The following is a 107,893-nucleotide window of genomic DNA, read 5'->3' as shown; positions in this document are numbered from 1 at the left end:
ACGTCAACATCTGTGCACTGACTGACGTATGGACCATGAAGCTAAAGATAAAATGGAGGCCACACTTCGAATACCTACTTGAAGCACAACCTATGTATCACTATCTCGCTCTCTGTGGGCAGACTCTCTCTATCTAAATAAACAAAAAAAATATAAATTTGCTCAAAGTCAATGAAACTCAATGTAAAATCTTTATTTCTTGACATAGGTATCATTAAATAATAAGTGTAAATACTGGTAAAACGTTTTAGGAAGAAATTACTGTGAAAAATGTTTACAATGATCCAATGTCGGAAATCACGAAATAAACACTTACGCGTGGAATCTTAAGTCACTTCCGGGACAACACGTACTACCGCAACCACGCACTACAAAATTTTGCACCATTTCTTGTGATAAAACAATGATTAGGTCCTGTAAAAAATCTCAAACGAAATTAACTGCATAGTAAACAAAATAGTAAACAACCGCCATGATGGGCCGGATTGGGCCGATGTTGCCACATGGTACCGATTCCTCCGGTATTGGGATTGTAATTCCCTGGTTCGCCAACACATTAAGCCTAAACGGACGACAATTTTGTGATTTTTAATTTAACTACACCCAACATCAAATAAACCGCACTTTCCGCGACGCGAACTTAAAAGATTTTCTTTTGTCACAATCATGGTGCCCCAACAATATTGGTGTTATTTGAAAGCCCAATAAAGTTCCTTGCAGAAAAACACATTTAATTTCTAAATAAATGATTATCATATACCATAAATGTGACTTGAAAAGAGACCTCACTTTGGGCTCACCTCTGGGATCAATTAGACCCATTATGGTTATAAAACCAAATAATGATCACACGTGTCCTCTTTAACAGATGGATACCGATTAATCCCAACTTAACAGTTTTATAGCCATAAAAGTTGGCTCAAGCGTAATAGCTTATTTTTTTAAGAAGTGACTCTGGATCCTTCTAAAGACACATTTTTGGGGTAAAAACCTTTCCTTTAATGAAATTAAGTTTAGAACTAGGCTTTTAAATGGTGCCAATATTGGTGGGAAGTGGGGATGCATACGTTTGAAAGTGCTTGTTGCGGGAGGTGCGATTTATTTGAAGTAGAGTGTAGGTAATCGTAGTTCAAATATTTAATTATTTATTTGTTTAACTTCTGATTTAGTTAGTGAATTGGCTATTTCGAAGAATTAACTAGGAGATTTAAATAAGGAGATGGCAATACTACAGTCCACACTAAAAAGAGAGGTCGGCCCATAGAGAGCGAGATAGAGATAAGTAGGTATTTGACTCAAGTTTTTGTTCCAAGTGTAGCCTCCATTTTTATCTTTATTTATATGGACTTATTCCTTCCTAACTCCATGGACATTATAACAGTGTCGTATTTCACTTCAAAAATATAGCCCGACCAGCCTCCCTAGACAAAACGCACTTTTTGATCGAATCGAAAATCGAATCCGTCAAAACTCCATACAAAAAAGGGGCTTTTCGACCACTTTGCGACTGGTTTGCGATTATAATTTGCACTTTGTCTAGACCCACAGGAACATAAAAACCCTCGCCATGTTGCGGAAAACTAATGGTACTAATTTCTTTTAATGGCAACAGTAACTGAAAACTTCATTGTCATGTCACCTTGCATGTCAGTCTATTGCTGTCAAAGTGTAAACAAACTTTATTTTAAATGTACGCAACTGATTTTGTGAATTAAATTGCTAAAATCTTTTTATAGTCGTGAAAGAAAAGTGGTTCACAATGTGTTAAAGTATTTGTCGAAGAGAAATACTAAGGGTTCGGACAATATTTTCATTGAATAATGTTTCCGACAAAGGTTGTCATAATTGACTGACATGTTTATCGTATAGTACAGTCCANTGAAAACTTCATTGACATGTCACCTTGCATGTCAGTCTATTGCTGTCAAAGTGTAAACAAACTTTATTTTAAATGTACGCAACTGATTTTGTGAATTAAATTGCTAAAATCTTTTTATAGTCGTGAAAGAAAAGTGGTTCACAATGTGTTAAAGTATTTGTCGAAGAGAAATACTAAGGGTTCGGACAATATTTTCATTGAATAATGTTTCCGACAAAGGTTGTCATAATTGACTGACATGTTTATCGTATAGTACAGTCCACTATGAAAATTAGCTGTGGTTTGTTTCAACTACCTATTTTAAAAAATTTTGTCACTTTCTAAGTGTTGAATTTTATGGAATTGGGAAAGAAGTACCGAGTTTGAAGCGTTCATATGCAAACATTGCAGTTGAATATTCAAGTTCTGTGTTTCATTATTGATGAATAATAAAATAAATCCTACTAGCTCGATTGATGGTTTCATTTAATTTAATTAAACCAGGTTACCTATAATAATATTTTTTCGTTAATTTATGAAAATATCAAATTAGCCCGTAATCCTGAATCCTGATACATATAGTTAGCCTATTAATTTAACACAGGTACGACTGTACTCAGTGTTGCACTATCAAATGCAATTGACGCGCCTCTATGCCAGGGTTTTTATGTTCCTGTGGGTCTAGACAAAGTGCAAATTATAATCGCAAACCAGTCGATAAGTGGTCGAAAAGCCCCTTTTTTGTATGGAGTTTTGACGGATTCGATTTTCGATTCGATCAAAAAGTGCGTTTTGTCTAGGGGGGCTGGTCAGGCTATACAAAAAACATTGAAGTTTTGAAAATTGAGAAACAAAGATCCTTGTCTTTTTGTCTTCAATAACTCTATCTATAGCCTTGTCCCCCTTATCAAATCTTTGGTCAGAGACATTTTTATGTCCTGTTCCATTTAATTTTGAATTTAATGTCATCAATATAACATTTTTGATAAGATGAAACACGTAAGAAAAATAAAAATTATGGTACAGTTATTCTTAGCGAAACCGATATACGAACAAAACCGTTCTAATAAATGAACAGACCCGATGTCAATGTCATCAACGTCAACTGATTGATGTCAACAAAAATGGACGATGCTGGCTGATTGAACTGTTTTATAATTTTTGAGTACCTATGATTACGGAAGATATATAACTATTATATATCTTCCGTAATCAATAACATACTACTACCACTTTAGAATGATACTGAAATACACAAAAGGTAAATTCATCAATCAAGTAATAATTTCAGATTCGATTGTACTAGATTTGCAAACAAGATGAGTTTGAGAGGCATAAAATTGATCACCTTCGATGCAACGAATACTCTGTTGAAATTCCGCGTTCCCCCCTGGCAATATTACACACTTGTAGCACGCGATCATGGTTTTACTGGAAGCGAAGAAATGGTCCGAGGACGTTTATTAGACAGTTACAAAGGCATGTGGGATAAGTACCCTAACTTTGGCCGGTCAAAGATCACCTGGGAAGAATGGTGGACACAAGTGGTAAAGAAAACGTTCGAAGGTCATCTGCCTGCTAGCGCAAACATCGATACCATAGCTAACACGTTGATAAACGAGTTCAAAACATCAAAGTGCTGGTCAGTAGCTCCAGCTGGAGACCGGTTACTCTGCTTACTTCAAAGTCAAAACAAAACAGTTGGAGTGATCTCAAACTTTGACCCACGCCTCAATGAAATATTGCAAAGTGTTAAAATTAAAGACTATTTTAATTTTATCATAACATCCTACCAGATAGGGTTTAGCAAACCAGATGAAAGGATTTTTAAGCATGCTCTAGAGCAGTGTGATAAATTGGTCAAACCGCATGAGGCTCTTCACATTGGAGATGATGTGGAAAAGGATTACGAAGGAGCAAGGGCGGCCGGGTGGCGTGCCCTTTTAGTCTCTGAAAATATTAAATCTGAGATACCACCAGCTGAGGAGCATGTGTTCAAAAATTTAGAAGATTTATGTTTAGCAATAGAACAAAATAAAGTGCAGTTTTGATTAATTATGAGGTCTTGACTAACTTTAAACTTTGTTGCTAAGCCTAAACATGCTTGTTTCTGATGGAGTTTTAGATTTTGATATCTTAATATGTATTTTTTATCATTTTATATGAATAGTAAAATGTATTTATCTGTTTTTAGGTAGATATAGATAGCAGATACATAATAGGTACTAATGCTAATATTCCATCAAAAATCAAGTGTCAATTTTATTTGTTATTATTTTGTAAAGATTATAGTAGGTACTTAATTGAATAATTAATAATGTCGACTGTAACTAGCTCTGTTTTTGTACTAATTTATATCATTGGGTAACAAGCAGTTCTTTATTGTTATTTTATTAAAAATACCTATGATCATTTCAAATATTATGTATGTAGGTAGAGTGCAATGATTAGTTACTTATCTATTTATTTGTGTTTGACATTCTCATGTTATAAATTTTATTAGATTAGAATTTGATTTCACTTGCAGAGGATTGTTGTTTTATTATATTGAACCCTGTCAAAATTAATAGTTATTTAACTTTTCCTGAGTAATTTTTGGGCGATCCTAGATCTCATTCTTTAAAATGGTTGAATAGAAAACTGTGATCCTCAAAGTTCCAAATATATTTTTATTAAAAATAATTATAGCAACTACTAATAAGGGTATAAAGTGCTATTACTACTTCTACACCCGGACTAAAGTAGCTCATGCATGAACACACACTGAGGCACCCCTTTCATATCAGGTTTGATTGAGATAGAGACCACTTACAGACGATTGGGCGATAGTTCGGTCGGGCTGTTAATCAGTATGAGCATGTAGTACCTACTTAGTAAATAGTTACGCACATTACAATTTGGTATAGATACCTTTGTGTTTCCAGCTCCCTCAAAAGCCCTAGAGCAATTCTAAGTATCATCAAACGTTTCAGTCCAGTTTCATAACTATAAGATGACTATAAGCTGTTTTATTGGCCGATTCCTCGAACAATTTAGAAGCAGATCGACTATCGGCCTATCAAGTAGGTAGGTAAGGTCTGTAGTTTCAGGTTATTTTGGTGCTGAACTTCGTCTTCGGGACAGCATCAAGTATCAACGGCTACACGACACTGGTAGCAGTTGGCGACAATTAAGCCAGCTCGAAGGCAACGACAGCAGCGGCGATCTTCTCTGCTTCAGTAGAGGGACCTCTCCCTTTCTTCCCTCTCATTTATATTGTGGAGTTGATGCTCACGCGGAACTGGGACGTGGTTGCTAGGCTTGCTCGGGTATCGGGTATATCATTATATAACATGCAGAATCTCAAAACCTTAGTGGCAGCAATACACGACTCGTAGAACGAAGGAAAACGTTGTGAGGCAAACCTCCCAGTTGTGTGGACGGATCTGGTAAATGTCGATCAGGAACATTTATTCCAATCCACCCCCTTGCTTGCCCGACAGCACAAGACCGATTGTTATAGAAATCCTTTGGAGTCGCATTTGTCCAGTAAATGCCTGTTGGCCCCCAAAAACAAGACCGTGTGTAGTACATATTATTTGTTTTCACATAATAAGCTCTTGATATACCTAATTTACGATAAATTCTTAGCGCCTAATAATTTTACTACGGCAATGTGGCCGCTACCAACCGGTCAATATGGAAATCGTTGGGGGAGAGGAGGCCTGTAGGTATTCCAGTACACGTCCTGTGGCTGAAATGATGATGACGATTTTACACTTTTAACGGAAATGAAGAAGAACCTTTGCAATACTATACAATCATTTTTGAAGGACAAGGAGTGTAGGGTAGGTAAGTTAATGCATCCATCTGAATACTTTTAAAAAGTTTTATTGTATTGTATCAAATCTAGCCCTGTTGAATGAGTGATATAATAGGTATCCAACAGTGACTACTACACACTACTGATTACTTGAATAAATAAGTCGCACACGCAAATGTCTGCTTATAAGCCAGACCTTGCCATACAATGCAGAGTTTACTCTTGCGGTGGCTGAGCGCAGTTCATGAACATATTCATGTCGAGGAGTAGATCCTCATCATTTTCAAAATCTTCGTCCTCGTCCTCCTCCTCCTCCTCCTCCTCTTCAAACTGCTCGATGCGGAATGCATGACCTCCACCTGTAACAATGTTCAGTTAGTATAAAATAATAACAATGTAATTTTCTTTTGTTATTTTTGCTTAATAATGATTTTACATCAAAATACTCAAATCACAAAGCAAACTTTAAACAAACCAATTTTTACTGAGGAGCACTTATTAGGTAACAAATAAGAAGTTTGATCAAGAAACTTACCGAACATTGGCGGAACGCCCAAATCAAGAGGCAGCGAGTTGCACGTAGCCTCATTCTTCAGAAACTCAGCAAGGGGTGAATCAGGCTCCACAAACGGCTCAGACGCTTTGCTTGTTGAAGCAGCCACTTCGTCTGTAGTAGAAGCCGCATTGCTTGTTGTAGCAACCGCTTCGTCTGTTGTAGCAGCTGCTTTGCTTGTTGTAGCAACCGCTTCGTCTATTATAGCAGCCGCTTCGCTAATTGTAGCAGCAGCCATTTTGCTAGTTGTAGCAGCCACTTTATCTGTTGCAGCAGTCGCTTTCATTGTTGTAGCAGCCACTTTGTCTGTTGTGGCAGGCACTTTCTTTGTTTTAGGGGTCTCGGGAACTTTAAATACTTCAGCTGTAACTGTTTCAGACGTTTTCTTTGCGGCCCTTGATGCTGCCTTCGCTGCAGCCTTTGCTGCAGCCTTCTTTTTCTTTTCTTCATTGACTCTCGCATAATGATCTGGAGGCAATGTGGGGATCATCGCTGCTCTCATCGCTTCCAACTGCATCCTTTCAATCTGTAACAAAAGCCTTTACTTACTATAACAGAATATAAAAAATAACGTGTACTCTCTCTATGATAATAAACTAGATCCTATACCCTAATAACGTAGACGTGAGCACAATTTGAAATCGACATACTTAATTAACTCAATAACGCCACAGTCATTCTCTAATGAGACGACGATTCCCTCCCCCTTCCATCCACACTCTCCACTCCCTGCTCCACCTTAACTTCCCCTACTATTCCCACTCTCTATGGGTATAATGTTGATCCTACTTGTAAGTAGTTATATTATATCCCTTACTTTGATTCCCTTTTTTTCTTGCCCCATCTTCCCTTTTCACTCAATCTTTTATCATTTCTTAATATTTTTTTTGAAGGCAGGCGGAACGCCGGTACTAAGGGCTCTTCAGAAGCTGTTCAATTCCGTCATCCTCGAAGGAAAAACGCCTACGACATGGCACAGAAGTGTGGTGGTACTCTTCTTCAAAAAAGGTGACAAAACCTTGTTGAAGAATTATAGACCCATCTCACTTCTGAGCCATGTCTACAAGCTGTTTTCGAGAGTCATTACGAATCGTTTCGCTCGCAGGCTCGACGACTTCCAGCCTCCCGAACAAGCCGGTTTCCGAAAAGGCTTTAGTACCATAGACCACATACATACGCTAAGGCAGATTATACAGAAGACCGAGGAGTATAATCAACCACTTTGCCTGGCGTTCGTGGATTATGAAAAAGCCTTCGATTCGGTCGAGACCTGGGCAGTGCTACAGTCTCTCCAAAGGTGCCAAATTGACTATCGATATATCGAAGTGTTGAGGGGTTTGTACAAAAACGCCACAATGTCGGTCCGCCTCCAGGATCGGGACTCGAAACCTATCCAGTTGCAGCGAGGGGTAAGACAGGGAGACGTCATATCTCCAAAACTGTTTACCACCGCCCTGGAAGATGTCTTCAAGCTTCTGGACTGGAACGGATTTGGCATAAATATCAACGGCGAGTACATCACCCACCTTCGATTCGCGGACGATATCGTAGTCATGGCTGAGACCTTGGAGGATCTAGGCACAATGCTCGATGGCCTCAGTAGAGCCTCTCAACAAGTGGGCCTCAGAATGAACATGGACAAGACAAAAATCATGTCTAATGTCCGTGTTGCACCCACTCCTCTGAAGGTTGGAGACTCTACACTCGAAGTTGTTGACAATTATGTATACCTGGGACAAACAGTCCAGTTAGGTAGGTCCAACTTCGAGAAAGAGGTCAATCGTCGAATCCAACTCGGATGGGCAGCGTTCGGGAAGCTTCGCCATATACTCACGTCCGAAATACCGCAGTGTCTCAAGACGAAAGTCTTCGAGCAGTGTGTGTTGCCAGTGTTGACATATGGATCCGAAACGTGGTCGCTTACTATGGGCCTCATAAGAAGGCTCAAGGTCACCCAAAGGGCGATGGAGCGGGCTATGCTCGGAGTTTCCCTGCGTGATCGAATCAGAAATGAGGAGATCCGTAGGAGAACCAAAGTAACCGACATAGCTCGCAGAATTGCTAAAATCAAGTGGCAGTGGGCGGGGCACATAGCTCGTAGAGACGATGGCCGTTGGGGCAGGAAAGTTCTCGAGTGGCGACCACGGGCTGGAAGACGTAGCGTGGGCAGGCCTCCTACTAGGTGGACCGACGATCTGGTAAAGGTCGCGGGAAGAGCCTGGATGCGGGCAGCGCAGGACCGTTCATTGTGGAAAACCTTGGGGGAGGCCTTTGTCCAGCAGTGGACGTCATTTGGCTGAAAAAGAATATTTTTTTTAGATATTTTTCTCTGTAGAATCTTTGAAACTGTTCATATTGTATGGACTGTGATACTTTGGCTACTTCAAGTTTATTTTTGTTTTTTGTATCAGGGTTCGAAAGGATAATTATCATAATAATTATCGTGATAGTAACAGATGGATAAGTATCGGTTGATAATAACAAAAAAATGCGCTCGTGAAAATTAACTGTATTCGAAGTTTTCAAACGTGTATTTCCGCACTTGCGTCTAGTGATGAGCTTTAATAAACATACTAGATAGTTATAAAACCTATCTATTTAGCTCCACAATGATCACTAGTTATCTAGCGTCAAAATATTTATCAATTTTTTAAGCTAAGTTATGCGACTAGCAATGGATAACTTGACAACAATTAGCAACCAATAACATAAAGCAACATCGCAATCAGAATGTCTGATGAAACAATATGACAAATGTTCTAATACTGTTGATAATTATCATGAAGTGTAATTATCTTGATAATTTCGAACCCTGTTTAGTATTGAATTTAGTAATTTATGGTAAATTGTCCCATATTTTAGCAATTAAGTAGGAAAAGGTTTTCATAAATAAACTTCGAAGCTACTGTCATAATAATACTATAATGGATCATTATTTACTATTAGTTGTGTATAAACCTGCTGTCTACAATTTAACAATATGTTGTTAACAGTAAACCAATGAAGAACTTGTGATGTGTAAGTACGTATCATTTAATTAAACTGACTAATTTTCTATACCTCTATCAACTTTAAAAATGAGAAATGTGTCTTTAACAAAAACCACCTAGGTATGTAGATCTTTTTACAAAGTAAGTAAAATCATACATTTAATTAAGGAATAGCAAAGGTCATAATATTGATCCCTGCGGCATACAAAAATATAGCTAACTGATATTATATTAAAAATTAACTGGATGAGAAATAAATACTAATAGACAAGTTTTCATGTACAAAAAATATTTTAGATAATTTATTAGATTTGGCAAGGCACTCACTCTTGCTCACTTTTTTTTTCTTTTGACTAATCGGGGTTCATTTGGTTCAGTTCATCAGGGACTTTGAAGGCAGAGTGGTATCAAATTAGTATTAAGGCGAGACCAATAATATAGGTTTGCACATAGGTGTTTAAGAAATGAGGACAATCGCTTAAGCCATTTTCACCATTCTGCCCGAGGGAGTTTAGTTTTCTACTCAGGCCATTCGCTATTAGCATTAAATTACCACTCAAAATCTATGAAAATAAACACTTAATAATTGAGTATTTATAGTAAAAAAAAATATCACCTGTTTACAGCTAGCAAAACAAAACAAAAGGTTTTTTTAAACAAATCAAAATAATAGTCGCTAAGCCAATATTATCTAGGTACTTCTCGCACCTTTAGTTTCATTTGCCAATATTCAATTTTTAAAATAGTCAACTGTCGTGGAAATAATTAATTGCTAGCTGAAGTACCTACCTATTAAAGTAGGTAGTCGCAAGCAGTTATTTGCCATTTATGTTTAGTGTAGAGTCGTGGTAATTATATTAAATCTCTTAACGCATCACTCGTTACATGGGTATAAAATTAATTAACCTCTTTCAAAAATTAAATAATTAATAGTTAATTGCAAACTTACATGTAAAGCATTACGCTGAGCTCTGATTTTCACCAAAGCCTCTTTAATCCATTTTTGCTCAGCTAGAAGCTGAGCTTCTTCACGAATGCGGCTTTTTAATGAATGATATTTAGCGTCATTCATGTTTACTTTGTAAACATTTACAATCTGATAAACACTTTAAATATTTTGAATTGTTTTCACCGGCCGGCTGGAACACAGAAGAGAGAGAGGCATGTCCAAAACGAGCGATCGATCAACAGGAACGACTAGGGATGTAACGATATATCGAATATTCGATAAATATCAATGTCATCCCTCATCGATGTTAGAATTATAGCGCAAAATTATGACAGATAACGATGTTGTTAATCATGGTTTTGTTGATTGTGTAGGGCAAAACACGCGCTGGAAACCCGGATTTAGGCATATCGGCAACAGTGTTAACTGCCCATCGCCGGTCATGTTGTCTCGTTCTATCGCAAGAATCACCATTTGATGAGAGCGAGAGCAAAAATGGAAATGGATAGTTAACACTGTGGTCACGGTAATACTATCTATACAGTATTCCAACTCGGCCATATCTATCTATCTATCTATCTATCTATATTATATAAAGCTCGATTACCACTGACTCACTGACTCACTGATCAGGGGTATTTTTAGGGTATTTAGAGGGGAGGGGGGTAAAATTGTTAGTGTTTGTTTTTAACTAGATTTTTTGACTGACAGCTTTACCACATTTTTTGAACCAAAAAACAAAATGGCGGCACTTTTTGAAACTTCAACTTTTTTGTTTTTCATCCTGAATTTTTTCCTTTTTGGTGGTTTGTTGGGGTTGCCAAGGTGTGTTAAAAAATGTGAGAAAAAAATGGAAAAACAAAATGGCCGAGCCGCCATCTTGGATTGAAAATGCGATTTCGAGGTGTTTTTAGGGAGGTGTCACTCCGAGATGCGCAATTGTTTTTGAAAATTTCTTTTAGGTATTTGTGACATGTATAGTCTTCTTAAGAGCCACATTTACAGATTATCAAAAAACAAGATGGCGGCTGAGCCGTCGGCCATTTTGTTGCGATCAAAAAATTTCTAAACTTTGACACCAAATTTCGAATAGATGGCGACACCGGAGTGGGGTACAATGTTCCGGGCGATTGTTGGTCTGTTATTCGAGTGTTGCCATGAATAGGAAAAAACTACCATTTTGGAAGAAAATTTTCCACCACGGCCCCGGATAGTAGAAAATGGAAATTTCCAAAAATTCCATAAACTTGGAATGCAGTCTGGTGACATTTGGGGACCCGAATGACATTTCACCATTTTTATGAAAAAAGTCTGGCAACACTGAAAGTTATGGGGAAAAGTTTTTTTTGCGACATGGGTGTCTTTAAAGTTAGTGACAGACAGAAAGAATTATGGCAGAAAATAAATAAAAATGACGTTTGGTCGGATATACGACCCAGATTATGGGAAAAATCCGAAATGTCAAAAAATCAAGATGGCGGCGGCGTGGGCGGCCATTTTGTAAAAAGTTGAAAATTTCGAAATTTTGGAATTCATTTTTCGAGTAGTTGGCAACATTTTGGAAAGTCGAGTTGTATGAGGCGGTTGTGTGTCTTGTCGAGAGGTTTCGCTTGGGTGAAGAAATTTCTCCAGTGTTGCCATACTTTAGGAGATTTGGTCCAAAAATGTCGAAAGTAGAAATAACGACTTCCGGTCAAAAATTTGGATGACGCCTCCTGCAAAGGGGTCGTGCAAATGACATTTGACCATTTTCATCTCGATCACCTGGCAACACTGGGAGCTACGGGGAAAAGTATTTTTTTCGACATGGGTGTCTTTAAAGTTAAGGACGGACAGAAGGAGATATGGCAGAAAAAATCCAAAAATGGGGTTTGGTCGGTTATACGACCCAGACTATGGGAAAAATCCGAAATGTCAGAAAATCAAGATGGCGACCGAGTGAGCGGCCATTTTGTAAAAAGTTTCAGATTTCTGATTTTTCAAATGCATTTTTCGGGCAGTTGGCAACATTTGGGAAAGTCGAGTTGTATGGGGCGATTACGTAGTTTGTCAAGGAGTATCGTTTGGGAAAACAAAAATTTCCAGTGTTGCCATACTTTGGAAGATTTGGTCAAAAAATGTAAAAAATGGAAATAACGACTTCCGGTCAGAAATTTGGATGACGCCTCCTGCAAATAGGTCAAACTAATGACATTTGACCATTTTTAGCTCGATGACCTGGCAACACTGGGAGTTACGGAAACTCAAAATTTTGGGACATGGGTGGTTTTAAGGAATTGTTTTACGGGATTGGGTGAAGTTAGAAAAAAAGTAAAAATGGGGTTCGGCGCGGAAAATGGTCCAGATTAAGGCAAAAATGCAAAATTTTGGAAATCCAAGATGGCCGCCAAGCGTTCACCCGTTTTCCTAAAGGGACTAAATTCTCCATACAAATTGTATGCAGGGGGGCTTAGCTAACGTAGAAAAAGGCGAGGCCGAAGGCCGAGCGATAGTTTAAAGCCTGATAGTCGCCATAGATTTATTTTTAATGCGTCAAAAAAGGACTAGAGCCCAGTGACAGACAGAAAGGCGAGGCCGAAGGCCGAGCGATGGTTCAAATCCCGACAGTCGCCATAGATTTACTTGTGTTGCGTCAAAAAAGCACAAGAGCACCGTGACAAACGATAAACGCCCCGTGTAATTTTTGCGAGGCCGAAGGCCGAGCTCCGAATGCGAGGCCGCAGGCCGAGCGCCGCGTAGGGCGAAGCCCGGAGCGGCCAGCATCGCAGATCTAGCTTTTGTAGCCCGCGTAGCGGGCGACCAAAGCTAGTTTTTGAAATAAATGTCAACAGCCCCGCGGTACGTCACGGTATGACAACATGCGATAGGGCTGCTCACCTACAGTACCCATTCTAATTACATCTGTCTACTTAGAATTTCTATCTAGTATTGTGATTGTACCTAATTTTTTTTTATTTAGACAAACAAAATACTTTTTGAATGGAATAGGATAAAAATGCGTGTTGTTTTGTGGTTAGTAGATTTAATTTAAAAAAAATATACTAAAGTAATTTTGAATCTACTAATCATAATGACCGGTTACTTTAATTTCAGGCGGGTGAAGTCGTGGGCCAAAGCTGGTTTTAAATACAATATAATTTTCATTTCAAATCAAACTGACTGAAAATGACCATTTCTGACAGTTAATGACTAGGTAGTTTTTGAAAAATTTGACCGTTTAAGACGGTAAGTCAAATTCAATCAACTTAGTCATTTTCAACACTAGGCCATCGACGTCCGTTCGGCACATTCGCGACACCCCTAACTTTTACTTTCGACCGCGTACCGAAATTTGAAATTCGAAGGAATGCTCGCGTTTCGTCGGTTTATATGAAGTTACAATACTGTATGATATTATTACCGTGCTGTGGTCGTGCCGTGTGTACACTGATCTAATATTTGAATACAGAATCTATCTATACAAAAGCTGTTTAAAAAAGATTTAATATTTTATACACGAATGTGTGCACATAATCTTTAAGTCGGTGGGTCTAGATAAACAAAGTGCAAATTATGTATAATCACAAACCAGTCGAAAAGCGGTTGAAAAGCCCTTTTTTGTATGGAGTTTTGACGGATTCGATTTTCCATTCGATCAAAAAGTGCATTTTGTCTAGGGGGGGCAGCTTTCCAATTTGGAACTTCGAAAGAAATTGGCGTTTTGGGAATTAGGTAAATAAGGAAAAAAGTAGTTGTTCCAAAACATTAACAAAATCGAATACATGTAGGTATGTAACTTATGTAAGGTGACTCACAAGTAAGTGAGTGACACAGTCTTGTACAGATCAACAATATGCCATCTGCAGGGATATTAATCAAGGCGTGTGGCATCTACAAGTCCAAGATAGACTGTAGACCGCAAACTGCGAGCCACCGCGGTTTCTTTGACTTTTTCTTATTCACTATGGTCAACCGCAGTCTCTAGCCGCAGTCAGCTGCCGCTCGCAACGAATCCCTATAACCCGACGCGAGTCAGGTGAATGTGGAGTGGGAGTATTCCCGCGTTGTTCACAAATGTCCGCTCACCATTCACCTCACCCGCTCGCGCGATTATCTTAATGCACCATTAAACTGATTTATAGCTATTTGTTGAATAACACTTTGGCTTTCTGTTCCTCTCCCTAGTTTCACATTATAGTTTTGAAATCGATAAAGTATCGATTAAAGGTATCGATATTTTCGTTTACTTGCATCCCTAAAAACCGCCCTCGATCGCGCCCTTCGCGCCACTCGCGCCACGCGCATCTCGCGCGAGACATAACAAAACAAAAACGAGACATTATTGATTGATTCCCCATCCCATGTCCATCATCATCCCTTATCACCGGGGCTAATAATTACCTATAGAATGGCGTCAGTTGTTATGTATGTGGGTACTTGTAGGTAGGTAACATCTCTACTCCTTTTCAGTGTTACATCCACAGATATGGTTACATCTATAGTTACATCTATTAACATTTCGTAATTTACCTAGGTACCTACTTAGGTACTTGCCTAACAAAAATCTACACTTAATAAAATAGGTAAGAATAATTTATTTTTATTAATAATTTATTTATTTTTATGGTACAAACTACAAACTAAGGGTACAAAGGGTAAGTTACATTACCTACCAGGGGCGGTAAATTACCTAAACGCTGATTGCTATAGTTACATTCAGAAAAAATAATATAATATAAATTAGACATTTTTTATACCTTCATGTATTGGTATTATACAATTTTTTATACTAACTAAAATAATCGTGAAAAGGTTTCTTGGCGGGAAAGTGAAGTAAGTGTAGAGTGTAAGTAGAGGTAGGTATGCCGCATTTGAAAATTTTGTGACTAGCTACATATCTGACTGTTTATTAGGTAATTGCTATTATTTAATATTAGTGGATTTATATAATAACGTGATGAGTGTTTGTATTGGTCTTGGCAATTAATTTATTATAAAAAATCGTAGTAAAACATAGTGCAAGATTACAATTTTCTCAAGATGTCCTTGTCAAGTTTTTGTTTAACGCTACATTAATCTAAGAGCGCCACATAAATCAACGGTAACTTATGGGGATTTAAACAAACGATTATAAATAAATCCTTTCATCATACAATACAGTTATAATAATTACAGGATCATTATAAAAAGTTACTAACTGAACACTTGGCTTCAAAGCATAACGCCTTTGCCTTTGCTTATAAAAGGAACGTGAAAACTTAACAATGGAATGGAAAGCAAAATTTTTTAAAATTTCTATATGGCAACACTAAAAGCTGCTGCGCGTCCATGTCAAGTGAGTTTCATCTGTGAAATACGGGATCAATAGAAATGCGGAATCTTCACTTAGAACTGTAATAATTTGTCGCCTTCCATCAAGAAATACGACGGGAAACTATACGGGTGTGTTTACAGGGAGAAGAGTGTAATCAGTGAACATGTTATCTCCGCCCAGTAGTTACATACATTGCATCGGAGTGAAATGACGGGGCTGCCCTTTATTCGTAACAAAGTGAAGTGGTAACTTGGTTGGATTTCTAAGGACACGGAACTGAGTGCATTATGTAGTGAGACTGTGGTATTTTTGCGTCATCTGTCGCGCTTACAGCGTCGTGTTTGGAAGATTCGTGTTTTATTATGTGGTCGAGATGATGTGGTTGCTCGCGGTGGCGGCCGCGACCGTGGCGGCGCTGAGCGTCCGCGGAGAGCAGGTTCTACTTCTCGACACCACCACTGAGGCGACTTTGGGCTGGACTCGGTTCCCCTACGGCCCGCAAGCGAGCACCCCTGGCTGGCTGGAAGAGTCATACACCAACTTCGAGAAGCAAATCAACTGGCGGTCATACGTGGTATGTGATGTTGCACATCATAATGTAAACAATTGGCTATGGACACCATTCATAGAGAGAAGGAATGCAAATCGTATCTACATCGAAATTAAATTCACTATACGTGACTGCTCATTGTTTCCTGGGAATGCACTTAGTTGCAAAGAAACATTCAGCTTACTATACTATGAGTTTGATGTTGCCACTCGTGAACAGCCACCCTGGGAGCCAGAGAGCTACAAACTAGTGGGCAGAATTGCAGCTGGTGAAGGTAGATTTAATACAAATTCTGAAGTGGATATCAATACTGAAGTAAAGAGCATAGCAGTAACTAAGAGAGGAGTGTATTTTGCATTTAGAGACCAAGGAGCATGCATTTCCATTTTAGCTGTAAAGGTGTACTACATCACATGTCCAGAAGTAACCGTCAACTTTGCCAGGTTCCCAGCCACACCTACAGGTAGGGAAGTTACTGTCATAGAACAAGCAAACGGTACATGTGTGGAGAATGCTGAAACTGCTCCAGGTGAATCCCCTCCAGTATACTTGTGCAAGGGAGATGGCAAGTGGACACTACCTAGTGGTTCCTGTAAATGCCGTGCCGGATTTGAACCTGATGATAATAACCAAATATGTAATAAATGTCAACCTGGAAAATTTAAATCTTACACAGGAGATGACCCATGTGCACCTTGCCCTGATTATTCAGAATCCACTATTTATGCCGCTTCAGAATGCAAATGTGTTCCGGGATTTTACAGAGCTAAAAAAGATCCCAAGAACTTACCTTGCACACAGCCACCTTCAGCACCAGACAATTTGACAGTAACATTTGCTGACCAATTTTCAATTTCTCTTGCATGGCAACCTCCACATAAAAATGGAGGGCGTAATGATGTCACTTATCGAGTCTATTGTTCCAATTGTGGTTCTAATAGTGTTGAATACAGACCTGCATCTACAGGATTAAATTCAACAAGAGTTACTGTTCTAGGCCTAGATCCAATGACTGAATACAAAATTCAAGTATTCGCAGAAAATGGGGTCTCTGAGCTTACTGGAGAACCTCCTAAAAAGGTTGAAATAACAGCTATAACTGAGGCATCTTTAGTCAGTGTGGTATCCAAGTTAAGGGTGCTTAGCGTAGAAAGTGATAAACTTTCACTTACATGGAATCCCCCACCAATAGATTTGACTGATCCTGAAGATACTATAGAAAGTTATGAAGTAAAATGTTTTCCAAAAGACAACATTGAAAAAAGTGCCAATGCAACTTTGAAGATTACAAAAGAGCCTCATATTACTATAACAGGATTGAAAAGAGATACAGAATATGGAATTAGAGTACGGGCAAAAATGAAGCGTGGTTGGGGTGAATTCAGTGGAATAGTCTATGCTCGTACTGGATCTGTTCTGGAAACAACTTTTGTAGGTGAAGAAGAAGGAGCGCAAGTGCGTTTAGTTGCTGGTGTAATGGTTGCTGTCGTAGTTTTATCAGTAGTGGCTATCATTGCCGCAGTGCTGTTTTTACGATCCCGTGCCGATGACGAATGTGATAAGAAACAACCGAATGACTGTAACGCTTTGAACTATCGTAATGGCGAAGTTTACACCGGTCCAGAAAGACCAGCGAAAACCAGTAGTAATGCTACTACCCCACTGTTTGCTGGCACTGGATCTAGAACTTACATTGATCCTCATACTTACGAAGACCCTAATCAAGCTGTACGGGAATTTGCCCGCGAGATTGACGCATCATGCATCACGATTGAAGCAATTATTGGCGGAGGAGAATTTGGCGATGTTTGCCGTGGTAAACTGAAACTGCCTGCAAGCTGCGGCCAGGAAATAGATGTAGCTATCAAAACTCTGAAACCTGGATCTACAGAGCGTGCTAGGCGAGACTTTTTAGCAGAAGCGTCTATAATGGGCCAGTTTGAGCATCCTAACGTCATATTCTTGCAAGGTGTTGTCACGAAATGCAATCCAATTATGATAATAACTGAATTTATGGAGAATGGCTCCCTGGACACTTTTTTGCGGGCTAATGATGGTAAATTCCGTATTCTACAGCTTGTAGGCATGCTTCGTGGCATTGCCACCGGTATGCAATACCTTTCCGAGATGAACTACATACACCGCGATCTTGCTGCACGTAATGTGCTCGTAAATTCCCAACTGGTATGTAAAATCGCCGATTTCGGTTTGTCGCGAGAAATTGAATCTACCGCTGATGGGGCATACACCACCCGCGGAGGTAAAATACCTGTGCGATGGACAGCACCCGAGGCCATTGCATTTAGAAAATTCACGTCAGCCAGTGATGTTTGGTCGATGGGTATAGTTTGCTGGGAGGTGATGAGTTTCGGTGAGCGTCCATATTGGAATTGGAGTAACCAAGATGTCATCAAATCCATAGAAAAAGGTTACCGTCTTCCAGCACCTATGGACTGTCCAGAAGCAGTGTACCAGCTCATGCTCGACTGTTGGCAGAAAGAGCGCACGCATCGACCAACTTTTGCGAGTATTGTAAAAACCTTAGATAAACTTATTCGTTGCCCCGACACCTTAAGGAAGATCGCCCAGAATCGCTCGGCTGATCCACTCGCGGGTGACACCCCTGATTTAAACCAGTTTTCTTCTGTGGAGGAATGGCTGGAATGTATAAAGATGTCTCGGTACATTGAGAAGTTTAGAGCGGCCGGCATCACAGATATGGAAGCAGTTGTAGACCTCACAGTCCACCAGTTGGCGTCATTGGGCGTTACGCTCGTCGGCCATCAGAAAAAAATTATGAATAGTGTTCAGAGCATGCGTGCTCAGATTCGCGTTAGCGGGCCTTATGGATTTCTCGTGTAAAAATTTGCTCAGATATAGTGAGGTATCAGTGCAGTGATTATGAGATACATGCAGCTATAGAACAAACATTGATCTCGTTTTGAACAAGGACAAAGATCTCACAATGAGCAGATGAAGTGGTTTTTGATTAAAGTGATTTATACTATTGAAATAATGCATTTTGTATATTTTTCTAAAAAGGACTGACATAAGGTTAGACTTAAGGTAACACAAACATCTTTCTTAACTTGCTAAGAAAAATATCAATGAAAATATATTTATGCTGTTTATATTTTTTCTATTTTAATTATTGTATCTGTTTGGTGATAAACTTTTGTAACAGTTGTGCAGATAGCAATAATTTATGTAATGGCCTAATGCACTCAAACTTATTTAACGATCAAAATTAGCTTTATAGTACTCCCGTCTCGTACTTGGTAACTTTTATACAACGAAACAGAGCCATCATTTATTTTAAGGATGCAATTTAGATATATTTCTCATAATTCAGTGCAGCTATTAAAGAAATGATATGATAAGATTTTGGAGAATATAAAAGTAATGTCTTTGAACCAGTATTAAAAAAATTATCTACCTACACCGTTTAAATGATTTATCTTGACTGATGTTTGTAATTAATTATTTTGTATGTTATTTTAATTTGTACTTATATTTATGTTGTTTATAAAAAATGAATTTCATTTTGGAACTAGGGGTAAGTGAGATTATGGAATAGTTTTTTTTATAAAAGTACTGTTAAGAAAAAAGTACAAGGGGTATCAAGGCTATAACTTTTTTGTTGGAGCTTGTCTCAAGCATCTGAAATGATAAATTTATTACATACTGTAAAAATTTAGACTATAAAATTTTAACGTAGGTAGCTAATTCTGCTGTAATTTTTGGATGAATAATTATTATGTGTATATTCGTGAGTTTCGTTCCAAAATGTTGTAATGTGTTAATATATACCATTATAATGTGTAAAGTGTCAAATGCTTATATATTTTGCCTGCTTTCTTTTTTTTTGTGACATTTTGATGTAACTTATACTGCCATGTGATGAAACTGAATGTACTTAATTATTGTAACTATAAACTTGCAACAATGCATTTAGTTAGTAACTCGTTTTTACAATGCATGTACATAAGGCTGAACGTATTATTTTTAGTGTATATCCTTGCTTTAAAATACAAATAATGTAAATATCTAAATATTCTCACACAAAGTTTTCACTTAGGAATCGACCATTCAATAATTTTGTTTAGGTTGCAGGTACAAAGAGTACACACTGGAAATTTAATCTAAATCTAGGTGCTGACGTTTGTCCTAACTCGTATTCCTTTTGTGTTCTTGCTCAAAGGGATTGAAGCGTGTTTTTAATGAAAACGGGACACTGCTTTACTCGTCGCGGTATTTTCATTGCTCACCATTCACTTGGAATTCTATCGTGCAGTCTTTGTGTGCGAACTATTCAGTGTTTTACTTAATAGTATAGTTGATTTTTATTTTTTTCGTTGTAAGAATAGATGAGGTAACAGAATATTGCCAACATAGTGATTATAGTAAGAGCTTTGCTTATTATTTCTTACTTGTGATGTATTCGCAGGATTGTAGCTGCGACTAATAGGCATCTATATTATTTTCTTTACAAATTACGTACGTAAGTACTGTTTTTATGCTGTGTGGCAACTTGACTTCACATGCAAGTGACTTCTGAAGCTAAGCGATTTTTTTCTGTTGTTTACATTTTTGCTGCGAGCGAGATCTTGAAATTTTTTTTGTTCTAAAATTTTGTCTGTCGTCGTATCGTTATTATACACCCATTTAAAAGATCGGTTTATTTTACAAGATATTTCTTTTCAGTTAAGCCAGTATAGGGTTTAATACTATATTTTGATATACGTCAAGTTCTACTATACTTGCCAGATTTTACATGAACACCTGAGGTATCAATGAAGGTATATTAAAAAAAATCTAAAAGGGCATCAAATGATTTATACTGTTATGATTTGGTACTGTTCTGATCCTCATAGCGTGTCTATAATGTGTCTTTTAGAATCAGTTTGCTTAATTTTACTATTATTTTCTTAAAATCGATCGATTTAGAATACTTAACCAAATAAGCATTTTTCTACTTGTAATCTATTGCATACATTAACACAAGTACACGATGTTTTTGAAATTGGTTAAAATTTTTGGGACATTCATTATTTATTATTATCCACTACATGTTACTTGGCTCACGTATCATTATAATAACTTTAAATTAATTCTTAATCTTTTAGAAATTCAATTAATTTAATTGGTAACAATTACATTTTCGGTTCTGAATTTAATACCTTTTATCATCTCTTAAAAGATAATATTTCAATTAAGTACATTCGAATATAAATCAAATAATATTTAATCGAATTTATACTACATATTCGTTATTGCCACAAAGCGCTATGCGAATTCCAATGTTTATTATATTAAATTGAATTACCTAGATTAACACTCAGATGATATGTTGCATAATTGGATTAATGGATTCAATACACAATCATATTGTTTACTAATTAATTTGCGATGCCATTTAATTAAATAAGATGGACATCTCGGCATTACATTTGAGTATTCGGCACGTTAAAACAATACTATAATTACTATCTATTTAAATGTTTGAAAGCATTTTTTTAAGAACAGGTATATTCATGACTTATTTATCAGCGTGAAGTAATGTATTTTGCTGCACATGATAACACACGGTGTAAACTAATTTTATATACGAAAAAAGAGCCAATAACATGTAGTTACTTTACATTATCCTTGTCTATACTATTTATTTGTTTCAAAAATATCTTCTTAGCACTCGTTTTTAAGCATACGATTAAGAAAATAGTTTTTGTTCATTACAGATGGAATAATTGTCTAAATTGTTTTTGCTATTATGTTTACTTCGTATTAAACAGCACTACATATGTTTTTAACTATTTATTATTATTTTTGTGATAAGTACGAAGTAATCATAACAGTACCTAAGATTTTATTATTCAAAAAATAGACATAATAGATTTTATGTATAATGTGTTCAGATTAAAAGCAAATGCAATAAAATACATATTATATAAACTGTTAAGCAGATGCGAAATGTTATGATATATAAACTTCTTTTGTAAAAGTCTTCCATTAATTTGTATGCTATGGGGATATGTTTTTAAAGATTATAATCAAAAAAGGTAATATTTATTTATTGTTTTCTTGTCTATGGATTCATACATAGGGTGAATTTTTCTTATGTGCGATGTTTGCTAAACTTGGAACTATCTAGTAGGTATAAATAATGTGGAATATTACGAACACAATCGCTCCAGTGATGCCTTAGCGCATTTTGTGCTATTTGATATAGTGTTGGGAAAATCACGTGTATTTGAAAAAAATACCCTATGTATTTTGATAGTTAAAAGATTTATTGCATTTGCTTAAATCGTGGAGAGTACTTTTAACAGATTTATTCACCGTTTCTGTATTTAAATGGGCGACAGTCAATCAATAACAAATAATTTTACAAACAGTCACAAACTATTTAGAATTTAGAAGATATTTTAGTTCAATATAAATAGAAAGCATTAGTTTAATATCTTGCCCGTTGTGGTTGATAAAGACCATAAAAATCCTTTGTCGTTGGACTTGTGTATCTAATTCCGTTTAGTTACAGGTCAACGAAAGTTGAGGCGAACAAGTACTCTCATTGATGTAATATTTGAATACAAAACACTAAAAACATTCAATTTCAAATATCAAATACACTAGCTACCTCGCTCTTCTTAAAATATATTCTGCAAGCGAGACAGAAAGCACTTGTCAGTCCCACTGCGCAAGACCTAATCGCAGTTACGGTAGTGATAAATTGAAAATTATTAATAATTACCGGTCATTATTATTTCCGAAAGTTGAGAAATTAATAACATTTATCGCTGATTATTAAAAATTTAACTTTGGTACCAACAAATGTGTGTGTACAGCCACAGCCACACATTTAGATATTTTGTTTGTTTTGTTTTCATATCTTACTAATACATACATATTGTAATTTGGCATAACAAGTCTGAAATTAATATTCTTTGCATGATATAATTATTTTGCCGTAATGCCATATTGTTTAGATATAGTGTCAAAATAGGTTAATGTGAGGCCCTAAGCCTAAGCCGCCTCTTAATTTTTTTACATAAAATAATGATTTTTAATTTATCACGTTTATCGTAACATATACAAATATTTGCTTGTGTCTCAACTCTCGTTGGGCGACCTATACTTGGATTTATTTTGATAGTTTTTTTCTGGCTGGCTGTTGAATTTTGAACCTTCAATTGAGCAGCAATATCATATGTGTGTATGTGTAGAGAATTAAAAAAAATATTTAGTTTCGCAAAAATAAGCTTGTGAAGATTGATTTCTGCTATTTTTAGGACACCATTATCGTTTTAAAGCCAGATATCTTTTTCATCGCCATGAAATGAAAGCATAATAAATTATGCATTATCTTTATAACTAATCTAAGTTGATAAATATTTGTGACAATCGTTACCGCTATCATAAATCAAATATTGCTTATGAACACAATTAGGAAAACTAAAGATTGTGGAATTACACCATCTGGCAAGTCATACCTACTGAAAAACAACACACTGCAAAATCATTAATAAAAAATGTAGATAAGAAATTATGTGAAATAAATAACCATTTTATATACAAGGTTATTTTTAGTATATACGAAACCTTAAAACTATTTGTTCAGAATCAGTAATAGAATCCATTGCAATATTTTTTATATCATGTTACATTTTGACTAAATAATATTTACAAATCCATAATTTACGGACACCTTACTAAAATGTTCTGCGCGTATGGAAAATGTTGTCAAAGCTTGCGTTGTCAACAACGAAAGTGCCGCGCGCTGTACGATGTCTACACTCGCGACTCGATAATGGGACAACAAATAAAGCTTGGAACTTCGTGAGTTTTTAAGGTATCATTTTTTTTTTATACTGATTCTAAAGATGTTTCGGCTTTCGTATATACAAAAAATAACCTTGTATACAGCATAATTTAAATACAGAAGCGGTGTAACTGTTATTCACAATCTTCCATAATAATTGTACCTATTACAAAGAAAACTGAACACCATATTGTAACTTTAACATAGCAGAAACACCAATAATACCAATGCAGGAACCTCGATTTACTAGAATGTAATAGAAAATTATGTAGTGTACCTACTTATAAACATTGTTACGACTTTCCTTCAGGCACTATTAAACCTACCACGTTTCGTTTTGCTAATCGTTGTGGACAGAGCTGTGTTTGTTCGAAAATGAAGTAATGATTTAAGTATGCACCCACTTGATTGCAAAGTAATAGGTGTATATTATATTCATTTCATATACATAATTATTCATTTATTGCATCCTGTTGTACAATTAGGTGTTTACAAAAGAAATATGTGTAGACACAAACAAGAGCCCTGTAAGGGCATTGCAAGTTATTGAAAAATATCAATAATTGAATTGAATAAATATTCAGATATCATGCCCATACCATAATAAATATTTAAGGTATACCCCTGAACTTAGTTTTCAGTACCTAATGTATTTCGTATTGGAGAGTTTGTTAATAAATATAAACATAGCTGCGAGCATTCATATTTTAGTGTCCAAAATTCATTTTTGAATTTGCCTGTATGAATCATAGCAATGTTTGTAAGCTATTCATTGTATGTAGGAGGAGATAAAAAAATTACAGTCCCTCAATTCTAAATGATTATTAGCTAGAGTAAATTTAAATTATAAGATAATTTTTGATACGTTTGACGATGAGGTAAGAGTAACATAGATATTAAAGATTTTAATGTCCAGTATTTCGAAACGAGTAATGTTTTAATCGGTGTTTTTTTATGTTGCGAAGTATGAGGCAAACAATAGAATGAAATTAATTTTATTCTGTATACCAATGCGATTTTACTGAGATGGATAAATATTTTTTATGTTTGGATCATTTTATTAAAACTTAATACATATTGAAAATTCTATCGAGTTTTAGACATTGTAACTCTTTTTCCTTATTCTGTAGAGGAAGGTTTACATTTACCTATCAATTTACTAAACTTGAAAATTATACATGCAGAGTGCTCTACTGTGTTTGCCTGTTACTTTGCAAAGATGGGTGTATTTGTAATTGTAAGATGTATAATATAACACCGATAATAATCTTAACGCCTAAAGCAATAAATGAGCCTCACTTAGACCTTCTTAAGTCAAGCCATGTCAACTTAATGAAAATAAGATTCAATAGTACCAATCGAGATATTTGTAAGATTTTCTCTTTTGGTATTGCACTGTACATTTTCTATTTTAGAACCTACGGTATGTTTATTTAATAATCTTATTCATGTAAACATACTAACAAAATAATTTCCAATAAATAAATCACGCACCAGTTCTTAAACTCGCACCATTCTGCAGTGCAATGCGAAAAGATTATATTTTAGGTAACAAAACATTTGTGATATATTCAAGTAAAAGCTATACTCAAATCTAAATAAAATGTAGGTTTATCGTCGCTTTCGCAGTTGGACGATTTAGGTCTAATTATATTATCTTTTATATTGAAACCATGAAATAGTTAAAAAAGTAGTAACACCAAGCATAGCCTAAAATGGTAATAACATAGAGTGATGTTAGATTTATTTATAAGTTTTTATAGAGCTCGCAGGGATGCCAACACAGGTCCTTCGGGCCGGATTCAAATATTCTTTAGTTTAGCATCCCTGCAAAGTATACAGAATGATGGTTATAGAATAAAACTTAGGCAGTTTTAAATATTTAATATGAATCGGTTTAGAATAAACGAAAGTGTAAGCTTGGCTATAACTTATGTAATAAACTATTGATACTTATTACAGTGCTTTTTATTTATCATTCGTAGACACTCGTGATGTTGTGATAATTTTCCATTATAGAACATCGGTATAGTTTAATGGTATATTGTCTCACAAATCTGAAACGTCAAGTAGCAAAAATCAAAAGCTAAACCCAGTATAGACCCAATATACTCCCACCCATGACATGGACAGGGAGGCGAAACCGTCAATACCGGATCGCTGGTTCTGTTTTTTGCCATGTTGGAAACTAACCCCCTTACTAATAAAAAGTTACACAGTTGTTGAACACTGTTTTAAAATGACATTTCCATACTAAACGTCACTTTAAAACACTGTTCAACGAGCGTGTAAGTTTTATTAGTAAGGGGGTAATAGTTGAACGATGGTGGCGCCCCCCTGTATTACCGTGACCCTGTCAATGAGTTTAGTGGGACAGTTCAGTTGGTTCAGTGTAGGTGATCTACAGGGTGTTTGGCGGAAGGTTAGACAAACTGGATATTTTTTTAAGATCATTGGCAATCCATTATCACCTTAATTTTTTTCAATTATGTATTTAATTTTTTAGAATTATTTATCGTGGTTTGTACTTTTGTTAAAATTAGGCGGTTCGTAACTAGCTATCCAATCATTATCTGGATCTGAAATTTATTTTAATTGAATAAAGACATATTAGATATTAATAACAAATAAAAAAGCGGTTGAAAACACGTGAGACAAAAGAATTAGTTTTCAGGTCATATTTCGGAAAAAAATAAATAAAAACAAAAATCAATAAAAAAAAGTGGCTCACTTAGGGTCATAACGCGGAAGGGGTGTGCGGGTGATTGCAAGGGAGAGCCCACAGATATGGATAGAGCCACATTCCAGCGCGGATGACATTTACCTACAGGAGGGCGCCAAATACTGGGTTGATAGTTCATAGTTCCAATGTATCAATATGCCACTTGGCGTTTCTTCATTTGACTTTTTAATGGTACCCACCACTAACAGCACCGCCACTTACTAAAATTATTTGAGTGCATTACCGCAGCAAATTTTTTATAAATGTTGTGCTTTAGAGAGTCGAGAGTATAGCAGATAATTAGTCCATCGTGAGCAGAAATTTGTCCACTAATAGCAAAATTCGTTCAAATTTTAGTTTTAAAGTTATTAGGAAAAAACAGATTTTGCTGGGGTTTTTGTACATACTTATGAACATTGTGTGTGCCCATAATGGTGTGGGCCAGTAGGTAATTCCCCATTTTTAGGGTTCCGTAAGTAGTCCTGACAAGGAACCCTTATAGTTTCGTCATCTGTCTGTCCGAGGTTTTGCTTGGAAACTATTGGCAGTAGAGGTGTAATTTTTTGTAGAGATATGTACCTCTATATTAATCACTCCGACAAAGTGGTAAAATAAAATTTGGAAAAATCAAATTAGCGTAGCTCCCACTAAGCTTACATGTAAAGTGGGGATGATTTTTTTCATCTGGTATGAGCCATAATAAGGCTCAAGGTATAAGTCATAATAAGGCTCAAGGTCACCCAAAGGGCGATGGAGCGGGCTATGCTCGGAGTTTCCCTGTGTGATCGAATCAGAAATGAGATCCGCAGGAGAACTAGTAACGACGAAGTAACCGACATAGCTAGCAGAATTGCTAAAATCAAATGGCAGTGGGCGGGGCACATAGCTCGTAGAGACGATGGCCGATGGGGCAGGAAAGTTCTCGAGTGGCGACCACGGGCTGGAAGACGTAGCGTGGGCAGGCCTCCTACTAGGTGGACCGACGATCTGGTAAAGGTCGCGGGAAGAGCCTGGATGCGGGCAGCGCAGGACCGTTCTTTGTGGAAAACCTTTGTCCAGCAGTGGACGTCATTTGGCTGAAACGAACGAACGAACCCCATGGTGTTAGTCCAGTCATTTAAGCTTCCCAAGTAGCAATTGGTATTAATGGCAAAATCTTACTTGTTTTAACTCTATCTAACACTTAAGCTAAAACCAAATTAACTTAGAATAGAGATTTTTTTCCTTAAGACTTTATATTCTTCATCGAGAGCTACTTAAGCAAATTAAGAACACCCAAAACCAAGTTAAGTACCTATTCTTTAGAGAATTTGGTCTTAAGTTATTCTTAGCTTAAGTTAAAAAAGTCTTATTTTACTAAATTAAGATTTTTTGTATGCTCACTTAATACTAAATAGTATAGATGAAGTATTATTTAAGTGTTGCAAAGTAAATAAAGTATTTGTAGATTTACTTAGGACTTTTTAAAGACCATTGTCCTAGAAATAGTTTTCTGAAGATTAAGTTAATTACCTTTTTACTAAAATTAGTACATTTTGAGAAAAAATACACATAACGGGACGATTTCGATAAAACAGGATCACGTAATGCACGCCCGCGGCGTGCGCCCGCCGCGGGCACCTGCGTAGCTTATTGTATTAATTTTTAACACAAAATGCGTGCGAACGAAATTATGCTATTATAAGTAAACTCAATATTTGATTTACTAAAATATTGCCTAAATATTTTCGAAATTGTATGGTAAAGTTGAGTGCAACATGATATTATACAATTTAACTAACTAGGTGACAGTAGGTACTTTTAAAAAATCTTAACATAATAACTACCGTAAAATATTTGTAGTAATTTTAATCCACACTGATTTATTTACGCTTCTCAATCTTCTCATTTAATAAATTAGAAACATTGTTTGATTAAAAACAAAATTACAAATTGTTAAAAATTCTTCTCTTTCTTCTTTAACCGCCTCTGTGGTCTAGTGGTCTAGACCACCTGCTTCAGACGCAGAGGTCCCATGTTCGATTCCCAGTGGGGGCAGATTTTTCTGTTCGGTTTGGTTGGTGGTAGGGTTCTAAGTCCGCCTGGCTAGCTACCACCATCTTACCTAAGTCTGTCGCCATAACAACAATGTTAACAGCATTATTGTGTACCGGCAGTTAGAGGTAGGATAGCCAGTTCCTCCGTGGTTGAGGATTCCAGGCGAAGCTCGCTTCCACCTTTGGCCTGATCGTCACTTACCATCAGGTGAGATACAGGCCAAGAGCTTCCTCGTTGTGGATAAAAAAATCCATAAAAACAATTAAATAAAAACTTTTCACAATAAAATACGTCATGGTGTTCATTAACTGGCCGGCTGGGCAGCGTTTGGGAAGCTTCGCGAAATTCTCACGTCTGAAATACCGCAGTGTCTCAAGTAAAAAATATTTGACCAGTGTGTGTTGCCAGTGATGATGTACGGATCTGAGGCGTGGTCGCTTACTATGGGCCTCATAAGAAGGCTCAAAGTCACCCAAAGAGCGATGGAGCGTGCTATGCTCGGAGTTTTCCTGCGTGATCGAATCAGTAATGAGGAGATCCGTAGGAGAACCAGAGTGACTGACATAGCCCGCAAAATCGCTAAAATCAAGTGGCAGTGGGCAGGGCACATAGCTCGAAGAGCTGATGACCGCTGGGGCAGAAAAGTTCTTGAGTAGCGACCACGAGCTGGAAGACGTAGCGTGCGCAGGCTTCCCACTAGGTGGACCGACGATCTGGTGAAGGTCGCGGGAGGTACCTGGATGCAAGCGGCGCAGGACTTTGTGGAAATCCTTGGGGGAGGCCTTTGTCCAGCAGTGGACGTCTTTCTGCTGAAACGAACGAACGAACGTTCATTAACACGGAAAAAATCATATCGTCAGTTGCAGGTTCACTTGGGGTAACTGACAAAATACAGTTTTTCAGTAGAGCCGTTTAAAGTTTTTTTTCGTCTTAAATCGGACATAACTTTTTTCCTATTTAACCTTTTTTGGATCTGTTTTTACAGAAATGCTTAGAATTCTACGCGGTTTTCGATTAAATAAAAAGAATTATCTAATATGTCTTAGTTAAGGAAATAAATTGCAGTTACACCAATGTATTTTTGTACTTTTGACAGTTACACTAATTTTACACCATACTTTTGGAAAAAACATAGGTCAAATTGATGTAAGTACTGCCCAAATTAAAATAATTTGATGCATTTGCTGGGTTTTGTTTACTTAGTTGCTGTATAATTTATGTAAAAGTATTAAAAAATAAGAGAATTCATGAAAAAAATAACATTTTGTCGTTTTCTTTATTTTTTTCGAGTGTGTGGCGCGCTCGGCGGACGGCGCGCTGCTCGTGGTGGTGGGATTCCTCCCGCACGTCTCCTCCCGTGCGTCAAGACCGGTCCGCGACATGCTCCCCGGGTTGAAGGCTGCTGAAGAAGGCTTCAAAGTTCTGGAAGAGGGCAGATGTTATTAAAGGCCCTTCGGATGGTTCCTCTTTTTGTCCTCAACTCGGCGACTCNTTATTTAGTCAGTTAAATACTGCACAGTATTTAGTACACCATTTTCTTTATTTTTTTCCATCATACACAAGAATACGCGTGCATGAGTCAATGTTCGCTCGTATGTGAGGCCTTGTCGAATAGTACTCTTGTAGGGGGCAATCGTGCGTGTTTTGTTTTCGATGTAAACTCGCGGAGATGAACAGGCCTGCTACGACTAGCTGTCCCGAAAGACGTTTCCCAGTCATAAGAAAAAATAATATGACCTTTAAATTTACTCAATTTCTTAGAATTTTTTACATAACAACATTCTCCTGACAATATTAGACACAAAAAAAAATTAAAGAAAGGGATTCATTTTTATGTATTACATTATTTTACAATCGCATCATAATCGTTGACACACTCTTCGCTATTTGCATGTCCTATAATTACCCTGGATTGAAATCATCTTTTTTTTTTAAATATTCTTACAATTAAAATTGGTTTTAAAGCAAACTAGGTTTACAAAATTTCTTCTATAACTACGTAAGATTTCTAGTTGACTTGTTTAAAATTGTATTTAGTTTCTATAAAAAAAAACCTTTTAATAAGCGCCGCCATTACGCCACGTGATTGCTCCGTAAGTAGGCATAATTTTTATTTTAGCATCCATAATTAACTCCTATTTAATTAAAATATTATTTTTTAAAACATCCACTAAAATGTATTTTAAATTCTTAATGAAATACATTTTCCATTTAATTAACATAAAATACTATTAATAATTAACATAAAATACAAAAACGACGCCTACCGGATATGGACGACATTCAAGTCTCGTTTTATTTTTAATATTATATTTGTTAAAACATTTAAATAAAGAATAACTAAATTCCTTATTAATTATGAATAACTATTTAATAAATTTCTAATTTAAGGGAACATATTGTTTGTGATCAGAATCTGAATTATTAAAAACAATTTCAACCGGAAACGGAAGTATACGCCGACGGTCGTTAGTGGTTTTAAACGGTTAGAAGAGAATGTATTCCGTGGAAGGTAGTTGAACGGAAAACGTGGTCGATCTGTTTTACTGGTTTTTAATTTCTTGTTTAATTTAATTAATACAGTTTTTAGTGTACAATCTAGGATTATTTAGTGCCCTAAGGTTTAGTGAAGTGATAAATACATCAAAACAGAAAGTGAGCGTTTCGAGTGTTGTGCGACTTTTCGTGTGAACTTTGGACCCCATGTTGGCGTTTTGAAATTCGCTTACGGGAATACTTTTGTATCCACAGAATCCATGAAAAAGCTATAAAAATAAAACATCTGTGTTCTATTTTGCAAAGAGAACCACAAATAAGCGCAGCAATAATGTTTTATGCTTCGGCCAAACCAATGCGTTCAGTGAGCGCGATGGCGTGCACGGTGGCGATCAAACGTCGTGTATGAATTTATAGCGACGTGTTCACATTGACGCAGCATCTGCACGCGCGGCGGTGGCGATCAGATCGCGCTTGTTATTTTGAGGTTTCTGATTTTAAAATGGCTGATTTGGCTAACGCGGCAGTGTGAACAACTTTCAGTGATCGCCACCGTGCACGCTACACCGGACGCAGGCTGAGCGTGTTGGTTTGACCGAACTTTTATAATGTTCGCTGACGGGCGGTGTTATGTTAAAATCAGATCAGATATTTAAGTTATATTATAGGTTTAGCTCTTAACTCAGCCAGTGCCTGAGGTATGCGAGCGGCACGGGAGGTGTGACATTGACATTTTATGACGTGACAGAGCATACAAATCTTGCTGACGTCACAAAAACACCCCTCCCGTGCCGCTTCCATACCTCAGGCACTGATTCGGTGATGATGTAGTATGGTGATGTAGTAAAACAAGTCTGTATAAATAAATATCCTTAGACATTTAACACTGCGCTTCTAGTCCCAAACTAAGCAAAGCTTGTACTATGGGTACTAGACAACGGATATAAACATACTTAAATACTTTTTTTTGTAAATACATACTTATTATACATAGAAAACACCCAGTCCAATACAAACAAATATGTTCATGCACACAAATGTTTGTACTGTGCGGGAATCGAACCCGCTACCTCCGGAATAGTAGTCCGTTTCGAACCACTACACCAAACGGCCGAAGCCGTTATATGGTAGGTATCTCTACCTTGCGTGTAATTAGTTGCACTGAATTAGTTAAACTGAACTAATGAGGGCTATCGTTTTAGCGCTCACCAGTTAGCGCCACTGTAGTTTAAGGTCCTGTCACTTGCTAGTAGCGAAGAAGTGGCACCAACTCACCAACTGGTGAGCGCTAAAGTTGTAGGAGGACTATCGCATTTGCACTCATCAAGATGGCGCCACTGTAGAGTAAGGTCCTGTCAATCGCCAGGGGTGCCAACTGTTAAGTATAAAAACGATAGCCCTCATTAGTTGATTGTTTCCATCAGTGTTCGGCAGCCGCGTGTCGGGCGGCGGGTCGCTGGGCGGCGCGGGCGGCGCGCCCGAGGCGGTGGGCGTGGCGTGGGCGGGCGCGGCGCTGCCCAGCCGCCACGAGGGGCTCGCGCCCGCCCTGCACGCGCTGGGCGGGCCCGAGGTGCTGCTCTACCTCTACGCCAGGGTAAGTCGGACACCAGAAGCGAGCTATCGGCCGATTTTACGTCAGTGTGCTTACCATGAGTTTACGTTACGTGTGCTCGCTAGTGACTACGTAAAAAAATGACATTAAATGTATGACAGATTGTACAGCGCCCCTAGCGGCTACTTTCAAGAACTATTTCAAGAGCTGTTCACACTGCAGATATCAGACGTTGCCGGTCTTATCGACTGTGGAAATATACAGAGTGAAGAATTGGAAAATTTGTACCATACGTTGCATTCTTTACTCTTTGCCATTATGAGTATTTAGTGAAGTTATAACTTTGCTGCATCCAGGACCAGGTACTTCCCGCGACCTTCAGATCGTTGGTCCTCCTAGTGGAGGCCTGCCCACACTTCGTTTTCTGGCCCGTGGTCGGATGCGGGCAGCGCAGGACCGGTCGATCTAGAAATTCTTGGGGGAGGACTTTATCCAGCAGTGAACGTGATTTGGCTGAAATCGATGTCTTCAAAAGCGAAAAGTCACCGATTGACTGACTCACTCATCACGAAATCTCACTAGTGACTCACTAGTAACTGCATGTAGGAGTCTCAAATTTTGCATGGTTCTTCCTATTAGAACGTAGGTGCTCACTAAGACGGGATTTTGCAAAATTCAACCCTTGTGCTGGTAAAACGGGATCCACGCGTACGAAGTCGCGGGCGGCCACGAATGAACGATAACGTGTAACGTGTCCGTAGGTGGTGGAGCTGGACGGGTCCCCGACGGAGCAGGCGGCGGCGCTGCGGCTGCTGCTGCGTGCGGCCGGGCTGGACGCGCGCCTGCACGCCGCCGCGCTGGCGCCGCCCACACTCGACATGCTGCTCGTCGTGCTCGCCAGCCCCAAGTGCCACGTGGGACACCACCTGCTGCGGGTGAGTGTAGCCTACAGCTGCAGCAGGCGGCGGGCTGGACGCGCGCCTGCACGCCGCCCACACTCGACATGCTGCTCGTCGTGCTCGCCAGCCCCAAGTGCCACGTAGGACACCACCTGCTGCGGGTGAGACATTATCTTATTACGTACTATAGCAAACTTTCCAATTTTGCATTTTAATTGAGGCAAGTATTTGATTGCAATCCTACTTGACGTTAAGTAAAGATGTTTTTTGTAATGTACGGCGTTCTCCGGTGAAACGCTCCGTTCTACCAATCCCTGACGTGAACTACAAACTACAAATACCCACGAGTACCGATCTGAAGCTATGCAGCTTTCAAAATCGTACGTCTTTCTGGTCCACCCTGTATACAGGGTGTTAGGTAAATGGGTATATGAGCCGACACTAGCCCATGTTAACATGGGCATATAAATGGTATGGCGAAGTCAGAAATTTGATATCATTTATTTGCCATTTATATGCCCATGTTAACATGGGCTAGTGTCGGCTCATATACCCATTTACCTAACACCCTGTACATATATTATTTATACTTATTTTTTCCTTTGAGAAAAGAACTAGCTATCTTAGTTAGCTATTATGTCCAAAGTGCGATAATTTGCAACACTATGAAAAAAAAAGACAAGGTATTAAGTATGTAAGTTACAATATTCTGGAGTCTGTAATTTGGAGGGAGGGAAATAAATGTGGATTTTAGGAAGAAAAGGTACAAATAAATAAACTTCATACAATGATGATAATTTATTGAAAAAAATTCACATTACAACAAAATAATAATAATATGGCGACTCTAGAACTAAGTTAAATGCGTTAAAAAGACAATAATTTGGAATTTACACGATTATAAAAATATTTCAAAAACAGTAATCTAATGTTTTAAAGGAACTAATAAAATAGCCAAATGAATTCCACAGCCTTTAGATCACAAGACTGTCATGATCACGAGGGACGGTCTTTAGTTAAAATTGATGTTATGTACCAAAGTAGATCTACAATCATCACTGCTTGGGGTTTTAAGCTTTCACCACTGGGTTGGAAGATGGATCCACTAAAATTGATAACTATACAATGTGTGCAGTAAGTAACGTCACTGAATTTATTAAATACTAAATTACTTGTACAAAGGATTGGCTAAGAGTGAAAATTAACCTAACATTCAGTAATATTTTTCCTTTGTGAAGACCATCAGCCAAAATTATCAATGATAACGTAAATACTCTACCCAGTTTGTCACCAGGTTAAATAAGTTAACGTAAAATTTACATCAATTTTCAGATGTATAGGTACTATGGGCCACAATTCCAGCTAAATACCCATTTCCGGTCATGTCGTCTCGTTCTAACGCAAAGAATTTTAGCTATTTGATGAAAGCGAGAGAAAAAACGGAAAGGGATAGCTGGAACTGTGGTCGAGAGTATAGTAGGCCAGCCTACATACTTATACCACACTTTTAGAATATTGATTGCTCTAAATTACAAATTAATACTGCATTGCATTTGCTATTGCATTATTTTTAAAAACAGCCATTAAAATAACCTTTTAGGTATAACTATTTGCAGACACTGCTAAGTATCGTATTGAAAACATAGTCATGAGGCACTGAGTTATTTCATTAGTTCGGCAATTAAAGCTTTCAGTCGGAAAGCTGTCGGTTTTATGAAATTACTTAAGTGTGCACTGTGCAGCCTACCGGGCTTTTGCCGTGGCACTTTGCGATTGAATGTAAAGTATGTTGTGAAATAAAAACTCATTAACTTAGATATTTTTGAAATAACTAAGTAATTCTTCTGTCTTAACATTTAAACATTATCACACCACAACACTTCCTGTAGAGGGCGCGCAAGACCGAGTCAATTTACAATTTGAAGAATAAAAAAATGTTTATCCATCTAGCTAATCCGCATAATTTTTAAAATAGTAAATACATCATACCTCTGCACCCATGAAGGTATGTTTTGTTTAATCATGATAATACAGTGTGTCCGGGCTTGTATTGATCAAACTTTAATGGCGTAATCTATGGACAATTTTATCGATGAAAATACTTCAAATTTGGGGCTTGACCCATTTGTCGCAAAATTACGAAGATTTAAGTTTTTAATTTTTAGTTTTCACCTCTTCCTTCAAAAACAAGTGAAAACGTGGGTAACTTAACATTAATAAGCGAATATTTGATATCATGCGATAGTCAATAAAATTATATATTAGCAGAAGTAGAAAACGGACACAAGTTTCATACATTTTATGGAAGTAAGAATGGATTGGACTAGAAAAAGACATGATTTTTTTCACTTCTTTTTCAGTTATTTGCCAACACAAGAAAAACCAGGTCGTTAAAGTATGTTTTATTTGCATTGTATTATTAGTATTTGAGCTATTCTACAAAACGAATGTAAATTTATTAGTCTACGTCTATTAGTTTCGACGTAATTGTTGAACAAAGATACCCCTTCCCAGCCGGTTCCATAGCACGTCGGAATAGGTTGTCTGATTCTTTCAGGCAGTGCATTTTCGCATGTTAGCAGCGCTATGGAACCGGGTGGGAAGAGGTATCTTTGTTCAACAATTACGTCGAAACTAATAGACGTAGACTAATAAATTTACATTCGTTTTGTAGAATAGCTCAAATACTAATAATACAATGCAAATAAAACATACTTTAACGACCTGGTTTTTCTTGTGTTGGCAAATAACTGAAAAAGAAGTGAAAAAAATCATGTCTTTTTCTAGTTCAATCCATTCTTACTTCCATAAAATGTATGAAACTTGTGTCCGTTTTCTACTTCTGCTAATAGATAATTTTATTGACTATCACATGATATCAAATATTCGCTTATTAATGTTAAGTTACCCACGTTTTCACTTGTTTTTGAAGGAAGAGGTGAAAACTAAAAATTAAAAACTTAAATCCTCGTAATTTTGCGACAAATAGGTCAAGCCCCAAATTTGAAGTATTTTCATCGATAAAATTGTCCATAGATTACGCCATTAAAGTTTGATCACTACAAGCCCGGACACACTGTATAGTATTTAATAGAGGAAAGCCTAAAAAATTATAGCATACGAGTGTAGTAAAGTAAGATAACACCACTTACCTAACCACTTTTTGAATCATCCTATAACATTTATAAACAGCACATAAAATAGTCACTTGTCCTTAAAATATAAGAAACAATGTATACGTCTAAAATACATGTATAAATAAACTTTTTATTAGATTCAATGAACTTCATACTAAAAATACTACTTATGTCTTTCAGCTCGTAGACTAGGCAATATTATGTAAGTAATAAGTAGGTATATGTAGGTAATGTAATTTAGTACACATGTAGATATTACTTTTTGTTGCTGCACACCACACAAATCAAAGATAAAATTGCAACGACAAAATTTACTACCCCTTACTGTAAGAAAGTTACACGCATGTTTATAATGCAATGTTAAAGTAATTAAACATGCGTGTTGTACCTTTTCATTAGTAAGGCCCCCTCTAAATACTCTACTAAATATCTATAATAAAATAATTTCAAAAATGCATTTTAACTTTTTACCTAACATACCGAAAATTTTGTGCGACGTGACATTAATTTAGAAGCATACAGTGCAGCGTAGCCCTGGTTTAGGCTCCAGATCGCACACTCGGAGCAGCCAATTGTTATTTTTCTCACTACTATAATAATTTACCGAAAAACATAATTAAACATGACCGTTCATCATCTAGGATTTGTTACAAAACAAAGGTACATGTCAGTCAATATGGATAACAACAGTATAGCCTGACCAGGAACATAAAAACCCTGGCACAGAGGCGCTTCAATTGCATTTGATAGTGCAACACTGAGTACAGTCGTACATGTGTTAAATTAATAGGCTAAATTTATGTATCAGGATTCAGGATTACGGGCTAATTTGATATTTTCATAAATTAACGAAAAATATTATTAAAGATAACCTGGTTTAAATAAATTAAATGAAACCATCAATCGAGCTAGTAGGATTTATTTTATTATTCATCAATAATCAAATTCAGAACATGAATATTCAACTGCAATGTCTGCTCATGAACGCTTCAAACTCGGTACTTCTTTCCCAATTCCATAAAATTCAAAACTTAGAAAGTGACAAAAAACTTTAAAATAGGTAGTTGAAACAGACTACAGCTAATTTTCATAGTGGACTGTACTATACGATAAACATGTCAGTCAATTTGACAACCTTTGTCGGAAACATTATTCAATGAAAATATTGTCCGAACCCTTAGTATTTCTCTTCGACAAATACATTAACACATCGTGAACCACTTTTCTTTCACGACTATAAAAATATTTTAGCAATTTAATTCACCAATAGACTGACATGCAAGGTGACATGTCAATGAAGTTTTCAGTTACTGTTGCCATTAAAAGAAATTAGTACCATTAGTTTTCCGCAACATGGCGAGGGTTTTTATGTTCCTGGTCAGGCTATAGATACATAATTTTATTATACAGTGTGTCCGGGCATGTAGTGTGCGTGATCTATGGACAATTGTATCGACGAAAATACTTCAAATCTTCAGGTTTATACACGGTGTTAGGTAAATGGGTATATGAGCCGACACAAGCCCGTGTTAACATGGGTATATAAATGGTATGGTGAAATCAGAAAATTGATATCTTCATTTTAATTATTTTAATTTTCATACAAATCGGATTTTATAAAATTTATTATACAGTGTGAGTCACGTTAAAGTGTATTTTTATAGAATTTTTTTTCTTCCAATTACTTATTGTAAAGAAAACGTAGTAACTTTTAAACAAAGCGGTAGATCCTGATAAAATAAAAACAGTAATAATGCTAAATAACAGGCAATACTAAAAAATACATAAAATACACAAAAAAGGCCAACAAATAATAAAAAAATATACTTTTTGAATAAAATCTGCTTAAAAATTCGTGTTTTTTTGGTTATTTTATAAATTTCTCCAAAAAATGCCCCTATAACAGATGGTTTTTATTACTTTTTATTATTTTCTATCGTATTATCTTTGTAAAACCAAAAATCGCATGTCTCTATCCCTATCACAACATTTGCTATGATCGTTTGAACAAAGGCCTGCCACAACATTATTCTCCGCTACAGGTAGAGACAATTTTAATTTTTACTAAAATGCTTATTTTACTTCGAAATCTTTTGTTTTTATTTGAAATCTAACTTGTCTTTATCAAAATTACAAATCTAGAGCCATTTTCAGTTTTGTTGTTAACGAAGCGTTGAATGGCGCGCCCGGAGAGGCTTAGTTCAAACCATCATTGCAAACGTTGTGATAGGGATAGAGACATGCGATTTTTCGTTTTACGAAGGTAATACGATAGAGAATAATACAAAGTAATAAAAACTACCGGTTATAGGGGCATTTTTTGGAGAAATTTATCAAATAACCAAAAAAACACGAATTTTTAAGCGGATTTTTTTCAAAAAGTATATTTTTTTTATTATTGGTTGGCCTTTCTTGTGTATTTTATGTATTTTTTTAGTATTGCCTGTTATTTAGCATTATTACTGTTTTTATTTTATCAAGATATACCGCTTAGTTTAAAAGTTATTATGTTTTCTTTACAATAAGTAATTGGAAGAAAAAAAATTGTATAAAAAATTAAAAAAAAATCTCAAAAATTTTTTGACCTCTTTTTTGTCGATAAAAATAGGTCTAGTTTCATCTATTTTCATATGTACACTTTAACGTGACTCACACTGTATACCATTTATATGCCCATGTTAACATGGACTAGTGTCGGCTAATTTACCTAACACTCTGTATAAGTGTTTAATTTTTAGTATTCACCTCTTCCTTAAGTCAAGATTTGAAGTATTTTCGTCGATAAAATTGTCTTAAAAAAACTCATAAAACTCATTTATTTTTGCAAATAGGCTTTTAAAAAGCACTTTTACACGTCCCAATATTAACCCTACCACTGCTTCGGGACAATAAATGGGCCAGTGCTGAGAAGAAGCAGCGCAATAAAGTTTGATCACTACACTACTTTACTGCAGTGGTATTATCTTATCAATGTATTATAAGCAATTTAATTGATATGATACCATTTACAAGACAGATATTATCTATTCATTACCCACGCACTTTCCAACCAAAATCAACTTATTTATAGACTATTATTTATAATTTAATAAATTTATCTAATAAAATCATGATTAATGATTTGTAATGACGTATTTTATTTAAACAATACATGAAACAGCACAATAGATTATCTTCTTAAAATCGTAAGTACTACAAATGAAGAATGTGTTTTGATAAACTAGTTAATTATGATAAGGTACTTAAAACATCCATTACACGAGTCGAAAAATAAGTATTCTTGATATTTTAGATAAGTCTACAAATAACCTTGCATCTGCAAGTTTGAAGAGACGCGGTCTCCATTTATAAATAAACTATACTCATACCACACATTCAGTTACATCAATGTAAGTGTGTAGTCCTAAATAATAATCACAATCTATTATGTTCACATATTAGTAAATACAATGCAGATGTTACGCAATTACTGCTGCTTGTAAAACTATTGCTCGTTTAGTTTTTCGCAATTAACCTTAAATTCTATAATTAAATTCTTTACCAGTTAATTTTGATCACATAGAATATTTTATGACAACGTAAGATTTAAGAAAAATCTTTTTTCTACGTCCATGATATCGGGCGAACAAAACTGCAGTCTACGGGGACTATAAAAGACAAACGAATGACCATGCGAGTCCAATTGTTAAAAAGATCAACACGCCAGTTTACATTCAATCATCTACACGTCCTACCCAAGAGTAAACGGTGCGAGGGGACGATAATAGGCTGATTATATTTATTGAATAGAGACGGTGTCTATTTAATATGATTCGTGTGCATCATAATTCTATTTGTCAGGCAGCAAAATTGCATCGATGCATCCGCCACATCAGGGTTACCATCTGGATAATGCCCCTTAGACAAAGTTCTAATCGTGACCGTTTTAGTTCTGAAATCGCTTCGCGTCGTAATTTGTATTTTGTTTGTACATAGCTACTTCTTAAAATTTAAAATTGTATAATATTTAATATTAAACGTTAAAATATGTTTGTGTAGCATGTGTCGACCTCTTTGTTTGCTTTGTGTCTGTACCATGAAGGTATACACACATAAATTTTAACACCTGTGTTCCGCATTTAAAGAAGTGAGGTGAATTTTTCTGACAATAAGAAGTAAGAGTAAAAATATTTTGTCAAGTCTAGGTAGGTATGGTAGCCTACACAAATTCGCCACAAACGCTTCATTTTATTTTCAAGATAAAATACAAATGATGAACCTGCGGGACAGAACGCGACCGCTCAGAGTAATTTAATAAATTTGAAGTCTGAAGTGAGGTATATAAACGCGTTCATCCTTTAAGCGAAGTGAACATTAGGGTCCGTTTAGATTGATCTTTTCTTTATTTGTCTGAAGGTAACACGGTCAAAGAACCTGGTACCAAAACTAATAATCTGAGTCAAAATCGGGTCAGACAGCAATCGAACTATTTTAGTATCTTTAGCAAGCACAGTTTTTAATCAAAGCTATAGAATCTCAGCAAAATATTTTTATGTAAAATGTTGCAAAGACAAGACCATTACAGGTTGCAGTTTGCACTATCAAAAAGAAGTAGAGCCAAGATTCTAACGCCCATATTAACAAACATTACTATGAGGTCTCACAGTGCGCGTGGACGCACACACGCACAGGGTGACACATGAACTAATCACAGAGCTCTATTCAACGCTGTGCGTTCGATTTGGTGCTTCACTTAAGCAAGTATCGTTATCGAAAACGGGCGTAACTCTACACGCTCTCTAACTACACCAACTCAACACTACAAGTGTAGACTAGAGCAGCGGTTCCCGAAAGGTGGTCCGGAAACCACATACTTATATGACTAATTAAGGTCAAGTTAAGTTAGGGCTTGTAGAGTTAATGCAATATAGTCATCGTCATACACGAACATAATTGTGAAAAATTTGCACAGAAAAAAATATTTTGGAAATTACATTAAGATAATATTGATTCATATAAACCCGTTAAAGTACTATTTTTATATGAGAAATAAAAAGTGCACATCCACTATAAGTATTTGATGTACCGAAAACAAAGTTGCAGATGTTTTTTCCCGTACACTATGTACTATGAAACGTTAGTACAGTGTATTATTACAGTAAGATACTATAGCGCACACATACCTAATTGTTCTTAGAAGTACTCATATAGGTAGGTAGTTTAATTATGCGATAAGGATATAGGTACACCGATTAATAAAAGGAACATAAAGTTGCTGTGCACTATAAGTATGTTTGTTACCAAAGGTATTAGTTATTCGATAACATGGTAGAAAAACTTGACACGGACGGTGATGTAAACGTTCATTAATCATAGGCAAGCAGGTAGTAGGTATAATCAAATCTGTTAACTTTTCACGTTAAACCGATTTAGATAAATTTTGTATTAGAGACAGTTTGAGATTCAAAAATATAGTAAAGTTTGCTTATATTCCGGGTTTTGGAAGGACGCGAGCACGATAGTTTTTGTGGCAGACCGAACCTCACGAGGGCAAAGCCGCGCGATTAAGTTAGTTATTACTTAATTATTACCTTGTAATGCAATTAGATGAGCTTAAATGTACGCGTGTAAGTAGGGTTACCAACACAATCTTAAAATAACTTGCAGTTACTAAGCAAGACATGAGTTATTGAAGTATCATTGCATTCAGTAATTGATTCAGATAACTGATTGCATTAATAATTGTAACAACAAAAATGAACATGCATATTTCTAGACAGATTACTATCTTGCTTTTATCTTAATAAGTCTCATCGATGGCCTTATCTAGAATTCGGGCTTTAACAGTCGCTTGATTGGAATCTCACAAAATAACTAATGTTGATGTAGATAATAATAACAAGCTTTTCTAAGCTATGTTTAAATATTTAAGTCTCAATATGGTATGTATTCTCTTTTCAACCAAAAGACATCCACTACTGGATAAAGGCACCACAAAGATTGGTCTTGTGTTGCTCTTTTCAGACCTTCAGAGGCTTCGGAGAAATTATTTGGGGGCCTGGCCTATCATATTGTATGCCAAGCCACAGGCAAATAATATATTGCATAGTGAATTTGCGATTAATTAGTAAATTACTCTTGGAACACTCTTTCTTCTCGTCTTTTTTGTCTCTCCAGGTATCCCATGCGCGATTTCAACCCAGTGTGTAAAAATGACGAAATCACGAAGTATAATTGGAATTTACTTTATTTGATATTGCGTCACGTTTACTTTGCACGAAGATTTTGTATAGGTACGGCACCTTGACCTCAAGGCTTCGCGATTTGAAGAATGGTGCTGTCAAATTTTGATTCCGGATTTTTGTTAAATGGGTAATTAGTAGGTTTGTTTGCTTTTAATCTTTAGTCTTTATTAATCTAAGGCTTTAGTCCGTTTTGCACCGTCTAATGGTTCGACCTTTATGTCTGATCGCCATCGCCATCGCGCTCGCGGGCTGATCGCGTTGGTTTGAAGATTTTTTGGGACATTTTACTTATTGGTAGGTATTTGATAGCACTTAGGTAGTATGAACGGGTAACGAAGAAGTTAACTTTTATAGTTTTTGCGCTATTTACTTGAGCATGACTAAATGGTAATAGGCTGATTTAATGCGTCGTGATAAAAACCTTCTAGACATCGAGCCAATACGTCACACATCACACTGCTTGTAAAATAATTGAACTTTTCTTTTGCTTATTTATCAGTCAACCAGCTACTGGGAATATCAATTTTACAGTTGCTTAGTTGTATCATTTCAGTAGTTGCCTACATTAAAGCAGCTTTAAGTAACTTAATTACTACCTCAGCTGATAAGTCCTGGGTAGATAATATTAATAATAGTTGTTAAAATGTTACGAAGTCAGCTTGTTTCATGATAACAATTTTTAAAGTTTGTAGGTACCTTGTTTGTTCTTTTATGACTTGGACAACTATCACAAAAACTGAAATTAAATTTCTTGTTAGTTACAAATTGCTCATTTTATAACTTAATTAACAGTAAAACTGATCATGGTTTTAAACTTAGATTAATAAAACCTAGATGGATAGTCTTCATACAAACGCTTCGTCAAGAGTGAGGCAAAAATCTTATGTCATTAGTGTCAATTTTGTTGGGGAGTGTAGACAGTGAAGGCGATTTTCCCGAAAGTAGGGAAATTTTTAATACGTTTTTAATTATTTTATACTACCTAACAAAAACAAAACGCATCATGTACTTACTTATTTATTGAATTCAAAGTACCTACCTAATTACAATAAGATAAATCGACTGAAAAGTCTCGATTTCATAAAAAAGGAAGTGTATTTGTACGGCGAACAATTGGGAAATAAATTTTCTTGTTACTGGTATCATTCCCATATTTAATTTTTGAAAGCCAAATTTAAGCAAAATACGCGTCGAATCGTTGTACTTATTTATGAAATGTAACACTGGTCACTTTCTTCAGTTTTTCTGATGTATTTAGACACCCTTTCACAGCACAAACCGTCTTAATTAATTAAAAGTCGTCGGACGTGTTTACCAATTTTTCACTTTGACAGTTCATGTGACGTTTACGAGTAAGCCATTCTGGCTTACTAAAATCTGCCTCACCTTTCGTGCACTGACTATCTATCTAGGTTTTATTAATCTAAGGTTTTAAAGTTAATGAATTTCAGTGAATGTTTAGCCATCATTTGGTAATTGGCATTGTAAAATTAAGTAATTTCGAACATATTTCTATATTCTATCTATCTATAGTATAACTTTTAAATAAATTATTTAAATATGCTATTGAAATAAAGAGTAAAGAATTTTCGGAAGACAAATTAAAACTACATTTAAGACTACATAGCCAAAAAATATTTAGTAACTTACTACAGTCATCCTCAAGAAAGTTACCTTGATAACTTACAATGGTACATTCTATTAGAAAACTTAGATATTTTATGATTAGTATCAGTGATGCAACAAGTGTAACTTGAGAACAAGTATGCCTATAATAACGCTATTTTACTACCTACTAAGTAACTTAAATCTATACAAGACAACAATAAAAATCACTGCATAGTCAATATACTTAGGTGCCTATTGGTAAATGTCATATTATATGAGTTGCAATTAAAATTAACCGCAAATCGTGGAGGTCACATTGAAACAGTTAATTAAAAATATATATCTCTGCATTCATTGCCATGAATGACATGACTACCAAGTACCTTATACCTTTTTTACATAAACTATAATTATTCATAATCGTTGCATCACTAATAAATTAATCATTTTAGGATCATACATTGCAAACTAAATACATTTGTATTGAATAATACACATTATTCAGTTCTCTTATGTACACATTATTGTAATAATTAAGTATAATTATTATGACAGTTCTGTATTCTACATGATAACTATCATGGAGTGTTCACAACACCATAAATTACAATTACAGTCTTCTTTGGTAGCAAAGTTCGACACTACACATAGTAGGTAGACCACTGAGGGTTACGTCTGAGGCACTGCTATACAGTATCTATTTTCACTATATTAACAGGCTGGTATGCTGGTGATGGTTTGCGCTTAAATGTGACAAAAGTGTATAGGAGACTTGCAAATACACTTATGTTGAGGCCAATAAAATTCAATAATGAGAATACATAATCTCCACCTATGACCATTCCCAAATAAGTAACTAGGATATTTTTCAGACATCCAATGATTGTTGTGGTCAGGGCACTATTGTGCTGGGTGCACAACATCACACTGTAGGATAGAACAAAACCCATGACACAAGACAACAGAAATTGTGTTAGGAATAACACATCATCCCAGTTCTCATAGGCAGCAGCACGTTCCAGGTCCCCAGTCCACCAAGCCACTAAGGATGCAGGAACAATCATGAATAGGGCATTGTAGTACATCAGTCCATATTTACCTAGATCTTTGGAGTCTAGCTTTTTCTTCATGTAAACACCGTTAGCAGCAGTAAATGCATCATTAAGTAATACAAAAGTGTAGCCCGAAATTGAGAAAGTCACATCGTCGGCAGCTGCTAGTAGGGCGCCGCCAACCATGGCCAACACACTGGCTTGCACTGGCCAGGATGCTCGCACTCCAAGTACAAATCTTTCACCAAGCATAGTCATCAAAATACTGAATCTGCGAAGAGCTGTGAACATTGGCAGGCTGAGTTCTTTGGTTCCACCTAAGCCTGTAGCCATGTTGCCCAAGTAGATGAGTGGCAGAGGCCAAATACGCCGCGCTATACCACTATCCAGAGGAGGAAAATGCACTACAGACATGTATCGGCCACACCACAACACTGATATCGTAGCCACCATCTGTCCCAGACCCAATGCTTGGTATGAGGGAAACTCGTAAGTTGTTAGCACTGTTTTATTCACCACAGTTATCATGAAAGAGGCAAGTGCATAAAACACTGCACTGAAGATCTTCTTCATCATCTGGGCTCGGTCGGCATCTGCCTCATCGTGGATACTGTGTCCCGACATCGTTTTATCACTGTTACACGTAATTTGCGAAACAAACTACACGAGTTAAACGATCATGATTATTACAGATATAAACACGTCACAAAATATGTCACGATTCTACCATTTTTATGATCAATAATTATTTACACTTACTGAGGTTTCATGGCCACTAATAATTTCTTCTAATCGGAGACTATTTAATTAATTAAAACTTAAATAAATACACCGCATGCCAAGTTTCAATCACGCACCAACAAACGAAACAAAAATTCTTTGACTGGCTGGTGCGGTGACTGACTGACAGACAGCCAGGCATTTTTTTTTTTTTTTTGAACAGATTTAACGGCTTCGGATAGTGTCCTTACGGCCAATTCTTTAGTGAGTTATTTCTTTCTTTGTATTTTCATTCATGAGTACTTTCTGAGTGTTTTCAATGGATTTCTGTTCTTCTGTATCTTAGTTGAAATGTCTTCATAAATTTATATGTGTATTTACAATGTACTGGTAAATATGTGGGTACGTCTTTTCATTCGCTAGTATGGATGGCAAGAGGCGGGGAATATTTTCATCTTCTTGATAGATCTTCAGTAAGCCATCCACTAGCAGAAGCCTTTCCAAATTAAAGGCTGGGCACTGAAGAATAAGATGGTCTAAGTCTGCCGCATCTGCCTGGCAAAATTCACATTTATCTGTAGTGACCATTTTAATCCGTTTAAGGTGGGTTGGAAATTTTGCGTGTCCAAGTCGTAAGCGATTCATTGTAGTGATGAAACTTCTTGAGGTAGAACTTTGCGACTTGCAGTACCATGGTTTTCTTGGAAGTTTCTGTTGTATTTGTCCATACCATTTTCCTTTGGTTAATTTAGTGATATTCCACTCTTCATGCCAATTATCGAACATACGGGTTTTCAAGATGGAGTCATAGTCTGAGATGGGTACAGGGGGCGCTGGATACCGTGAATCGCCACTATATGGACTTTCTATCTTCATCAATCTGTCCACTATTTCATTGCCAGTAATCCCAGAATGCGAGGGGACCCACATAAACTCTATTTGCTTGCAATCATTATTCAATAATATTTCTCTTATTTTCGTTATGTAGATGTTGGTCTTGTAATGAATATGAGTGTTTTGAAGACAAGTGAGGACACTCAAGGAGTCGGTAACAATCAAGAAAGTATTCTCATCTCTTATTCCTCCAATATATTGCAATGCAGTATATATTGCATAGGCTTCCGCTGTGAAAATTGATGCGTTCTTATCAAGTGTAAAACATCTCCCAAACTTAACTCTTGAATCATAATACGCTGCTTTAGTGTTTTCCTCAGTTTTAGAACCGTCTGTGTATATCTTCCGATGCCGAACCTTTTCGCTATTTACAAATTGGACAAACTCATAGTTGTTATTAACTTTCTTCAAGCAAACCATTGGTATCTTAGTCTGAATTTCTAATGTACTTAGATCCCAATTTACCCTATGGTCTATGCATTTACAAATTTCTTTTAGTTCATTTAAATGCTCACATTGCAAAAGACAATTGTTGTAATACAAATTAAAGTACATTTTATTACTTAAAATCTTAACATAAAACTTTTCTGTTAAATATCTAAGTCTAACTAAGATTGGTGGAATCCCGGACTCTATTTCTAAGGAATTTATTGGAGTTGAACAAAAAGCTCCAGTTATAATTCTTAATCCCTTGTTTTGAATGACTTCTAGCTTACGATACAAAAAATTACTTAGATATCTCCCATAAACAATAAGTCCATAGTCATAATGAGATCTAACTATAGCCTTAAAGACCATATTTAAAATTTTTGGGTCCATTCCCCACGTAACACTTGCTAAGTGTCTCATGATATTTACAGTTTTTTGCATTTTATCTACAATTTTAAGCACATGAGAATGAAAAATTAATTGAGAGTCAAAAATAATACCTAAAAATCTCTTTTCTTCCACTAATTGAATATTTACAGAATTATATACAATATTTACATGATCACGAGACTGAGAATCATTTTTCTTAGTGAAAATCATGCCCGAGCTTTTAGTGGGATTTACATCTAGTTTCAACTTAACATTATAATACAAATATAATTGACGTAAAGCTTCATTAATAGTAAATTCGGCAAGTGATAAATTTCTATTAGTAGTGTACAACACAATATCATCTGCATATTGCAAAACCGATAATCTAGGAACTGAAATAAACCTATGTATTTGAGATGTGTACAGCAAGTAAATCAAGGGTGATAAGGTGGCCCCCTGAGGAACCCCTTTATAAACTAATTTTGGACCATGAAGGACATTGTTGAACTTTAAATAAACGGTACGCGAATAAAAAAAATCAAAAATCCATTTGCACACTTTACCTGGGATATTGAAGCTATGTAGAATCTCAACTAGGGTTAAAAGATTGACGTTATCAAACGCTCCACTCACATCTAAGAAGGTACTTAATAAATAGCTGTGATCACAAAAAGATTCTTGTATATCACCTGTGAACTTTACAAGACTATCTAACGTAGAACGGCCTTTACGAAACCCAAATTGATCGTGAGGAATAATTGATCTGGATTCAACAAAAAGTTCTAATCTAGTCTTTAACATATTTTCAAAAATTTTCCCCACACAAGAAGATAAAGAAATAGGTCTGTAAGAATCAGCATATTTAGGATCCTTATCCGGTTTGAGAATGGGAACTACAGCAATGGTTTTCCACGACTTTGGTATTAAGCCAGCGGACCACAAATTGTTAAAAATATTAAGCAAAATTAATTTAGCTGAAGAGTCTAAGCGTTTGATCAAAATATACGGAATATCGTCAAGTCCTGGAGAAGTGTCTTTTTTAGAATTCAAAGAAAAATTAAACTCTGTTTCAGAAAAAAGTGAATTCAAATGAATATTAAGATCATTAGAAACAAATAAATTATTAAGGTGGTCAGTATTTACAGAATCATGATTAGGAGCTATTTTATCAAAAAAATCTTGCAAAAATTCTTCATCTTTGCTATCCGGCTTTGAAGCTTTTCTATTAAGAACTTTAATAAACTTCCATATTTTGCTGATTGGTGTACACCGATCAAAGCTAGAACACAATTTTTTCCAACTGATTATCTTTTGTTCTTTAATAATCAATCTTTTAGATGCTTCAAGTTTTTTATAAATAATGTAATTTTCTATTGTTGGATGACGTCTATACATATGAAGAGCTAATTTAGTTTCCTTAACTGCGTTGGAACAAGTTTCATTCCACCATGGCATAGGCTTATAAACTTTGCGTCTATTATTACTATCATAAGTGTGTATCGGTATAAAATCTTTTCTCAAAGCATTTAATAAGTCACAAAATTCTGCATAAGCAAAGAGCGGGTCTGGATAATCAAGAAGATGATTAAAAATCGTTCTAGATTTGATTGTATAGCCTAACCAGTCAGCTTTTTTGTAAATAAACTTTTCAAAACTACAGGAATCTTGGTATATTTCACAATCATAATTTAAGTTAACTAAAGTAGGAAAATGATAGCTACCTAAGGTATCCTCTGTATAAACTGACCACTCTGCTGAAGCTGCTAATGAAGGAGATACGAATGCAATGTCGATTGCTGATGCCGAATGATTGGGACGGCTTAGTGTGGTAGGCTGACCATCGTTTAATATATACAAATTAATTTCATCAAGCATATCATAAATCTGAATACCTCTTGGCTTGTTTGTAGAAGACCCAAATGCTGTATGATGGGCATTGAAGTCGCCCATTACTAGAACTGGAGAAGGTAAAGAACTAATAATATTTTTTAAATTATTTACTGGAAAACGACCAGGACGTGGAGGACAATACGCACCCAAAACTGTTATTGAACTATTACGATTTACTTTTACACTAATGGCTAATGTTTGGATTCTATCATTACTTGCTGTAACAATTTCTGATGTTAAAAGAGAGTTTTTACAAATAATGGCAACACCACCGTAACCAGTGTCACTGTCATTTCTAAATATTTTATAACCTCTAAATTTTACTGAATCTGATGATTTTAACCAAGTTTCATTGAGAATTAAAATATCAATATTGAGTGTAATTAAAAGCTCACTTACGAAGGGAGTCTTAGGCTTAAGACTCTGAATATTGTGTTGAACAATAACTAAAGATTTACTATCCATTTTGAGAAACTTTCTTTAAAAACATTTCTTTAATATTAGAGGAATTAATTGGCAAGCTGTTTTCTTTGTCACAAAAAGTTAATAAAGTATCAACAATAGCTTTAATAATTAGATCATTATTGATAACATCAGTCAACAAGTTTTTATTTTTAATCTCTTTTGTGTCTTTAACATTTTGTTGTTGAGGTCGGGAACCTACTGCTTTGGCAAAAGATTTGTTTAAAGTTGGGAAGAAAGAACCCAAAGTAGTTTTGTTCATTATTTTATATTTGTTTTCTTCAATTTTCTGTTGTTTAACTGGACAAATCCTTGCCACAGCAATATGCTCGCCTTTACAATTGACACATAGAGGTTTGTTTGCGTTAGTACATTCTTTGTATGAGTGAGGTTGTGAACATATGGAGCATACGATGTTCCTTTTACAAAATTTAGTAGTATGACCAAATGCCATACATTTATAACACTGCATTACAGGCTTAATGTATTCAGTTACAGGTACAATGCTTAGACCATAGTTAACATGCTCGGGGAGTACATTACCTGCAAAGGTCAGAGATACAGTTTGCAATGGGATGATACCTTCAGGAGTGCGCTTCGTGAACCTTCTGACTGCCAGGATCTCCTGTGAACTGAGAAGTTTGTCAAATAGATGTTTGCAGCTAAGATCTGTGGGAATGTATCGTATAACTCCTATGCATTCTGATGTTGCCGCAGGGATGAAGGCTTTGATGTCATGAGAAGACAAGAATGTTGAGTTAAACAGTAACGCATTAGCATTCTTTGCATTATCAAAAATAACAGCATACCGCATTGCATTCACTCGTTTTATTTCTTTGACTCCCTTGTTGTACCGACTAAAAATGCTATTTAGGTAGATAGGGTCCTTGTTTCCAAACTTTACAGTGTCATTTGTGCTTTGTATGTATACAGGAAATATACAACCTGGAGAATTATCAGGATAACAACGTATATGGTTCTTCTTGTAGTATGGTGCATGTATAGACTCATCATCTTGTACTTCATCTACTTTTCTCTTCTTAGTATTATGCTTGGGGTCTTTACCCCCACTTTCAGAACTCATCTCGCCACTATAGCCGCTAATTTACTGTTAGATTAACTATTTAATTAAATTTTATTAAACTCGCAAAGAAAAAGTTGAACCTCCCGCCTCGAGAGCTTCCCGCCAAAAAAAAAACAATCAATCATGAATAATCATCAATGACATTTTGACTTTTTGTTTTTTAACAACGCGGTGTCCAAAGACTTGTTAAAGACCCAATAAACTGAACTGTCCTATTGGTGACATTGACAGCAGGGCGCCAGCCACCGTCAATACCGGATTCGGACCGTCAATAGCGCTCTCTGTGGGCCGACCTCTCTTTTTAGTGTGGACTGTAAGTATTGCTATCTCCTTATTTAAATCTCCTAGTAAATGTTAGGATATAGAATTTTATCATGAGTTGATATGTTGCTGGCAGGTTTTATTTTAAAAGTAAATAGCATTAGAATAAAGTTTGAAAATAATGACAGGTGTAGACAAGCAAGAAAATGTGACATTGTATTATTGAATTTCGATAGAGTCAGTTGTAAATGGTTTAATATTTAATATGTAATAGATTTTGATATTATTTTAATAATAAAGTGTGTGTGAAGTATTGAAGTGGCGTTATTATGATTGAATAACCTCCCAGGAGTTGTGTAGAGAGACACCCAGCGTACGAACCCAGAGGGCTGTAAGAATTATCTCTTGAATAATAAGAATGAAAGTTAAAGATCTATCCTGATTTTGTTTTTGGAAAATTTTAAAATAACAATATGTCGGAAGAAAATTTTAAATTATCAACGTTATCAAAAGGAGAAGAGTATACAAACTGGAAGAAGAAATTGATATTGTTATTGACAGCGAAAGATATAGATTGTGTTTTGGAAGATAATGCTGAGAGCAAAAAGGATTTTAATAGAAAAGATGCAAAAGCAAGATACATCATAATAAGCTCATTATGTGATAAATTTGTTGTATATGCATTGAATTGCAATACAACAAAAGAAATTCTACAAAAATTTGACACATTATTTCTAGGACATGAAGATACACAGATTTGTCAACTTTTGGAACAATTTTACAAATTCAAATTTTCAAATTCGGATTTGATGATTGACATAGCAGAAATTGAAAATCAAGCAATAAAATTAAGAAATTTGGGTTACAGCATAGACGAAAAACAAATCATGATTAAAATTTTAACAAGCTTACCAGAAAAATTTGCCTTTTTTAGAACTGCGTGGGAGTCAACCCAAACTTCGGAAAAAACACTAATAAATCTAATATCAAGAATAAATCTAGAACTTACTATGCGAAAAGAGAATCAAAATCTAAATTTGGAAAAACCTGAAATGACGCCGTCTACGTCAGCAATAGAAACAAATGACAAGATTTGTTTAAAGTTGGGAAGAAAGAACCCAAAGTAGTTTTGTTCATTATTTTATATTTGTTTTCTTCAATTTTCTGTTGTTTAACTGGACAAATCCTTGCCACAGCAATATGCTCGCCTTTACAATTGACACATAGAGGTTTGTTTGCGTTAGTACATTCTTTGTATGAGTGAGGTTGTGAACATATGGAGCATACGATGTTCCTTTTACAAAATTTAGTAGTATGACCAAATGCCATACATTTATAACACTGCATTACAGGCTTAATGTATTCAGTTACAGGTACAATGCTTAGACCATAGTTAACATGCTCGGGGAGTACATTACCTGCAAAGGTCAGAGATACAGTTTGCAATGGGATGATACCTTCAGGAGTGCGCTTCGTGAACCTTCTGACTGCCAGGATCTCCTGTGAACTGAGAAGTTTGTCAAATAGATGTTTGCAGCTAAGATCTGTGGGAATGTATCGTATAACTCCTATGCATTCTGATGTTGCCGCAGGGATGAAGGCTTTGATGTCATGAGAAGACAAGAATGTTGAGTTAAACAGTAACGCATTAGCATTCTTTGCATTGTCAAAAATTACAGCATACCTCATTGCATTGACTCGTTTTATTTCTTTGACTCCCTTGTTGTACTGACTAAAAATGCTATTTAAGTAGATAGGGTCCTTGTTTCCAAATTTTACAGTGTCATTTGTGCTTTGTATGTATACAGGAAATATACAACCTGGAGAATTATCAGGATAACAATGTATATGGTTCTTCTTGTAGTATGGTGCATGTATAGACTCATCATCTTGTACTTCATCTACTTTTCTCTTCTTAGTATTATGCTTGGGGTCTTTACCCCCACTGTCAGAACTCATCTCGCCACTATAGCCGCTAATTTACTGTTAGATTAACTATTTAATTAAATTTTATTAAACTCGCAAAGAAAAAGTTGAACCTCCCGCCTCGAGAGCTTCCCGCCAAAAAAAACAACATTTTGCTTTTGTTTGTGACGTGACACTCGTGACAGTGACAGTATTGACAGTGACAAATCAATTTTTTAAGGATTTATATACGGCACTGATCATACCCTTTTAAGCCAAACCAGGCTTTTTAATCTGTATAAAAAGGGCTGTGTTGTGGTATTACGACATTGCCATCAGTGAAAGTGTATTTTTTTGGATGTAGCCACCTTAAATGGTCCATTCTCCTGATTTCTATTTCCGTTTTAGTATACTTTCCCAATGATTTGATGCTACTGGATGCACAAACCGTGTGTGTCATGCCCAAAAAAAGTTAGTTTATTGATTTTTCGCTGGAGAGAAGACTAAAATTATCTCATAGATTTTTTAAAGTTATTGCTTAATTCGAGTTAACACTAACGATGATAACTATAGTTGTATTAGGGGTACCGGGGCATGTAAGTTTCACTATGCTAATAACTGTTGTCTCATATCTCTTTCTATTCCTTCTTTCTCTTTTCAAAAAAATCTTAAGGGTTGTCTGTAAAAAAATACGCGTTTCTCAAAGATCTTTGTATTTTTTAACCTTAATGATCAGATCAAACATCAACTTTCTCTTTCAAAATATTCTATAAGTTTTAAGCACATTATTTTATTCTTTTATCGATCCAAATTAATTTCAATAAGGAAATAAATGTTGGTACGGTAATTGACGACATTTTTATCGACATCGACAATAAAATATGAGTTTGTCGTCTTTGCCGCGCAGCACAGATTAGAGAGGTCTACTGTGGGTCTGTGGGTAAAATCTACATTTTACTTTCTTCCACCTTCCACGCCTAAGACTTAAGCTTAAAACCAACTAAAATGTTGTTGATTAACGGGACTATTCTCACCTCGTTCCCATCGCTGCAACTCCTGTGTAGCCAATATCTACAGCTTGACCGCAAATAAAAACCCGACCAGTGAAGGTCAAGTTAGTCCTGGGGGAAAGTTAAACTTTCATTGGACCCGCGACGAAGACGAATTTAATCCGAAGAACATAGGAGGAGTTCAAAGTTAAGGTTCCTTCTAAGGATTGTTTTGCTGCCTACATTTTTTAAGACGTGAAAGAGTCCTAGTATACATTACTAGGCTACCGTTACCATCTTAAAAGTTCATACGTTATTCTTTCCTCATTATTAGGTGTTTCGCACGGATTCAACACGGACCATTTGCGGGTAATGCGCAAATGTCCATTTCATAAAAGTGTTTATTTAATGCGTGGAATAGGTACGCCTACGCACCCGGGACAGTAAATTGTCTTGTATGAAAAGACACACGGAAGTCACGCATGCGGGGCAATCCGCGTCCGTGATTACCTAAATCCGCAAGAAATTAAAAACAAAAGTCAAAACACCCATCTCAAGTTCACGATTTAGCGCATGCGTCCAACCAATTACTTAAATTGGTGCGGTGCGAACCCCGACAGACGATTGTATTGATTGACGAAGGTAAATGAAACCTATGCACATGCACATCGAACTGCCTCAATCTATACGAGTATTACCTTTTGGTCAATTAACTTTTAATAACCTAGCCTCGGGATTGCTCGGGACTTAGGTTTCCGATAGGTTTTTATTATTAACCATCAAGGTAGTCAAAGACCAAAGCTATGATTAAGCGTAATAAGCCAGCCTTTCTCAAAGTTAGTGACGATAACGCGCGCCCCCCCTTGTGGGCAGTTGTGGGTGCTGGGTGCCTTAAGGGGCGTTATACAACTACCCCTTATTATCAATTTAGTTCATAATTCCTTTCAGTTTCAAATGAAATATTATTTTTTTACTCAAAGAACAGTAAAATAAAAATAGTAAAATTGGGCTACAACTCCTAGAGGGTTGAGATATCGTGTCGGTTCCCTATCAGATTGTAGAGGGTGTGTAACTGTTTTTGCCAACGTCTATTGAATCGTAGACTTTACTTTTTTAAGTGGAGGCTGCTGGCTGCAGTACTCGAATGATGATGCCCTTGACGAATCAAAAGCCAACAAAGCGAGGCACCCATTAAAACCTCCACGTGTTCCCTTAGGCCATTAATTGGTGGGAGCGTTATTAGCTTTATAAAACCCATTGTTTTAATTCCAGCTTGCCATGAGCGAATTGGTGCAGGAATTAAATAATATTTTCGCTGATGACAACATCGGCAAATTTCACATCCGGGATCTTCCCTCAAAACGCAGGTTTGGTAGAAGAGTAGTGGCGCTTGACTTTACAAAACTTTCCAAAGCTGTGGACGCCATGAGAAAATTGGACAGACTTGTATTTAAAGATGGCGCTATACTCCAAGCTAGAATTACACCTATATTAAAAAATAATAAAAACATAAAAGAAAGTGATCAAGAGGAACTTGCTAGATACGCAAATATTGTGAGAGAACTAATTAGAAACGAAACAATGAATGCACCAGCTATAATTACTACTACTAAACATAAACCGACTGGAAACGACGAAGAGCTTAAAGATTTGGATGTAAGTTCCACATTTTAAGCTTTTTTTTAAAATTAACTACACCTACTTATTTTTCATTCGCTGTCATTCGCATTTTTACCCGACTACGGCAAAACAAAAGGAGGATTATTCCATTGCAATGAAATAAAATGTCTTAAATTTTTTCAGGCAAAAATAGATTTTTATAAAAAACAAACACTCTTGTATAAAGCTAAAAGAAAGTATCTACAAGAACAAGCGAAATATAATAAGGAATTTAAAAATACGAAGGTATGTTTTTTATTATTAGCTAAATATTATTATGCCCATCTGTCTATAGGTAGGTAGTTATGTACTTAATTTATGCAAAAAAATTTGGATACCTATCAGAATTTATAATTTAAGCACTCACTACAGTTTCGTTTATTGTTTTACATGTGAGAGTTACTTAGGTGATAATAACTACTAGAGTGTCTAGAGTAATAACTAATGAATATTTTTTAATTTGAAACAGGTACAGCCATCTACATCTGGGAAGTCCAATAATTCATCTGACAAAGGTACTACTAGAGCTACTCAACGAAAGCGTATCAGAAAAATATCCTCTTCACCATCCTCTTCACCATCCTCTTCCTCATCCGCGTCATCGTCATCATCATCATCACCATCACCCGATTCTGACAGGATCGCCAAGAACTCCTCAAGGTCAGGGGACCAACCTAAAAGCAGGAGTCAAATTACCGCAAAAGATCATTCTGCGCACAACAGATCAAGACGCAGGTCTAAGACTCCTGAAACTCGTGGCAGGCCTTGTAACCGAAGTCCATCAGGGTCAGGAAGACCTTCGAAAGGAAGAAAATCGGGATCTCGAAACCGTACCAAATGCCGTGAAATGAATTCAACAACAAGGCATAAATCAATTTCACCGGATTCTCGGACTAAGCGTCGCAAAATACGCTCAAGATCAGATCAGAGTAGCTCAGCCTCATCCTCACGGGTACCAAAACCGCGGCGCAGAAGTCGCACAATCTCACCGTTTAATAGAAGGTTGACCAAACTGGATAATCCCAGATCAAGATTTTATATCTATTTCTATAACCATCAGTCACCACCTTGTGTTGAAAGAGCACCACCTCTTCAAGAAAATTCACACTCTACGCATCAAAGAAGCACCACAATGCCACGTTCTCGGATGGAATGGAGTCTCGACCTAAATATATTGCGCGCCCTATCGAAGAAAGACCAAGCGATTTTGGCGGTGCTGATCCAAATGAAGTCACTATTGGAAACAGGAAGAAATTCCATATCAAATAAAGATAAATATACCTTATTGTATCTTGCAAGGGATGTTGTTTATACTAGATTCCAGAAATTGTATGAGAGTGGTATGACTGTCGTTGACCGTCTCAGGCGTTATCGGGAATTATACACAGAGGATGAAGATGCTTCGTTGCTTCACAGCTTAGCTGCTAGATGCATGACAATGTGTCTTCTTAGCCACGGGACATACTCTCTAATCTGTGGTCTTAACAAGGGTCCAAGAACTGCAGGTTAGTTCACCAAGAGCAACGACAAAGGGTGTCTTTTTCGATTTTTTTCTTTTTGATTTGGAAATATAGCAATATTTTATAAATCCAGTACCTAGTAATTTACATTATAATACCGGCAATAGAAGTATTTTATATGCTTTCTCGTTACAGCTACGTTGCATTTACAAGTAATCTCTGACGATGAAGGGCTCTCTGATGCGGATACAGCTGTGGTAAGTATAGTATAATAACTGCAATTTTGACTTCAAAGAGACCAAACTATTTATTATTAATCATAACTAATTTTTTTGTTATAGCCCAGTCCGAATACTTGTCAGGTGGAAGACAATGAAAACCTTGGACCAGAACCTCAAACAAGTGAGGTAATAAAAGCCGAAAACGAAAATTTATCAGAAACTGAGAAGAACATTAACAATTTTTTGAAGGCTACTGTTCAAAATGATGGTGTTAAGGAAACAGGTAATCAACAATGTAACAATCCTTCATTTGATACGAATCTCGTTCAGGCAATCACGCAAGATATTATAGCAGTAACGGATGATATTTTCAAACGATTAAATGATAGAATACAACATAAAAGTCATAAAACCTTAAAGAAAACCATTACAAAGAAACAAAAAGAAAAAACTACTTTTAGAACTCATAGTAGTTCCAAACGAATTGCCACCTCGAATCCAAAAGTATATGAATGGAAAAAACGTAAAGAAATCACTAATAAGGTTCAAACAAAAGAGGTAGAAAACAGAAAGACTCAAATTCCTAGTTCTGCGAAAAAAGTACCGGCGAAGAACCCTAGATTTATATTGCCCATCCTAATAGTAATGAAAAGGTACAAAAACTTAATAAAACGGGAATACAGTGAAGTTCAATATATTTCACATGTCACCCGGTTGGTCCTGGCAAAGCGGTTCAAAGAACTGTTGAAAGACAAAAGTTACTACCTTAAAGGTAGCCAAATAGCAAAAATCTATGCGAAACGTTACGCCAACGAAAACTACAAAATCTTTTTAGATGAGATTGCTAGGGACATTAATGATGGGAAATATTTGCACGAAATATCCACCCATGGTAAGTCATCGCTTGCGAACTTAAGTCATATCGGAGATATTCCTAGTTTTGTGGTAGGTTGACCAGCCGGGGACTGTAACGTACTAATTAAACCTCATTAATCGAAAAAGTAACTTTTAACCAAACTTCGCAAAAGAAAATTCGCGAGTTTTTTAACACCATCAACTTTTTTTTCCAGTCGTGCTCAAAGCCATCCGAGAATCAAAACAAGCCGACCAGAATCAAGAAAACCAAAATGAATCAGTCGATAAAACACCACTAGAATTCCAGGAACCAAATGACCAAGAGCCAGTCACACAAAAAACAATAAAACAAGAAATATCAGTCGATGAAGCACCAATTAATCCAGAATTACAGAAACCAAATGACGAAGATCCAGTCATACAAAAAGCAATCAAACAAAAAATATAATTATCCGACTAAGAACCGAAGATTGATTGGCTTATGGAAACGGAAATTAGGTTTTACCACAAGTTGCCAAACTTTACCAGACTTTGGATTTAGCTAAGGCATTATTCCTAAAAAAAATAAGGTCATCTAAAAAAATATTGAACAAAATATATCAATGCATAATTATTATCGATGTTTGATGAATGCACGATTGTAACGTAACTATTCATGAAGCGAATCCCAGCTAGAGATGGGTACTTAGTGGGTAAAAACCCATTTCACCCGATTGGGTTAAAACTGGGTCCATTATCACCCATTCTGGTGGGTGAAAACAAAAATAGCGTTTTTTTTAGTGAGAAGTGGTATTTGTTGCTAAGGGGGCGTTCTAGTGTTACGTAATGCAATCTAGGGGGAGAGGAGGTCATGAAAAACGTTACAATGCGTTACAGTGGCGGAAGGGCGGTTCGATTTCAAGTTTTTAAGCAGAAGTACTTTGTAGTTGGTGTTGTTATTTGTAACTTTATACCGTAATGTCATCAAAGAGAGAGTTTGGCATCTTTGGCATCACCCCCCCCCCCCTACATGTCCTTGCCATGATCACAAAAATTATTGTGTTCCTACTAAATTTCTTCTAAATCGGTTCAACGATTCTTGAAATAACACCATTTTATAAAATAATTGGTCACATCATCATAACGTGATCAATTTTACGATTTGGCCACGATTACACTTTGACAACAATAGACTGACATGCAAGGTGACATGTCAATGAAGTTTTCAGTTACTGTTGCCATTAAAAGAAATTAGTACCATTAGTTTTCCGCAACATGGCGAGGGTTTTTATGTTCCTGGTCAGGCTATAGCTAAGTTTCTTGCTAAATTATTTTATTGACAAGCTAATTATAATGATCGCGTTTGCCTGTATTACGCATTCAAATGAGAAATAGTTTGTTTCGAAAAAATACACACTCCGACACAGTACATGCCAACATCGCATACATCTCATAAATAAACTATTAGACACCATTCCCCAATAATTCTAAATCACAAAATTTTTAAAAAGGCACTTCATTTTGGTCTTAAAAACTTAATTAATTTAAAATTAAATTGTGATTTTTGGTTGCATTCTAATTGAAAAAAGTAGTTTAATTGAGTTGACAAAATAGTGACATCACTTGCTTGTATTGCCATACAAAATATATGGGAGAGTCTCGTTTTGACAGTTTTTAAAAGTACGTCAATTGATTGATGGTGTCAACACATCTATTGTATCTCAGAACAAAAGTGAGGAAAGCACGAGTATCTTTTTCTTCTCATCACCAACCAAATTTTTATAACAGACCTTTATTGCTTGGCAAATTAAGTCGGCTTAGTATGTTTTAACAAGCGCTATAGACTAAAGCCTGGTCCGTGAGCACGTAGAATTTTGTCCAATGACCCCTAGCTACCCATCCTTATCGCTCGCTCGTAATTNAAAAAAAATTTAGTTTTTTGCAAATTTAGTGTATTAATTAATGTGAAATAAATAAAATAATATTGACCGATGGAATGTAATGTTGTCCTTTTCAAGATTTGATGTTTCAGATCCCTTCTTACAATTAAAAACACTGCAATTCACCATTTTTATCGCAGCACGTTACTCTTCAATAGTGACATTTGGAATATGTCATTGGTGGCGCTGCAACTAGTTTTTATAAACTGAGTGAACCACTGGTCTACTTATAGGTGTACCAGAATCTCATGGCAAACAAAAATATTGGAAAAGTGTGTTTTTCATATGGCAATTGTCTATGGTTTAATTGTCACCTGTCAAAGAAAATTATGAAATCTGTCAGTCGCTGCAAAAATTTTGTAATCTCTTCTTGACTATTTGTTATTTTTGTGAAAAAGTCGAAAAAGCTCAAGCAAGTCATATTGTTTTCAATGTGAATTGTAAAATAAGGCACAATTCAAAGTCAATCTTTGATTCTAAACGCGCCGTCGAGTTGACAGTAAGTTGGACTGAAATGTTTGATACATTTAGCTTATTACCCAACTGCGTCAGAAGGAGTGTTATGTTTTTTTATTCTTACTTAATAGCAGCTTTATCGATGTTTTCACGTATATCTCACAAATTGGTGCAGAGGAATGGTCAAAATGTTATGACCATGTAAAGAAAATTGAAAAAGATTTCATCAAGCAAGATTGAATAATTTTTTAAGTTTCCAATTTTTTTCTTTTAAATAAACTTGAAATAAATATAAGTAAAACTAATAATTATTGTGAAAGAATCATGAAAATATATCTACAAATAAATAAGTTACAGGGCCCTAAAGTTGCGCATAACTATTCACGACGTTTTGATCGGTGTATTCACGCACGACAGTCATTCGGGGTACAAACAGTAAATCACCCCTGATCCAGTGCTGTTGACAGATCCATATTTTTTTAAAATCTATTTCTATTTTTTTAAGTCACTCAAGATTCTTTCTTAGTAAAATTTTGTAACCTTTTTTTAAATATACCAGACCTGGCCATTTATACAAAAAGAACGGCACCACCTGTTCCAATTCCACGCCAAAATAAGTATGTAGGTAATTTAAATAATTAATTTCACAGACATTTCTAGATCGATTTAAAAAAAAAACTTCATCGTCTTTTTAGTTTTGGTATATTTAATCCCATTCAGAGAAATACAGTTTTTTTTAACATCAGGAAACTTCTCCATTGAAATGTTGGAAGAACAATTTATTTACAACACCTCTTTATCTTGATCATCTATTGAAGAACAAGAAATGCAAGTGGAGTTCTTAGAATCGTTTTCTAGTTCTGAATGAAGTGATAAAAGTATGGTGCATAATAAAATTAGTTACTTTAAGTAATATACGATTTATTTATAACAACATTCTTCATACACATACCTACCTAAAATGTATATTCGTACTTCACGTTCATTAATATTAAAGTCATAAAGTAAAAAATTAAATAGTATCAAGATCGTTTATTCCAATTTCCCCAGTATTGCTCTCAACAAAGTTTATTTTCCCTATTTGCCATGAGATTCTGGTACACCTATACATTGCTAGAGGGGATTGCCTGTCAGTTCCACTCCTGTTATTTCTGCTCTCTGCACATATCACATTACACATTCAAGTTCAAGTTCAAATATCAGCTTACACTAGCTGCATCTCTTCCAAACAGAAAGCGCAGGGCCCCGATTGCGCTGAGCCCCGATTACGGTATTTTTTAACGTCAACAATCCAGACGAACGCTGTTGAACGACCAATCGTATCGCAGAATCGAGAAGCGTGTCTGGATTGGAGACGTTAAAAATTACCGTAATCGGGGCTCAGATAGTTCGAACGAAGTTGAAACGTAATCGGATTGCAACTGCGCCTTCACATAAAAGCTGACAGAAAGCTATATTTTTCAAACGCAAGTCAAATGCATTACGATTCACGAACATTAATTTGCTGTTTTAGTAATTTTAGTATCAAAACGGACTGAATTTGAAAGTGTTTCGCCTTTGTTAGCGCGTAAACTTTACCGAGATAATGAAATGCACATCAGTTGGAATGAAATCGGAGTGCAAGCGCGTATCAGCCGGACTATGCAATCATCATCATCTTTTTAAAGTAAATCTTCTAAATAAATCTCGCCCAAATCCCCCAATGATTTCCAAATTGACTCATAAAAAGGTAGAATGAAGACAATGGATTGGATTCAGGCCGCTACCAACTGGACTATCATCGTCTCAACTCTCGCTGCGCGATCTAGTTTTCACTCCTAAGCTATGTAGTTACAGCTCATTGTAATTCTGAATTTATAGCATGTTTCTGTTATTCATAAAATTGAAACAATCGCTCTGAGCGTTCGGTAGATAATCGTTTCGGAGTGTTGAAAATTGATTTTGCTTGTGGTCTTCACGATTTCCCAGTTCACAGAGTACTAAGAACATTCCCAAACAAATGTCAAAAATGGCAATGTGAAGGAAAAAATTCGTAGTGGAATATTTTTTTTGATCTTCAATTTAAATAACAAAATGTACAAAGGTTTTGCACGTATATTAGCTCATTCGGAAAGATTACAGTCTTGTATTTCACCATGTCTTAGAAGTTCAGTTTTGTGCTCACGGAAAGGAAAACTCGGAAGTATAGGTTATATTTTTGTGAGAACCAAAAAACATGATAGAAGTAATCCTTCGGCCCTATTTGTACCGGTTCCCGTAAAACCTAATCCAGATGACATGAATATAGGTGAAGAATTCACTGGGCGCCTGAAGAAGCAGGATTTACTCAAAATTCTAAACAAGTTCTATCAGAAACCTGAAGTAAGAGTTTTGTCTGCTGAAAATGGACTGGATGACCAATTACTCCATCAGGCATTTTTGTCTTTTAGAAGGCATTGTTTAGAGCACGATTTGCCACCAGATTTACATATAACAATTAGTGATATTTTACAAGGTTGGTGTGATTGCCTCATAAATTTTTAACCTCTCAGCCCCCAAGCATTAGCCGGCTACCGCGTAACAATTGATTATCTATTGTGTCTGGATTCGCGGAGCTTGAAGGATTAATATGTATATTTTTGTACCCTTTTATCAATCTTCTTTTATTTCATTTTTTTTAGGTGCAGGACATGTTGATGACTTATTCCCATACTTTTTACGACATGCAAGATTAGCTTTCCCACATTTAGATTGCTTGGATGATTTGAAGAAAATATCTGATCTGAGAACTCCTGCAAACTGGTAATATAAAGGTTGCATACCTCATGGATCACCTGTGATTCAAGCAGATTAAATCATTTTTAAGGGAGAGACAAGACAATAGAAAAAATTCAATCCATTATATAAACAGACTACACTTGTCATATTTTCTTTTTGTTAGTTTTTTTTTTTAAATTTCTTATTGGACTTTACAGCCTTTACAGACTTTTTCATTCTTTTGTTATTTATAATAGGTACCAAGAAGCCCGTAGTATGAACCGAAAAGTTGTCTTCCATGCTGGCCCCACAAATTCTGGAAAAACATACCATGCTATGGAGAGATTCTTGACAGCAAAATCCGGTGTATATTGTGGACCCTTAAAGTTACTGGCAACTGAAATATATCATAAGTCCAATAAGAGGGTAAGTGATAATCTCAAAAGCTACATTATTAATCCTTGATAGCAGGTGTCCTCTTTTTGGTTGGTACTAATTGTGATGATGATGATTAATGAAAAACAATGAGTAGTTGTGAAGACAAAGCAAAGTAAAAAATTAAATAAAAAAATATTTTTCAAAAACAAGCTTTTAATGCTCTAAAAAGAATAAAATAAAACAAACCCATCAACTTATTACTTTACTCAATTTATATGATTAAAAGCTTGTCGCGAGATTTACTAGATGTATGTATTTAACTATTTGATTTTTTTCTAAGATCAAAGTTTTAGCAAGATCAAGTTACGTATTTAATGTATTTTTATACAAGTAAATCTCGCGACAAGCTTTTAATCATATAAATTGAGTAAAGTAATAAGTTGATGGGTTTGTTTTATTTTATTCTTTTTAGAGCATTAAAAGCTTGTTTTTGAAAAATATTTTTTTATTTAATTTTATTTTCGACTTTTTAGTATTTCTAATGCGGGTTTGAAAAGTTGAAATTTATTGAAACATTTTGGTTAAGGCGCAGCGTTAGTGATTATGACATATTATTTTTTATACACCCTCATAATATTCATATTCAGCTCTCAGCTCCCGAGTGCATTACCGCAGCAAAATTTTTATAAATGTTGTGCTTTAGAGAGTCTAGAGTATAGCAGTAATGTTTCAAACATTACCCCAGCAAAATGTGTTTTTTCCTAATAACTTTAAAACTATAATTTGAACGAATTTTGTATATTAGTGGACAAATTTCTGCTCACGATGGACTAATTATCTGGTATACTCTCGACTCTCTTATCGCACAACCTTTATAAAAATTTTGCTGCGGTAATGCACTCGACTATTCCCACCTCTTCTTTTCACCGCTGCATCTCCTGTGTAGCTAGCACCTAGACTAGTTGATTTAAAGCCAAGGTATATCATATTTTAGGTAATGACTTAGGGCATCTAAAAATGTAAAACTTTCTAGTTTTTTGTAACATTGAAAAATCTAAAAAGAAGCATCATTTTTTTTACCAAGTGTTTCTAAGAAATTTAAATGGAAGCTTTTGATGACAACGTATTGCTTACTTTTTCAGCTGTCGAACGAATCACTTTTATACTCATAGGTCCTGTACATCAGTAGATTTGGTAAATAAATGAATCCATCCGGACTCAGAAACTAAAAAAAAAAAAAATAGCTGTAATTTTTTTATACTGGATTTGTCGATTAAATTGATCATATTACTGCGCTACTGGTGACCAGACACACTGTACAATTATTATAATTTTAGCCTATCTTGTGAGCTAGGTGTCAATAATTAGGGTGATTTACTAACTAACCAGTCTCATACGAACAACAGCAGTAAGATTCAAACAAGTTTGATCCATGATGCCGCACGACTATTGTGTGAGCCCCCAAACTCGATGACATTGTGTCGTTTTATTGCAAATTTCCTATGACTACCTTGAACTACCTTCCGGCTCCATCATCAGACCCTGGTTACCATGTAGGATTGAAGTACTCGTCAATATAAATTAAACGAGCCCAAACTCGACGGGGTTGTGTTGTTTCAGTGCGAATTTCTTATGTACACCTTCCGGCTCCATCATCAGACCCTGATGGTTACCATCTATGATTAAAGTACTCGTCAATAAAAATTAAACGAGCCCAAACTCGAAAACTCGACGAGGTTGTGTTGTTTCAGTGCGAATTTCCTATGGACTGGACGGACACCTTCCGGCTCCATCATCAGACCCTAATGGTTACCATACAGGATTATAGTTCTCGTCAATACAAATTAAACGAGCCCAAACTCGATAGGCCTGTGTCGTTTTATTGCGGAGTTCCTATGACTACCTTCCAGCTCCATCATCAGATCAGCTCCGTGTCATCATAATATTGCATTGTCATCCGACTTACACATGCATGCAAAATTCCAGCTCAATAGAAAACCGGGAAGTGGGTCAATTTTAAGTTGCAAGATTTGACGACAGACACCAGACATGTGAAAGTAATAAAAAGCTTGTAAAAAAATATTCTGTAGGATACTGTGTTACACATTGTCGTTTTTGTACTATAAATCCTTTGCTACTCCTTTTCTTTTCTTTACTTTTATAAAAAGGGAAACCTGTCATCGGCTGTACTATCAGTCTAAATCTTATAGCTAACATTTTCAATGTATTGCTGTTGGTTTCTAAAAAATAAATAAAATAAATAACCTATTTTTACTTTTCCATTCCTTTATCTGCTTCCACTCTTTTCCAAGTCACACACTGATTTAATAAAAACATACAATTTTAGGGAACAGCATGTGATCTGATAACAGGAGAAGAAAGAAGGCATGCGTCCCAGTATACCACGGTTACAGGCGTCACAGAAGAGACTGCTGAGCCCTTAGAATCTGAGCCTTTATTGCTTGATGAAGCAGAGCTCACACCTTCTTCACATGTAGCCTGCACTGTGGAAATGACCTCACTTAATAATAATTGTAAGGAACTGGCTGAAAGGCATAATTGTAGTTCTTTTAGTAATTTTAGTCCAAAACAAAACTCAAATTCAATTTAATCTCATTAGATTGTCTGGTGATAGGTAAGTATAAGTAATGAAAACTTTCAATACAAGCTTGAAATAGAATTGAGACTGAGTTTATGTTTTGTATTCTTGAATTTTTAGCCCTTTGAATGGCAAACCTTAGTTTATTGGCTCTTAATTTTTACGATTGTATACTTAGTAACTTTAGAATGTTGGGTTTCAGATGAAGTAGCTATAATAGATGAAATTCAAATGATTGGAGACAGAGGCAGAGGCTGGGCATGGACAAGAGCTATCTTAGGTAATTTCATTATTTGGAACTCATTACTTACTGTAAATTAAAATACAGGGTGAAATGATGTATCATGAGTAGTCTTTATTTTAAAAGGATGCCAATGATATAAATTTTACCCTGTATAATACTATCTGTTTTCTAGTAAACAAATAATTTATTTCTTCCTTGTTTTACAGGCCTCCAAGCTGACGAAATACATTTATGTGGTGAAGCAGGAGCAATAAATCTCATAGAAGAAATATGTAATACTACTGGTGAAGAAATTGAGGTATGTTTCATGTTTAAAAATAATATTGTACAGTCACGGAATGAAAAGGTTCGTCAGTTTTCAAATTGATTCCTTCAACGAATCGCGAGCACATATTACCTTTTGAAACTATGTTACAGTATAATCTCGAGTTAGAGAAAATAATCTTTAACTGTTCGTCAGTAAAGTTCAAAATTATTCAGATCAAAATTGTTTGACGATTTATCTTGTCAAGAAGATTATTATGATTGATAAACTAAAACCTTCTTGTTGGTTCAAACTGCCATTATTATTTCTTTTAAATAAAAAAAACTATTGTCAATTGGTCAATATCATCATTGCATTGCACTGATGGGATAGAAAAATAAACAAGCAAAACCTTATTCGTTAGCAAACGTCATATTTATTTAAATGTTAGCAGCACTGTTTCTTGCACTGTTATGTTGGCAGGTTTGACTCTCACAGTACCTATTAGTGCAAGCGAAAACCGACACTAAGGTGACGAACCTTTTCATTCCGCGACTGTAGTTGTCTTAGATAGAGTAAGTAAATAGTAGTAAGTGCAGGGACACACTACAACTGGTTCGAGTTCACTGCTCACCTGGCGGCTGTGACGTCACATGGACGCTCTGGTACGAACGAGGCGAAGGTCTGCGGTTGAGTGCGAGGGAGAAACGTATTCCAGTGAGGTGCGCATTAACTCGACTGGGTTGTACACATGATACGTTGTTGCGGTGCCGCAGATTTATCTACAGGGTGTTAGGTAAATGGGTATATGAGCCGACACTAGCCCATGTTAACATGGTCATATAAATGGTATGGTGAAGTCAGAAAATTGATATCTTCATTTTAATTGTTTTAATTTCCATACAAATCGGATTTTATAAAATTTATTTTGTATGAAAATTAAAAAAAAATAAAATGATGATATCAAATTTCTGACTTCACCATACCATTTATATGACCATGTTAACATAGGCTAGTGTCGGCTCATATACCCATTTACCTAACACCCTGTATATAGCTATAGTTACGTATTTCATAGAAATAATTACTTATGGCGCACACTGCGCAGATACCCTATAATATTCATTACAATTGTTGCGACAGATGAATCCAGTAGTCTTAATAAATCAACAGTAGTTATAAATTATTGACATTATATTTTAGGTCCGAACATACAAAAGACTGACAGAGTTAAAAGTGGAAGACTCAGCGCTCGGTTCACTAGACCACGTGATGCCAGGCGACTGTATCGTGTGTTTCAACAAGAACGATATTTACAGTGTAAGTCGAGCCATAGAACAGAGGTCAGTCCCTTGAGGCAGGTATCCAATCTTAGACAATATTCAGTCTTTCATGGCAATTTATTTGTTTACGTATTCCGATGTATTTCAACTTGCTTTGTTTCGCATAAAGCCATCACTTGAGGCCACGCCCCCTTCAGAAAAAGTGCTATAGGCATTTGATACAACTTAATGTGCACTTCCAAGCATGGAATCTTATTGGAATTCGGAAAAAAGTTTTTTTTAGAAGCAATAAGACACTAACTTTATTTTCACGGATTAATAAGTACACACGGCGACAGTTAACTATCCATTTCAATTTTTGCTCTCGCTGTCATCAAATGGTGATTCTTTGCGATAGAACGAGACGACATGACCGGCAATGGGTAGTTAACACTGTTGCCGATAGCACGGTACCGATAGTACATAATAAAACAGACAAAATGATAATGAACTTTCAAATAGTAGTTGATGTAGTTGGAACTTAACCAATAAACTGTCATGAAAGACCATTAGAGCAGCTTTTGTTTTGTCCCAATTACTTAGCATGTTTCAAAATGAATAACCCTATGCAGGATATTTTTAAGACATGAATAACATAAAAGAGTTCTTCCATTTTAGAGGTCATGAAGTTGCTGTGATATACGGAAGTCTACCTCCAGGGACTAAGTTAGCCCAAGCCAATAAATTCAATGATCCCGATAGTTCATGTAAAGTTATGGTGGCCACAGATGCTATAGGACTTGGAATCAATTTGTAAGTAATATTTTTATTGATATTTAGATCGTATGAAAAGACGAAGCACACTTATCAACCCGGAAACGGATCGTAACCGTATCAACTCGAGGCGGGAGTATTCTTTGTATTAAAATATGTACTGCAAGGCAACGTAACGTGTCCTCGCTGTTGCTAGCGTGGCTAAAATCTGTACGATCCCTTTCCGGGTTGATAAATGTGCTATGACCTGAATATTATTAGGTACGCAACTGACTTGTAGTTTGAAAGCTAATATAAAAAATTTAAGTTTAAAAGTATTTATTTCTTGTTACTAACATGTTTGTGTATTTTATAGGAGTATAAGAAGGATAATATTCTATTCTCTAATAAAACCAGTAGTGAATGAAGATGGCGACAAAGAGATGGACGTTATTAGCATATCTCAAGCATTGCAAATAGCGGGTGAGACGAACATAATTATTTCTGCATCTCAATTCTATTCACACTTCCTGACTCACTTATTGCGTTTGAAATTCATCACTTTTTTAACATTGAATATGATGAGATACACGTTTATAACTTTTCGGCGTTATGTCTTTAAATCACGAAGTCAAATAGTGAGTAGGTCTAGTTTTGTAGAATTTCTGATTTGGCCAATATTTTTGTAAGACTAGTAGGTTTTTCAAATGCCGAACTACCATTTTTTTTATCGAATACCTATCGCAAATACTCAAACCTTTTGATAATAGAATAGGGATGTTTCCTGGGTAAAAAAGCAAGAGTTTTAGTTAGTCCGTCAGTTAGCTAATCAAAAACTACTCGACACGTATTTTTCACTTTAAAACGAATGAAAATGTAAAGTGATAAAGCGTGCCAAAGTTCTAAAGAAAAGGCCCGTTACGTCAGTAAGTGCGTAAAAGTGCAGCACTTTATGACGTCGCGCGGAACTTCAACGCACTATAACTTTGCAATTATTTGTTTGATTGACAATAAAAAATATACGAGTACGTGTCCAATATTTATTTTATATTAAAATTGACGGACTAAGAAATTTTTTTTAGGAAACTAGCCTATTACAAATTCTTAATCTTCCTCTTACTTAATATGACTGTTCTGCTCAATATCGATCGATGGCGATCCTACTAGAGTCCTCTCGAATCCCAGTCCGATGCCTAAACATCTTCATAGACTTTCTTATACATTTAATAAAGTTGATCCTACATAATTTACGTCATGTTTCAACATAGGTCGCGCTGGCCGCTACGGTAGCGCCTGGGAAACCGGCTACGTCACGACATTCAAGTCGGAAGACTTGGCCACGCTGAAGACTTTGCTATCGAAGCCTCCTGAACCGGTGACGCAGGCCGGCCTGCACCCAACTGCTGAGCAGATGGAGTTGTATGCGTACCACCTACCTCATGCTAGTCTTAGCAGCCTTATGGTAAGTGGGTATTTTCAGATTACTTATTATGGCGCGATCGGTCGTGCCACTTGGTGCCTTGACCTCCCAAGTTATAGTTCTAAGCTAAATTTTCGGTTGCAGCAGTATTAGTCGCAATGAAATCCTAATGAGACAGGGCCCTTAGACTCCCCGAAGAATACAGACTTTTAGTCGGCCGATAGTTGGGCCCGCCCGACTCTAATCTGTATGAAAAATCGCCCGATGTAATGTGCGCACTTCCTTACATGCCCATACTGATTAACAGCCCGACCCAACTATCGACCAACAAAGTCGGTGGTCTGCGAATAGAAGGGTGCGAGTACATTGATGCGGTAAGAAGAGCGGAGCTGTGCTATGAAGCAGAACTTACATTTATGTCAATCGTTAAAGTTTTTCAAGTCTTTCATTCTACTAATTTTACAAGTAGTCTGGATTTAAGACTTCTGTTCATCAATTAGTCTTACTAATATTATAAATGCGAAAATTAGGATGTCTGGATGTTTGTTACTCTTTTATACAAAAACTACCAAACGGATTTTGATGAAACTTTACAGTATTATTGTTTATGACCCAGAATAACATTAAGGCTATAATTTATGATCTGTGACAAACGAAATTTCACGCGGGTGAAGCCTCGGGTAAAAGCTAGTTAACTAGTTATACATAATAATTCGGATCTCTGTTATCTTTTCACTGACGCGAAGCAGAGCTGAATGGCTAATAAAAAGTATTTATTTCCCTTGTTACAGGACATATTCGTCCACCTCTGTACAGTGGATGACTCCCTCTACTTCATGTGCAACACAGAAGCGTTCAAGTTCCTAGCGGAGATGATCCAACACGTGCCGCTTCCGCTGCGGGCACGATACGTGTTCTGCTGCGCGCCCATCAACAACAAGTTTCCCTTCGTTTGTGCCACATTCCTCAAGGTGAGTTTGAGACACTAGTACGCGGTCACACAGAAGAGTTCAAGTTCCTAGCGGAGATGATCCAACACGTGCCGCTTCCGCTGCGGGCACGATACGTGTTCTGCTGCGCGCCCATCAACAACAAGTTTCCCTTCGTTTGTGCCACATTCCTCAAGGTGAGTTTGAGACACTAGTACGCGGTCACACAGAAGCGTTCAAGTTCCTAGCAGAGATGATCCAACACGTTCCGCTTCCGCTGCGGGCGCGATACGTGTTCTGCTGCGCGCCCATCAACAACAAGTTTCCCTTCGTTTGTGCCACATTCCTCAAGGTGAGTTTGAGACACTAGTACACGAGACACGCGATCAGTCTAGCGGAGACGATCGCATGGGTGCGAAGCGAAGCGAGTGAGTTTACTTCACTGTCGCAATGGGACCTCCTGTCATGACAGTCATATGCTCAAAATAAATAAATAAATGCTGAGCAGAGATAATAAAGATTGTGTTAGGCTAAGAACTCATGGCGCGATTTTCAACCGCGCCCGCGGCGGTTGCGGGCCCGCAGCTTCTGTAGAATGCAGATACTTATGTAAAAACTAATGCACAAACTCACGACGCGGTTTTCTCCCGCAGCGGGCGCGGTTGTAATCGGGTCCCACTCGACGGTTTTCGCCCGCGCCAAAACCGCCCGATCGGCGACCATTTTGTACCAGTGACTTAGCACGCGGCGCGATTTAAATTGATTGATGAATTCCCGTGAGTTTTGAAATAAAACCGCAATTCCACAACCGCCGCGGGTGCGGGTGAAAATCGCGCCGTGAGTTCTTAGCCTTAAAGTGCGCGCTTGCGCTTTGCGCTATTTTAAACGTATGCCTTTATAATCTAGTTCGCAAATCCCTGACCACTGCAGCGAGCGGAGATCTTAAGCAATCGTTTTCGTCGACCGCCGGAGTGGACAGGCAGCCTTAGTATACACCACTAAATTTTTATCACCGAAAAATTTTTGACAGGTTATGTAGAAACGTGTGGAATATTGAAAGCAAAAGAAAAAGAAATGGTTTTCATGAAGTTAATTTTTTTATTAAATTTTCGTTAGTCTGTATTTTACGCGTCACAGCTAGGTCACTCCGCTGCTCGCTAGAGTAGTCGTACGCGCTCGCACGTTGCATCGATCTGTCTGTCTCGCTCACGCCTCGACCACGCTTCCAGTGTTATTATTACATACTTAGCTAACTTAGACCATTTTTAATTTTAATAAGTGTTACATTATCGTACTTAAATAGTGCTAGCGACGCGTGTGTCAATAAATTACCAATTTTAGGAGGATATTTTGAGTCACTTTATTTTACTCTTTTTTTTGCACAAATGGGATCAGTATCAATAACTCATTACCCAGAATTTTTTTTTTCGGTGATTAAAATTTAGTGGTGTATACAAGGCTATAGCTGAACTTATTTTAAATATTAATTATATCTAAAACTAACTGAACTACTACAATGTTTCATAAAAATATTGCTTTCTTGATCTCATGTGAGAGGTTAATTGCTGCTAATAAAATGTATAATAAATAAGTTAGATAAGATTATGTAAGTCACGTCATAATTATAATTTATATGCTGCAATAATTAATTATGTTATTTCTCATCAAAATATGGAAACTATTTAGGTTCTTTTAGGCCATGGCAATACATCTTTGACTGTTTTCTTATCACGCTTATCGTGGACACGACATTGATATTTGAAGGATGAATGGTGTATGAATAGGGTTTCTGATTTCTCGACTTATTTTTTTTCTCGAGTTTCGAGAATTCTCGAGGCCAAAGTCTCGAGTTTTCTCGGGTCTCGAGTCTTTTAATGAAAACTGCTGAAATCGGTTGAAATTTCATAAAAACACAGGTTTTTTAATCTAATATACCTACTTTTATGCACAACAATCAATATTAGAATTTAGTACCACTTATTTTGGTAAGGAAAGAAACAAAAAATAAAATCTTCTTTCATAATTAATATTTACTAAAATCATAACAAAAGTTATAAAGTCGCGTGTACATTAAGGATAAATAACAATAAAAATCTGGAGCTACAATTGAATCACTTGTTTTCTAAAGAACACAAGTCCAAATTAATAGCAAAATTACGATAAATAGTTTTTTTTTATGAACAAAAAAACTATTTAATAGATTTTTAAATTTCTTACTGATAACGACTTAAATAAACTTTACGAGGAGGCACGAGTACCTAACCTAACGTCTGTTAGGTAAAGTTACTGTCTAGTTAACAAATTTTTCAGTCTTTAAATCAGTCAGAGTTAAAAATACATAATAAATATACTCGTTGGTGAACATGAACATTATTATTACTTAGTTTCGATTGAGAAATTAAATCAGTTAAAAAAGGAAAGACTAGGCCAGTCTAAAAGCAACGTTGACCTATTAAATAATTTAAAACTTACTTTTGTGTAAGAAAATAGGCTTTCAAGAATATTAAAGCTTCAAAATCGAAACTCGAGAATTCTCGAGCTCCGGTAATTTTTTTCTCGTCTCGAATGAAGCCAAATTTCTCGAGTTTTCTCGAGTTCGAGAAAGCTCGAGCAGAAACCCTATGTATGAAGTATGAATGGCAGTCGGCTCTGTATATCACACGTGATCGACAAAGTTTACTTTATTGTTACTGTGAATTAAAAGTTACTTTGAATTTCATGACATCCTTGGCCTACAACTCAGTTATTAACAAGTGTGATAACTATGTAGAAATGTTCAGTTTAACAGACTAGTCACTATAGTCGCCAATCCGTTTCGAAAAAAATATCGAAATTAGTTGACTTCTCAAAATTGGGATATCCAATAGGTCAGGCTAACCTCAAGCTGTTTGGCCATTGCCCACAAATCATCCCTTCTCCCCTAGTAAATTAGAGAGAATCGCCCTCCTGCAAATGGAGGCTAAATGACCTGATCATCATCAGAACAGTATCATCGCTGTCAAATGCTCGCTTCTGGTACTTGACTCTGTATTCGTTTGTCCTTAGATGGTCCGTCAGTACAGCCGCAACGACCCAATCACGAGAAACTGGCTGTGCAACGCAGTGGATTGGCCGCTGCCTTCGCCAAAGACCATTATGGACCTGGTCCACCTGGAGTCAGTATTCGACGTGCTTGAACTTTATTTGTGGTTGAGGTGAGGCAATCTTTGTTTTACTTTCGTGATCGTCTTTCTTTCTTTCTTTCGACTTTTAAGACTTTAGGCCATGCGGTAAGGAACAACATTCTGCCGTCTCGTACAACGGTACATATGGATGGTCGATTATAAAAAGTTACTTTTCGATCTTGTCAATAGAAGTTACATTTAGGCTGAGTTGCACCACCTATCTTTAACCGTGACTATAACGATAACCGGTATATTTTGTATGTAGTTTGACAGATTTTTGACGTTTGTTAAAGTTGAAGATGTGCAACCCAGCCTTAGCCATTTTCGACTAACTTTTAACTTACGAATTTTATGGTCTTCTGTTCAAGTTCAAAAAGAGTAGGCACCTGATAAATAATAATGTAATTTATCGTCTGAATTAAAATCAACCGACTTAATTAGGAAACTAATTGTTTTGTTCCAGCTATCGATTCCCGGATATGTTCCCAGATGTAAGATTAGTACGAGACATGGAAAATGAACTGGACGCGATTATCCAACAGGGCATATTCCAAATCACTAGGTAAATACAACCACATTATTTATTTATTTATTTTGTCCTTTTCTACAGGGCGTTAGGTAAATGGGTATATGAGCCGACACTAGCCCATGTTAACATGGGCATATAAATGGTATGGTGAAGTCAGAAAATTGATATCTCCATTTTAATTAGGTATTTTAATTTTCATACAAATCGGATTTTATAAAATGTATTTTGTATGAAAATTAAAAAAATTAAAATGATGATATCAAATTTCTGACTTCACCATACCATTTATATGACCATGTTAACATGGGCTAGTGTCGGCTCATATACCCATTTACCTAACACCCTGTATATACTGTGACTGAACAGTGCCACTCTCCTGCAATCGTGGTGCCCATTGCAATGGGCAGTTATGTGTAATGTGACCCATGGACTGTAGTCAGCGTCAAATAAAAAGTTCGTGACAAAGTGGCCCAAATATTGATAACACAACTTTATTAACAAAGACGCGTTGCGAACTTATTGGTTACTTTGGGTGTCACGAACTGTTCAACTGTTTGAAGCTGACTGTACCTGCCTAAATAGGTGTTAGTTATTATTATTATTACTTTTTCTTTTTTCAGTAACACTGGCGTGGCCCTATCAACAGAACTAGCGCTACAGATTGGCAGAGAAGTATTTGAGAATGTAAGTCCATATTAAATACATGGTCTGGTCGTTTGATAATTTGTATGACACTTAAGTATTTGTTATTTATTGCCAAATCAGTTTACTAAATTAAATTATTTCAGCAATCAAAGGATCTCAAAAAGGAGAGTATTGGTAAGTAAAATCTTCTTCATTTTATTACATACTTTATAAGACCTTTGTTACTAACACTTTTATGGGCTAAGTATGCCTGAAATAAATACTTTTTTATTTATTTATTTATTACATAATTTTCTTTATCTAGGATACATTACCTAACTAGATCTTAGCCTCATATTAGGAGTTGAATTTTGCAAAATACCGTCCTAGTAAGCACCTACTACGTACTAATATAAAAGGAACCCCCATGCAAAATTTGAGACTCCTAGCACTTGTAGTTTCTGAGATTTCGTGATGAGTGAGTAAGTCAGTCAGTCAATCAGTGACCTTTCGCTTTTATTATAGATTTTATGTTATTTCAGAGATGGGTATGACCACGGAAGTCACGCAAGAATTGCTAATGCAGATGAACTGTCCAGTCGTCACTGAGAGGAAGCATGGGTTCGTATCAACAATAGAACACAGAAACTAAAGGGAGATGTGAAAAGGGGGCGGGGCCAGTGTCGCAGCAATATGCCCAAAAACAGACAGCAGCGACGTCATATTATAAGTAAACACCAGTGAATGTGTGCATGACACACACTCTTCGTGACGTATTCGCACCTTCGGTAGAACAAGGGCACAATTGTCAAAAATTGCAAAAATGAGTTAAGTATGCAGAAATACTTTAAAAATGTGTTTTCAACTGTTGAGACAAAGACACCCGTTTAATTCCTTCAAAAAACCGTCAGGGGCAAATAGCGGCTTTGTCTTATTGGCGCTTTTATTTTACTGTTCTGACGCGACAAAGTCTCATTGGTCAGTTGCGCCGTCAGCGGGGAATGAAGTACTTGTCATTTGGAGCGCTAACGCCGCAATGGTAAATATGCCCTTTAATGTTTTTGGTTTCTGGAGTGACAAGGCCACATCTATCACACTTATGCCTAGTAAGTAATTAAAAAATGGGAGGGAAAAAGTCGTTCAGACAGTTATGCCCTTGTCCGTCCAACTTTTTTTTATTCTTTGGTCTTAAAGTCGAGTGCTATTCCAAAAAATGTGCTTAGGAATTTAACAATGTAACTAAAAATCCATTATGGAAGGATTAAATTATAATTAAAAATAGTGTAGGTACTGAATAAAACATAAAGAGACTATTTTTTTGTTAAGTTTATGTTATTTTTATAAAAATTCTATTATTTTATAAGTAATTACGAGCGTATTTCCAGAGTTTTGCTAAGTAAATTTGTTTTGGAACAGTAGTTATAAAAGAGTGAAGCTGGATGCGGGCAGCGCAGGACCGTTCATTATGGAAAACCTTGGGGGAGGCCTTTGTCCAGCAGTGGACGTCATTTGGTTGAAACGAACGAAGATTGATTAAAGAACTAACGGCCACCCACGACTTCGTACGCGTGTACCTCTAACCCCCTCAGGGTTGGAGTTTCGTAAAATCCGTTCTTAGCGGATATCTACTCCCTATAAGGAACCTACCTGCCAAATTTCAAGTTTGTAGGTGTTATAGTTTCTGACATTTTGTGATGAGTGAGTCTATATCCTTCCGCTTTTCTATAGATAGATACTAAAAAGTCATGTTATCTCTAAGTTTTATTCACTTTTTTGTGTGAAGTTACTACACGCTTTAAAATCAATAAAAAAAAATACATTATTTATGCAAAAACACTGCTTATTTTTATTCCAACATCATCCTAAATTAAAGCTCAAATTGGTCATAACTACAAAATAATTTAGATATTGGTGGAACAAGGGCATAAATGAACCCCCTCCTTGAAAAGAAAATTAATATTAAAAAAAACTAAAAGCTTTTTATTCTTGCAAGCAATGCGCGTAAAATGTATATAGTATATAGTTTATGTCATACAAAGGTGGATCACTTTACAAGAATATAATCAGAGCTAGACCATATTAAATCCAATAAAAATCTTAAAATAGCTCTCCTGTAAAATTGCAAAAAGTGCAATTGTGCCCTTGTTCTACCGAAGGTGCGTATTGTTTTTATTTTGATTACTTTGTGTGTGTGAATTTCTAATGCGACACTGGGTTTCGAACTCAGCGCATTAGTTGGCATCTCTCTACCATCTCTATGGTATCAACCATTGGCGTATCTAGGGGTTATTTTTGGCCTCTCCCCTCCATATGGCTCACGAGAATTCTATGCTAGCTTGCATCGATATTTATAACTATGTAGGCGTAAAGTCTGTAAACACTTGAAAAAGAGGCTAATTAGTGACTGAGTTTCTTCATCATCATCATCATCATTTCAGCCATAGGACGTCCACTGCTGAACATAGGCCTCCCCCAATGCTTTCCACGTTGATCGATTGGTAGCGGCCTGCGTCCAGCGCTTCCCTGCTACCTTTACGATGTCGTCGGTCCACCTTGTAGGTGGACGTCTCACGCTGCGTTTTCCGGTACGCGGCCTCCATACTTGCTGCCTCATCGGCCACTGAGTTTCTTGCGTAGCTTCTTCTCAGCACTGGCCCATTTATTGTCCCAAAACAGTGGTAGGGTAAATCCTGGGACGTGTAAAAGTGCTTTTTAAAAGCGACCTTCACTAGATCCTCGGTCCACCTACCACTAGTGTGGGGCCTGCCCACCAAGGCCCAGAACAGACGGTGAAACGCAACTGCAACGAAACTGCAACTGCTAGTTATTTTTGAGTTGCATCTAAGTTTCTGCCATAGCGTCCGTTGAGAGACCACACAAGACGCGACCCGTTTGAAAGTTTCACGCGTCAGCAGTTGCAGTTTCGTTGCAGTTGCGTTTCACCGTCTGTTCTGGGCTAAGTCTTCCGGCCCGTGGTCGCCATTCAAGAACTTTTCTGCCCCATCAGCCATCAGCTCTGCAAGCTATGTGCCCCGCCCACTGCCACTTGATTTTAGCAATTATGCGGGCTATGTCGGTCACTTTGGTTCTCCTGCGGATCCTCATGATTCGATCAATAGTGAGTGGAGACTGTTATTTACTTATTACATATTTCTGATTACATTTTAGATCGAAACCAGGGTCACCGAAGCCTCGTCCGAAAGACAAAGGAGACAATAGATTCGTAAGTGATTTGGAACGTTTTAATGAGGGCTATCGTTTTAGCGCTCACCAGTTAGCGCCACTGTAGAGTAAGGTCCTGTCACTTGCTAGTAGCGAAGACAGTGGCACCAACTGGTGAACGCGAAAGTGGTAGGAGGACTATCGCATTTGCACTCATCAAGATGGCGCCACTGTAGAGTAAGGTCCTGTCAATCGCCAGGGGTGCCAACTGTTAAGTATAAAAACGATAGCCCTCATACTGACTGAGTTAAGCGCTGGACCTGTAAATTATCTAACTAAATGGCAATGCCAGATTTTGTATGGAAGGTGGCGTCTTTTTTTTTTTCGCGCGGCCATCGACTAAACTTTGTTTTTTGATTACAAAATAGTAATAAACCAAACTTACTATGACATGTATACCTCTAAACTCAGTCTGAACTGAGTTACGAGCGTTAAAAGTTTGATGATTTACATACTAGATTTGCTTTTTGCGCGCAAGTTTTGTAAGAAATTGCAACAAAATATTCCGCTATTTTTTTATTGCGCTGATTCTACTCCACACTGATGCCTGGAGCCTTTAATGGATGGTATTGTTTGTTTACACATACAATGTCACTATTTTGTTGCAATTTCATACAAAACTTGTGCGCAAAAAGCAAATCTAGTATGCAAAATCATCAAACTTCTAATGCTCGTAACTCAGTTCAGACTGAGTTTAGAGGTATAGGTACATGTCATAGTAAGTTTGGTTTATTACATTATTTTGTAATCAAAAAACAAGGTTTGGTCGATGGCCGCGCAAAAAAAAAAGACGCCAATTTTCGGCATTGTCTTTTAAATTAATTGGAATTGTCTTTTTTGTTTTCTTTTTTTTTAGTTATAATTTATTTATTTTTCAGAATAAAACGGTTATCTGCAGTGATTTAAGAATAGCCGGTTAGTGGGTATATTTATTTATTAGGAACATATCATAGGACTTGAGCTTCAACCACATCAATGCGTCAGATCGCCATCGCTGGCGTGATCATAGGCCAATGACAGGTCGCGCGACCTTTCATCCACTCGGACGCGCCCCACCATTCTTCCGCTAATGTTTGAGTGTTATCGGTACACGCTAAATGCTCCATTAGTGCACAGGCACACTATAATGCCTTACGGATTGCTCGGACCACACTCCCCGCACCCCGCGCGACCGGGACCAAACATTGCTGGGGAGCGTCCGAGTGGATGAAACGATCTATAGCCAGCTTATGGCCTAGGTCAGTCTTTCCCAAAGTGGGCGATAACGCCCCCTTGTGGGCGCTGCAGGCTTAAAGGGGGGCGGTAAGAGACCCAGAAAAAAAAATCGGGACGTTGTGTAGAGGTTTGGGAGGCGTCATCTACTAGGAGGACTCTTAGACATCGACTGAGATCGACTCTTGACTACAAAAATGGGGGGCGCTAAAAAATAATTTATTCTCAAAGTGGGCAGTAGACTAAATAAGTTTGGGAACCGCTGGCCTAGGTGATGAATGTGATGATGATGATGATGAGGACTTTGTTTCAGAATTGGGTGCCTCTACCGAAATCGCTCACATGGCTTTGAGAAAAAGATCAGAAGTGCCAGTTATCATCAAATCTGAGTAGGTTTTATTTTGTTTATTTACTTTCCTTTACTACATTTAGGGTTCCGTACCCAAAGGGTAAATACTAAATAACTACAGAACCCTAAAACCGGGGCCTATTACTAAAACCTCGAAGAACTGTAATGTAAAGGCTGATTTATAAGTACCTAACTACATTATGATATTTTAGGTAACTAAATTATTAACTTAGTTACCTACTTACTTATCTACATAACACGTGTAAAACAGCCTTAACAGCTTGACAGTTGAAATTTTCACAGATGATGTATTCTCTATTGTCGGATATAACAACAATAATTAAATATTTAAAGAATCTATAAGGGTTCCGTTTTTTGCCATTTGGCTACGGCATGCACCCTAAAAAAAGTATTTAAAATATTTTTTTCCGTTTTTGTTCGATATTAATAACGGCAATAACACTTGAAATATTCACATTATATAAATAATAATAAATATCCTTGGACATTTGACACTTCGCCGTTAGCCCCAAACTAAGCAAAGCTTGTAGGTAGGTACTATGAGTACTAGACAACGGATTTAAACATACTTAAATACTTTTTTTTTGTAAATACATATATATTTTATACTATTTATACATAGAAAACACCCAGACAGACCCGTCACAGAAATTAAAATTCATAATTTCAATTTCTACCCGGCCGGGAATCGAACCCGGGACCTCTCGGCATATTAGTCCGTTCTGAACCACTACACCAAACGGCCGACGTATATTAGTTGTATATTCACTTTGAAAATAAATAATTAAATTCAAATAAGTTTTATTTATTTTATTTATTTATTTTCCATATAAATACACACAGTAAACATTAATATTTTCTGCCAAACTGTGACACAGTTTGTCGGCAGCAGTTCTCACAATACTGTTATTACATAGCCTCTAAATAACATTATACGTATAGGTACAGACGACGGCACGCCAAGTAAAACACTTAGGTTGAATTGCACCACCCNTAAATGGTATGGTGAAGTCAGAAAATTGATATCTCCATTTTAATTAGGTATTTTAATTTTCATACAAATCGGATTTTATAAAATGTATTTTGTATGAAAATTTAAAAAATTAAAATGATGATATCAAATTTCTGACTTCACCATACCATTTATATGCCCATGTTAACATGGGCTAGTGTCGGCTCATATACCCATTTATCTAACACCCTGTATAAATATTAACGCATCGATCTCTGTCTTTAGGTTACTAAGGAACTCTGAGCAAATTCTCCGCGAAGATCCTGAAGGAATGGACCTCGAAGCAAAGAGGAAACCTACTAAAGCAGCGCCCTTCGCACAGGGAAAGACTGAAGAAGCAAAGGGAAAACTGTCGGACATGCTTGTTGCAAGAGTGAGTTGTTACATTTAATGTTTATGGTTTATACTGCATTAATTAGTATTTTTCATTAAAAAATTAGCGATCGAGGATTCGAATTCCGCAACGGAATATGATGTATATGTAATAAAATTAAAATTACTAAATTACCATGTTTTTCATTGGTGGAAATTGTGTGACGCTGAAAATCAGTTATTTTTATGAATGACTCACTTTAGCATGACTTTTTTACAGTTAATTGTAGTTTCTCCATTCCTCTTTTTCCAGAAATAACTAATTTCTAAATTGTTTCCAGGGTCTCATCACTCCGCAAATGTTGAAGAAACTCCAGCAAGAACTGTCCACAGACAATAAAGCAGACAGAAGTAAAAAGACACTGAAAGGACTCGGTAGAAATAGAAGAAAATAATATAAATGTTGTGTATTATAAGAATGTAGATATATGACGACAGGATGAATGTGAAATAAATGTTTTAGAGATATATTTTTTCTTTTACTTCACCGAATTCGCTTTGTAAATCATTAAGAACAATTACTTCGTTCATTCAAATTTGTTTTAGATAAGTCAATGTATTCTTTTATTTGCATTAAGCGGTTAATAGGAGCTAATTACCGTAACTAGACTATACTTATCATTTTTGAGCTACAACTTCTATGTAGATTTTGTAAGCCGGATACTTAAGAATAGCGACAAAGAAAAAGCGATGCACTTTACAATTCGTTCAAGTAAGTCTTAAATAATAAACGTTAATACGAGTACTTTTTGCTCAGTTCAAGATAGTATTTGGAAGCTGTAATATCGGTAAACATTGTAATATTGTCGTTAGTGAGCACTACAGGTCGGCATAGATGAGTCCATTCAGTCGTCGTGTAATCAGTCGTCAAGTAACGACCTATTGACATAACCGCACTTATCTATCACCTCGCTATGAGGGTAGTTGCCTCCGCGATATAACTCGGTGGTGGACGGTTTCTGACAGATGAAAAATGATTTACAAAGATCAGTTGCTGATTTTGTTCCTTGCAATTATCTATACATCTACAATAACAGTGCGCGGTACGTGATAGTTATTAGTAGTTAATAGCTATAAAGTGCTGTGATAAGTTAGTTTGGTGTTTATTATTCATTATTTTTTTTCACAGCGTACAGAGTTTTCGATACGGATGATGGAGTAACGATATTGACTCTTGAAAACGAGTACATAAACATACAGTGCCAAACGGATATGCCTATGACTTATTGTGGATTTATTCATCCAAGTGGACGGAGATACTCGTAAGTAATTTTCTGTTAGCATTATTATAATTATTTTTTATTTTACCGTTAAATATTTCAATAATTAAGTATTGCGCTTACTTTACAAAATAAACTTTTAAAATATACTGAGCAAAATAAACAACAAGATAGGCGGTCAGTCTATTTTTGCACTAATAACATGGTAGGTAAACATTGTTATGACTGAATCTTATCTTAAAAACTTATTTGTCTGAAAAACCACCTCTAATCTAATAATTCCCGGGTGACAAAGGTGAACTTTAATTTGAGCTCAACGGTTTTTCTATGGGAATACTCGGGTAGTTATACTGTGACTTACCAAAATCCTAGCATGAGTGGAACCATGCCAAGCAATAAAACAATATTTTTAAACGACAACCTGTGGATTTGATTGACCATAACAGGGGTGGAAATTAAGTTTTATTTAAATTGTACCAAACTATGTAATTTCAGGTTTTCAGGCGGTAGCCTAAACAACGGCCACTGCGCCGTCAAAATCAAGGCGACAAAACTGGACAGCGGTGAATGGATATGCCACATAGGGCGCTCGAACACTGGCTTGGAGATCATGCAGTCCATACAAGTTCGAGTCGTGAGCCAAGTGGCTGCAATCAGGCCTAATATAACTGCGGTGCATGGGAAGACGGTGACCTTGGAATGTTCTACGACAAAGGGAATGATTCCGATGAGCTACTGCAGATTTGAACCTCCTAATGGAGGGACGCCTTTCAGCATCAGTTCTGCAATTACAGTAGAAAAGTAAGTAAGTAGGTCTTACCTATTACTGAAATGGCCAATAACACATTTATTTTAATGCCACATTTGAATTCGATTCTCCAGTGGGTTTTTTTTTGGGTGAAGAAGTCCAATGTAATGTATCTAATGTTAATTAGACAATTTAAAGTACTTACTTGTACGCATAGGTTCTATCATTTCCGTTTTCATTGAGAAAATTGATATGAATTAACGTCGGCTAAACTTGCAGTCAGAAGCATGTTACAAATAAATAAGTAGTTAAGTACTTTTAAATATAGTAAATTCATACTGGGTCTATTAATGGAACTAATAAGAACGGTATAGCAAATTGCTAAAGAAAGCAGTAAATCGTATTCTTTGTCGCTCAACGTGAAAGGCTTACATACAGCAATAAGTAAACCAATAAGTAGGTAATAATGAAAGGCCGGCCTAACCGGCCTTTGTGGAAATCATTGAGGGACGCCTACGTCCTATGGCTGAAATGATGATGATTAATGACAGGCAGAACCCTCATTCGAATTACTTTATTTAAACGTCACCTTTCCGATTCCAGTCCGATCCTGGGCAAGTACTACTTCCCGCAGAACAAGAGTATAGACCGCGGCGACTGCGCAGTGACAATCCGCAAAGTGAAGTATGAGGACGTTGGCCTGTGGACTTGCGGCGCCGGGCTCGATGATGGCAAGGAACACATTGACGTCATCAGCCTTCAAGTTGAAGGTTTGTCCTAACATTATTTTTGTTAGGAAGCACTTTCGATGGTATTGAAACCACCTACAAATAATAATTATTATCCAATGTAGAGAAACGATGCACATGAGACGGTTACCGAGTGAGACGCGAGGCGAGGTTCTGGGTTCGATTCTCAAGTGGGGCACACAGTTTAAAATTGATTGTTAAAAATCATTGAGACCAGACACCTCTGTAGAAGCATGGTTAATTTGTCAGGGATTATAATTTGTCTACTTTTCTATAAGGATTTCAGTTTATAATTTAACTGAATGTCGCCGTAAAATATGAATTCACTAACTAATATGCATGTCATCATTACATTATTTACATTACATAGATAAATAACGACCTACCTGTCCTACAGGCCTGTATACCATGTCAACAGCGTCAGCGACCGGCATCACCTTCGGAGTGATCGGAATAGCTGCATTCCTCTGCGTCCTTGGCATTGTGGTATGGAAGAAGCGCCGGTTCTTAGGAACTGCCCCACCGGAGGAACCAGAAATCATCGAGATACAGGAACTGGGGCCAGTGGCTAGGAGTAGGAGCAGAAGCGTAAGTAGGAGCCCTAGGGCTTCGCCGCAAATGATGCGAGCAGTCCCGAGTGTGACGGTCCAGTCCCCTTCTGAAGCGAGCGGATCGCCGTAGGGATACCAAGTTATAAATACCATTCGTTTTAGAGCATACAAAGTTCACAATGTCTAACCCCCTTATTCATGCAAGCAAGCTAACTGCGCACCTCGCTCTAATGCAGTGGTTCTTAACCGGTGGTCCCTGGAGGCATTCCTAGTGGTCCGCGAAGACATCGTAATAAACAAGTGACGTGACGTGATGAGTGAGTCAACACAGCGCACAGTGGGCGAGAAATCGACCTCCCCTTTCGGGTAGGATTTAAAAAAAAAGTGGTCCCTGACAACAGAAATATGGTAAAATGGTCCCTCGTGACTTAAAGGTTAAGAACCACTGCTCTAATGCGACTCTCCCTCGCACTCAACCGCATCTCACCGCGTTCGCCCCGTCCAGAGCGGATATGTGACGTCACGGCTGCCAGGTGCTCAGTTGTATTATAGTGTTTCTTTTCATCTCAGTAAAATTACTTGACAGTGACGAAGCATTTATTAGCAAAAACGGTGTTAAAAAGTTTAAAAGAATTAAAAGGTGGGTAATTGTAGTAGTTAAGTTTGAATTTTGGAAATTTTAAGTATTCCTCCTTTTATGTTAATGTGATACAAGTTTATAGCAGCAATGGTTATGTTAATATCAAAAAATAATTTAGCAGCAATTTCCTATGCTTATTGAATAATAACCATAATAATGTTAATATTGAAGAATTAATTCCATTGCTTTTGTACATTGTTTTTTATTTTAACTAAGTGTTAGGATAGAATAGATGTTAAGTATTTTTATTATTTAAGCTTTATTTTGTTTTATAGTTTATTTATATTAATAAAACAAAAAAGTTCATATTTTGTTTTATTGTTATACTTAATTTCTAATTGTCTCTTAGCCTAAAGCCTTAGTAACTAGGGTGGTTTAACATCAATGCTAATCGTTCCATGTTGGCAGCATATACTGAATGACACGCAATGATATTCCGGTGTGTTTGCAATGTGGTGTAGAATTCATTTATAGTGAGCCTGTCATCATTTGGCTCTGTGTTTGGTAAGCTGTAAAAAAATATTGTATAATTACTAATTAGCATTTAGCTAACAAAATATAACTAATTTGGGACAAATATTGGGGGTAAAGATTGCTAGAAAATTGTAAAATAGACAATATCAGATGCGATAGTCTTATTATTTTGATAATTTGCAGTCTATTCAGAAACAACTGTGTATAATACTGCAATTAATTACCTGCAAGCAATCTCCATGGCAGCAGAATGTTCAACTTCATCAATAGTCGGTGGACACCTCGGAGCCAAACCATCTGCTCCATCTTCTACATTCACTCTTCCCTCAAACTGAGGGTCATACAACTTCGATGAGTTCCTGAGCCACATATTAGGAACGTCTCCTCCGACATCATAAATAAAATGTTTATTTCTTGTCTTATAGCCTTTCCGTTGAGTTACAATCCCTGTGATGACGTTCTTGAGGAAGTTTTGGACGGCAACCACCATGATGTCAGCTGCGTCATCATCAGCGCCTTCCAGGCCGAGTTCCCAGGCTGCCAGCATAAATCGGCCCACAACGAGTGCATGATCTGGTAGAAATATTTCCTGGAAAATTGTGACATTAGTTAATTACAATGTTAGGTACTACATTGACTAGATACAGTTTAAGAACTGTAGCCTTAGAAGATACAAATATAAGACTATGAAAAGTAACAAAAACAGCACATACCTGTGTTGCATACTTGACTCCATCGCTTCCAGCGCCTGGCGGCGAATTAGGCGGCAAATAATCCAAGAAATCAACCGTCTCGAAGTTAGATTTCTCTGATGTACGCGACGTACGCTTATGTCTCCTGCTGTTTCTGTTATGAGAACTTGCTTTCTCCTGAGCAATGGTCAGTGAAGTTTCAGCCAAACCTTCCACTTTATTCAGCAACGCGAGCAGAAACTCGTTGTGGTAATGAACCTGGTCAACACTCAGTAAAGCCCGTGCCTCTAAGTCGAACTCTTCTTTAGTAAGTTTCATACGAAACCATTGCTTCATGTGGTTAAAGTATTTGATTGATTTCTCACCAAGAGCTTCGTTTAGTTTACGTCGAGCTAAATTCAAGCTTTCCGACGACATTTTGCCAAAAAATCTAATTTATATCTCCGTTATTATGACATACAGGGGATATTTTACATTATTTAACTTTCGTTTATTTTTAGTAATTTTACCAAATTTTACTTTACACAAAAAACAAACAAAAAGAGAGAGATTGCGTTTTTTTTAGAAGCTAACTTGTCTTGTCAGTGTCATTTTCATAACTGTCAAAATGACATTTTGATTTTTTTTAGTAAAATGTGGAAATCAACTTATTGGCCATTACAACATTATATAGAATAGGTACTTCGAGTAAAAAAAATAAGGATTCGGTCTACTTTAAGTAGGTCAATAGCTATATTGATAACGAAGGCTTCATCAATCACAATCACTTGTGAGAAAATACTGTCGATAAGGTAATTGTGTCAGTATAATAATATCTGTGTTATTCAATTTAATGCCTATGTTGTCTCTTTCTTCTACTCTAGTAACGAGTTTGGGAGATGTAAGAAAAGAACAAAAGTGTTTTGTCAGAATATTTAATAAATTAAGTACGAAATTAACAGATAAAGTTTATTGTACTTTGCTGAGTTGCATCACCTTAACTCTAACTGTACCTAACTAAATTAGGTATAAATAAAAATCATAAAAGTAAATAGTTAATGTCAGAAAGTTTAGAAGAAGATTAAAAAGAAGAAGAATAAGTGCAACCCAGGGATAAAATGAGCTATTTAAACTTGGGCTATCTAGTTTCAAGTATAACTTTTATACCATTGCGAGATCGAAGTATCAGGTCAGCCCCCAGCTCTGGTTCTTCACCGTATGGTAATATCTTGAAGTTTTTGACGATCTCGGATAAAGTGACCTTCATTTCCATTAGCGCGAACTTCTGACCTGCAAGCAAAGAGCCGATGGCACTAAGTAAGTAGGTAAGTAAGATATTATTATTATTGTAAGTTGCTTCCTTACATATTATTATCGTAATAATAAAGTAGATAATTCAAGTCTGTCATTCATAAAAAGTTATTAATATTTTATCCAAACTATGACGTCAACATTTTTGAGATAGGTCAAAATAATATAATTAACACCAATACGCCGTTTATCTTGACAAAAACTAGAGACCAGTTTATAAACGACCTTTAGGTATCTTTATAGTCGGTCAGTTTGTTGTGGTTTTTTGTAAATCAAAATCTTAGTACCTACATGACTTCCTTAAACTTAACTAACTTTCAACGCTGTTTTTAGGCGTTGTACGCCATCGCTACAGCTTAGCTACCGCTTAGCTACCATAGCTAATACTCTGGTGGTAGCGTCTGCTAAAAACAGCGTTGAAAGTTTTACAACTAAGTATAAGTAGTTGTGGAAAATTAACCGAAGTCCTTCCGGTTGCAATGCGTCTGCTCTGAGCATCAGTTGTATGTAATGTAACCTATTTATGAAAATCATCCATTTGAAATAATGTCGAGCAACAGGCCTTCCTAAAAGTTTGATTAGTGCCTGCCACTGAAAATTTTGAAAAGTATTTGTGCCAATCTGCGAATAGGTAGGTACCTACATAATTAATATCGTGAGAATAAAACATTATTACCGATACAGTTTCTGGGTCCCGCGCTGAAAGCCAGCCAAAAGAAGGGGTTCCTATTGATATTCTCGAACCGTTCAGGCCGGAATTCTAGGGGGTCTTCGTAAAGCTCAGCGTTTCGCTGCATGTTGAAGAAGTCTATCACCATAGTAGTGCCCTTTGGTAGGCGATGTCCAGCGATATCTGTGGGAGACAAACAGTGTGTATTATTCATTCTTTTTATTTACTTTAAATTTTGCAAGTAAGCTTACAGGTCGATTGAAAGCGCTCACAATGCCAATTTGAAATTACATTTAAATGTTGTCAGTTTGCTATTTAGCTATTTAATATGGTTAGTAGACAGAAACAATCATAATTTAATTTCAAAATATTATTATACTAGGTAAATAATAATGACAAAGACGTCGACGTCATGGACGGTATGGGTAAGTAAAAGGTAATGTTTATCAGACAGAGAGCATAGGGAGTTGTCGTGTTGTCTGTTGTTGACATGCATGTACAAATTTTAGATTTTTCTCGACGTTCATGTATTCAGCATTTAAATGTATCGTCTTCAAGCTTGTGTGGTTTGTTGCTATTCAACTGATTTCGGAAAACAAAATTTTAATCACACTACCTGTATGTGATTTTGTTTTTTCATCGTAATAAAAAGTATATTACTGTGTTTTCCACAAAGTAGGAATTACTTATAACTCACCTACATCTCGATCGATTTCTCTCCCAATCAGAGGCACAGAAGGAAATAAGCGCAAAGATTCCTTGATTACCAAATCCAAATATTTCATTTGATGCAGTTCACTAAAATCAAAATTTACACGAGCAGTTAAAGCGAAGGTTTTCTAATTTTACAAACTTTGTAAAATCATTTGTAATCATTATCATTTCAGCCTCCGGGACGTCACCTGCTGAACATAGGCCTCCCCCAATGATTTTCAAATCGCCCAGTTGGTTAGCTAGCGGCCTGCATCCAGCGCCTTCCTGCTACATTTACCTATAATATTAAGTAATTAGAGTAGTATGGTAGTAAGTAGTTGGGGTAGGAAAGTTCTCGAGTGGTGACCACGGGATAGAAGACGTAACGTAGGCAAGCCTCCTAACTAGGTGGACCGACGATCTGGTAAAGGTCGCGGGAAGAGCCTGGATGCGGGCAGCGCAGGACCGTTCATTATTGTGGAAAACCTTGGGGGAGGCCATGTCCAGCTGTGGACGTCATTTGGTTGAAACGATCGAAGTAGTATGGTGCTCTTACCTGTATGTAGGATTCCTTTCAAAATCATCGCCAAATATGGCTTTCTGTTCGTCAAAAATCTTTTCTTGAACGTCTTCATGGTTTGAAAGGCAGTAAACACAATAAGCCAGACCGGCTGTTGTTGTGTCGTGGCCCTGCGGAAATGGTTATCATTATTAAGTAAGTGTTAAGTCCCTTATTAACTTGCATCTAACATCAGAAAGTCTCGTGCATTAAGGATAAGGCTCTTCATCATACTGCATAATAGAAGTAGTATTGGTAGTATGCACTGGTTTAAGAACTTCAATTAAGTAGACCTACTACCAGACTCTTATCAAATTGTGCTACTGACAACGCCACTCTTGTGGCGGAGTTTTGGGCTGACGCTGTGTAGGTTTGTTGTCGACACGACAAGAAGAAGAAGACCAGACTCTTATCTATTATTGTATAGAGTGCCTGTACATAATGTTACTGTGAATAGTGTATTTCTATATATCTTTCGTTTATTTACTTACTTCAAACATAAAAGTGTCCACTTCTTCTCTCATATGTTCATCGCTAAGTTTTTTACCATCAACTTCTGCTAATAGCAATAGATCCAAAAATGCGTGTTTGTTTTTTAATCCTGAAAAATCGTGAATATGTTACTAAAGATATCTTTAGCTACATGTATCTATTCTAAAAAATTCTGCAGGTAGTAACAAAACAATTCATTGAAAGCATCACTGACGCTTGTATAACGTCTGAGGTATGTACCTGTTACTTGTGACCTCTCTAACCTAACCTAAACTTTAGTATAAAACAATAGGATAAACATCTATTTATAGCATAGCGACACATGCACATTCACAGTCATAATTTTTCGCTTTTTAGATTCTTAAAAAAGATTACTCCAAATTTTTAACTTGCCAATTTCTGCATCAGCCCCCAAGTCGGTGATTTCAGAGTTTTTCAGTTCTTCTCGCCTTGCGTTGATGACCTTTCTGGTTTGGCTGTGGAGGATGTCCAAGGCTTTGTCCTGGTCAGCTTTGTAGGGCAATAAGTTGAACACCACGTCGGGCGCCACGAACGGATTGCGCATCCGCATCGAAGCTATTCTTGACATTCTGCAAGATTATTTCAAGGAGAATTTTAATGAGAGCCCTCGTACTATGTTACTAAAAATATTCAGTGAAATATATTGTATAAGTAGGTACTTTGTTTTTATGTGGATAATGGGAGCAAAGTGAAGGAAGACTAATAATAATTTCGGTATGGTAAAATTGTGTTGTATCATAATTTAGTTTTAAATTGATACTATGATATTTTTTGTAATAAGTATTAAATGGTTTCCACCATGCACAAATATGACAGCTTGCATCTTCAAGCTAACCAGCTGAATAATAATAATAAGTAATAACCCAAAAATGTGGAGAAAAATTCAAAGTGAATAATAATAAAAATGCATTGTATACCTACTTGATGTGGACTTTTAGCACCTGACAAGAAGTCCTAACTGCTACCTGACTGACGAGTTTGACTTTAATCTTAATAAAACTATCTTACAATCTATAGGTAGTAGGTATCTATAGATAGCTAGTTAGCTACTTATTTCTTATTTTTCCTGTTATATCTTTACTATAAATACCCGAAGATAACAAGGTTATGTAAATCAAGTGTCAAGCATTCTCATTGTCGTGTGCCATGTAGGATTAGTGCTAAGATAGGTAAATAAATAGGTAATTTACATTCATAGATGTTCAACTTGATGCATTGTACTTATTACCTACCTATTTGCTTGTAACTACTTCAGACAAGTTTAAGTTTTAAGCACGTCATCATACTTTTTGTATGTACCTACTATGGCTCAGCTCACGTGATAGGTTGATGATCTTAAACTTTAAATTCCGAAATCAATCATAGTACCATTCTATGTAACTTTAAGGGATTTGGATAGGTTGACTATTTACTGTACTTACACTTCAACTGCTTTCACAAACTCTGACTCGCTGTCCTCTTGCGCGTTGACGCTTACCCCCATTATGGATTCTGTTGGGGATTTGTTTTTACAATATTATTAGTCATATAATTATAATGTACAATATTCTCGGGATGGGCAATCCACATTTCACAATTTGGGCGTGAACATTTCTTAAAGTTCCAAATTAGAATTTCGGAAATTCGAAGTTCATTGATTTTTTTCGATATTCGTTACTCATTTTACCCCTTTTAGGTTAATTACAGTAACAAGTGCTGCTGGCAGTGCTATAAAGTAGGAACTATTAGGAAGTACAACTTAGCTCGATTTTAATCAATCATTTTCCGACAGAATGATGAAACATGCAAGTAATATTTATTATAGAGTTCGCGGAAATAATACAGTCCTTAATTAATTATCTTGATACTCTTGATTATTGCTAGTTATAAAAAGCTGACAGGACAATGTAAAATCATTATATTGCCATTAATACAATTGACTGTAATTAAATGACTGGCAAGTAATTACAGGTGTTAATTTACAAACACGGGATGCTGATGCACCATGTCATACATAAAGTCAGTCAGTTTAAAAGTATCATCTGTGTGTCATGGTTAATATTATGATATTTAGTAGGTACCAAGTCGTACCTACTCAGTTTCTTTTTACGTTTGTGTCACTCTTAAACATTTCTATGTAGATAGATACGACGTACCTACAATACAACAATGAAAAGGGCATTCATGTAGGTAGATATAAAAAAGTTGAAATTTTTCTTTTTTGCCAGTCTTGTGAAGGTATTGGTATATAACTACAATTTTCCAAGGGTTCCCTTATGATTTTTAACGCTAACGGTATGTTTTAATAAATACTAATATACATTGAGATATTATTGATGTAGGCAATGTAACTTCCATAACATTACCTGTGACATTATCAAGTGCAGCCAATGCAATGATTGGGAACACATTTATTGGTGACCCGTTGGCCAGATTTCGCAATTTTTCCCTCAGCACTTTGCCATTCTTGCAGAATATGGGCAGGAAGTTTTGCAAAATGTTGAAATGGAATGCCGGTGTTAGGAATTTTCGATGCGCCTTCCATCTTGAACCTAAAATAAGTAATTATTTGAATTTAGATAACTGTAGCCAATGGATTACAAAGATTTAAAGATTATACTTAAACTTTATAATATCTTTTTTGTTTACATATTAAGCGGAAATCACGTGGATAGTGTAGAGCTTATTATATTAAGATAGGTACCTACCTTCAGAAGTCAGAAGACCATTACCGAGCCAGGGCTTGATGAAGTTATATGAGTAACCTTTGGCAAGGAGATCAGTGCTTGTCAATATTCCCTGAAATGATTGGAAAATATTGAAAACTGCAGCTATGACATAAGACCATTTACGTTTGTTCGCAAATTCGCACCTAGTTATATGTATACATTATAAGTAAATTTTATTGCCACAGTGTTTAGTTAGCTACATTTGCCGTCGTCCTTACCTTGTATGCAAATAAGTGTGATGACTTTGATTTTTTAAAACATACCTACATAAATTAATTATTTTTGACTGTCTGCTAGAAACAGTGTAGGTATTAAATTAATCAATTCGTGAAAATACAGACATCTTGATAGTGATGTTTGTTTATTTAAAATTGATACCCACCTACTTTAGTAACGACTTTTTGCCATAACCATTTACCTATCTATGAAGCCCCCTAATTCATATAATGTAATAACATAAATATCATTAGGTTTAGGTCAAAGTCTAGCGCTTAAATCGAAGTTTTTTCATAACTCACCTCAATTAACTTTGGATTAGCAGTTAAGATGTAACGCATCGAAGATAAATATATTGTTGCACTACCTCCATATTCAACCTCTAATCGCTTTAAAACTTTAAGGAATTCTGAAAAAAGATAGGTAAACGATACGATACGTAAGACCAATGCAAGACATTTTGGCGGGCATAAAATAAATGATTCCTTTTTTTTTATAAATTTTAATATACAAGAATATTCTTGTCTAATACCTATACTGGATTATTATCCACAAATTTCTGTGAACGAACATTCTTAAGTGTAGACCAATGAAACAAAATATCATAGGTATATACATTACACATAGAAGATCGCGCGTTGTTACATAGTGCCCTTACTCCCTAATTTAGGAAAAAGTTGCAAAAGGTACGCTACTGTACTGTAGGTCTAAATTATATCAACATTGACTCGAGAAGGATGCTATTTCTGTACCCCCAGTGAAAACGGAGTTAAGTCGAAAATGGTGATTTTTGGGAAATCGCATTTGAAGTTAAAAAAAATCCTGCTTCGTCGCTATTAGAGATAACTTGGTGAAATATTTTTTAGGTGAAAGGTAATGTTAGATATAATTAGGCAGTGTGCCAGTTTGGGAAATATAGCATGTAGTTTTTTCGTAATTAAATAAAAACCCAGTTATATCGCCATGCACGGCAACTTTACATGCGTGTAAANACCACCCCACCCCAATCTCGACCACAACAACCGGTGCCTTCTATATGGAGTTTGACAGACCCTTGACGTTTGTTAAAGTTAAAGTAAGATGGTACAACCCACCCCAAGGCCTCTTTTCTTACTGATAAAATGGTGACCGCCGCTGACTTTTTACACTAAATAAATCTTAATGTTAATCACAAACATAAGACCAATGTTTAAACCAAAACACTTTGTAAACACGCACTCACACTCGCATACACATACACACATACACATAGGTACACACAACACATACACTCACATTTCATGTTAGAAACATAACACTTAGCTTTTTACAAGTATCTATTATTATTCTGTGGTATTACACACAACATAGGTAACCGTCTGAGGACAATAATACTCGTAAGGTCATGGACACATCGATAAATAGTGCTTTCGCAGAGTTCTCTTAAGGTGGTTTTTACTTATTATGTTTTCAAGGAGGTCGTAGGGCAATTCATTTACATCTGACTTAGACTTCACGTAATAAAAACTAATTCCCGCAACGCTCATCTTCGGCAGGATTATAGCACAAAATATCAATTGTGTGGTGGTAGTAAAAGCACCTTGCCTCCGCCTCCAAATGTGTGAAACTTTCGCAACAAGTCGTGCCTCCGCCTCTGTCTCCGAATTTTTTGCGGAGCTGTAACGGAGGTTTATTTACGTTGATTATGTTGAAGATACAACCCAATCGAGCTGACAGCGCACGTCGCTGGAATGCGACTCTCTCCCAATAGGCTNTCGTTTTTCGAGGCGTCGAACGAAACCCTTCTCATGCGCTTGTAAAATAAATACTATAAGCGCCATCTATTGGTGAGTGACATCAGTACGTATGTGAGTTTACAAACTATACCAATAGATGGCACTGTTCAACTTTAGATCGCGGTATCATTTGATTTTTTCCCCACTTTAAGACAAATGAATAAAGGTACAACCTTGACAATCAAAAATCGTATTCTACGATACGACTTTTCTATTTTTGAATACGTTCCCTTCGATAGAAGTGAGACGTAATAAGAGGAAAGAATGTCGAAGTCGCACTAAAGTAAGGTGTAGGTACGGATGCAGTATGGTTAAGTTCAACCACAGATATAATATAATACTAGTAGCGAGTGTTATTTAATGCCAAAATCGCGAAATCTTTGCGTAGTACGTATACATCGATGATATTTTGTATGTAAATAATTCAAAACAAAACTCTTTTTCTCTTAACTCCAGGGATAGATTTCAGTGCGCTTCGGTTTACAAATTAGTATTGGCCTGAGGAACAAAATGCACTATGGTTTTATTCTGGGCAGCATTTGGTCCAACTTCCATACATGGATTGGCACTGTCCTATTCCCCGATTTCACCATCAATCTTTAATTTTAAAGTGACCCCTCAAGCCGCGTGCCAAAATTATACAAACTGGTTTTTTGTTATTTCCAGAAGTGGCATGAAAGTCATGGATTCGTTGAGCGCGTCTGGATTGAACCAAGAATCAGGTAAGTATTTTGACAGCATGATAAAAAAAGATCTAGCACTTAACTCAGTCAGTGCCTGAGGTATAGGAGCGGCGAGGGTGTTTTTGAGACGTCAAACATCAGCGAGGCTTCAGTTTCTGTGCTCTGTCACGTCATAATGTCAATGTCACCCGTCCCGTGCCGCTACTAATCTAATCTTTTCTTAAAGGTTTTAAACCTTTGTTTGTCACCTGTCATCCGCTTTGCAATGGAGGGAAGTCGAACCTTAATTTCGAACTCCTCCTATGTTCTTCTGATTAATTTCGTTGCGGGTCCAATGACAGTTTAACTTTCCCCCGGGACAAGCTTGACTTTGGCTTTTGTGGCGGTCAAGCTGTAGATTCTGGCTACACAGGAGTTGCAGTGGTGGGAACGAGAGGTGGGAATAGTCCCGTCCCATGCCGCTACCATTCCTCGGGCACTGACTGAGTAAGCGCTTATACCTATAATTATGTCTTAGTCACTTTTCTATACCTTAGCAACCTATAATTTTATGGCAGCAACCTAATAGTTAAGTAATTAAAATATTTTATGTTTAAATAATATGGTTTCAATCCTATTTGTTGGTTGTCCTATTAAATAAATAAAAATTATTTAATACACTTTAATAATTAAAATTTCAGACGTGTCAGGAGATGGCAACGAAGAATGGCTGGAATCTACTTTTACTCTAAAACAAGAAGAAAAAACGTACGTAAATATTATCTAAAAATGTCCATAAAATGCGTGTTTTTCTTGTTGATTGCTCTAATAAATAAAATGAAATAAAAATCACTCGTTAACAAATATCTGAAAGTTTCTTTTTACAAGCTTTTTATTACTTTCACATGTCTGGTGTCTGTCGTCAAATCTTGCAACTTAAAATTGACCCACTTCCCGGTTTCCTATTGAGCTGAAATGCATACATGTGTAAGTCCGATGACAATGCAATATTATGGTACCATTGAGCTGGTCTGATGATGGAGTCGGGAGGTGGCCATGGGAACTCCTAAACAAAACGGCGGAAACNGCAATACGACAATATAGTTCAATGGGATCTTCTAAACTTAATAATTCTGACCATTCAACTTCGCGTAACAAATCACTAATCATTTTGTTATTAAAGCATTTTCGTGGCGATGGGCACGTTTTAGGTGTGTCTAAATCAGCTGATAAACCCGTTATGTAGTGGTCTGCGACCCTGCTAGTTACTGTGTACGCCCGGAGTGAGCCCGCCGCCGCCGCAGTCCGCACGAAGACATGGTCGATGCATGACGCTACTCGCCGTCCCGCAGTTACACACTCGCGTGTGACGTCCCTTATGCAACACTGCAATCCTTTTTCGCACAGCATATCTAGGTATTTACTTGCACTCCCGTCCAGGTTCTCCTCAAGGATGTTAATATTAATGTCTCCAATCACAATCACGTTATTTTTTCTAGACACCTTACTCAATAATGTTTCTAATTCTATTATAAAGTTCGTCTTGTTTGTGTTGGGTGGTCGATAGATAACAAATATGGTTGTACTATGTTCCCTTGTGTGCAGCTCTCCGCCTATAATCTCGCAGTGGTTCACGATCAGGTCTTGTGGTGTAAAATTAATATCGCTCCTCACATACATCAATATTCCGCCACCTCGCCGGTTTTCTCTTGTCCATGAATGCAAATTAAAGTCACTCAATTGATAGTTACATAATTCTTCATTTTTTATATTAATTTCTGTTAGGCATATTATATCTAGGTTGTGTAGACATGCTTTTATTGTGGCTATGAGCTCACTAAAATGCTTTCGTAAAGAGCACACGTTTACGTGTATCATCCGTAGCTGTTTCCCTTGTTTACTATTTATCGAATTATACCATAAGTTTAGATCCGTGTATTTATTGTATTCATAGTCTTCTAGGTCTTGGTAGTTGGACATAAAGTTAGATGCCATATTTAAGTAGGTTTTTAGGTAAGTATCTATAAGTATCCTATATCACTCCTGATTATTCTTAATATAGGTTTCAATATCACTCTCAAAATTTATTTGGTAGACTTTCTTCTCACTTTCATTCTTCTTAATTAGTATTCTCCCATTCTGTATCCATATATATTTGTATATTTCTTTCAGTTTAGTTTTTGTACTCCAGAACAGCTGTCGCATTTGACGGGTTAAATGCTCGTTTATATAAATTCGTGAGTTGTTTCCATTGTTGTAAATGTTATTATTTGAAATTGCTATTTTCTTGCACTTAAGCCAATCTGAACGAGCTTCTCTCGAGCGCAAAGAGACAATTACAGGCCGTGGTCCCTTAGTGTTACTTTCACCAGGCATTCTCCAGACTTTTTCAACATCCTCTATCTTCAAGCTTAATTCCTGTGCAATCTTAGTTACCGTTGCTAATAAGTTTTCTCCTTCCAGCTTTTGGACGTTTATAAGTTCAATCTGCAACTCTAGTTCTTTCTGCTCCAGCCTCATTATTCGTTCTTCCAGCGCCTTATTACATTTCTCGATGTATACATTTCTTTGTTGCAGATCTTTTATTTTGTTTTCATTGCTCAAACAGTCTTGCTTCGTTTCTTTTCCAGATTTCTCCATCTCTGTACACTTTCCTCCCAGATAATCTACCGCTTTTTCTATCTCTTCATTAGTTTTTTTAAGATCAATTATCTCGCTTTTGATATCTGAAATATCAGTGTGTATTTTTGTGAAAATAACTCTCTGCTCCTCTTTCATTGAACTAAGTAGCGACGACATCGTCTTCATTTGCTCGTTGAATTCATTTAGCGTTTTTCCTATGATTTCCGAGCTGCAACAGTCAGTTCTCTGTCGCCTGGGCTCATGGCTTGCACAGGAGTCACTATCTGAGTCTTCTACACGCTTTGTCTTCTTTTGGCGAGCATTAATCCAACTGCCAACACTCACATTCTCCTTCATGTCAGCGACATTCGGCTCAGAGCCATAATAAACTTTCGCTTTCACAGGAGAACGCTGCATCGTTTAGGCCTATTTTATCAGCCGACGGCAATGATAGTAATGAGTCACGGCGTGGGCGGTCCCGAAATGTAGCGGAAGGGGTTTTGGTGGGCGGCGCAACCTGCGCTTGCGCTTAACGTCCAAACTCGGTGCACTATGCCTGTCTTATTTTAACTTATAGCTTAGTCCTTGTCTTTGAATTAGATATTTCGCGTAGGCTCAAGACACAACCGTCGCTCACGCGACATCCACGAGAACTGAGCTTGAGCTTCTTTCTCCTTAACTAACGTGTCGTATCGTCTCGCGTAGACATCCGCCGCGTGTTGTATCTAGCGCAGATAAGAATTATTTCTTAGTCAGCGCCAGAGCAATGTACTCGGTTCGTGTCGAGCTGTTACTGTGCTAGGTCTAGCAGCGTAAACTGCTCGAGCAGTTACTCTGCCCGGTGCATAGCGTCGCGCGCGTTCTTCCCAAGCGCCCGCCGCCGCGCCCGTGCCTGTTTACGAGCTCAGTGTCGCGCTACAACACCACGTGCTCGCACTACAGGCCACACAAGAGGACAGCAGCTGAGGGTCACTGTCATGGTAAGTAAGGTATATTTATGAAATTTGAAAGTGATAGAGACTAAGACACAGACTGCTCGAGTAGTTACTATGCCAGATGCATCTAAAGCTCGGTCCGTGAGCACGTAGAATTTTGTCCAATGACCCCAAGCTACCCATCCTTATCGCTCGCGCGTAATTATATTGCTGTCGCGACTGTACGACGGGCGCCCGCAGTGAGTGTGCGAGTGCGACAGCAACATAATTACGCGCGAGCGATAAGGATGGGTAGCTTATAACGGACCAGACTATAGCAGCCCACAAGCGTTGCGCCCCCGCGCGCTTCAAGACACGCTGAAGGACATCAGCTGAGGGTCACTATCATGGTAAGTGTTACAGCGACAAAGTGAGTTTTACGGCGACTAAGACCAGCCATTTCATTTCAGTTCCATTTCACTACGCTAGCGCTGCAGGCCACGCTGGACGACAGCGGCTGAGGGTCACTATCATGGTAAGTGATAGAGACTAAGACCACCATACACAGACTGCTCGAGTAGTTACTTTGCCAGGTGCATCTAGCAGTCCGCGTGCTTGAAGCCACGCTGAAAGACAACAGCTGATAGGGTGGCTTCAACCATCGTAAGTGTTACAGCGACATAGTGTTACGGCGACTAAGACCAGCCATTTAATTTCAGTTCCATTTCACCACGCTAGCGCTGCAGGCCACGCTGGACAGCAGCTGAGGGTCACTATCATGGTAAGTGATAGAGACTAAGACCAGCCATACACAGACTGCTCGACATTGGCGTGTCTAGGCTTCTGGGGTGTGACTAGATTCTAAGATCATGGTTAGTACCTACTAGCACCTACATCTTCAAATTGGTAGCCCAACATCCTAGGGACGAAGACAGCAGCTGATGGTGGCCTCAACAATGGTAAGTGATAATAGGATAAATGACGGCGGCCATTTATTTAAATAACCGAAATCGGCTCGACGCCGGACCGGGTGTATTGCCTCAATCATGGTAGTGTTATAGATCGTTTCATCCACGAAGACGCGCACCACCAATTTTTTGTCGAGAGAAGCGCGGGGTGCTCCGAGCAATCCGAACGTCATTATTGTAGTGTGCGTGTGCACTAGGCATGNTATTAAGTATTTCAGACCAAAAGTTTCTGAGAAATTGGAGACATAAATGCCCGCAGTTAAAAGGATGATTTTGTTGTATATTTTCAATATTGTATTTTATATTACTTGTACCAACATAAGAAATGAATTCTTTCGGTGGCTTCAAATTACCATAGCTATCGAAATATATTATATTTTTATGGTATTTTGCATAGGCTACCCAGTGAGAACCTGATTTTTTTGAGCTGTCTAGATTAATAATACCACATTCTTTTGAAAGTGGGTACTTCGGCAATTCATCACGCATATAAACACCTCGAAAGAATGGAATATCTTTACAATTGTTAATAATATCGATATTGCTCAAAGCTCGATTGGGTAGCCGATAACTTAGNAGCCCTCATTGATAAGTATTAATTACGGCGACTTAGACCAGCCATACAGAAACTGCTCAAGCAGTAACTCTGTCAATTGCACCTGGTAACGCCAACTGCTTGAGCTCCTTTCTCCTTAACTAACGTGTCGTATCGTATCGCGTAGACATCCGCCGCGTGTTGTATCTAGCGCAGACAAGAATTATTTCTTAGTCAGCGCCAGAGCAATGTACTCGGTTCGTGTCGAGCTGTTACTGTGCTAGGTCTAGCAGCGTAAACTGCTGGAGCAGTTACTCTGCCCGGTGCATAGCGTCGCGCGCGTTCTACTCAAGCGCCCGCCGCCGCGCCCGTGCCCGTTCATGAGCTTAGTGTCGCGCTACAACACCACGTGCTCGCACTGCAGGCCACACAAGAGGACAGCAGCTGAGGGTCACTATCATGGTAAGTGACAGAGACTAAGGCCGGCAATACACGGACCGCTTGAAACAGTCAGGGTCGACAGCTTCAAGCTGCGACTGCACAGTGAACTGCAGAGTTCTATGGACGCACATACACGAACCGCTCGAGCAGTTGCAACTGATTCGGGCGGTCGACAGCACGGTGAATTTTCATCGTGCGGTCAAGCAGTCGCCAGCCATACACTGACTGCTCGAGCTGTCGACAGCTTTTGCGCAGTTAGCTCCGCCCACTTTCTTCATTCCACGGCGCGCGCGCTTGAGATTTGTTGAGCAGTTAATACCAACTGCTCGAGCAGTTGTCACTGGCAGCTTCAAGCTGTTGGCTAAGACCAGCCATACACAGACTGCTCGAGTAGTTACTTTGCCAGGTGCATCTAGCAGACCACAAGCGTTGCGCCAACGCGCGCTTCAAGCCACGCTGAAGGACAGCAGCTGAGGGTCACTATCATGGTAAGTGACGGAGGCTAACTGATTAAGACCCGCCATTCATACACAAACTGCTCGAGTAGTTACTTTGCCAGGTGCATATAAAGCCCGGTCCGTGAGCACGTAGAATTTTGTCCAATAACCCCAAGCTACCCATCCTTATCGCTCGCGCGTAATTATATTGCTGTCGCGACTGTGCGACGGGCGCCCGCAGTGAGTGTGCGAGCGCGATAGCATCATAATTAGGCGCGAGCGATAAGGATGGGTAGCTTATAACGGACCAGACTATAGCAGCCCACAAGCGTTGCGCCCACGCGCGCTTCAAGCCACGCTGAAGGACAGCAGCTGAGGGTCACTATCAATGGTAAGTGTTACAGCGATATAGTGAGTTTTACGGCGACTAAGACCAGCCATTTCATTTCAGTTCCATTTCACCACGCTAGCGCTGCAGGCCACGCTGGACAGCAGCTGAGGGTCACTATCATGGTAAGTGATAGAGACTAAGACCAGCCATACACAGACTGCTCGACATTGGCGTGTCTAGGCTTCTTTTTCCCCTGACATTCCATGTCACGGGGGGGTGTGACTAGATTCTAAGCTCATGGTTAGTACTAGCACCTACATCTTCAAATTGGTAGCCCAACATCCTAGGGACGAAGACAGCAGCTGATGGTGGCCTCAACAGTGGTAAGTGATAATAGGATGAATGACGGCGGCCATTGATTTAAATAACCGACACCGGCTCGACGCCGGACCGGGTGTATTGCCTCAATCATGGTAGTGTTATATAAGACGCGCCCCACCAATTTTTTGTCGAGGGAAGCGAGGGGTGCGGGGAGTTTGATCCGAGCAATCCGAGCGGCATTATTGTAGTGTGCGTGTGCACTCATGGATCATTTAGCGTGTCAAACATTAGCAGAAGAATGGTGGGGCGCGTCTTCGTGGATGAAACGATCTATATATAGGAGGGATGATTTGTTTCGGCCAACCCAGCGAGGAGTGTGATATCCTCTATTTGACTGTAAATAATTAGCTTGTGGCTGTCGTAAAAGGTTTCCCAAACTATCTGGCCAGTGTGGGAGGTAGTCAAATCCTCCATTTGCCTCTGGTCGTGCTCCTGTAGTAGACTAATTAATAACCTGATGATGAAATTAGAGTCATGTAAATAAATAGCCTACCCATTCACTTGTGTCACTGTTGTATGTCTAAACGATTCAAACATGTTTTTTGTTTCAGGTATTTATTGTGGATCTTGTTATACAGTATTGAATTTGACCAATCTCATGATTTTAATTAGATAGTCTAATTTATTATTTTATAAGTATTATTAACATGAAAATAAACTTATTTTGAAGCTTACGTGTGTTTCCATTATTCTGATGCAATTTATTGTAAGAGAAAACTGTTATATGACTAGTATGAGTGAGTTTTTCAATGCTTTAGATTAGAAAATGTGAAAACCCAGAAAGGTTAACTAATGAGTTGTTTATAATGTCTTTGTACTTTATAGTGTGTGTGAATTGTGTGTGGTTTCAATCTATGCTTAAAATTGAATGGGATCAATGTTGTGAGCTGTGTAATACCTGAAAATGTAAAGAGTGCAAGGAATTAACAATCTAGAAATGAAACAATATGTTTTGTATATACATTTATTTCGCTTTTTTTTTTTNTATAGCTAGTCTGACTGTGGATTAAAATAATTTTGTAGCGGTAGACGTTATTCTACATTATTTATTTTTGTTGTGCCTAATGTTTATGAAAGTAATGATCGTTATTCCATTATGTTAAATAGTACTACTAGTAATCTACTATATAAAAATAAGTCGGGTTTTCCTCCCTGACGCTATAACTCCAGAACGCACGAACCGATTTCCACGGTTTTGCATTCGTTGGAAAGGTCTCGGGCTCCGTGAGGTTTATAGCAAAGAAAATTCGGAAAAAGGGGGTAAAACGGGATCCACGCGTACGAAGTCGCGGGCGGCCGCTAGTTCATTCATAAAATAAAGACTATTCACTCAAACTGTGACTGTGACTATTCACTCGAACTTGTCGGCCGTTTGGTGTAGTGGTTCAGAACGGACTGCTATGCCGAGAGGTCCCGGGTTCGATTCCCGGCCGGGCAGAAATAGAAATGATGAATTTTAATTTCTGTGTAATCAATTTTATAAAATTTATTTTGTATGAAAATTAAAAAAATAAAATGATGATATTTTTTTCACCCTTCAATACAAAAACTTGTCTGGTGTATGAATACACGGATCAGTGTGTGTCATAAGTTATGAGTAAGTACGGTTCCTTGGGATCGGTATGAGTGCACCACATACAGGGACCATGGTTTTAACTCTTAAGAGTACATCGCAGGATATGTATTAAAAACAATGCTACTTTATACTTCTTCTACTGCTACTTTATTCAAATTAATTATTTGTTACTTGTGCTGTTAATTACAATTCTCAATCCGTGAATCATTTCTTCTTTCTACCGTGTTCGTACTACTGTCCTCGTAAAATCATCGTAACCGATTGTTGTAATCGGATTACATGAACATCACTCGACCATGTATGTCCATTTGGACATATCGGAATGGCTCGCTTTGACGATCAACTTGCTGTATCTACTCTAATCCATATCTGTGTAGGTAGCTAATTAGCAATCGTTCATCATAATTCATACTTCATTAAAAGTAGCACATTATATGAAAGAGCTGTATTTTAACACTGCGAATAAAAATCATTGCCTGTGAAATTTCACATGTGAAATCACATGAATAAAAATCATCATTTCATGAAATGAAAATGAACGGAAAATAGCAATCATTTCCATGCCTAGTGTGCACTCATGGATCATTTAGCGTGTCAAACATTAGCAGAAGAATGGTGGGGCGCGTCTTCGTAGATGAAACGATCTATAGGAATGATTTGTTTCGGCCAACCCAGCGAGGAGTGTGATATCCTCTATTTGACTGTAAATAATTAGCTTGTGGCTGTCGTAAAAGGTTTCCCAAACTATCTGGCCAGTGTGGGAGGTAGTCAAATCCTCTATTTGCCTCTGGTCGTGCTCCTGTAGTAGACTAATTAATAACCTGATGATGAAATTAGAGTCATGTAAATAAATAATAGCCTACCCATTCACTTGTGTCACTGTTGTATGTCTAAACAATTCAAACATGTTTTTTGTTTCAGGTATTTATTGTGGATCTTGTTATACAGTATTGAATTTGACCAATCTCATGATTTTAATTAGATAGTCTAATTTATTATTTTATAAGTATTATTAACATGAAAATAAACTTCTTTTAAAGTTTACTTGTGTTTCAATTCTTCTCTCTCATGTAATTTATTGTAAGTTATATGACTAGTATAAGTGAGTTTTTCAAAGCTTTAGATTAGAAAGATAGGTGGGTTGTCAGCATAGTGAAAATCCCAGAAAGGCTACTGAATCATTTAATGTACTGTATTGTGTGTGTGAATAATATTGTGATTTTTTGGTTTCAATCTACGCTTAAAATGGAATGGAATCAATGTTGTTTGTAATACCTGAAAATGTAAAGAGGACTGCAAGGACTTAAGAATCTAGAAATGAAACAATATGTTTTGTATATACATTTATTTCGCTTTTTTTTTTTCAAATTTTAATATTTTTTCCAGATATATATCTCCATATATAATAATCAATTGGCTATCGTTATATACAACTTACAATAGAGAAGGTCCTTATCATCAACTACATTGAGTCTTATATCTAGGTGGAATCATTTCGTTATATCTAAGTAAAAGTGCGGGTACCTACCGAATATTATCCGGGAAATATAAGCAAAGGATACCCTGAATTGTTTTAATCAAAAGCAGAAGACATTTGCATATTTTTAATAAAAATACTATGCAAATCATGGGTAACAGGTATTACTTGACAACTTTAATATCATGGTCAATGTAGAAGAGATTAGGCAGTTAGTTTTTCGTTTGAAATTGAAGATGGCTAAAATTAAATGCAATAAGAAAGGAAGACAGATAATATTATGCTAGTTTAGGAAAATTTTACATACAGCTTTTGAAAAATTAACATTTAATACAGACAACATCAATTTATTTCATGGAAGATGATTGTGTTTGCATTTTTTATGTATGATGATGGTAATTTAGTAATTTTAGTATATATCTACAAGGAATTGTTAGTTATGAAACTGTTATGAAAGTGTGATAAGGACAACACAAAAAATATCACAAATATTGTAATCTTCAAACGGCTAAACCGATTTTGATAATAATTTTGGGAGATCCATGAATAAGTTGTCAAGTAATACCTATGCAACAAAGAGAGTGAGTCATTGGAAATTATAAATGACACCTTTCACAATGACGTAGAGATAGCCGATAGAAAATGCGAAATAAACGATACAACAAACCTACCGTATATTCCAATAATTTACAATATCAACAAGTATCTAAGTACACATCGCACTTTGTAAGAGGTGTATTTATAGTTTTTATAAAATAATAATGGATTTCTTCCACTTTGTACTATCTAATCGTTTGCAAGGAGTTACTATTTAAAATTGAACTATTTCATGAATTAATACAGATATCACAGTTTTGATTACATCAGCGCTTCTGTCCATCGCATTGTTAATTTGTTCTCCAGTTAATGAGTTATCAGTCGTCTATAGTCTGGTCTGCAAGCACGTAGAATTTTGTCCAATGACCCCAAGATTAAATTCTACGTGCTCACAGACCGGGTAGTTAAAACTAAATTTGTTCAATATGGGTATTGTTTTAAAGGTTAAAATGTGCATGTTTGTTACTGTATTTAAGCGGAGCATTTAATTAGTACCCTTGCAAACGACAGTGTTTTGTGTAAACCAACTTACTTGTTGCCGCCGTCGTCCGCCAGAAATCTGCAAGCAAAGACCGACCAACTTAAAGAATAGCGGACCCCGCTATTGTCAAACATCGAAAACAACACCTAGAAACATATTTTTTTAAATTTTTCATCAAAATGCATCCACTATTCTAATGCATTCAAAACTTACGTAGCCACGATGCCGATCGTCGTCCCGAGACATCTAGAGAATATGAATTTAAATAAAATATATATTTTTACTTATAAAATTTAAAGTCAGACATTGCTTACAATTTAAATTATAGACGTAGATTATCCTAGAGAAGTTTATCTGACCTAAACTATCTTCAGTGGGTCAAAATGCTTGTTATCGTTGAAATATCTACACAACCCATAGGTGTATTTTGTAAATGTTACACCCATTAATTTTTACCAATTTTCTTGTTGAACCACATGGTAGACCTATAAGTTTGTCTCATTAAAAGCTAAACCTGCATAAAATAGTGTTTTTCGACAAACTTTAGTGTAAAAAGTCCACCATCATCTACATTGATGATTTCAAGACAAATAGATGATTAAACAACATTGAGAATATTGATAACATATAGAATTACTTGTGAAAATTACTACATCCTGTTGGCCCGAAACCCAGCCAGGATTCCCATTGGTAATTTGACATTTTTATAAACCAATAGGTAAAGACTGAAAATATCAAATTACTAACTTGTTTAAAAATCTTCAGTAAAGGTAAACCTACAACGCC

The 107,893-nt window shown here is 36.8% G+C and overlaps 10 protein-coding genes and 1 long non-coding RNA gene across 11 annotated transcripts; 6 read left to right on the top strand and 5 right to left on the bottom strand.

Moving 5' to 3' along the window:
• The first annotated feature begins 2,949 nt into the window (after window positions 1–2,949).
• Window positions 2,950–4,249, top strand: LOC114356088 (rhythmically expressed gene 2 protein). Its single transcript, XM_028309173.1, has one exon. The coding sequence runs from the start codon at window positions 3,178–3,180 to the stop codon at window positions 3,907–3,909; it is 732 nt and encodes a 243-aa protein (XP_028164974.1). The 5' UTR covers window positions 2,950–3,177; the 3' UTR covers window positions 3,910–4,249.
• Window positions 4,250–5,849: 1,600 nt separating this feature from the next.
• Window positions 5,850–10,473, bottom strand: LOC114356087 (nucleolin-like). The gene is made up of 3 exons (XM_028309172.1): window positions 10,153–10,473; window positions 6,196–6,739; window positions 5,850–6,019 (listed from the first exon to the last, which is right to left on the bottom strand). Exons 1-3 carry the CDS (start codon window positions 10,273–10,275, stop codon window positions 5,877–5,879), a joined length of 810 nt encoding a protein of 269 aa, XP_028164973.1. The 5' UTR covers window positions 10,276–10,473; the 3' UTR covers window positions 5,850–5,876.
• A 4,968-nt stretch (window positions 10,474–15,441) lies between these two features.
• Window positions 15,442–25,659, top strand: Eph (Eph receptor tyrosine kinase). Its single transcript, XM_028309171.1, has one exon. It carries the CDS (start codon window positions 15,819–15,821, stop codon window positions 18,855–18,857), a length of 3,039 nt encoding a protein of 1,012 aa, XP_028164972.1. The 5' UTR covers window positions 15,442–15,818; the 3' UTR covers window positions 18,858–25,659.
• A 5,410-nt stretch (window positions 25,660–31,069) lies between these two features.
• Window positions 31,070–33,825, top strand: LOC114356083 (lysosomal-trafficking regulator-like). The gene is made up of 3 exons (XM_028309167.1): window positions 31,070–31,085; window positions 32,494–32,663; window positions 33,383–33,825. The coding sequence occupies exons 1-3, from the start codon at window positions 31,070–31,072 to the stop codon at window positions 33,662–33,664; spliced, it is 468 nt and encodes a 155-aa protein (XP_028164968.1). The 3' UTR covers window positions 33,665–33,825.
• Window positions 33,826–44,512: 10,687 nt separating this feature from the next.
• frc (UDP-sugar transporter UST74c fringe connection) lies at window positions 44,513–46,406 on the bottom strand. Its single transcript, XM_028309168.1, has one exon. The coding sequence runs from the start codon at window positions 46,163–46,165 to the stop codon at window positions 45,176–45,178; it is 990 nt and encodes a 329-aa protein (XP_028164969.1). The 5' UTR covers window positions 46,166–46,406; the 3' UTR covers window positions 44,513–45,175.
• Window positions 46,407–50,303: 3,897 nt separating this feature from the next.
• On the bottom strand, window positions 50,304–53,715 carry LOC114356081 (uncharacterized). The gene is made up of 2 exons (XM_028309166.1): window positions 52,745–53,715; window positions 50,304–50,524 (listed from the first exon to the last, which is right to left on the bottom strand). The coding sequence occupies exons 1-2, from the start codon at window positions 53,610–53,612 to the stop codon at window positions 50,304–50,306; spliced, it is 1,089 nt and encodes a 362-aa protein (XP_028164967.1). The 5' UTR covers window positions 53,613–53,715.
• A 2,182-nt stretch (window positions 53,716–55,897) lies between these two features.
• LOC114356085 (uncharacterized) lies at window positions 55,898–59,404 on the top strand. Its single transcript, XM_028309170.1, has 6 exons — window positions 55,898–56,203; window positions 56,351–56,452; window positions 56,676–57,711; window positions 57,862–57,923; window positions 58,008–58,170; window positions 58,958–59,404. Exons 1-6 carry the CDS (start codon window positions 55,973–55,975, stop codon window positions 59,188–59,190), a joined length of 1,827 nt encoding a protein of 608 aa, XP_028164971.1. The 5' UTR covers window positions 55,898–55,972; the 3' UTR covers window positions 59,191–59,404.
• Window positions 59,405–62,988: 3,584 nt separating this feature from the next.
• LOC114356080 (ATP-dependent RNA helicase SUV3 homolog, mitochondrial) lies at window positions 62,989–85,812 on the top strand. Its single transcript, XM_028309165.1, is given in 19 exon segments — window positions 62,989–63,611; window positions 63,778–63,898; window positions 64,111–64,279; window positions 66,579–66,765; window positions 67,033–67,110; window positions 67,281–67,372; window positions 68,522–68,661; window positions 69,259–69,393; window positions 69,710–69,816; window positions 70,602–70,795; window positions 71,545–71,724; window positions 74,728–74,876; window positions 75,310–75,408; window positions 82,041–82,188; window positions 82,469–82,607; window positions 83,317–83,449; window positions 83,903–84,208; window positions 84,759–84,925; window positions 85,302–85,812. Coding segments are annotated over 19 exon segments (3,249 nt in total). The 5' UTR covers window positions 62,989–63,190; the 3' UTR covers window positions 85,586–85,812.
• Window positions 85,813–86,397: 585 nt separating this feature from the next.
• LOC114356079 (transcriptional adapter 1) lies at window positions 86,398–87,810 on the bottom strand. The gene is made up of 3 exons (XM_028309164.1): window positions 87,283–87,810; window positions 86,794–87,158; window positions 86,398–86,604 (listed from the first exon to the last, which is right to left on the bottom strand). Exons 1-3 carry the CDS (start codon window positions 87,676–87,678, stop codon window positions 86,454–86,456), a joined length of 912 nt encoding a protein of 303 aa, XP_028164965.1. The 5' UTR covers window positions 87,679–87,810; the 3' UTR covers window positions 86,398–86,453.
• A 2,003-nt stretch (window positions 87,811–89,813) lies between these two features.
• Window positions 89,814–94,408, bottom strand: Cyp4l6 (cytochrome P450 CYP4L6). The gene is made up of 8 exons (XM_028309163.1): window positions 94,213–94,408; window positions 93,674–93,764; window positions 93,332–93,517; window positions 92,408–92,477; window positions 91,359–91,555; window positions 90,965–91,074; window positions 90,471–90,604; window positions 89,814–90,019 (listed from the first exon to the last, which is right to left on the bottom strand). Exons 1-8 carry the CDS (start codon window positions 94,249–94,251, stop codon window positions 89,908–89,910), a joined length of 939 nt encoding a protein of 312 aa, XP_028164964.1. The 5' UTR covers window positions 94,252–94,408; the 3' UTR covers window positions 89,814–89,907.
• Window positions 94,409–101,446: 7,038 nt separating this feature from the next.
• On the top strand, window positions 101,447–103,650 carry LOC114356089 (uncharacterized). Its single transcript, XR_003656163.1, has 2 exons — window positions 101,447–101,848; window positions 103,528–103,650. It is a non-coding gene; the product is annotated as an uncharacterized LOC114356089 (long non-coding RNA).
• The last annotated feature ends 4,243 nt before the right edge of the window (window positions 103,651–107,893 follow it).

This window comes from Ostrinia furnacalis, unplaced genomic scaffold, assembly GCF_004193835.3.
Source record: "Ostrinia furnacalis isolate ACB-3 unplaced genomic scaffold, ASM419383v2 OfSCF2637, whole genome shotgun sequence".
Classification (NCBI taxonomy): domain Eukaryota; kingdom Metazoa; phylum Arthropoda; class Insecta; order Lepidoptera; family Crambidae; genus Ostrinia; species Ostrinia furnacalis.
This window is presented reverse-complemented; position numbering and strand designations above follow the sequence as displayed.

Coding starts and splice junctions, on each gene's coding strand:
- Cyp4l6 (XM_028309163.1), bottom strand. CDS start 94,251: ATGCGTTACATCTTAACTGCTAATCCAAAGTTAATTGAG. Junction 91,556..92,407: donor TTTGTGAAAGCAGTTGAAGT/GTAAGTACAGTA, acceptor ATAATCTTGCAG/AATGTCAAGAATAGCTTCGA. Junction 90,605..90,964: donor TGGACACTTTTATGTTTGAA/GTAAGTAAATAA, acceptor CCATTTCCGCAG/GGCCACGACACAACAACAGC.
- LOC114356081 (XM_028309166.1), bottom strand. CDS start 53,612: ATGAGTTCTGACAGTGGGGGTAAAGACCCCAAGCATAATACTAAGAAG. Junction 50,525..52,744: donor CTTCCCAACTTTAAACAAAT/CTTGTCATTTGT, acceptor CTTTAAACAAAT/CTTTTGCCAAAGCAGTAGGT.
- LOC114356085 (XM_028309170.1), top strand. CDS start 55,973: ATGAGAAAATTGGACAGACTTGTATTTAAAGATGGCGCTATACTCCAA. Junction 57,712..57,861: donor CAAGGGTCCAAGAACTGCAG/GTTAGTTCACCA, acceptor TTCTCGTTACAG/CTACGTTGCATTTACAAGTA. Junction 58,171..58,957: donor TGATGGTGTTAAGGAAACAG/GTAATCAACAAT, acceptor TTTTTTTTCCAG/TCGTGCTCAAAGCCATCCGA.
- Eph (XM_028309171.1), top strand. CDS start 15,819: ATGATGTGGTTGCTCGCGGTGGCGGCCGCGACCGTGGCGGCGCTGAGC.
- frc (XM_028309168.1), bottom strand. CDS start 46,165: ATGTCGGGACACAGTATCCACGATGAGGCAGATGCCGACCGAGCCCAG.
- LOC114356088 (XM_028309173.1), top strand. CDS start 3,178: ATGAGTTTGAGAGGCATAAAATTGATCACCTTCGATGCAACGAATACT.
- LOC114356079 (XM_028309164.1), bottom strand. CDS start 87,678: ATGTCGTCGGAAAGCTTGAATTTAGCTCGACGTAAACTAAACGAAGCT. Junction 87,159..87,282: donor GAGTCAAGTATGCAACACAG/GTATGTGCTGTT, acceptor ACAATTTTCCAG/GAAATATTTCTACCAGATCA. Junction 86,605..86,793: donor GCCATGGAGATTGCTTGCAG/GTAATTAATTGC, acceptor ATTTTTTTACAG/CTTACCAAACACAGAGCCAA.
- LOC114356083 (XM_028309167.1), top strand. Junction 32,664..33,382: donor TGCTCTACCTCTACGCCAGG/GTAAGTCGGACA, acceptor ACGTGTCCGTAG/GTGGTGGAGCTGGACGGGTC.
- LOC114356087 (XM_028309172.1), bottom strand. CDS start 10,275: ATGAATGACGCTAAATATCATTCATTAAAAAGCCGCATTCGTGAAGAA. Junction 6,740..10,152: donor CTCAGCGTAATGCTTTACAT/GTAAGTTTGCAA, acceptor CTTTTGTTACAG/ATTGAAAGGATGCAGTTGGA. Junction 6,020..6,195: donor GGGCGTTCCGCCAATGTTCG/GTAAGTTTCTTG, acceptor ACATTGTTACAG/GTGGAGGTCATGCATTCCGC.